General features: G+C 44.9%; 2 protein-coding genes across 2 annotated transcripts in view; one reads left to right on the top strand and one right to left on the bottom strand.

The window, feature by feature from the left end:
- SLC15A4 (solute carrier family 15 member 4) overlaps window positions 1-60898 on the bottom strand; it is a 72770-nt gene extending 11872 nt beyond the window's left edge. The window contains exons 1-6 of the mRNA XM_054996954.1: window positions 59648-60898; window positions 38553-38848; window positions 36082-36253; window positions 34887-34964; window positions 18687-18855; window positions 7904-8059 (exon numbers count right to left, since the gene is read on the bottom strand). Coding sequence (XP_054852929.1) covers window positions 7904-8059; window positions 18687-18855; window positions 34887-34964; window positions 36082-36253; window positions 38553-38848; window positions 59648-60229 — 1453 coding nt within the window. The 5' untranslated portion in view covers window positions 60230-60898. The remainder of the gene's footprint in view (window positions 1-7903; window positions 8060-18686; window positions 18856-34886; window positions 34965-36081; window positions 36254-38552; window positions 38849-59647) is intronic.
- Window positions 60899-66955: 6057 nt separating this feature from the next.
- GLT1D1 (glycosyltransferase 1 domain containing 1) lies at window positions 66956-134511 on the top strand. The gene is made up of 12 exons (XM_054996677.1): window positions 66956-67035; window positions 69358-69506; window positions 72663-72768; window positions 75295-75346; window positions 80579-80615; window positions 82848-82904; window positions 105644-105739; window positions 107155-107204; window positions 113501-113544; window positions 116411-116531; window positions 127078-127176; window positions 133241-134511. The coding sequence occupies exons 1-12, from the start codon at window positions 66968-66970 to the stop codon at window positions 133385-133387; spliced, it is 1026 nt and encodes a 341-aa protein (XP_054852652.1). The 5' UTR covers window positions 66956-66967; the 3' UTR covers window positions 133388-134511.
- Window positions 134512-144179: the final 9668 nt, after the last annotated feature.

The following is a 144179-nucleotide window of genomic DNA, read 5'->3' as shown; positions in this document are numbered from 1 at the left end:
GATCAGTTCTCTTGGAGGAAATGGCTGCCTTGGCAGGTGGACTCTGAGGAGCTCCCTCTCCTCTTCACATCCTGCCCTCCTTAGGTGCCACCCCCAAATTTCCCAGGAATTTCCCAACCTGGAGCTGCCAATGGGGTGTCAGAGCCCCATTGGCAGCGAGAAAGCAGCAGCTAGTTGGGACCTAGGTCCCCCCTCCCAAGGCCTCCACCATCGCCCAGCGGTGCCAACTCCTGAGCTGAGTTCTCACTTTTTAACCCAGCTCTCATATGCATCCCCCTTAAATAAGAAGTGTGGATGAATCTCTGCCTCTGCAGTGAGAATTTAAGATCTTTTGGGGAAACAGCTTTAACACTGACACTGAGAGATCTCTGTCTTTTGGTGCCACACCTCTGAAGATGCCAGCCACAGCTGCTGGCGAAACGTCAAGAGCTACAATGCCAAGACCACAGCAATACAGCCCGGAAAACCCACAACAACCATCAGCTTCAACACGTTCCTAATTTTGCATGTGTCAGTCCTTCACAAATGGACACCTCAGATTATCGTGCAGCCAACAATCAGTACAGGAAAGTAAGAACGGACTTTCTGGGGCTTAAATATATTCTTCAGGATATCTGCCTGCAAGATTCCCCTCCGCAAGCCGAAAAATCTGAAATCCTGCCATCTAGTGGTCACAGTAGGATACACAGACTCATGCCTGACTTTCACTGCAATTTTGAGGGGCTGCGGAAATTTCATCCGAAGCAAACCCCAGCTGGGGTGGGGGTGGGGGTGGGGGTGGTCTCCTTAAGCAAAACTCTGAGGCATTTTTGAGAGAAATGGAGGAATTTTGCTAATGTTCTTCAAGGGAGCTTCTGCACATTCGTTTCAAATCTCTTTCCATTTACGTATGATGCAAAGTAGCCTCACGCAGCCACAACATTTATTTGTTTTGCTGCCCTTGAAAGATTGTAAGGTGCTCAGAAGTGGCTGTAGGAAGGTGGGAGAGGCAACTGAAAACAAATTTTATTTTTTTATTTTCTTATATTCCGCTTTCCTTGCAAGCGAGCTCAGAGCGGATCACAAGCGGGTAATAAATACAAGAAAAAACAAATTGCATAGATTAGATTAAAACATATCAAAGTCTAAAACGGACAGCCACACCCATGTTACACGTCACCAAAGCCTTAAAACCTATCCATGGGGCAGGGTGGCCAGCTACAAGATATTTGGGGGGCAACACTCCCTGCCCCCCCGGTAGGAGGCTGGTTTTTTGGCCCACCAGCCTCAACCCTCATAGCCCTGGCAGAACATCTCTGTCTTGCAGGCCCGGCAGAAAGATAATGAATCTGGCTGGGCCTGGGTTTCCATAGACAGAGTTCCAACAGGACCACGCCCAAACTCCTCCCCGCTGGCATAAGCATCAGTGGTCTCCCATCAAGGAGTAGGAGCCAGATCTCAGAACCTGTCAGCCCACGGCCCAGGTTAAGGACCTTTGCTTTCATGGGATTCAGTTTCAGTCTGCTCTGTTTCAACCAGCCAGTCCCAGCCTCCAAAGCCCTGGCCAGATTTTCCAGAGAGGAGTCTGGAATGCCCCAGCGAGAGGTCTGCTTCAGCCTCCTGCCTCTATTTTGGGACCCAGGTCTGCACATGCCCGGCAGCTGCAGAAGACACACTGCTGCCCTGATGCCGTATTTCTGCTCATGAAAATTGCATTTGAGGAAGAGTCTTCTGCAACGTAATGGCTTGCATCTTCTTCAAGCGACATGTTGCTGTATGTATAGAAGGGGGCAAGGGACACGTATGTCCACATCAAGCAAGGAGGACCAGTGCACGGATCAGCAAAGAGCCACGGACAACTGGGTTTGTGTACGACTTGTACAGACAAAGAGAATACTGGCTGCTGTGGTTTGTGTGAATACAGCTGCACCCTGCTATCTCAAATGCAAGCCTTCCTGGATGCTGAGGTCATCTGGAGAGGCCCTGACCAGTTGTTCCACCCATGTCCGTCCCAAAGTTAAAGCCAAGAATGCCATCCATGTAATCGGGGCATTTTTTCTGGGAAAAGAGGTGGTGGAACACAGTGGTGGAACTCAAGACTGCACAATGACATCATGTTGGGTCAGCTGAAACAAGGGGGGAGTTTTTTAAAGTTTAAATTGCCCTTGGCGAAAATGGTCACATGGCCGGTGGCCCTGCCCCCTGATCTCCAGACAGGGGGGAGTTTAGATTGCCCTCCGTGCCGCATGGCGCAGAGGGCAGTCTAAACTCCCCTCTGTCTGGAGATCAGGGGGCGGGGCCACTGGCCATGTGACCATTTTTAAGAGGTGCCGGAACTCCGTTCCACCGCGTTCCTGCTGATAAAAAAAAGCCCTGTGCATAATACCTTTTATTAGGATCAACCCAAAGACCCATAACTGTGTAGGCTTTCAAGTCTGCAGAATTCTTCATCTGGCTAGAGGGGGACAAAATTTTAAAAAATGAAGAAAAAACCCAAAAATTTTCATGTCATGATTTTAAGATCTTGTCATGGAGGTATACAGTAGATCTTCTGGCAGCAAAGAGGAATTGGGTATACAAAATTAGGCCAAGGGGCTTAATTTTTTATACCACAAGAGGAACAAACGGGCCATGTGAGGCAGGGCCTTTTCAGAGTGGCACCCACGTTATGGCACACCCTTTCCTGGGAGGAACCAGCAGCAGCTGCCCCTTGCAACTTTTAGGAAGGCAGATCAAACATACCTCTTCTGGCAAGTTTTTCGGTTTATCCTAGGGCTGACCCTGTTAAAGATTTAAAATGTTTTTCTCAAGAGGTTTTCTTCTTCATTTTATTTAAATAACAATTCTCACTGCTTTCTTGATTGCAGAGTTACTGTCCTTAATTGTGTATGTGAGGGGGTTGTATTTTAATTGTTTGGAGAGCAACTTGCATTTCTTTGTAAGCTGCTTGCGGAGGGGGGAGTGCTATATGCCAAAATGCAAGATAGATAATAATAACAACATTCGATTTATATACTGCCCTTCAGGACAACTTAACGCCCACTCAGAGCGATTTACAAAGTATGTTGTTGTTATCCCCACAACAATCACCCTGTGTGGTGGGTGGGGCGAAGAGAGCTCCGAGAAGCTGTGACTGACCCAAGGTCCCCCAGCTGGTTTCAAGCGGAGGAGTGGGGAATCAAACCTGGCTCTCCAGATTAAGAGTCCTGCTGCTCTTAACCACTACACCAAACTGGCTTTTAATAAAGACATGGAGGCTTAGGGTCATGCCAAAAGGGCTTCATGGGCATGTTATAAATCCAATCAGCAAGCAAAAAGCTGCCCCACCGTTTCCAGGTATCCCCCATCTCGCCATCCATCTCTCTTTCACAACACAAGACAATGCAATGGTTAGAGTGTCCTACTAAATCAGACCAGGTTCAGATCTCCACCAGCCTTGAATTTTCACTGGGTGACTCTGGCATTCTCTCGGCCTAAACCTACCCCATAAGGCTGTTGTGAAGACACACTAGAGGAGGGGAGAACTATGTACATTACCCTGATCTTTTGGAAAGAAGGATGGGGAACAAAAATGGTAAGCCACGATATCCCTCTTCGCTTGGAATAGAGCCCCTGAATAAAAGATCTCACTAACAGTTTTGATCTTGGCTCCCAGTCATGCCCAACAAGAGGTAAAATGAAACAAAAATATTTACAGAGATAGAGACAGAGAAGGGGGGGGAGAGAACAGCACAGTTATTTAATTAGAAAAGAACGCAAAGCGAGCCACGTAAGAAACAGCAGCGAAGAAGGCCGGAGCTATATTTTTGCTAATGAACCTTGAATGTGTGTGAAACAGACCAGAAAATAAGATTTTATGGCCACGTTCACTCCTTCTGGTTCTCCGTTCCGCCAAAATCAATAGGAGACTCGGTGGTTGGCCGCTACATCAAACAGGCAGGGCACGAAGATACCCAAGGACACGCAAGCCCATTAAGGCAGCCGCTTTCAAACTGTGTCTTATGGTCATATAGGGCTGCCTTATTAACAGGTCAGACCACTAGTCTAGCTAGCTCAGCACTGTCTACTCTGACTGGCAGCTGCTCTCCAGGGTCCTGGGCAGAGACAGCCGCTGGAAGGGGGGCTTCATATGCTCCTCTACAGAGATAAAGAATCCCTGCACATATCAAAGCGAAGACAAGCTAAGGGAAGTTTAAAAGAGAACTACGGAACTTGTCAGGATAGAGGCTAGCCTTCCCGGGATAGAGGCTAGCCTCCCAGACATGCTTGTTTTAATTTTCATAAAACATGCGGGGGAGTTTTATTAATTTTTATTCTGTTATTTGATTCTCCAGCTGCAGTTTGAAGTGGTCCAACTCTGAAAGTCAAGCAGTAGGCCTCACTGAAAGCATGATACCAAAACCAAATGGATACCAAATGGAAGGGAATTCAGGAGCAGCGAGAGCAACTCAGTGGATTCATATTCTATAACACCAACAGTGCCCTTATATACTAGGTATATACTACACCTTTCTAGATAGAGAGCCAGTTTGGTGTAGTGGTTAAGAGCACGGGACTCTAATCTGGAGAGCTGGGTTTGATTCCCCACTCCTCCACTTGAAGCCAGCTGGGTGATGTTGGGTGAGTCACAGTTCTCTGGAGCTCTCTCAGCCCCACCCACCTCACAGGGTGATTGTTGTGGGGTAATAACATACTTTGTAAACCGCTCTGAGTGGGCATTAAGTTGTCCTGAAGGGCGGTATATAAATAGAATGTTGTTATTATTATTATTATAGATTAGTGTCCCAGAGCAGTGAACCACATCAGTGTTATTATTATCCCCCACAATATAGCTGGGGAGCTGGGGCTGAGAGGAGCGGCTTACTCAAGGCCACCTTCTGAGCTCATGGCAGTGGTGGAGGTCGAACCAGCAGAATGCTGATTCACGACCCAACCACTTAACCGCTATGCTACAGCAGCTCTCATAATAATTGTGCTTATATACCACTCCTTTAGATAGATAAGAGCCCCACTCAGAACAGTGAGCAAGGTTTGTGTTATTATTACTCCCACAATGTAACTGGGGAGCTGGGACTGAGAGGAGCAGCTTCCTCAACGCCACCTGCAGAGCTCATGGCAGTAGTGGGGATTTGAACCAGCAGAGTGCTGATTCACAGCCCAACTAAGTTAACCACTATGCTACAGCACAGCTTCCTACCTCAAATGAGGAGCTAAAGAGGAGCGGGAGGAATAGGGAAAGGAAGTCTAGGGAAAAAAGGACTAAAGTTGTAAACAGCAAGTAACATGGTTAACTAGTGTCTAGACTATATCACTTTGGGCTCACAATGCTCCTCAGATTGAAAAACAACATTCCCCACACACAGGGAACTAGCACATGAGGGAGACAGCTTGGACTAGGAACTTGACTTGCTACTTTTACATATGCGGGGAACAGGGTACAAGTTGAAATGCTATTTTTCTGCATGGAATTTTTCAAAAATCATAAAACCTAAGACGAGCCCTGCTGGAGCAGACCGGAGGTAATCTAGTCCAGCATGCTGTTTCACATTGCAGCCAGCCATTTACTCTGGAGTGCCAGTAACAGGGCACAGAGTCCGAGGCCTTCCCCTGATATTGCCTCCTGGCACTGATATTCAGAGGTTTACTGCCTTTTGAAGTGAAAGTTCTCTTTCGTCACTGTGGCTAGTAGCAACTGACAGACGTGTCCTCCATGAATCTTTTAAAGCGGTCTATGCCTGTGACCATCATCACCATATCCTCTGGCAGTGAATTCCACATCTTAATCACTCGTCGTGATTAATCACTGTGAAGCTGTTTCCGTGGAAGTCTGTGTGGTCTGTCTCAAGGCAGCTCTCACCCCAGTTTCCTGTTCCAGTGAGAATTAGGTCTCCAGGCGCAAACTTCCCCTTCAGAATGTCATCCTCAAAGAAGCCCCGTCAAGCTCCGGTAGCTTTTAGGAAGTTAGTTTAAACATCCCTTTTTCTCTTAAGCTTTGGAGGAATGGTTGAGTTAATACGCTGGTAGCATTTGCAGTCTTCAAAAGGTTTTACATATCTTATCACCCCAGCTCTTATGACAGGCCTGCTAAGGTAAGCCAGTATTATTCTTATCCCCCGCTAGCAGGCTCAGGCTGAGAGAATGGCTCGTCGAAGTCCACCTAGAGAGAATTCATGCGTAGATGAGATTTGAATGTACAATCTGCCGGATTGCACCTCATCCTCTTTGCCGTCCTGCTAGCCGTTCTTCCTCTGCTGCACAAATTACTTTACGGCAAAGGAAGAGGAAACCCACCACAACTTGCTAATTAGTCCCAAAATCCAAACCCTAATCATTTCACTGCTCTAATAGTCAAATGATTCATATATACATCACTAGCAACAAAGCTCATTGTAAAAAGTAATACAACAAGCTCTAGAAGCAGGACGTTGGGAGGGACGCAGGCAGTGGAGGTGGCCAGAAGGCCGCGTGGGGAGAGACCCCCCCCCAGCACTGCGCCTCCCCACTAGCTCCCTGGAACTGCAGCAGCTGCGGCGGCAGCAGGAATGCCACCCAGGAGGCTTCCCTGCTGGCTCTGTGGCCCCTCAGAGGCCTGACCCACCAACTCACTTTTTATCCTGGCGCAGGTGCACCACATGGCCCTCTGTGCATCTGTGCCAGGATAAAAAGTGAGTCGTCAACAAAACGGTTTGCCTTGTATGTCTTAGGATATGGTTCACAGTGGTAACCGATCAACAAATGCAAACCTCAATTCAATATTATAAAGTGTCTAAGTGTAAGGAGCAAGATATTAATAAATATATGAATAAATATATGAACCAGGAATTAAATACAAATACAAAACATCCAAACACTAACTACAATCCATACAAAGTGTGTATTAGATAAATAGCCTTCTGCTAGTAATCATCCTAGGTTGTACAATCTTCAGGTAAGTCCATGAACGTTTTAGGCGATTAGCCTTGTGTTGTAAAGTCCATAGACGTTTTAAGGGGATTGTCCTGTATTATTAATGATTTCCCATTTATATTTCTTTTCCAGGAGAAAAAATTCCAATAGCTCCACCCAACAAGTCGGCTTGCTCTCTTGTTTCGAGAAGCTTTATCAAGAACGGGCCGTATTTGATAACGTTCTGTCGAAAAGAGGCTGTTGAATTGCAACTGATAACGAAGCTCAAGACTATGCATCCACCTGGACTGAATCGAGACACTGACTGCCTGTCTCATTACCAGTGCTAATTTCTCCATTTCTGAATACCTCACCCTATTCAATCATGCCTGCCATTGTCATTCACCAGCTATTATCATGCGGCTTCTGCAATTACTCCACTCTCCAAGATATAAGGACAGATAGGCTCACATTCTAGTTGTGTCTGAAGAAGTGAGCTGTGGCTCACGAAAGCTCATGCCCTACCACAAATTTTGTTAGTCTTATAGGTGCTACTGGACTCTTGCTCTTTTCTACTGCCACAGACAGACTAACATGGCTACTCATCTTGATCATTCTCACAAAGGTGTATTTCCTAGTACAGATCATACAAAAATGCCATCTCGTAACAACCACCGTAGGCCAGTGGTAGTTTAACGGGGGGGGGGGGGTGTCACATGAGGCTGCCATCTACATTTCCTGTCCCCACCCTGGAGCTGGAGCAGTTGATCCTCTTTCCCCAGGTTTTAGAAACTCTATCGGCTTGGCATGCTGCATTTCAAGACACTAGGGGAATGATGGAGCTAAAGGTGAGAAGAGGATTACATACCAGTCCCCCAAATCCCCCCACTTGAGGTCGCTAACTTGCTTCATTGCAGAGCTGGCCCTGCTGAAAGCTCTCTAAGCTGAAGGTGACACAAAACACATCCAACAAGTAACAGCAACTAATAACGGACATCCAAGTTGCAAGACGCCTGCTCCTCTGCCTTTCCAAACTTACCTGCAATGCTTGCAAATATTTCGCTGAACCCAATCAGGATATATTGAGGGACCTGCCACCAGATTGACATGTCGGCGGCGTGATACAGCCCCGTCCCAATCTTCTGCTCGATCGTCTTGACCTTCACAATATTCAGCCTATTGCTTTCCAATATTCCTGGGAGGAAAAAAAAAGGCACATCAGTTGCCTCAGCTGGAGGAGAAATCAACAGGGGTACAGGTCCTAAGTCAGTGTGCTGTAGTTATATCGGCCTCTTTTTTGACAACCATTGTTTTTGCTTATTCTATAACTGTGAAATTGTGGGATCTGGTTTGTGTTGCAGGCTTCTTAAATTTCTGAAAGATTTCATAATCGCCAATTTATAAGGTTTCTAGTCCTCAGGGCAGTTTGGAAAACCTGTGGGCAGTTCAGGAAACCCTTACTAAGCAAAGTAAAGTGGACACGGTTGAGAAAGCGAGTGCATGCATAAAGGTGTGCATGCTTTGAAGATTCATAGCTCCTTTCCCTAGTCAATGACTGTTTCCTCCCTCTATGCCCCGCTTCCTTGCTCTCTCCTCTTTTAGCCCTACGCCTTTACTTCTGCCCAGAGCTTTTTTTCTGGGAAAAGAGCTGGTGGAACTCAGTGGGTTGCCCTCGGAGAAAATGGTCACATGGCTGGTGGTCCCGCCCCCTGATCTCTAGACAGAGGTGAGTTTAGATTGCCCTCCACGGAGGGCAATCTCAACTCCCCTCTGTCTGGAGATCAGGGAGCGGGGCCACCAGCCATGTGACTATTTTTAAGAGGTTCCGGAACTCCATTCCACCACTTTCCAGCTGAAAAAAACCCCCTGCTTCTGCCACAGTTTCTTTCCAGAAAGTTCCAAATCTTTCGAAAGCCAGAACGATGAAAAAATAAAAACCGCTAGAGAAAAACAAGCTGTAGGAGGGTTTTGGAAACACAATCTAAGTCAAGCGCAATGATGGGATTTTCTTTTGAGTGTGAACAAACACAGGCCATCTGCACAACTCCCTAGAATAAGCTCTGAAGCGCAGCCTGGCTCATCTTTCCCATGCTTTCCGAAAGACATATAAACAAGAGAGCATCTCTCGAGTCTCACAAAACCGTGGAATAATGAGGAAAAGTCCACAAATCTGGTCAGCAGCGGCCCTTGACTTCCTGCCCACAGCTCAATGAGTCGTGTCCCAGCTCTGCAAATTGGAGAGGGGTTGAGAGGCCATGTACTGCACCAGGAGCCAAAGATACCTTCTCCTAAGACGCCCAGGAAACACAAAGTGAGGGGTCCTCTCGTGCTTTATGGCAGGTTTTGGAGAGGCAGATAAACTCGCGTCATCTCGCCCTTCTCCGAAGCTCAGCGCAAAGTGACAGGCACCTGAACCTGCCACACATCCCCCTATGCATGCTGTAACAAAATGGTTACCAAGGATGAGATGAGTGCTGGTTGCAGTTGATCTGTCTTAAGAAAAGGGGAATGTTCCCCATGAGGTTTGGTGGGCTGTGGGGCCAGGGAGGGGCCTGCAGGAGTCTTGGTGTGGGACGCCCTTCTTCCTGGACTACAACTCCCAGCTGCCCCGGGGCCAAGAAAGTGCGGGAAAAAATAAGGGGTGGAGCCTGAATAGATAGACTCAGCGAATCCTGAGGGAAAAGAGTCGCCTTCTTGGTTGAAGAAGGAGAGGCTCCTGCTGCTGGGTGAAACCTGGTTGCCTAGGCCCTAAATGTGGAGGGCATGCTAGAGGACCTGGGGAGGAGTCAGTGGCAGTCCGAAATCATGCCTGGCTATTAAACCAAACCAAAAAAAAATCTACGGACACTGAAAAATTTAATTTTTATTCCACTCTCTCCGCAAGCGGGCTCAGAGCGGATAACATTATAAAATATACGATAAAATGTAGAATGAAATTTAGCAGCATAATATAATCATCAATAATAGCAAAATATTTTAAAACAGCCACACACTTATTGCACCCCCTACTCAGCCCAAATCGCCCGTGGGGCAGAGTGGCCAGTTATGGATGGATACAAGATTGGGGGGACATGTGCTCCCCGCCGTGGTAGGAGGTCAATACGGACAATTTGGGTGGCTCGCCCGCCTTGGTCACCATATGCCTGGCAGAACATCTGTGTCTTGCAGACCCGGTGGAAAGAAAACAAATCTGAACGAGCCTGGGTTGGCGCAGACAGAGAGTTCCACCAGGCTGGTGCCAGGGCTGAGAAAGCCTTGGCCCTGGTTAAGGCAAGGTGAACCTCCTTGAGGCTGGGGACCATCAGTAGGTGTTTGTCTACTGAATGAAGCAGCCTCCGCGAAACATATGGGGAGAGGTGGTCCCGCAGGCATGCTGGTCCCAGCTCACTTCTCCGTAACCACAGCTCAAGGATATCTTGGTACCAACTTTCGTCATGCTTGAAAGGTAGGTAACTTTCCCATTCCACCAGCTTCAACTCTGAGAGTCAGTTTGGTATAGTGGTTAAGAGCAGCGGGACTCTAATCTGGAGAACTGGGTTTGATTCCCCAGTTCTCCGCTTGAAGCCAGCTAGGTGACCTTGGGTCAGTCACGGCTCTCTCAGAGCTCTCTCAGCCTCACCCACCTCACAGGGTGATTGTTGTGCGGTTAATAACAACATAATTTGTAAACCGCTCTGAGTCGGTATTAAGTTGTTCTGAAGGGTGGTATGTAAATCGAATGTTGTTGTTATTATTCAGAATCTGGACAGCCTAACAATTCCTTATATAATCACACTTAAGGTAGAAAAGGGAATGTGCTTCAGGTCAAACTTGGAGCAGAAATTCTCAATGTATTCACCATGGTTAAGGCTTGTCATATCTGAATTAACTCTGATATCTTAGGTTTTTTTGGAAAAATAGATAACAACAACATTCGATTTATACTCTGCCCTTCAGGACAACTTAACAAGTTGCAGAGCGGTTTTCAAAGTATGTTATTATCCCCACAACAAAACACCCTGTGAGCGGGGTGGGGCAGAGAGAACTTCGAGAAGCTGTGACTGACCCAAGGTCACCTGCTGGCTTCAAGCGGAGAACTGGGGAATCAAACCCGGTTCTCCAGATTAGAGTCCCGCAGCTCTTAACCACTACACCAAACAAACAAACCCCGTGTCCTCCTGAAGAACTTGGGCTACCAATGGGACAAATACAGCAAGCATATTTAAAATAAGCTCTTGGAGACAAGATACTCAAGCTAGTTAGCCGAACTGTTCCAGTTGTTCCTTCTTTGCATTAAGAAAGAGAATGAATTAGGATCAATTCATTTTAGAAGAGGATTACCTGAATTAAGCAACCTCAGCTTAACTACAGCTTCTACTGTTCCCATGCAGAGAAACCGGGAGGGAGGGGGAAAGAGAAAGAAAAGCGCCATTTCAGGAAATCCAGTTCCTGGTGCTTCACGGTTTGAGTGTTATTGTATTCCCTTGTTAGCATCAAGGAGAATTACACAAATCCATACCTCGTGGATTAGCTCAGAGTTACTGATGCACATATACATTAATTCTGTATCAAGGCAAGAGAGCCCCCCCCCCAATGTTAGTGACTCACAGTACTTAGAGGGGGGAGTTCTCCCCGCCCCGTTGCTGGTCTTACGTAAACACTATGGTACAGTAAACTCGTAAGAGCCGGACTTAATCCTCTTTTCTTCCTATGAATCCTAAAAAACTCATTCAAAACAGGTTTGCAAACTATGCTGTGCGTTTCGGAAGCCACTTGATGTAGCGCTAAATTGCAGGTTGTTGTCGGAGGCTGGAGTGCAGCGATAAGATCCATCTCATCACAAGACGCACCACTGGTCTATCTAACCAGTACTGTCTACTTTAGTGGCTCCTCCACAGAATGCTTGGAGAATAGTAGATACGTGCACAACATTTTCAAGTGGGACGGATCTAACATTCCATGCCACTTGGAGCAGGGAAGCCTTGCGTAGCAGCAATCTGCTCTTCCAGGCGTGCTTCACGTGCAACAACAAATCGCTGTTGTTGTTGCATGAGGAAGCCGGAGAGGGGGGCATCCTCCGTCCTGCAAACTATCTCCTCCTTTCTCAAGGCAGATAAGGACACAGATTCACAACAAAGCACTGTTTGCTGTTTTGTCCGAACTGCAAGTTATGTTCCCTCCAAAATGAGATTTGAACTGGAGCGTAAGTCAACGTTTTGAGCGAATGACAAAGCGTAGCTTGCTTCCAATCTGAAAACTTTAATTATTGAAGAATCTGCAAGGGAAGAAAAGAGTGGCTAAATCAGATGATCTAAGTCAGTTTGTTCCCTTAACAACCAATCTGGGTTTGCCATTACAAGCAGCTCACACCTCTGTTAACACCCAGGTAGAGACATTGTCCCGAGACAGGGAGGAAGGACATACGGAATGCTTTGATGTTGCCCATGTGACAACTGATAGATGCAGAAGAATCCCAGAAACATTCCTATCTGCAAGAAACTACAGCCCTTAACACTGACTGTCTGAACAACGGAAGGGACAGGAGGTATCCTCTAAGGAGGCATATCCTACAATTGCAAGGTAGATGCCTGCTCATCGTTCTCGGAGCTGACAAGAAAACACAGCTCTCGCTTTGGACAGCAAAGTGACCTCTAATTTAAATCCTTATAGCGCAACCCGAAGGACACTTTCATGGGAGTAAGCCACATTGGCCAGGACTCCAAACAGAGCTGTTTAGAGAACTGCTCTCTTAAAAAGACAATGGGTTACAACTGAAGTATGAAATATTTCGGAAGCACTGGTCTAAGAAGGTGTTTTCGTCTGGGTGCTCGCAAAGGAAGAGGAAACGGGAGGGAGTTGCTTTTCTGGTCCCCGTGCAGCTGGCATTACAGACTGAGAAGTCTGTTCCTCTTTTGAACGCTGTGTCAGCCATGCGAAATAGGAAGCGTGACCCACTTGTGTTTCCTGTTCCCCTGGAAATCTGGTGGCCCATGCCCTCAGTGCCCGTTCCAGCTGGCATCAGTCAGAATTGGGGAGAGGAACACAGCTCCACTCTTCCCAACAGCCTAGCTCTCTGGGGCCGCTTGCCAACAGACACTGCCCCATCCAACATCAGTGGGCATTTTGCCAAGTGACTTGTTAAGAAAATATACCTAAGTATTAAAGATCAGCCCTTCTCAATCAGAGGAATGATTTATGGAGTCCAGCAGAACACATGAAGCTGCTTTGTCCGGAATCAGTCCATTTGTCTATCAAGGTCAGCATTGTCTACCCAGATTGCCATGTCTCCTACTACCTGACCCTTTTAGCTGGAGATGCCAGGGATTGAAACTGGGAACTTCTGCATACCAGGTGGATGCTCTACCACTGAGCCACAGTCCCTCTCCAGTGCTAATCACAGAGGCCCAACAGAGGTATCTCAGAAACTCACAAGAAGAATAAGAAGACAACAAGCTTTCCCGCAGATGCCCGCCAGACAATTGCACTCATTATGGATTGGATAACAGCTGTTGACAAGACCTGTGCTCCATAAATGTGTCTAGTTTTCTCTTGAAACAATCTAAGCTAGCGATCAGCGCTACATCTTGTAGTGGGGAACTCCTTACGTACATTTTTATCATGCCGTTCCTCCAAAAAGCTCAAAGAGGTGTATACACAGTCCTCCCTCGCCTTATCTTGAAGCTAGTGTGGGGTAGGCTAGGCTGAGTGTGTGTGAGTGGCCCAAGGTTACACAGCAAGTTTCAACAGCAGAGCGGGGATTTGAACCCGGGTCTCCCAGATCCCAGTCTGACACTGTAATTGATGCACCTCACCGGTTCTCGAGTGCCTTTACATTTTTCTTCAAGAGCAGCTCTCTACTCAAGAGACAGCGGAGAGCGCTTGTGCGACAGACTCAGCTTCAAATGCTGGGATTGCAGGATAGTTACGAGAGGAGGATGATTGACAGGTGTCTCCCCCCCCCTTGTGGCTAGCCTGAAATGGCAGTTGGTGATGGAACGTTGAGGGATTGACAGTTGGAGTAAACTGACGATTGAAGGGAAATGGAGTCTGGCTTCTGACCTGTAAAGAGCAGGTGCCCCTCTGGCTCCGTGCTGGGTGCTGCTAACAGCCACCCAGGTTCCAAGAAGCACTTAGAGGAGCCTGCTCAGCCAGAGAGTCCGCTGTGAGAGGAAAGAAGGGGAAGGTGTGCCCTTTAAGGAAAAATCATTACGTTCAGGAAACACTTGTAGTCCTTGGACTGAAGTGGGAAAGACAGCACTAACTTCTGCGTAGACACACAAGATCTGGTTATTGTAGTGTGCCAAGGAAGTGGGTAGAAAGGAGTCTCCCCTTCGGCACAGAAACAGGGTTATAGCTGGGGCATAACTAAACGCCTGCCCAGTGTCTAAAAAGGGTTTGACACAGTGGAGTACCCGAAAGTCTGGAGAAGAGAGGAAGTCATGCTGTCTGTATGTTAAAAGTGGAGCATTTGCGAAGGAGTGCCAACCTCTGAAAGAACTCACTTTAACATCTTTAAGTCTGGTAACACCAACATTTCTAATACAGGCCAGCAACTTAAGAAGCATACCAAGTGTTTTGTGCCTCACACCAGTGAAGTATTCTGTACAAAAACCTTTCCGTTATTTTAGTTTCAAACACCTGCCTACTTAATTTATCTACTTGTAAATAAACCTTCTGTTTCAGTTTGAATCTCCACAAGCCTTGTGTGCCAGTTTCTGCTTAAGAGAAGTGCAATCCCCTGATCTTTCCCCTACTTGGACTTGGCTGGGTAACCATACTACTTATATGTTACTGAAGGGTGGGACAAGAAAGAAAGTTGAAGCTCAATTTCAACCATGCTACTAAAGGCTTCCCAGCCCACTACACAACTTCATAGTAATAATAATAATATAACATTCGATATATATACCGCCCTTCAGGACAACTTAATGCCCACTCAGAGCAGTTTACAAAGTATGTCATTATTATCCCCACAACAATAATCACCCTGTGAGGTGGGTGGGGCTGAGAGAGCTCTGAGAGGGCTGTGACTAGCCCAAGGTCACCCAGCTGGCTTCAGGTGGAGGAGTGGGGAATCAAACCTGGCTCTCCAGATTAAGAGTCCTGCACTGTTAACCACTAGAGAGGAGAAGTTTTACCTCAGAGTAGAGGAAGGTCAGCACAAGTCTGGGTCAGACAAAGGTTTGTGACAGCCAGCTTTGCATTGTACAAGCCTGGGCGGTTCAGCCAGGGGTCTTTTTAGATAACCTTGGGCCAGTACCAGCCTCTCTAGGTTGGTGCTAGGATAAAGCCGGATAAAAATGTGAGATATTGACATCACAGCGATCATATTCAGTTTCATATGACATCCATCAGTTCTTTGTTAGCCTTGGGCTGAAGAGTGGCGAGTTGCCAAGCAAGATTGAAGATGTTTTGGACTACTTAAAGCTTACGGTTAAATTCTGGCTGTAATCGTTTCAAAAGTCTGAAAGCAAAGTTGATTTTCCAGCTGAGCAGCCTTCGATACCATTGCACAGAATTTACAATAAAAGCCCAGAAAAGTAAGCCCAGCCGACGTTCGTTAAATCTAATCAGCTGCATTCCCTCACAATTTATAAGATATTTAAAATAATCGAAGCTTTCTAATGGACGGCTCAGATTGCATTGAGAATGGTGGTCACTTAGCCGAGCAGGCTTAAAATTAAACACACGCCACCTGCCATGATGTGTTATCAGAAATAACCAAACTCATCTGATACCAATCTAGGGATATTACCAAGAAGTATATAAATATTCCAAAAACAAAAGAGGGGACAAAAGAGTGGGGGACCACAGATGCACATTAATCAATTTTTTAAAAAAGATTCCTAGATCAAGGTTGGAAACTGGGTCCCAGATCTAAAAAAAGTCAAAAATCATGGATCAGGCCACGTGAGCAAATATATTCTCCTTCGGAAAACATAAACCCAGGATGCGGAAGCTGTGGCTTTCGGTGAAATCCTAAGCAGAGTTACTCCAGCCTAAGCCCATTGATTTCAGGGGGCTTAGATTGGAGTAACTCTGCTTACTGCTTAAGGGCTCCTACAACTCTACGCCCAAAATGACGCAGCGATTTATACCTTCCCAAAAAAATCCGCAGAAATAGTCTTCTTTTAAGTTGCAATGACTTTGCAACAGGGACTTTGCTTGGCCACATATCAAAATGACCTTGTCCCTAATAAGGTAATTACCTCTCTCATCGAGAGAGGCCTTAATGGCCCTATAAAGTGTCCCTGTCCAAAATAGATGGGGAAGATTACAAGCCCCCAACATTAATTTATTAGACGCTATAATGCTTTATCAATACGTTCATTACGGCAGATAGTAGATGAAGGTTTGTGCAGCTTGTGAAACACTGCCGAGAGCTGCGGCTGGCAGTGTTCAGCATGAGGAAGTTAGTCCCGAAAACAGATCTTTTGTAGATCTTACAAGATACCACCTGCCCCACCGCACCCCATGTACTACAAGAGGGAATGAAGCAGACAAGTATTCCTCTACATGCCTGGACCCAGCTCTAGCTGATTATCCTACTCCCTCCCAACATCCATCAATATGGGTCTTTAGGAAAGGCAGGGGGAAGCAGTCAGGTACCCCTCGATCATGGCCAGCTCCAACTCCACTTGAGAGCCCCTCCACCCAGCTTTTGACTGCCACCAAAGAGGCCGGCAGATAAAGAGCAAATGCCACCAGCTGAAAGTTACCTCCCCAAGGAACCATGTTATTGAATTATACTGAGTATTGCTTTTTTCAATTCCCACAAGAGCCACGTTAGAGAAGATCAAAGCTGAGAGGCAGAAGAACAGCTGGAGAGACTTGGAAAGAAGTGGAATCCAAGAGCTTCAAGAGTTCACTTACTATGAAAATGTTTTAATGCTATGCATTTCTATAGCATTTGAGTGTTTGAAGTGCCTTATTTATTTATTTATTTATTTCAAATTTCTATTCTGCCCTCCCCGCGAGTGAGCTCAGGGCAGATAACAACATATTAAAAATACAATTAAAAATTCATGTTCATTAAAAACAACACATTGAAAACAGGATGGTGGACAGCCTTCACAGGGAGGGTTAAGATTTATATACCCCTTTTTTCCAGGCCAGCGGAGGCCCAGCCTCAGCCATATGCCTGGCGGAACAACTCTGTCTTGCAGGCCCGGCAAAAAGATAGTAGGTCCTGCTGGGCCCTGATTTCAGCAGACAGAGCATTCCACCAGGTGGGAGCCAGGACCGAAAAGGCCCTGGCTCTAGTCGAGGCTAGGCGGGCCTCCTTGGGGCCAGGGACCACCAACAGCTGTTTGTCCCCTGATCGGAGTGTCCTCCGGGGAATATATGGAGAGAGATGGTCCCATAGATACGCTGGTCCCAGTCCGCACAGGGCCTTATAGGTCAATACCAGAACCTTGAATCTAATCTGGTACTCCACTGGCAACCAATGCAGCTCACGTAAGAACAGTGTTATATGTGCCTTATTTGGCACTCTCATAATAACACGCGCCGCTGCATTTTGTACCAGCTGTAATCTCCGGGTCAGGCTCAAGGGCAGCCCCGCGTAGAGCGAGTTACAGTAATCTAGCCTAGAGATGACCATTGCTTGGATCACTGTAGTTAAGTCATGGCTTAAGTCATGTAACAATCGCAGTTAAGTCATGTAACAATCGCAGTAATACTCTCAAACAGCCCCATAAGGTAGGCCAATATTGTTATTGCTTGCAGGAAGACAGAGAGATTAGGAGCTTGCCTAAGACCACCTAGGGAATTCGTGACAAAGGGAATTCAAACTGGAGACTCTCATAAACATTATTTATCTTGTGGTGATTACAGACGTATGCATAAATCAAAATAGGCAAGACTCAAAACTAAATTCTCAGGATTTGGTGGGCATTTAGTGTAGAGAATCATCAAGCACGGCCTCTTAGCCACAGCAGAAAGAGAAATGTAGATCTGGACAGAACAAAATCTCAAGCGCTCGTCTGATCAGCTTCTCCCTTCTTTTTTTAAAGATTAAAATTGGAAACGTGTTTCATTGTTATCTGAACATTCTGATCGGCTTCTCGGATAACAGGTATTCACCCTCTCACAACTGGTCAGCCCAGAATAATGCCACTCGTCTGGATTTCCCATTTTTCTAATTGTTTAGGGGTGGGATTGTGCTTTCAGAGCTATGGGAATTCTTCAGATGGTCTAACATCTGTCAGTTCTAATGCTGGTCACATTAAGGGATTCTGGTGCATCTATGAGATGACAATACTGCCCGCAAAGTGATGGTGCTGGAGTCAATACTTTATGGGATCTGTCCTGTCCCAAGATAAAGAAAAGATACAACAATATGGCAGTTCAATTCCCTAAGACAAACTTGAATCCAGGGGTCCCAATTTTTTTTTAGTCTTTTGGAATTCAGATATGTTGTGGTGGGCTCAGCCACAAAATGGCTGCCGTGGGAGGCAGAGCCAGCCACAAAATGGCTGCCTTGGCTTACCTTCAGTCACCCAGTGAAGATTTTTGTGCTGCAGTGACAGTGGCCACCAACATAACCAATCAAAATTTCCAATGGCTAATCATAAGCCTTGCTGGGCTTTTGACCACTTAGCCCCACCCACTTTCTAAAAACACTTGGCAGGTGCCAGGAAAAGTGTTGGCAGCCACCTTGGTGCCCATGGGCACCATGTTGGGGACCCCTGCTTTTAGCCTGCCTTGTTGCCTTCTAACAGAGCCCAGAAAATTGCTAGGCTGAATAACACTCTAATATTTCTCCGATGCTCCAAGCACCCCTCTACAGTCAGAACAGACCAGTTGAAAAGCTTCACTCTGATGTTCTTCCCCCTTCTTACCTGCGGCGAACGCAGAGCACATCACAAAAAACATTCCGACTGCAATTCTCTTTAGAGACGAAGGAAGCAGCCCATTCCTCTTCAGAATGGGGTCAACCACTTTATCTTTCAAAGGTATTAGGATGAGAATAAGCACTGCATCAAACATGGTCAGCCATGCTGCTGGGAACTGGGAAAAAGAGAGGAAGGGCATGTTGAGCCATATTGCGTTCATAAGGTTGATTTGCATTTCTTCTTTTAAGAAAAGACCGGGGGGGGGGGGGGGGGGTTGCCCCCATATAGTACTGAAAAACATCAAGTGCATTCGACACCAAGCCGCTAAGAAACTACAATGTGTTCTAGGATTACATTCTCTCAAGAGTGAAACATAGTGTTTTGATTCAGAAGTTCCAATTTCTGCCATGGTTTCTCCCTGCTCAGAACAAAACTACAGCTGTCTCGACACCCATCCCCTGTGCCAATGAAATCTGATAGCAGTATTACTGTTTAAATAATCTTTTTTATCGTGCCAGTTGTGGTTCAGTTGTACATGTGAAGATCTGAACACAGGTCTTTGGTGTTTCATGTTGCCAGCTCCAAATTGGGAAAATCCTGGAGATTTGGGGGGGTGGGGTCTGGAGAGGGTGGGGTCTGGGAGGGGAGAGGTTTCAGCAGGATATAATGCCATAGAGTCCACCCTCAAAAGCAGCCATTATCTCTAGGGGAAATGATCGCTGTTGGCTGGAGATCAGTTGTAATTCCAGGTCTCCAGACATCATCTGGAGGCTGGTAATCCTATGCTTGGTCTTAAATTATTTGCCATATTTCCTTCCTCCCTAATCCAAAAAAACCCTCAGGATTTTGTAAAAATATCTACCACCCATTTAGTAAAAAAATGCCTTCCAAAGTGCCCCTTCAGAATCAAAAGGCAATAGAAATTGCCTTTTGAACATAAATAAGATGAAATAGCATAGTAATAATGGAATGAGGAGTTTTTCCTTTTTGATTATTAATTTTTTATTACTAAGTATGGGGAAGGAGGTGGGAGGTGCTAAGTATGCGTAGTATATAGTAGTTTAAACAGTAAATAAACTGTTAAGTGGGACTTAACAGTTGCAATTTCTATTGCTATGTGGATAAATGTTGAAAAAGATTTTTGTGCACTCGGTATTCTAAGAACCCCTGTAGCAAAACTCTGATTAAGATATGTAATAACTCTTGTAGTGCAAAATCTTACTGTTCCCTTGACCCTGTTATCCGCCCCCTTCTTCTTTCTGTACCCCTCTTTGTTCTGAAAAATAAAATAAATAAAGGCAATAGAAATGATAACTGCAATTCAGTAAAATGTTGGTTGAAGAGGGGATTCTCAGCTCATTTCTTCCACTCCTCCAGAGTTGGAAGAACCGGCGGGGAGGGGGCTTTCAGCTGTGGGTCCAGAGATGAGTGTGGGGTTCCTAGCTGCTTCCTGCCCCCCCCCCCCGATAGCCTCATGCAACCTCACCGAGAATGAATCAAAACCTTCCCTCCTGCCTTCAAGTAAGAAACGAGACACCTTTTCAGGTTTCATTTTAACAACTGAAGTGTCAGGCATTCCAAATCAATTTCTGAAAGTGCCAAAAAACCAAAAAGATTCCCCCCCCACCCCGTAAAGTAGAGAGAAGGATAATAACAGTAGCATCTATTCCATTGGGGTGAGGGGGAAGGGAAACCAGTTGTGAAGGGAAGGAGGAGGGGGGCAATTAAGGTTCATCGTGAGATGTGTTTGCTTTGCTTATCTTGAAATCTCGTTAATAGAACATGATGGTTATGCCAGAGGCTTAGAAGCCATTAAGCTCTATTAATCACGGAAACACCTGTCCGCTAAATGATGGATTATGCCACTCATTTCCAATAAACAAAGCCCTGCGAAATTATGGGAATAAATACGCACAAAGATGGCTTTTTAACAGCTAATATTGGAAGCACATGTGACAGAAAGCAACTGAAGGTCAATTACGTATTCCCCAGCACTCCCGCTTGGCTTGGAAACCACGCGAGCCTGAAATGATTCCGCTTAACTGCTTCATGGAGCTACAAAGCCTGTCTCTCACATTGCCACTTAAATCATCGATATATACTATAAGAGGCCCTGATCTGCAGATACTTAAATCTGCAGATTGGGTTATGTAGAGAGATCTTTCTACACACTTGGAAGAACAGACTTGGGTTTGCAAAAACATGCAAACCTTTTTAAAGTTATTGGCAGGGGGGAGCAGTAGCCCAGACCACTACATCAACCAGGCTTGTGGAGATGGGAGAGCTGAGCGTGAACAAGTTAGGGGAATCTTGCAGGTCCCCCCCTTGCTCCTTCTAATAGTAAGATGGCTGGCCTCCGTTACGATCATGAAAGTCTAAAGACTGTCTCGTCTGCCCACAGATAGGATTTTAATTTACCCAATACCTTAAAAATGGTCTGAGTATATTCAAGGGATTTGAAATGTTCAGAACAGCGGAGAATCGGCTAAAGAGGGGGGGAAGGGAGGGAGGAAAACAGCCAGCTCAGACCCTTGAGAACTTATTAGATTCTTGAGGGAGAGACTTGGGGGGGGGGGGGGGCGGGCTGGGATATGATTTCCAAATTAGCCTCCCTACCCTTGATTAACCAAAAGCTCCCAGTTTTATTATCTATTTGGAATTAGAAAGTAGAAGGGGAAAAATAGAGAGAAGTGGATCAAGAACGAGAAGTTGTATACACGTGCAAAAATTCTATAGGGAAGCAGAAGCAGCACACACACACACCACTGCCACAGGCAACAGCTGTTCGTGTATGCGTTAAAAAGTGCCACAAGCACAGCACCACAAAAACAAGAAAGAAAACCCCGTACAAAAACCTAACAGGTGCAGGAGAGGTAAAATCTTTATTCCAATGGGTAGATCCCATGCAAAAAACAAGCCAAATCTTGTTTAGACGTACCACGCGCACAGGTGCAAACGGTGGATAAAAATGACAGCTAGCGGACTGCGTTAGCAGAAGAGGATCTAATTGCTCAAAACACGTTGCATTCAACATACTGGAATAAAGCATGCCAGACCTGTTGGCAGTTCTGCTTTGTTTTGCTTGTGACCGAAAGCAACATTTCTGCCTCGCATAAATGTGGGTGTGAGCATGGGCCGCTTCAACGCATTCGCATTTGGGGGTTCTTGCGGTTCCTCCCCTCTCTCCCCGTTCAGCTTTCAGAACCCAGCTGGAAGCCCCTTATTATTTGACCAAAGTCCACCAAAACAAGGATTCCCTGGACAAGTAGCAGTTTTAACTATTTTAAAATTTCACTGCGGTATGAAGGCTGCTTATTCCCTAGCCCTGAAGTAGAGTAAAACCCCTCTGCAGGAATTACCAGCGTCTCCTAACAAGGAGAACCAGCAGGCTGCTCCCCTGCCAGCGCTTTCTAATAGTTGCTCTTGTTTTATTTCTACTTTGCTTTAATTATTTTAAACAAATTAATCATAATTTGACCCTGGGGAGCTAATGAAAAAAGAAAAAGAAATATATAGTATTTCAACAGGCCTGTAAGAATGATTTTCGCTATGCTGCAGTAAGGGAAGAGGTTGAGAATGGGTTGCCTAATAATGCAAGCGTAAAGACAATTTCCCACTTTCCCTTTGCGTTATTCAGAGATGTTTATAAACTGACCTGATGCTGTTGACCAGCTATCCTTCCACTGCATATTTATTTATTTATTTATTTAACTTATATCCTGCCTTTCCCTTCTAATGAGCTCAAGGCTCTCTCTCTCTCTCTTCTCCATTTTTATCTCACAGCAACCCTGTGAGGTAGGTTCGGTTCAGAGATGGAGAGGAAGAAACTGCTTCGTGGTCACCCGTGAAGCTTCATGGTAGAATAAGAATTTGAATCTAGGACTGCCCAGCCCTAGCAATACATTTTAACCACAAGCCACCAGCTCACGCTTGTTTACGGCTGACATCTCTTTTGGTCTAATGAAGTTCGTATTTCAAATACCCTTGATCGTCATTAGATCAGTCAATGATCAGTCAACCTATCAACCAGCTGCAAATTCTGAAATCTAACCACTAACTTTTAATTACACTGACCTGGTGAGCAGGGCTTTTTTCCTGGGGAATGAGGTGGTGGAACTCAGTGGTGGAACTCAAGACCGCACAATGACGTCACTTTGGGTCAGCTGGAACAAGGGGGGGAGTTATTGAAAGTTTAAATCACCCTCAGCGAAAATGATCACATGGCTGATGGCCCCGCCCCATGATCTCCAGACAGAGGAGAGGTTAAAATGCCCTCTAAACTCCCCTCTGTCTGGAGATCAGGGGGTGGGGCCACCAGCCATGTGACCATTTTTAAGAGATGCTGGAACTCCGTTCCACTACGTTCCCGCTGAAAATAAGCCCTGCTGGTGAGTATTTGGCACATTTCACTTTCAATTCTTGCATGTTATATAAAACTTATTGCGGTTTTCATTGCTAAAAATCCTGGGGACATATTGACGAGAGAGAGACCGAGAAAAAGAAAGAGAAATAGATAGCCAAGAAGCAGTTACCACGCTGGGTTGCAGAAGTGTCATTGAAATTATCAATTGGAGAGTTGGGATTATTGCTGTGTTATCTTGGCTTCAAATTCAGAAGGCTTTTAGTAAACACATCAAGTGAAGGTGAGCAACCTTTTTTTTCTATGGCGGCACATCAAAGCTGGATGAAAAGAGTCCATATTTCAAGAATGGCATAAGAGAGCACTTTCATCTTAGAAAGAAACTAATAACAGTCTTCGCTGGTTGCTTTAAACATTTTTATATTTTCTGTGGGTGCTTTTTTAAAAAAAAAAAGTGATTCTACCTCTCCAAGAGATAAAACTGGAGGTAATTTTTCTAGCACGCATACGTTTGAAACAAAAATGTTATTGAGAAATTTTCTTATATTTATTTCAGCTGGCTTAACCAATTAACGTCCAAGCCACTGAGGAAGCCCTCAATTGCATTCAGTGTCAGAGTCCTAGAAGAAACAGCATTCTAGTAGTTAGAAAGGACGCAGGTTTGGAATTTACAGCACAGGCAAGACCGTGGTCCAAAGAAAAGCACTCCTGTCGGTAAGTCTTTTTCATTGTCCCTTATAAATCGCTCCATCTCCCGCTCAGATCTAATGCGCTTTTTGGCACCTCCAAATTCAAAGGACAAACCTTCTGGAAGCTCCCATCTGTACCTGATTTTCATGTCCTTCAACATCTGGATTAGCGCTTTATATTTTTTCCGATCTAGTAACACTGATCTGGGTATTTTGAATTATGAATATGGAGTGTAAAGTATTATCTTGGAATGTAAATGGACTAAACTCACCGAATAAGAGAAAAAATATTTTTCACTGGCTATTAAAACAAAAATGTGATATTGTTTGCAAGAGACTCATATTCGAAAACAGGATGTAAAATATTTAAAACTGGGAAAATTGGGCAAGGACTTTGTAGCGGCCTCAAGTAAGAAAAAAAGAGGAGTGGTGTTGTATGTAAAAGAGGAGCTACAACCAAAATTCATAATGAAAGATGTGGAAGCCAGATTTGTAGCAGTGGAATGTACTTGGAACTTAAAGAGAGTGTTGGTAGTCGGAATCTATGCACCTAACGGTGCAAAAGAGAGCTTCTTTGAAGATTTGAGGAAGCATTTAGACGATCTTTCATATGATCAGATAATTCTTGCTGGAGACTTCAATGGAGTGACAGACTTGGAACTGGATAAAAAGACTACAATGGCACAAAAGAAAAGAGGACTATTACCAAAGCTCTTTTTTGAGTTGATTCAACAAGAGACTCTTGAAGATGTATGGAGGAGAGAATATCCTAAAAGTAGACAGTTTACTTTTTATTCTGCAAGGCACTCCACACTATCAAGAATTGACATGATCTGGGCCTCAAAAGATTTGGCGTTATGGACTAAGGATGTAGAAATAATGCCGATGGTAGGCTCAGATCACAACCCAATTATGTGGAAATTAGGGAAAAGGAGAAAAAGGAAAGCATGGAGAATAAATGAGGACTTGCTACAGGAAAAAGAGAATATGGAAATATTGAGAAGAGAGACAAAGTTTTTCATACAATACAACGTGAATAAAGAAGTACCAACTGATAAAGTTTGGGATGCTTATAAGGCGGTTATAAGGGGCATACTAATGGACTTAAATGGTAGAGCAAGAAAGAAGAAAGAGGAGAAGAGACAAGAGATTGAGGAGAAAATAAAAGCTAAGGAAACACAGTTAAAAAAGAGACCAGGGAAAAAGAAATTATATCAGGAAATTAAAATATTGCAAGAACAGCTAACAGCAATGAGTAACAAAGAATTGGAGTGGAATCTTAAAAGGCTGAATCAGAAAGCGTTTGAGGGTGCAAATAAACCTGGGAAGTACCTGGCATGGCAACTGAAGAAGAGAAGGGAAAAGAAAACAATAAACAGAATTTGTGAAGATGACAAAACGTATCTGGAACAGACTACCATTAGTAGAGCCTTTTATAAATTCTACGCTAAATTGTACAACAAGAGAGAAGTAAATAAAGACTCAATAGCGTCATATCTGGAGAAAATGACACTTCCAGAAATTTCGGACGCTTGGAGAAGTAAATTGAACAGTGAGGTAACGGATGAGGAAATAAGTAAGGCAATACAATCTGCAAATCTAGGAAAGGCGCCAGGGCCAGATGGACTTACAGCTAAATTTTATAAGACTATGGCCAATGAGCTGGCACCATTCCTAAAGGAGGTGATCAATGGAGTTCTAAGGGACCAAAGGATCCCAGACACTTGGTCTGAAGCGAACATATCATTGATCCCAAAAGAGGGCCAAGATTTGACAAATGTGAAAAATTACATACCTATATCGTTACTTAACAATGACTATAAAATTTTTGCGAAGATACTGGCGGAGAGACTGAAGGGGTGGCTTTCGGAAGTTATAGAGGAGGAACAAGCAGGCTTTCTGCCAGACAGACAAATAAGAGACAATTTAAGGACAGTGATTGATGCTATTGAATATTATGATAAGCGTTGTGATAAAGAGGTTGGTTTCTTCTTTGTGGACGCTGAAAAGGCATTTGACAATTTAAACTGGGACTTTATGTTTGCCACTATGGAAAAGCTACAATTAGGAGAAAGATTCATCAGAGCAATTAAGGAAATTTACAGAGACCAGACTGCAGCAATTGTGGTGAACGATGAACTGACTAAGAAACTGATTATAAGTAAAGGAACAAGACAAGGTTGCCCGTTGTCTCCACTGTTGTTCATTTTAGTATTGGAGATCCTGATGATACAAATACGACAGGACGAGGAAATTCGAGGAATAAAAATAAAGGACTATTCATACAAGGTCAGAGCATTTGCGGACGATATAATGTTAATTGTAGAGGACCCATTGGAGAACATGCCAAAAGTGATAGACAAGATCAAGGAGTTTGGAGACTTGGCAGGTTTCTACATTAACAAAAAGAAGTCAAAGATATTATGTAAAAATATGACTAAGCAGAAACAACAATTGTTAATGGAAACAACGGACTGTGAAGTAACAAGTAAGGTGAAATACTTGGGAATTGAACTGACTGCTAAGAATATTGATTTATTCAAGAATAATTATGAAAAACTATGGACTCAGATAGAGAGAGACTTGATTAAATGGAATAGGCTCAATCTGTCATGGTTGGGTAGGATTGCAGCAGTTAAAATGAATGTGTTACCAAGAGTGATGTTTTTGCTACAGACAATACCAATCATCAGAGACTCTAAACAATTTGAAAAATGGCAGAGGAAAATTTCAGACTTTGTATGGGCAGGCAAGAAGCCTCGAGTGAAAATGAAAGTTTTACAAGATGCAAGGGAAAGAGGCGGAATGCAACTGCCCAATCTGAGACTTTACCACGATGCAATCTGCCTAGTTTGGTTGAAAGAGTGGATGACACTAAGGAACAAGAAATTACTAGCCCTAGAGGGATACAAGAAAATATTTGGATGGCATGCATACCTATGGTACGACAAAGTAAAGGTCAACTCGATGTTCCTGCACCATTTTTTACGGAGAAGTCTATACACAATCTGGAAGAAGTATAGAAATTATCTACAAGAAGGAACTCCTTGGTGGGTGGTTCCATATGAGGTGATAGACCCGAGAGCTGTTGACAACGAACGACAATGTTTAACTTATAAAGAAATAACTAAAACTGAAGCAGCTAAACTTAAAATAAAGACGCAAGAGGAACTATCACCTAACTACGATTGGTTCCAGTATAGACAGGTTAGAGACTTGTATAACTCGGACTCTGTAAAGGGAGGTATACGAACAGAGAATTCGGAACTAGAGCAGACCCTTCTTAAAGAGGACAAGAAAAGAATATCCAAGGTATACCAGGTACTGTTGAAATGGTATACCGAGGATGAGACAGTTAAAACACAAATGGTGAAATGGGCTATAAATTTTAATAAAGAAATAACAATGGAGGCATGGGAATACTTGTGGAAGACTACAATGAAGACAACGACATGTACAAATATCAAAGAGAACATCTACAAAATGATCTATCGTTGGTACATGACACCAAAGAAGATTGCGCTAGGGAATTTGAACACTTCTAATAAATGCTGGAAATGTAGGAAGCATGAGGGCTCCCTCTATCATATGTGGTGGTCGTGTGAGGTAGCTAGGCAGTACTGGGGGGTAATAATAAGAGAAATGAGTGAAATTCTACAATTTCAAATCAATAAGAACCCAGAACTCCTGCTACTGAACTTGGGAATGGAGGAAATTCCAGCTCATCACAGGACATTGATATTTTACATGACGGCAGCAGCTAGACTTTTGTATGCGCAAAAATGGAAAGTACAAGAAGTGCCAACTATCGAAGATTGGATCTACAAATTGCTGTATATGGCGGAAATGGACAAGATGACAAGAAAACTGAGAAATCTGGACTCAGGGCAGTTTAACACAGACTGGGAGAAGCTGAAACAATATCTGGAGAAGAAATGGGAGGTGGGAGGAAAACTGTGGCAGTTTGAGAACTACTGAAGTATAATAAAATGTAGAGGGGGGTGACTTTACCGGGGGGGAGAAGAGATAAATGTGAATTTATAAGCAGTTAGATTAACAGATTGACATATATATAGATATATATAGGTTAACAAACAGAATATTGATAGAAAATAATTAACTATAAGGATTAAAGTGAAGGATTGAGTAACCAATAATATTTTCTTTCTTTGACAAGATTTGTACAATGCACCAAACTGAATGTCTGAAGGTATAGACGAGTCAAATTGATTGACTATGTGATGAGAGCTACAGAGAATTATTATAAAAAGACAGAATGAGTAATATATAGAGAATAAGTCAAATTGTTTGATTTAAATGAATGTAAGATTTATATGGTTTATGATATATAGAAATACTTAAAAAATGGAAAATGGGACAAATTGTTTATTTAAGATGGAAACAAAGACTTACAGTTTGGGTATATAATATTAAAAATAGTTAAGATGTACTGCTTAGAATAATGGAAAATATATATTTGTTTTAGATAGAGGAATCTAATAGAAGTAAGGGAAAAGGGACAAAGGGTTGGAAAACTGTTGGAAGTCAAAAAAGGGGGGGAAAGGGAGGGGGTTAGAAATTGAAAATTGGGGAAAATTGAATGTAAATGTAAAAATAATGGACTCTAACCCAATAAAAAATTTTTCAAAAAAAAAAAGAAAAGCACTCCTGTCATACAACATGTAATTAGCCTGTGGAACTCAGTGCCACCTAATGTAGCGAGCGTCATTCGTTTGGAAGGTTTTAAAAGAAGACCAGATAAATTCACAAAGGAGAGGTCCAAGAATGGCCATTAGCCATGATGACTAAATAGAGCCTTCTTATTCAGGGGCAGTGTACCTCTGAATGACAGTTGCCAGGGAGGGGGCAATGCCAGAGGCACACACTGGCCTGTCTGCCCATGCTTGTGGCCTTCCACAAGCTCATGGAAGGAAACAGGATGCTAAAATGGATGGACTTTTGGTCCAAGTCAGTAGTACTTTTTCTTTTCACAGCCATAAGGACTAGAAATTTGCCTTAAGAGAAAGCTGATATTCTTTGCTATCAGGATGCTGTGCCCAGCGACACATTCTGCACTTTTTCTGAGTTCTTGAGGAACTGAAAATCCATCCAGGATATGCAAGTTGAATCTCCAAGCCATAAAGTAGGAGGAGCACAAGAAGGCCACCTCCACCCATTTCAACCTTCCTAGGATTTGAGCACTGCTGGAGAACGTGCATTAATCAGTGTTCGAGTGCTGGACCCTTCTTGGCTGTTGCTCCCAAACTGCAAACTGTACTAACCAACATATGTTTGGCACGCTCTCTCTCCTGGCTTCCCAGAGAAATATGAGGGACAATCTGTTCTTGAAGGCTTTTGACACATGGCAAGGATTCGTTTTTGCTGATTCCTGCAGCCCCTAATCTCATCTGATCATATAGTGGGCCTGATACAGCGGTTGTATTGTTTTATTTGTTGTTTTTTATGTTGCTGACTTACTGCTGTTTTGCTGTTGCTATTTCCCATCGTCTGAGTACTTTAGAACTGTAAACCAGCTTGGGTGTTTTGTTTTGTTTTTAACAAACTAATACTAGTAGATCTTGCCCTTGACGGCATCTGATAGCTAAGAGGCCAAGTGTCCATTTGCCAGACAGGTGGATGCCATTTTTCTTCCCATTTTAATTATGAGCTTCCAGAACCATGTGGTAGTCTGCTAGCAGAAGGGAAAGAATATCAAAGTCAGACAACCCTTGGGTCCAATCCAGCAGGGCATTTAATATAATAAGCAAAAATAGCTCAATAACTAGAACAGTAACAGTAAAACAAAGGGTATAAAATCAGTATAAAAATCAGACATAAAAGCATAAAAATGGGGAGAGAACAGGGCAAGGTAATAAAATTCAGTAAAAAGCCTGGCAAACAAAAGTGTTGGCCTGGTACCTAAAACCAGTAATGGTGGTGCCAGGAAAATGGGGGGGGGGCGGTTCCACAGGTAGGTTGCTGCCAAAGAGAAGGCTCCCATCTCTAATCGCCCTGCTTTGGTGGGAAGAACAAAACCTAAGATGAAGATCTTTACTGACAAGCTGGATGTTTTACGACTCTACAAAATAGTAGAGTCCAGTAGCACCTTTAAGACTAACCAACTTTATTGTAGCATAAGCTTTCGAGAGCGACAACTCTCTTCGTCAGATGCAACAAGAGTCCAGTAGCACCTTTAAGGCTAACCAACTTTATTGTAGCATAAGCTTTTGAGAGCCACCGCTCTCTTCGTCAGATGCAACAAGAGTCCAGTAGCACCTTTAAGGCTAACCAACTTTATTGTAGCATAAGCTTTTGAGAGCCACCGCTCTCTTCGTCAGATGCAACAAGAGTCCAGTAGCACCTTTAAGACTAACCAACTTTATTGTAGCATAAGCTTTCGAGAGCGACAACTCTCTTCGTCAGATCTGATGAAGAGAGCTGTCTCTCTCGAAAGCTTATGCTACAATAAAGTTGGTTAGTCTTAAAAGTGCTACTGGGCTCTTTACTCTTTTGCTATTACAGACTAACACGGCTAACTCCTCTGGATCTATGACTCTACAGAAAACTCCTCTGAACTCTCCCCTTCCCTCTGCACTTAAGGCAGCATCTCCTATCTCCTGCAGGCTGCCCAAGCTTTGGAAGAGAACTGGTGTCACCATTAGGTCCACTAAACGCGCCTGCAAACTGCCAGCGTTAAACGCCTGTTGCACACAAACCAAGCAGTTCAAGAAGGGGAGTGAGATTAGGAGTGCATTTTCCCCAAGGCGGTCAACTCATTAAAGTAACATAACATGCCATCTGCAGCGGCTGGGAGCACTGAGCAAAAAACGATTTGCGACAGTATTAGAGTATTGTCGCAGATCATAGGTTAAGCTTCCTGAGCCAAGAGCGCATAAGCAGAGTGTTTATGGTAGAGATATTTGTACATGCACAAAGGTCCGTTTGCACGCTAGACCCTCTTTAAAAAAACCCACACAGTTAATGCTGCATGATCGTCTCTCCTTCATTAAAATTCCTCCTGACAAGACAATGGCACGGGTCAGCTTTGCCAAGTTCTCGATGGAAGAAAGAAGGCTACCCCGTTTTGCACAGCTCAGCAGCCCATGGAAGAGTTCAGACCGGCGAGTCATGAGGGCTCAATTAATATTTGAGAACTTCACTGCGATCCTTGATTTAAGAGGATTCTTTTTTTAAAAAAAAATAATAAATTAAGCATTCAGGTTTGCGATGTGTAGGCCGAGACCCTGAGCCGCACCAGGAATTCTGAAACAGGCCGAAGTGTCACGCAACACAGGGAGAGAGTGGCAATGCTTTACTTACTTAACAAAAGTTTTTCTTGTGGGGCTTTCAACAGCATTGCTGTTTCTTGGGAATTCCAGTTCTCTCTGCAAGATCCTCTGCTAGATTTGACAATTCCAGGTTGGGAAATTCCTGGAGATTTCGGGATGGAGCCTAGGGAGGGCGATGTTTGGGGAGCGGAGAGACCTCAGCAGAGTATAACGCCATAAAGTCCACCTTCCAAAACAGCCATTTTCTCTGGGGGAACTGATCTCTATAGTCTGGAGATGAGCTGTAATTTCAGATCATCTCCGGGGTCTACCTGAAAGCTGGCAATTCCATTCCTTCTGTGGGCAGTTGGCAATGAACAAGCTATCAGTAACAAAAATGGAGGCTCCCAGTTTGCTTCTGGGCCCAATACAAATGCTGGCCTTTCATCTTTAAAGCTCTCAACGATTTGGGTCCGAAGTATCCCGTTTCCACCCACACGTTGCCCATATTCTGAGATTGTCTCCAGAAGCTCTTCTACAGGAACCCAAAGTATGGGCTCACATCTTGTGAGGACACACCCGAGAAACTGCCCCCAAACTTTCCAACTCCCCCAGCCCCACAATTACACTTAATCCCCACATTGTAGGCTATCTCAGACTTTTAAAAAAAAATAAAGGACTTTTAATTAGAATTTTATGCCTGGTTTTAAATCTCGTTCTGAATATTTTTAGTGTTTTAGACTGCAGCTGTCCATTGCATCTGTGTTTTTATAAATGGACTTGGGTGCAGCCTTAAAGAAAGGCATCATTTAAATACTCTTTCTTTAAAAAAAAATCCCCTCTTCCCTCAAGGAACTGAGAGCAGCTTAGTTCTCCCAGCCTCCATTTTATCCTCCCAATGCTATGAGGTACGATAAGCTGAAAGAAGACAATTGGGTACAATAAGTTATGAAGAAAGAAAAAGAAGGGGCAGGAAAAGAGGGTTGAATAAGCAGAAGCAAGACAACCTTTTCCAGTAGCTGCCAAATAACAACATTTGATTTATATACCGCCCTTCAGGACAACTTAACGCCCAATCAAAGCGGTTTACAAAGAGTGTTATTATTATCCTCACGACAATCACCCTGTGAGGTGGGTGGGGCTGAGAGAGCCCTGAGAGAGCTGTGACTGACTCAAGGTCACCCAGCTGGCTGTAAACGGAGGAGTGGGGAATCAAACTCGGCTCTCCGTATTAGAGTCCCACGCTCTTAACCACTACACCAAACTGGCTCTCAGTTTGTGATGATTATGAAAGAATTAAGCATGAAGGCGGCCATTTTTGGCCTACTCAGGATTGCCCCTCTGAGGAAGAGCTTATTTAAGGAAAGTGTTTCAAGCTCTGAACTTAAAAATAACTGTTCTTATTTACGTACTACGTTTTTTATGCTAACAATTCATAGACCCTATCTGAAGAAGAGAAATGGGCTTGGTGAAAGATGTCTAGAGAAGCTTCTGTTTGCCTCAGAGGGACTCGCTGATCTTTTCCATCCCTTTCCTGGAAGCTCCAAACCAATATGGCAGCTCTACTTGTGATGTTGGGCTGAGAGAGAGGGAATGACCAGACAAACGAAAAAGTGGGCGTTATACATAAAGAGGAGGCACTGGTTCCGTTGCTTATGGCAGCTTAGAGGCCCATATCCCTTTTTTAAAAAAAAAAAATCAAAGATCTCAGCAAGAATTTGTCTGTTCCTTTTGGAAATGTCGTTCCTCGAAGCAGGCTGCTTTTTGTGACGCAGTTCCAAAATTACCGAGAACTGCTGGCTGGTTAATATGGAACAGGTTAGCTTTTGGATTAAAAGCCTCATTTATAAATACTGCATTAAAATCATCATACATTATGGATTCAGGTTATTAGCATGTGACAGAGGCAAGCAGAATGCATTAGAAAGGATTGGAGGCACAGTCAGAGAAAAGAACTAAGGAGACGGCGGCCTGGTGGCTTGGCTGAGTTCGTGCCTTGCTGTGGCACCGATTAATCATTCAACAGTCTTGCGGGAATGGCCCCGGAGAAAGGGCAAGATAATACTTTCCATGCAGAAATGGGCATAACGTGGAATCCACCTAAGGTTCCCAGGGCTGCGGGCGGGGATGGGGGGAAGCGTGATGTCAGCTGTGGTGTCACATCACTTGTGATTAAAAAAAAGTGATATAAGTGAGTCTAAGAATTGCTGGAACCTCTATGGCAAAACCATAGAATTTCCAGTGATTCCCAGAGCTACCCCAAGTCACTTTTTTTTTTTTTTACTGGAAGTGACCTGAGGCTACATGTGACACTGCAGGTTTTAAAAAAAATTCTCACTGCTGCAGGCAACAGAAGCAGGGGATCTCCCACTCCCACCTGGGGATGGGACCCCTAACATCATCCCTTGGGCAGATTATTAGAGAATAAACAGGTAGGTGGCCATTTTGGGCCTACTCAGGCCAACCCTTGCTTCAGTACTGCTTGTATCTCCGCAGGGACAGCATCAGATGACCCCATGCCACATTTTATCATGTCACGTCAGCTGAGGCTGTATACATAGTTCTCCCCATCCTCCACAACAACCTTTTGAGGTAGGTTAGGCTGAAAATGACTGACCTAAGGTCACCCAATGAAGTTCATGGCTGAAGGGAACATGTATCAGGGTTTGGTGTAGCAGTCAGAACGTTGGACTGAAACGTGGTTCAAATCACCATCATGGCCTTTGATCAGTCACCCTCTCTTAGCTTAACCTACTGCACAGGGTTTTTGTGTTAACAAAATCGAGGAAGGGAGAGCCACGTACATTGACCTGAACTTCTAGGAGGAAAGGTGACATAAAAACAATTGGAAATGCTATCGGTTAAATATTAGTGTTGAGGTAGAATGCATGATATGGACTTTGGCAGAATAGTTAAGTTAAATAGAAATAATCTGTACAGAAGCAGTAGACCATATTAAAATATAGCAGAAAGAATGTACATGGAGATTGCTTGTTTTGACCTTTAGCTGATCTAAAATTGAATACCATGTAGGAAAAAGATCATATTTCGTTTGAGAAGATACACGGGATTTGGAATAGGAGATGTAATATTGATGAACTTTGATTAACGTATGCTTTGTGCACTCTGTATGTTATTATAACAACTCTTATAGTGCAAAATCTTACTGTTCCTCTGACCCTGTTATCCCCCCTTCTTTTTTTTTTTGTACCCCTCTTTGTTCTGGAAATAAATAATAATAAAAACAATTGTCAATGCTGTCTCATTTTTAAAGTAAGATTCAGCCAACCAACAATTTCAAGAAAATGATATAAAGTACCCTGGTCAGCATTTTCTCATGGAGTTACCTACCAGTGGCGCAAATCTGATGGTTCCTGTATTTGGGCACATGTGCTTCTGCCACAGAGAGAGACACCCTGCTCTGATCGTGATAATCCCATGGATAACTGTCATTCTTTGTCTACAGATATTTTGGTACCTTGAACTGAGCACCTTTGAGCATGTGCAAAGCTCTTTTTCTCTACGAAGGGAATGTTTCCCTGCCTGCTTCTGTGGAATCCTGCAGCTTACCCTCAACTGCCTTGGGGCTCTGTAATGTCTCAGAAGCAGCCATTGATGAAGTAACAGGTTATATTTCAATGGAGCAGAACAGGCTAGTACTATACTTTGGGCTGGCTATCTGGGAAATACACGCCCGCGGGCACGGGACTGACAAATGCCCCTTGTGAAATGGCACCACCCAGCCCCCTCCGGATTCCTCTTATTATTAAGGGGACAGAGCTCCACACATGCTGTAGCACAGAACAGACCTGAGCGCATGAAACCATCATCCAAGAAGACTCTCTGAGGTCCGATCTTTCAAGAAAGAGATCCACTTCTCCTCACTTACCGTATGGCTGTTCGAGGTGCTGTTTGAAAACTGAGGAATTCTCAGGTGCAGGCTTTGGAGGACGTAGGTCGTCTGCATCTGAAGTTTAAGAAGCATTGAGCCATATTAGTAAGGACAAACCTACCACATCCACTCCTTGAAGCAGGCACGTATTAGAAGACACGAGCCCTTCCTATTTTCATCAGTGAAATTTTCCATGGTATAAGCTTATGGGAGTCAAAGTTCATTTCATCAGATACAAATAGGATCTTCATTCCTATTTGCATTTAAAGAACAATGAGTAATCATTCATTTACATCTTGCCAGGACTTTTTTTCTGGGAAAAGAGGTGGCGACACTCTCAATGAGGGAGAAATACACGGAAGAAAAGTGTTGCTGCTTTCAAATGCCCCGCTGCTCTTTTCAGCAGAGGGGAGGGGGGAGGTCCCTCCTCCCTCTCCCCTCAGCTGAAAAGAGCAAACCTGCGTTTGAAAGCAATGTTGCTTCTTTCAAAGCCTGCAGCTTTTTTTCAGCTGATGGGGGATCCCCCTCCCATCAGCTGAAAAGCAATGCTCATTGCCCGAAGCTAAAGAGCTGGACGCCTTGGGCTGTACATGGGAGGAAACTGGCCAAGTGCTGTGTGGCACCTTAATAGTTCATGCTCATGGATCTACATGCATGTGAACAAGAGAGGATATGGATCGATTTGATGGTTACATGCTCAGTTTCTAGAAAAGCTCATGGAGGCAGCTGATCACACTAGAAATGTTAACAAGAGATCTCCAAATCAACTTAAAGAACCAAAAGAGGATAGTGGTGGTAACAACAACAACAACAACAACAACAACAACAACATTTGATTTATATACCGCCCTTCAGGACAACTTAATGCCCACTCAGAGTGGTTTACAAAGTGTGTTATAATCCCCACAACAAAACACCCTGTGAGGTGGGTGGGGCTGAGAGAGCTCTGAGACAGCTGTGACTGACCCAAGGTCACCCAGCTGGCTTCAAGTGGAGGAGTGGGGAATCAAACCCGCCTCTCCAGATTAGAGTCCCGCGCTCTTAACCCCTACACCAAACTGGCTCTCAGTAGGGCCCAGAAAATGATTGCCCCTGAGAAATAGGGACAGACTGAGGACATGCGGGTGAAAGTCTGGTGTACGCTACACTAGTTGGATACAGGAGAGAAAAAAGATTAGCTGTCATCACGAACCTGAAAATAAACAGTCCAGTACGGTATGAGTGCCAGGAAGACAGGGATGATCTTGACGAGGGCCTTCACATCTTCAACTTTGTCTTCTCTGAAAGGCCCTCCACGAGATGCTTTGGCCGTCTCAAAAAGGCTTTGCTTTACAGGAGGCTGCTGAAGTATCCCTTGGGTGCCCCTTTCGGAAGAACAAGAGAGCATTGGAGGCAAAAGAGAAGAGAAGGGAAAGGCAGCGCGTGGGAGGGATCAATAATGCACTCCGTTTTGCAAATGAAAACATTTGGACTGTAACAGAATGCTTATCCTCGTCTCATTAAGGCTTCCAACTGTTCAGTGTAAAGATTTTATCTTTTATTCTGAGCAGCATCCAGACCTTCAAGTGAGACTTGAAAACAGCTTTCGGCTCCTTTTAAAGAAACTGTTTGTCAGTACAAAATAAATTTATCGGGTTCTTCTTGCAGCGCTCTCCCCACCAAGACACAAAGACTCCTCCTTAAGAATTTAATGATTTCTTTTATTAAAATAAACTCTAGTCTTTTTAATAAAGCAAGGTATCAAAATAGAAATGCTTATTAAGATAAAGCCTACAAAGGTGGGACAGATAAAGGCAACAAGAATTAAGCCTCCTAACATTTCTCAATTAAATCAAAGTTTAAAGCAATCAGATTTACTATGAAATGCATTGAAGTTCCCATAACACACATTACAAAAATACGTTTTTCACCTAGATCTTCGTGAGATTTCTTTCAGCCAAAACTCTGATCTGCTATCTACGTTAGCACTTTTATGTTATCTTATGCAGAAATCTAAGACCTTTTTCATGTGACAGCATAGATAAACTATGATTGGTTTGAGATTTAATTAATTCTTCGTATTTTCAAGCAGTTGACATTCTACCTAGTTAAAAAGTGACACTATGTTCAGCCGCAAGATAAGAGATATAAATCAGTAAAAATGACAGGAAAAATTAAGTGAGCCAATCATTATTGGTCCAGTTTAACAATGAGAGAACATTTATCGGATATTGTCCACTATTTTTAATTGGCTGTCAAAGATGAAAGAGCACCCGTGTAGTTATAAAAACATGCTAGAAAAAATTACGTTGAAGTTCATACAAAGTTCACTAGAATGCATGTGTTTCACTTAGTATAATGTGCTCTAATCCATATTTCTGAGACAGAACCATCATCGATCTCCACAAGAACTGGTTCCAAGCATTCTATCCCGTGCTTTGAACACTGTCACACTTAAGCACCATGATACCCAGAGACAGAACTAGAGATGGGCACGAACCGGTTCATTGCAGTTCGTTTGGTTTGTGAATACATCACTTCCGGGGCAGCAGAAAGTCTGCAGAAAGCCCATCCTGCTCCCCGCCGCCTAGAAAACTGATTGATCGGCACAAGGCTGCCTGCAGTGACAAACCAAAAAACAATCCAAACAAAGTGACCTAAAAATCGTTGCGGTTTGTCAGAAATGCCCTTTGATGAACCACCGGTTTGCGAACCACAAAAAAGGGTGTCGTTCATGATGAACTTTGGTTTATATTTCGGTTCATGCCCACCTCTAGACAGAACGCACAGTCAAAGATCAAGGGATGCAACTGGGCAGACAGAGGGAGGATTTTTTTCCCACTGGCTGGTATCTCCAAGGAAACAGTTCTCCAACCTCAATGCTGCACTCAAATGGCACCCCTTTATTTTCTCCCTTAAAAGGATGTGGCAAAGTGGAGCACTGGGGGACATTCTTGTAGCTGCTGCCCAATGCATTCTGACAAGGCCCCTGCAAGCACACAGACACACACTGCAAACACACACACACCTCCTCAAAACACGCATCCTCACAGCAGCCCTGTAATGTAAGCCTAGTATTTTTATCCCCTTATGGCAGATGGAGGAGTGAAAGAAGTTGGCTTGCCTATGGCCCCTTGGTGAGTATGAAGCAGAATTTGAGTCAGGAACCTCCTGGATGACTGCTCAGTCTCTTAACCATTGCCCACAATTCCTGCCTTGATAGGAATGTCATTACTTTGGCTTCCCTCTTACCTGTCACATGGCTCTGATGTACCAGAGATGTAGTGATGTACTGGAGAGCCAATTTGTTGTAGTGGTTAAGAGCGGCAGGACTCTAATCTGGAGAGCCAGGTCTGATTCCCCACTCCTCCACGTGAAGCCAGCTTTGGTGACCTTGGGTCTGTCACAGCTCTCTCAGAGCTCTCTCAGCCCCACCCACCTCACAGGGTGATTGTCATGAGGATAATAATGACACACTTTGTAAACCGCGCTGAGTGGGCGTTAAGTTGTCCTGAAGGACGGTATATAAATCTAATATTATTGTTATTGTATTGTTATTTCCTGAAATATAACTACAGCTTACAGGTTTGGAAAGTCTTTAAGGCAACTGCTCTACCAAGGAACAAGAAAGCCCTACATAGAGATGAACAGGCTTGATTCCCAATGGTTAACGTTGCAACTCACCCATTGCTGATGTGTTCCCTGGGCCTTTTTCTGGAGCAACATGAGTAAGCCAGAATCTTAAACATGTCTGTGAAGGCACTGCCATCGGGAGGTTTCGTGATGAAGAAACTCTGGCCACACAGGAAGACAACAAAGGAGACCCCGATGCAGACAGTCGGAATGATATAGCCTATGATGAAATTAACATTCTGCTGGATATATGCAACGCCCCCCAGGGAGAAGATGGCACCCAAGTTAATGCTCCAGTAAAACCAATTAAAAAAACGACGGGTGGCTTCGGGGCCTCGATCTTTGACCTGCAAGAAATTTACAAAAAAGAGAGAAACAAGTCATTAACTGTCTCCAAAAGGAAATGCTCAACCAATATAATGCATAAACACATCTGCAGGCCCATGCATGTTCAAAGGGGTGCTAAAAAGAACACCCTGAAGTCCCTTGAAATCTATGCAGGACCTTGGATTCCTCATCCCATTCAATTAGGAAATGAGCAAAGAACCACTTGTTTATTTATAGGGTACAAAATCTAAAAACAGGGAAATGGAGGGTATCAGTGAATATGTACCTCTGTGTTGAGAGAAACTGCTACAATCCAGTCCTATTCACAAATATGATGTAAGCATTAGAGATGGCCACAAACCAAAATACAAACCAGCTTATTTCATTGAAGTGATGGAAAACAAAAGGAGACCAAACTATGCAGGCATCTTACGGCACCTTAAAGCGTAATGAATTTTTATTCTGGAATTGGACACATTCAGTGGTTCCTGACCAGACAGACAGACATACAAAGGTAGGGGCAGGGGAGCTGCCAATGGAAGGACCAAAGGGCACAAAGCACAGGCTGAAATGTCATTATCCAGAATTCAAATGTGATCCATGGAAGTACAGAGATGATCCAGTTTGGTATAGTGGTTAAGAGCACGGGACTCTAATCTGGAGAGCCGGGTTTGATTCCCCACTCCTCCACAAAGCCAGCTGGGTCACCTTGGGCGAGTCACAGTTCTCTTGAGCTCTCTTAGCCCCATCCACCTCACAGGGTGATTGTTGTGGGGTAATAATAACACTTTGTAAACCGCTCTGAGTGGGCATTAAGTTGTCCTGAAGGGCGGTATATAAATCGAATGTTATTATTATTATTATTATTATAAAACAGCAACTGGCAACCTCAATAGTTTTGTAAAGCTAGCAGACAGCTGCAATTCTTGTCCTTATTAAGGCCCAGAAGATAGTTTCGAACATCTTGCAGAAAAGTAAACTTAAAATTTCTGGAAATTTTGAAGCCATTAGAAGAAAAAAAACCCAGACATTTTTTCAGATGGGGAAGGGGGAGACAGACAGAAATATGGAGGGAAAGTGAAATATATGCACTAATTTCCTTTCCCCCAAAAAACTATCTGCCATTTTTATAAAATTCTAGACTATAAATGCCTTTATTTTCTAAAAACAAAATTGCAAATATACCCAGCATTAAAGAGACGGAAAGAGAGAGAGCACTGTAAATTGCTGAACTCTGTGCTACCATAGCATATGTATCTTAGTTTTTGCCATCTGGTAGGTAAAAATAAAAGGTGAAAATAGAAAGCACAATTTCTGCGGCAAACAACATAAAAGTGTATAGTTTGGAACAAACCCAGCAGCCTCACACAGTCAAAATGGGGCTAGCAACACATTTGGATCAAACTTTATATTGTTGAAAACATTAAATCTTCATTTGTGTATTATCACATATGTTATAGCACATTAATTGCGGAGCAAAATTAGTCACACTTAAACAATAAGCATATGCTTGAAAACACATTGCACATCTTTGCTTATGAGCATACGCAGGAATTATCATTCTTTACTGCTGTAGACTGCCTTACATAAAAATCTTCATAGTACACATTCCAAGAGAAATCAAAAAGAGTCCAGTAGCACCTTTAAGACTAACCAATTTTATTGTGAGAGAGTAAATCCAAGAGAGTAAATCCTTTTCTTGCCTCTCTACACCACAGTTTTCCCTACAATACACCTGAAATCTTAAATTAGGGTTTCATCTTAATCTCTGGTTAGCGTAAATGGCTGTTTAGCTCCATTTCTGAACAGGGTACATTACACTACACATGACTCTAGAGTGCTGGGATTAGAAATCCAGATGCGCTATTTGACTCTGAAAAATCACGTTGGGGAGGGAAGAATCAGGACTATAGTGCTAGAAGAAAGGTGGGGTAATTCTTCCCTCCTAGTGCCTATTTTCCTATTGAAAATGTCCTTCCGAAGTTGCTTTGAAGGAGGTTAATCAAAGACAGAACATAGATTGTGCATAACTACTATTCTTAAAAGCGGTAGAGGAGACGTTTTCAACTAGGAAACCGTGCAGATAGCAGAAGATTTAAGTAACTTTCCCCCTCCCCATAAGTGCTTCGAGGGATAAACACCATGCCTGGAATTCCAGTCAAAAAATTTTAGCATCTTATGTAGCTTTGCCCAAAGTGACCTTGGAGCGTTCTGCAATTTTAAGGCTGAGGAATTGGTCTCTATTATCTGCCTTATCTGTCAGTGGGTTGAATACCAGCTGGAGAATATCTCAATTCTCTGATGGAGCCCTCTTTATCAGACAATTACTTCCTCTGTTCAAAACCACGGGATGACCAAAAGCATGCCTGCATCCGGATAAACTCGAAGGCAAGGCGTTCGACTGACTGTCGCGTTTGTGTGTGTGTTCTTAAAACGACAATATACTCAACCCACTGAGATTCAAAACGGTTGAGAAATAGCATTGTGTAATAGACAGCATGGCGCAATAGGGAGAGTGTTGTCTTTGATTAGAGGAGACCGCAAGTCCAAATCCTGTTTAAGGTTATTTATTATGCAGAGAGCATCCTACACTGACATGATGTCTTACAGCATTTCGCTGGCAAAAGCAGGTGCCTGCCTCAAGGAAGTTACAAGTGAGAACAGATAACAGGGGAAGTAGAGAAAGAGACAAAGGAAGGGCAGTTTCACAAACTTAAAGCTTGGCTAGAGTTGGAGATGAGAACTGAATGGGTCAAGAAGGTGGCTTTTGATAAGGGATCTGAAGAAAGGTTTTACCATATATAAAATCAGGAAGAGAGTTCCACTTATTGGCTGTAAAATTGCTTGGTGTTAGAAGAGACCAAAAATCCACCGAATTCAGCTTTCTGTTTCCCACAGTGGCCAACTAGATACCTCTGATAAGCCCTCAAGCAGTACATGAATAGCTTCCCCCTGCCATTACCCTCTGACAACTGGTATCGAGGTACACTGCTTGTGAACATGGAGGTTCTCTGTTTTTACACACTATGCATAATTTTATGTCCTCTCTTAATTTTTTTCTTACTGAAAATCCCCCCTAACTGTTCACCATAAGGAAGATGTCCTTGATCTTTGAGAGTGCCATTTTCTATACCTTTTCCAGCACTAAGATATCCTTTTGTGGTTGGGGTGGCCAGAACTGTATACAATATTCCAACTAAGGCAGGTAAGTGGGATGCCCTAGCTACACTACAATTTTGAGTAATTTCAAGAAGGTTTGCAAAAGGCATAGCTATCAACCAAAGAGTGCTGAAAGGCTGCTGAGAATTCGATGTCCCATTGTCCGCCCTCTACAGAAGTGCCCCAAGTTAGGGTTGCCAGTCCCCCGCTCAGGGCGGGGGATCCCCCCCCACACCCTCTGCCCCCTCTCATTGCTTGCCTGGCCGGCAGAGAGAAAAGGGTGCGCTCCCAGATGGCACAGTGTGCTCCACAGCGGGTCAATTTGGGCCCTAAATTGGCCCGCTACAAAGCATGGGGGTACGATAATGTCATGCCACCCTGGCAGTGCTCCTATGCTTCGCAATGGGCCGATTTTGGCCCAATTCGACCTGCTGCAGAGCATGGGAGCATTCCAAGGGACGACATGAGGTCCTGTGTGATGACATCACTTCCTGGAAGTGACATCATCACGCAGCTCTGGGACACTAAAGGGGAGTGCCGGGTCTCCCATCTCCTGCCAGGAGGGTAAAGGGACTTGGCAAACCCTAGCTTCGACCCACCCATGAAGTCCCCGGAAACCATACCAGCTGAAGAGATTTGAAACTGATTTACATTCAGAGCATACCATGCATAGCCCATTTCACTTCGTTTGTAAAATAGGGGAATCTTCCACAAGAAGACGGGCAAATGATTAAGCTATTTAAAACTTCTGCAACCCCGAGAAATGGGTACCACATAGGCTGATTCCGCACACGATGGATAATGCACTTCCAATCCTCTTTATAGATCATTTGAAACGGATTTTTTCGTGTGTGGAACAAAAAATCCGCCTCAAATGATAAAGTGCATTGAACGTGCATTATCCAATGTGTGCGGAATCAGCCAATGTCAAGATTCTAAACCACCATACATCATCATCAAATTTGGCTCTGGAAGACTTTATGCACAGAACACATTGAAAATGTATTACTGTCAGATGTGGACTAGAGTAGCAGCAAATAAGGACGAGAATGGGGAAATGCTCAGGGCAGGTCTCGCCTCCGCTATGAATTTTCTCTAGTGGGGAATCCCCAAACCAGAATTCCTACAGATGGCTGTGTTAACAGGTTGGTGTTTTTTAACCTGAAAGCTTCAGAACTATTCACATCAGGGCTTTTCTTGCTGAACGAGGTAGAGGGCCTTGTGTGTCAGATAAAACAGAATATACAGATTTTAAGTGACTGATACATGGAGGGGCGTTCAGATTGAAGGAGGAAGGAGGAAAAGGAAAGAGGACAAAAGAGAAAGTGAGATACACCCTGCAAGTCCTTGCAAATTCCCTATGGCACATCTGGGTCTGCTCCAGTGGACAGTAGCACACAGAACTTTTTCCATGGAGAGGCTGCCAGGAGGAAGGAAAACCAAAGATAAGGGCAGATATAAGTCGTGAGGAAAAGAAGCAGGAAAAGGGGAGAGCTTATCGGGGCTTCAGGGAAGCAAAGAGGAAACAGTGGGGTGATGGGGGAAATGCTCCCCATAATACCATGTAAATACCTAAATATGGCCGAATATCTATAGACAAGGCTTTTTTTCTGGGCAAAGAGGTGGTGGATCTCTCTATTACCTTACGTGCACGCGTGAAGTGAGCACGCCACTGGAAATGTGTAATGACGTCACTTCCGGGAAGTGACATCACTTTCAGGAAGTCACGCTGCTTCCCAGAAGTGACGTCTCTTCCTTTTTACTGCCACATGTAGTGTCAACTGCTACAGGGTATTAAGGACTTTAAAAATGATTAGAGAAATGTGTGGATGAAAGGTCTATTCCATATCATGAATGGCAGTGGGTCATTTTCAGGAAACGTTATTTTCTCTAGTGTATCTATTTTGAATTTATTGCAGCACTATTATTTAATCCAAAGCAACACTTTTCCAAGTCCCTGAAGTCAATGGGTTTAGAAGGCTGCTTCAGAATTCTGGTATTTACTCGCTTCGGTATGCTCCATAAAGATTCAGAGCATACTGAAGTGAGGGAGAGCAACTCCCCCTCCCACCCACCCCTGGGGCAACCCCTCCCCCCCACTCCTTGCCCACTTACCTGGACAGCAGGGAGAGGGAGAGGGTAATCAGCTGGGCAGTGGCGGCAGCAGCAGCACACGCGAGGCTGGGATGGCCTGGAGCCGGCTCCTCTACCGTCGCACCGCCTCCTCTGGGCATGCAGGGCAGCGGGGAAGGCCCTCCTCCAGCTGCGAGGGGCAGGAAGGGCTTTTTCCGCCTCCTCCAGTCCCGCAGCCCTGCAGGGCTGTGGGGAGGGCCACAGCCACCACTGACGCCTCCTCCACCACCACCAGCAGGGCCAAGATAAGTGGGGGTGGGTGGCTGGGGCTGGGGGGTTGTATAAAGGGCCCTGCCACTTGCAAGCGGCAGGAAAGGGGACCTTTAAACTTGGCCCCGAAGCTTTCCGAAGCATTACGAATGCTTCAGAAAGCTTTGATTCGGGATATCTGAATTGGGGCCAGCATGCCCCAATTCGGAGGGAGGGAGGGAAAGAAAGAAGGAAGCAAGGAAAGAAAGAAAGAAAAAAAGTGAAAGGAAGGGAGTATTCTTTCTGGGAATTTTTACCCAGGACATTCTTGTGGGAAGTATTATAGAATGTGTGTGCATGCACGCATGCTGTTAAGTCGCAACCAACTTATGGTGACCCCACCAAGGGGCTTTCAAGGCAAGTAGGGAGCAGAGGTGGCTTGCCATTGGCTTCCTCTGCAGGGTCTTCCTTAGTGGTGGCCCATTCAAATACTGGCCCTGCTTAGCTTCCAAGGTCTGAGGGGATCAGGCTATACCATTCTGCCTTCCCTCCCAATTATTATATATAGTAAGGAACAAATTTTATTATACTGTTTACTTTTAGGCAATCTTCGTTTTTTATCTGCCGTTTAAAACTATGATCAATAGTTTCTTTTGTTCTTATCTCACTTAAAGACAGAAAGGCAAACCTTCCATGCAAGAAGCAGACGCAGGCATCCACAATAATCTTCCTAGGGAGGAAGAGGGGGAAAGTACGGGGGGGGGGGGGGAGTCTAAACTAATCACATTTATAGCCAGCAAATAGAATTTGATATATGGTTACCACTCTCCAAGTGGAGCCTGGAGATATCCTAGAATTACAAAAGATCTCCCGACTACAGGTATCTGTTCCTGTGGAGAACTGAGGTTGGATTCGAACAAAATTGTGAATACACCCAGTACTCAAAAGAGAGAGCTCCACACATCATAGCACCCTATGCTACCATAGGGCACGTATCTTCCTTTTTGCTATCTACAGCCTGAGAAAATGTTGAAAATGAATAAAGAAAGTAAAGAGTGTTATTTTGACAGTCACGTACACTCACAACAGGACTAGCAGTATGTTTAACTCAATATTTAAATCAATGTCATAACACTGAAATCACCAACCTCTTTTAATAGTATGTTATCATACACACTTCAGCAAATTGTGGACAACATTTCTCACGTTCAGATAATAAGACACATTTTGAAAGTATGCTGTATTTCTACAGATAAACAGAATTATCATAATCTAATGCTGTGTAGATTGTTTTTGCATTTTAAAAAATCTTTAAACTACATACTTTGAGTCAAATCTTGTCTCAAAAAGCATTTCACTTATTCCAAAAGAGAAAACATGTCATTGGATTTTTTTAAAGTGAGCTATAAAACAGCAAGGGAAAAAAAGGGAAAGAAACAGTATACACCCATAATTCTCACCCCCCCCCGCCAGTCTTCACATCTCTACATATGCCAAGATGTTATTCCTTCATGGGGCATCTTTCTGTCTAAACAGGAATAAAAACAGACACCCCACAGTACAAAGATGCCCACTTAACGTAAGTCCGGCTCACAAACCACAGTGAACACACACACAATCCCATGTACAGTGGACAGTTGATTATTCTTTATACATGCACTGAACATTCCTCATGTAACATTCAACATGTGCACTACTAAATATGTGATTGCATTTATCTTGGTACTGGTTCCTGGTTTTATTTGTATAGTGAATGTGTGTTGGCTCTTTCTTACAAACAGATGTATGTACCTACATGCAAGCTGTACGTTTATCCACTGTAACATGTGAACAGGGCTACTGAGTTCTCCAAATACAAAACTTGCAATTCATGGTAGCTCAACTAGCTCAAAGCCCTCTCTCCCCCTCCACGAGCCAGTATAGTATGGGTGTTAGAATGGAGCGCCGAATCCACACTTCCTTTTCGTTTCCGCGCCTTTTTCGCAAGCAGTGCACTGTTCATGCAAATACTCACATGCTTTCCCATTCTGCGTATTCCCCGCCATCACCGCGCCACAATTGCGCCTTCCTTCCAAACCACGTGATAGTGGCGGAAATCTGTTTTCTCCCCGCCTTTTTTTTTTTTTGCACAGTGCAAAAAGGTCGGTATACCGGTAAACCAACTGTAGTGAGCAGCGATTTGCGTGGGAAAAGAAACGGTCACCGGAGCATGCGCATGTCACACAGGGACCGTTTCCCTACTGTGTCCCACCATTTTTAAGAGTGCGAGGAGCCAAGACGAGCAATCCTGTATTTCCCACAATGATAGACTCCAGTAAACGGCAGGTGCGGAAAACAAATATATTCCTGAAAGCTTAGGACACAGGTGAGATATTCTACCATGTGAGAAAGGCAGAATGCATCATCTCGTGGTGTCGCGTGGCTGTGCTGCGAAGCATGCCAACCGCAATCTGAGCCATCATCACAAATATCACACTCTAAGCATCCATGTTGTTAACCACAATTGCGCATTCCTTCCAAACCACGTGATAGTGGCAGAAATCTGTTTTCTCCCCGCCTTTTTTTTTTTTGCACAGTGCAAAAAGGTCGGTATACCGGTAAACCAACTGTAGTGAGCAGCGGTTTGCGTGGGAAAAGAAACGGTCACCGGAGCATGCGCATGTCACACGGGGACCGTTTCCCTACTGTGCCCCACCATTTTTAAGAGCGCGAGGAGCCAAGACGAGCAATCCTGTATTTCCCACAATGATAGACTCCAGTAAACGGCAGGTGCGGAAAACAAATATATTCCTGAAAGCTTAGGACACAGGTGAGATATTCTACCATGTGAGAAAGGCAGAATGCATCATCTCGTGGTGTCGCGTGGCTGTGCTGCGAAGCATGCCAACCGCAATCTGAGCCATCATCACAAATATCACACTCTAAGCATCCATGTTGTTAACCACAATTGCGCATTCCTTCCAAACCACGTGATAGTGGCAGAAATCTGTTTTCTCCCCGCCTTTTTTTTTTTTGCACAGTGCAAAAAGGTCGGTATACCGGTAAACCAACTGTAGTGAGCAGCGGTTTGCGTGGGAAAAGAAACGGTCACCGGAGCATGCGCATGTCACACGGGGACCGTTTCCCTACTGTGCCCCACCATTTTTAAGAGCGCGAGGAGCCAAGACGAGCAATCCTGTATTTCCCACAATGATAGACTCCAGTAAACGGCAGGTGCGGAAAACAAATATATTCCTGAAAGCTTAGGACACAGGTGAGATATTCTACCATGTGAGAAAGGCAGAATGCATCATCTCGTGGTGTCGCGTGGCTGTGCTGCGAAGCATGCCAACCGCAATCTGAGCCATCATCACAAATATCACACTCTAAGCATCCATGTTGTTAACTACTAAAAGCAGAAAACCACTCTGAGCAGCAGAATTTCCGGACAATGCCTTTAATGTGACAATCTAATTTCAAATTTGCCCGCCATCCCAACCAGCCAATTGTTAGAAAGTGGTCTGTGACGAGCAAAAAATGAGCCAATCAAAGATGAGGGGGAGGGTACATTGCCATTTCTTAAAAGTCGGAATATCGGTATACTGGAAAATTGACTTTTTTTAAAAAAAAAGGGGGGGGGAAGTGACATGCGCTGTCAATTCTGACGGTGGAGGATGGAACCACCCACTATAACGCTTTACTCAGTGGCGTGTGGAGAAATGATTGCACCATGAAGACGCACTGGAAGGGTGAACGTGATGATGCACAGCATGGTAGCGGAATGAACCCGATTGCCATGACTGCGCAAGATAAGCAGATGGTGAGTGAGTGTGGATTCGGCCGAGGACTAGTCTCCGGCAGATTCGGGTTCAAATCCCGCAGTACCACAATGCTGGCTAGGTCACCTTTGGCCAATGACTGTCTTCTGGCTTAAGCTACCTCACAGGGCTGTTGTGATTCTTCCTTCTTTAGTTTCTCCTCACACAAGCTGCCCGTTGCTCCTCAAGGAAGCATGAGATAAAAATGCCCCAGATATTTTTCTTTTGAGTCATCAGAGCCTATTCCGCTGAGCTCACTCAGTTACGTCACCCCCTTTTCCAGTTTTGCTAGCCTTGCCTTTAACACAGTAACATGATCTTAATCTCTGTCGACAACTAGCAGCCACTGTTTTGTTGACCTAATTAAATGTCCACTTTCCTTCGTCTTGGGACTGAAAGGACATGTGCCAACTTGTCTGGCTGAAAAGCTAGCTGGCTCCATGCCACAGCATAACGCCACAACACTCAGCTGGTTTCTTTCTGAGCAGCAGTCGCAAGGAAGAGTCCCGTTTGACTCAGACAACAACATCTGAGTTGACCCACTAGTTCAACATAAGGTGTTGTGTAACTTTTGCCCTGTTTTGTCCTTCAAACATGGAGCAAAAGACAGGAAAGCCAAAAGTATTTTTCCAGCGGTGGTTTCTCAGCTGTATTCTGCGGGGTCCAGGGAAGTCTAGAAAAGTCTCACCCTGGAGAGAGGCAGCATGGTGTAGTGGTTAGAGCATGCTAAAATAAGGCTAGGCAGACAGACCCAAGTTCATATCTATCTGTACATTTTTATCCTACCCCTCTTGCAAGGTATTCGGGAGGGCTCACATGATATATCTTTTTATTTGCTTCATTTATGCCCCGCCTTTCTCCCCAATGGAACTCCCAAACAGGTTACACTGTTCTTCTCTCCGCTATTTTATCCTCACAACGACCCTGTAAGGTAGGTTAAGCTAAGAGTGTGTAACTGGCCCAAGCTCATCCAGCAAACTTCCATGGCAGAGTGGGGATCCAAACTCAGGTCTCTCAGATCCTAGTCTGACACGTTAACCACTACATTATACTGGCTCTCCCTTCCTCCACATTGCCCTTAACAACCAGCTCGAGAGTCAGGTTAGGCTAAGAGTGCATGACTGGTACAGGATTGCCCCATGAAGTCATGGCCAACATGGGGATATAAAGCAAGTCCACATAGTCCAGCACTCTAACTACTATACCACACTCTTGCAAGGCAGAGAGAGGGATTTACGCTCACTAAATAATTCTGGGACCTGACATGGATGCCCCAGGCAAGCCCGATCTCGGAAGATAAGTAGGGTCGGCGCTGGGTGTTACCTGAATTGGAGACTACCAAGAAAGATCTGGGTTGCTAAGCGGAGGCAGGCAATGGCAAACTATCTCGGTTAGCAGCTTGCCTTGAACACCCCAGCAGGGGTAGCCATAAGTCCGCTGTGACAGCACTTTACACACACGAGTGCCCAATTATGGATCAGTCACTGTACACCTAAGAATAAAGTGAGGACTACGAAACCACATACACAACCTCACACAATCTGGAGGAAGGAAATGGATAAAAATGTCAAAATAAAAATTTAAAAATATTTCTCTGCAATGCACAGCTCTTCAGCTATGGCCCTGTGGCGAGTTACGCCACTGGTGCCACATCTAGAAGTCTCAAAGGCGGCAATTCTAAGCAGGTCTATTGTTTCTAGGTAATGCCTTTTAAGTTGCTAAGTGTTGTCTACAGTTGAATCTTGGTTTAGAATTCTGGACTGCTGCCAATAAATTCAACAGGTTGCAACAGGAGACCTCCATTCTCCACTCCATGGACAAATGTTTTTTCCAGGATCATTTTGGAATTTGTTCCAGTCCATTTCTGATGTCCAAGTATAGCTTCAGTCTGGTGCATGTCATCAAGTATATTTTTACCCCACCCCTTCTCCGAGGAGCTCGGAGAAGCATACCTGGCTTCCCCCTCCTCCACTGAATTCTCACAATGGCCTCAAGGCTGAGAGCAACTGGTTGTTAGTCAACCAGAGAGCATCATGGCTTAGCATGGATTTGAACTCATGTCTTCCACTCCAGCTTCTAAACCACATTGGCTCTTTAGAACTCCTTTGAAATTGAGGGCCCCAATCCAGTGGGAATGCCTTCTACACAAACCCCATTGATGAATGGCGCACGACTGCTCTTTTCCACGGCTGCCGCAGGTGCAGGACAACTGCTCTCTGGATCGGGCCCAAGTTAGCAACGAGCTATTGCATATTTTTGAAGCTCAGTTTCATTTCCTCGAGGCTAAAGAGGCCACGCTGAGAAAAGCAAACGGCAAAAATGAGAATGCGTCACACGGTGGAACAGGAAGCAAACTTCGCGTGACAGTGCTCAAAAGCAGAAGAGGACAGGGAAACAGAAATCCTATTTTTGTGAATTGTGAGAGTCAGGATTTAATCACCACATTGCATCACCCCACAGTCTTAGGCAGGGAAGGAGCACTCCAAATTCATATATTACATATGGCTGACAACTCCATGACAAATGTACACTTGGTCTAGGCGCTGGATAAGTCAAGATTATTTTCCAACAAAATGTTTAACTCAAAACGGATTCATCTCCTTGCCTCTTGCAGATGCAGCAATGCATGCTCGTGGCGGATACATCCACACAGCAACAGACAAGCCAAAGAGAGCCTCCATGAATAAAGGCAGTAGACCTGACAGCTGGATATGGAGGGAGAAAACAACAGAGCTCTTCTATCACCCAGGGATTGAAACTTAGGTCTCTCAGATCCTAGCTAGTCCTTTTATGTGCAAGGAATTTTCTTCTGCAGGGTCCCCAGTAGCAGTCTGACGTGGTAACATCTGGGAAATGTTTCTTACTACCTCACTCTAGTTGGCCTGGGCACAAGCCTCAGAGCGTACTTGAAACTTCTCTTCCCAAAAGCCTACGTTTGTCCACTTCCATTCATTGCAACACAAATTCTCAGTGCGTGCCAGATTGTATTTAGTGTTTTTAACTAAATAATGTTATTTTTGGCTCTTTAGCATGAGGGTTTTAAAAAGAAAAACTGGTTGCCTCTAGCAACAAAATCCTGTGGGGTACAGTGGTTCAAGTGTCTGACTAGGATCTGGGTTCAAATCCTACCATGTCACGCAGTGTGTTGAGTGATCTCGGCCAGTCTGCCTAACTTACCTCAGAAGGAGAACATGGAGAAGGGTGAACCATGTTTGCTGCTACCAAACTTAAACTTCCCCACCATTGTGCGAAGGGATGGGTATTTCTGTTGCTCCTTTGTTCCTTACTCAAACATTTCCCCTGCTGCAACCTGACCTTTGTCAATTGGTTCCGGTCACTATCCCTTCATGAGCTGAAGTTCTGTCCACAGTTGCTTTCAAACATCTCCCTGGGACTACTGTAGTTTGCAAGAGCATCTACTTTTTGGAAGGAAAGAAGGAAGGAAGGAGGAAGGAAGGAAGATCTCCTCCCACATACAAACTTTCTGCACAAACTCTATAAAAGCCTTTTTCATCTTCCCAGTTTGCTACAGCAGGGATTTAATCCCCACTCCTCCTCGTGGTATTGCTCTCAGTCGAGAAGAAAGTCCTTGTTTTCTTCCTCACATCCACGCAAATTCAGTGAGGGTATAGAGAACCACCCCTCCCTTGGGGTGGCGGGGAGTGCGACATATATGTAATTCTTCCAAGGAAGGCAGAAATGGTTGTACTATCTCCCAAACCGTTTACACTGTCTTTGAAACGTCCTAGAGAAAAAGCCAGAAGATGCTGCTAGATTTTTCAGCAGTATAAGTTCGCAAGGCTGAAAAATATTGCCAGCTTACTGCCTCTTTTTTGACTGTGAGCCAAGATCGAGAAGGGCAACCGCTTGTCTTTCTAATGGCATTCTAAAATTTACCCTTCTATTATTAACTCACCCTTCCTATATGGAGCTCAGAGCTGCACACGCTGTCCTCTCCTTCCTCATTTTATCCACGTAAGAACCCTGCAAGGTAAACAGGCCTGAAAGGGAGAATGACTGGCCAACAGAAAGTTTCACAGATGATCAGGATTTGAACCCAGGACTCCCAGAATGCAGTCAGACCCATTACACCACACTGGCTCTTTATTACCTTGCTCTATCAGATTAAAGGCCAATTAGTTCAGCATTTTCTGGTCCAACACTGGTTGCCCGAGTGCCTCTGGAATGTCACAAGGGGATGAAAGCGAAGGCTGTCCCTTGCTATTTATTCCTGGCATCTGGAGATACACTGCCTCTGTACATGGAGGATCCATTTCTATATGACAGTCCTATGAATTTTACAAGCTTTCTCATTGCATTTAAAGAGTGAAGTGGTAGAATCTGGTGTGGAGAGGAATGTGCCAATTTTGAGTACCGGTCAGGAGACATTATTTCTGAGATCTCCCTTGCATTTAAAAAAAACCCAACCCTCCCTGCAGGACGAAAATCCACCTCATCAATTGTTTCTAGCCCATCCCTTTTGTACTGTGTTGTTTTCTTCTTGCAGAGAGATTGCAGTCTGCAAAGGCAGACATTTCTATTATCTTGGAGCAGAAGTAAAAATTCAGGGTGAGGCAACAGAACCAAGAGTTTTGTGTCTGCTTGGAGAAATTTTGCTATTAGCTCCACCCCATTTCTCAGTAAGCTCCACCTATTCGCTCCCAAACTCCACCCTCATCCTTGACAGATCTGGTCAGCCTATATTCTAACTGCGGTCTTTCCTAGGAGAATAAAAAACACAGAGACTTTTTAAAAAGTGGATAGAGGAAGAAGAATTAAACGCATTCTTTAAACGTTAGATGAACCAGGCAATTGCTGATGTGTTCATATTAATACGTTGCTATTTATTGCTTTTGTGGTGATTGATTATTGTTATGCTGCTGCTTTTGTGCTTGGAAGAGTTTTATTTTTTCACGTCATTCAAAAATTTCTAATTGTCAGCTGCCCTGAGTGTTATTTTTAATAGAAAAAATCTAAACAAGATATAAAACACATAAGCAAAGAGGATCCCCCATATATTCACCACAGATCGGAGGAAGTATTTCTTCACTCCAAGAGCGATCAGCTTGTGTAGTGCACAGACAACGCCATCAAATGCTATTATCCACGGTGACTAAATGGAGCCTCCATGTTCAGAAGCAGATGCCCTCTAACTACCAGTGTTAGGGGACAGCAATGGGGCAAGCTTTCCTCTCTGTGCCCTGCTTGTAGGTTTTCCAGCGGAAACCCATCAGCCGCTGCATTTAACTGGATATTGGACTACATGGGCCAATGGTCTAATCTAGCACAGCTGTTCTTAGGTTCTTATATTTATTCCCAGAACCTCAGAATTCTCACAAAAGTCCGCCGACTAGTTTCTTCTGTGGTTGTATTTAGTTCTCCCCGTGTGTAAATTCCCTCTGCAGTTATTCGGGGCCAACAGCTGCCGCCAGAACTGCATGTTACTCGCTGAGCAATGGCATAGTTTAATCTGAGGATCCATCAACCTAAAGATGTCTGAGCATCTAATCTCAGAGGCAGTGTTATAAAATCAAACATCATTCCAGAAGATCATCTAACAACATAACAACATGAAACCACAGGGCAGAAAGAAAAAGAGAGCCTATGAAATATGAATATTGAAAAATCCAAGGATGCGGGGTACTAAATTCAGCCTGTAAATAATTTGCAAAGAGGTCAATAAACCCAGTCTGGATTTGTGTTACACTCCACCGGTAATCACCTGTCTCCTTAAAAAACAACTTGTCTTTAAGTTCACATCCGCCATCTCAAGGTTCTGTTTAAATTGCTCTTTGGCATTATTTATCTCGGTCGCCTTCAGAACCCGTTTTGGGAATAGACTGTTTTCAAAAAAACACCGTACGTGTCACAGTTGGAAGGAAATTACGATGCCTAATTGGCTAACTGTTGAGATCCAGGGTTTCAGCCCAGTCCTCACCGGGGGAATAAACATTTCTGAAAAAATCAATGCTTTATAGTTATGCAGCATCTTCAAGCTGGTGTGGAAAAACAATAATTTAGTTTGCAAGGCTCAAGGTATCATACCGTCACCTGATGCGCCAACATGCTTTGCGATTAAGAGTTAGTCACCAGAGGAGAGAGACCCACTCCTCCAAATCCTAAACACGCACAACCAGGATTGTAATGAAAGAGATACTTTACATACATCGGGGTTTGCACATGAACACTTGAAGCTGCTTCGCACAAAGTCAAACCACTGTTCCTTGTTATTGTAGAGCATTCATGCTCACATGCCTAAATGCTGTCCCTATAAGGGAAATACCGTAATTTACCTTATTTGGATAGACTTTGCCAATGTGACTTGAAAAAGGTTCAGAGGAGTTAGACATGTTAATCTGTAGTCGCAAAAAAGTAAAGAGTCCTTTAAGACTAACGAACTTTATTGTAGCATAAGCTTTCAAGAACCACAGCTCTCTTCATGCATCTGATGAAAAGAGCTGTGGTTCTCGAAAGCTTATGCTACAATAAAGTTGGTTAGTCTTAAAGGGGCCACTGGACTCTTTACTATATTGAAAAAGGTTGACTCCCTATCCCATATGATATTGGAATGCCCTCAGGACAACTTTTACGGCGAATTGTGGATTGCTCCTATTTTAACTAAATTACCTTCTACTGTATTAAAAGATAATACAGTTCCCTATGTGCTGCTAGATAGACTCCCAAGGACTACGCTGGCACTGGCCAAGTATCTCGCCGCCGTATTTCCTTAAAGAAATAACGACTCCTTATCTGTTGCTCAAGATGACTGGATCAAAGGAGCTTGAAAGAAAAGGAAAAGATCAGGATTGTCCGCTTTGAGTAACAGCATCTCTCCAAGATCTCGGATAGAGTTCTTTGACATCACCTCCTACCTCAATCTTTTAACTAGGGAGGTCGGGAACCAAACCTGGGGGCCCCTTGCACATGCAAAGCAGAGGCTCTTCCACTGAGCCACAGCCCCATCCTACATAAAACACCAAGCGACAGTTCGATTTTTTTGTTTTTTGAAGAACAGGCCCTCCCCCCACAATTACGGCACAAGGACTCATAGACAAGCCCTGGATTTACAGTCCTCCCAAGATGGCCTTCTTTCTCTTCCTTTTTAAAAAGAAGTCTTCCCGTAAAACACAATCTTGGCAACAGACATGTAATGATGGATACAGGATGTATCCTCTGGTGTATCCACAAACCTCTGGTGTTCGGGCAACAGACCTCTGGTGTTCGGGCAACATGACCCCCAGAGCACTTTGGGGTACAAGGAAGTAGCTACACTGGGCACTAACACAAAGACCATAAACTCCAACGAAACTCCTTTTGATCAGCAGCTTGTATCAGTCCTTTAAGACAGTGGCGTTGATTTTTCCGTCACTGTGTGGTCTAATACGTTAACCATAGAATTGCTTATGGTCTCTTCCAGCATTTCTTCAGCACTGTACTGGATTTCTGCTGGCTTTTAAATCTTTGCAAATTCGCCTGTATACATTTATTGCATGTTTATTGATATGACTTTGATATTAACTGTACTGACTCACACTGTGTAATCTGCCTTGAGTCTCAGCGAGAAAGGTAGAATATAATTAATGTAAATAAATCTTTTAAAAGAACATAGAGACTTTCCCAAATGTGGCCAATAAAGAACTCTGCGTGAGACCACAGCTGGTGCTCTTTGGCTGTCAGAAACTTATCCATTAAAAAGTTACCACTTGATCTGGTTGACTCGCCTATCCACCCAAAGAGCATGCTATATACAGCCAAACCAAAAGCAGTATTTCTGTTTTACCAACTATCATTTGAAAGTCTTGGTTTACACAGGAAAGCTCTCTTTCCCTCTGTAAAATAAGCAATTAAAGGACGCAAAAACCTCTGAAGATGCTGAGACTGGTTTTGACCTAATAAAGTGAGACATCCTGAACAAACAAGGGGAATGGAAGAGTTTCAACAGGTGATGTGTAAACCATTCCAGAGTATCCAGCAAGAAGGCAGAGAAAATTCTTAAGAGGAATAGGAGAAGGGGTGGCAAGCAACATCTCAGCAGAAAAATCAAATTATAAAGCTTTCTAAAGGTCAACATTAAGTTGGCTTTTGTGAATTCCGGTGACATTCTGATACCAAAGACCACTGCCTGACATCCTTCGGACTCGATTACACATGGCTGTTCTGTAGGGTTGCCAGCCTCCAGGTAGTGGCTGGAGATCTCTTGGAATTACAACTGGTCTCCAGGCCACAGAGATCTGTTCACCTGGAGAAAATGGCTACTTTGGGGAGTGGACTCTATGGAATTATGCCATGCCAAGGTCCTTTTCCTCCCCAAACCCCACTTTCTCCAGGTTTCACTCCCCAGATCTCCAGGAATTTCCCAAGTTGGAGCTGGCAACCCTACTGTTCTGTCCATCATTTGCGGCATTTGTTGGCTTTGCAAACGACCAAGGCAGTGTTTCTTCTTTCATTTACTGATTCATTCACAAACACGTAACTGATTAAGCATCCTGTTCTAGATTACTCTGGTCCAGCCTGATTCAGATATATGCATAAAATTAAGAGGACTTGAGCGTCTAGTTACCTTTCCTATATTAAATTTTTTAAATCCTACTTAGATAATGTCTTATATTTGTTATCTGTTGTTGCAAAGTGGGCGGACAGATCTATAACTGTTCCGAATAATTCACATTCATTCCTCCTATAATGATGTTATAAACTATCTTATGGTCTGTCTTATGTTCGTTACTGGGTCTTGTACACAATACAATTATGGAATCTCTGCTTCCTTTTTAATAATATAATAATAGTAATAACATTTGATTTATATACCTGTATTATTACAAAACATGCCCTGACCTACATAGCCCAGGGGAGCCTGATCTCATCAGACCTCAGAAGCTAAGCAGGGTCGGCCTTGGTTAGTAATTGGATGGGAGACCTCCAACGAAGACCAGGGTTGCAGAGGCAGGCAATGGCAAGCCACCTGTTAATCTCTTGCCATGAAAACCCCACCGGGGGTCACCATAAGCCACCTATGACTTGAGGGCACCACACACATTATTACAACATATTATGATTTAGCAATCTTAATATCAACTCAAACCACAGAAAATTGTACCATCCGTTATAACTATGTAGATAATTAAAGGAGAGTCCAAAAAAGTATCTTATCCAAAGATACAAAGGTCATAGGCAAGAAGCCTTTTCTAAGAAGGTCTCTTATCCGTTTAGCTTGTCACATTTGTAGAGTTTTAGAAACTTCTCTTAACAATAGCTGCTTCAAAGACTCAAACTCTTGGCTAATATTATTTTATATGCCCTGATCTGGATAGCCCAGGTGAGCCTGATCTCATCAGACCTCAGAAGATAGGCAGGGGTCGGCCTTGCTTAGTACTTCGATGGGACCTCCAGCAAAGACCAGGGTTGCAGAGGCAAGTAATGGTAAACCACCTCTGATAGTCTCTTGCCATGAAAACCCCACCAGGGGCCGCCATAGATCAGCTATGACTTGACGGCACTCTCCACCACATTATCGTACATTATCCATATTTGAAACATCTTCTTGAAACATGTTACGTTAGTTTATTCTTGCTAATTTTTTCCTTAACAAAGGCTATGTAAAATTAATGACTACAGGTTTTTCAGACACATGAATATCTTTTGGCCCTCCACCAGTACACCTATCGTATTTCCAGCTTCTTAGACATTCTTGCCATTCTCAGATATTCCCTGCACCTGGGCCTTGGTACACTGTATATATATATATTGGTATGAGTTAGACGGCTCTTCTAATCTACACATGGTGATACAATTGTGTAACTCTATTGTTTTACGCCCCTCTCCAAGGTTGTTTTATTTTAGGCCTCTGCAATCCTTTAGTGGCCTACCTAGTTATGGAGGCAGGCTAGCCATGCTTCTGTGTGCAAAGGCATCTTGAACAGGGCTTTTTTTTCAGCTGGAACGTGGTGGAACAGAGTTTCGGAACCTCTTGAAAATGGTCACATGGCCGGTGGCCCCGCCCCCTGAGCTCCAGACAGAGGGGCCACCAGCCATGTGACCATTTTCTCCAAGGGCAACCCACTGAGTTCCACCACCTCTTTTCCCAGATAAAAAGCCCTGATCTTGAATGACCTTCTTGGTCATATCCAGCAACTGTTCTCCTATATGTCTAGCTACTGGTTCAAATCCCAGTACTGCCATGAGCTCAGTAGGTGGCCTTGGGTCAGCCACTCCTCTCAGCCCCAGCTCCCCAGCTGTATTGTGGAGATAATAACAACACTAACTTGTTCACCGCTCTGGGTGAGGCACTAATTTGTCTAGAAGAGCGGTATATACGCACAGTTATTGTTATAATTATATCCACGACAATACGTTATCACAATTCAAAATATTTCAGAAGAATTGCCATGGCCTATGTGCATACGACTGAGGATCAGAGGAGCCCCCACTCTCCTAGCTTTCTGCAATCGATGCAAAACCAATTTTTTTCAAAAAGTCTTTTGTATTGTAGGGAGGGGCTCTCAGATGCTTTGCTAATGAGTTAAGGACCATAGACTTCAGCACCATGTTGCCTTACATACTTCCTGTTGTCTTAAATACGTGCTCCTATGAGCTACTTGTGTTTCATGTGGTCTAATGTCAGCTCTAGAATTGCTTATGTTCTGTTTCAGCATTTCTTCAACTCTGTAATGGATTCCTACTGATGCTCTGTCTTTGTAAACTTGCATTTCTTTACCCTATGGCATTGTTCATTGAAATGTCCTTGATACTGACTGTACTAAACTCACACTGTGTAATCCGCTTTGAGTCTCAGTGAGAAAGGCGGACTATAAATGACATAAAATAAATGGGAGGGGGGAAGGCACAATACAGGAGCTATACTTGGACAAGGAGTCCACCCGGCTGGATTCCAGATTGCAGAAGAAGGCGGCTGGCTGATCATTCCTCATTCACTACTCAACACGGACTTCCTATAAAACTAGATGTTCCTCAAGGCCATGTAGTCAATGAATACAGAAAACAAAAGCTGAAAGAAGGAAATTCCCATGAGCACATGGAACTCTTTGGATCCTGGAAATTTAAGTCCCAGTGTTTGCACGGACATCTTTTTCTATCAGCAGCTTTGATCCTCCTAAAATTAACATTTATTTCTTCCTATCCCACCTCCTGGTCACGGGTTTTTGGCGCAGCTTCCAACAAAAAAGGATTAATAGTCGCCAGAAATCTCACGAGAGCCACAACAATCATGCAACGCTCACTCACACATTCACGGGAGTAAGATGGTTGAATGCACTGCAGTAATAGAGATCAGAGCTGGAAGAACACAGTTTGGAACTTTAAAGAGAAAGCTATGACAGTACACAAACCCAAAGGGGTGGAAACTTTTCCCCTGCTATGCTAATTTTCTTTTGCAGGGAGTTTTTTAATGCATTCAGAGAGAGGCCCCCCCCACAGTCTAAAGTGGTGCAGTCCTCCACCTCATTCTCCACGTGTGAATCAAGTTTTGGTGCAAGCTCCTATAAAGAGAGTTAACTCAGGTAAAAATACGGGAGCATACTCGACCTGATCTGCTCCAAAGGGTGTGATGTTGGCTTTGACAGATCCCACGCTGATACCCACGAGGACAAGGCCAAGGAAGGCGGCCACTGTGCAATAGCGGGTTGTCCCCTCCAGGCGGCATGGAGAATCTGTGGTGGCGTTGACTGGTGAAGAGCAGTTCTCAACGGCGGAGAGGGGCACATCGCCACAGAGCCACTGCATGGTGGCGGGGATAGCCATGGCGGGGAAGGCCAGCATGCCCAACAGGTACAAGGCCATGCTGGCCAAGATGGTGGGGAACTTGCCAAGCAGGGCGTCGGCCAGCCAGCCTCCAAAAGGAGACACCAAATAAGTCACCCCCATGAAGAGCAGCAAGGCCTGGCTGGCTTGGGCGCCTTCCCAGTTATAGGGTGGCCCGTTCAGGAAGAGCACCAGGTTGGAAGTGATGCCATAGAAGGCTGCCCTCTCCAACAGCTCAGTCAAAAGCACGGCGACGCAGGCCAAGTGTCGCCCGTGGAACACGCTGGGGGCACTGGTGCCCGGAGAACGGGGCATGTCATAGCTGGTGCTTCCCAGAAGGGGGCTCCGCTCGCTTGGCTCTTCCATCGTGTAGGCTACCCAGAAATCTCACTCAAGGGGACCCCCAACAGTTCCTTCTTCAGCTTCAAACTCTCCTTCTCTTGACCACCACCAAACCCAGTTAGGAACAGCTCTTTGCAATTCTCCCCGCTCTGGATGCCCCCTACTTTCTCCCAACCAGCACTCTAACCTATAGATCCTCCACTTCTACCAAGCCCAGCTAGGCTCGCCTCTCAGATTAAATTCAACTCAATGAATAGACTCAACCCAACCCCAGCCTACTGATTCTCCAGCTAGCCTACCTACCAAATTCAGATTAAACCCAACCCCTCTCCAAGCCCTAGGGTGAGCCCCCTAACCCCCAGTCCCAAGAATAACTGAAATAGCTGCACTCAGCCCCCAACCATCAACCCCAGATTAAGTTAAATCTCTTCCCTGGGAAGCTGGGACCGAGCCTCTCCACCGCTGAAAGAGAAGGGGCTGGGGCCTCCTCCTGGATCTCAGCTGCCCTCAATGCCTACTGGTCTCATCGCTGCTCCATCCACCCCCGGCCGCCCCACCCAGGATTCGAACCTGCGGCTCCCCGCGCCGACGCCTCCCGAAGGGACTTCCCCCCCTCCGCCGCCAGACCCCGCAGAACCCTCGCGCCGGCCGCCGTTCCAGCCGCGCGCCCCCCTCCCTCCGCCCGCAGCAGCAGCAAACCGCGAACTTCTCCTGCGCTCGGCGCTTGGAATGCCCAGCTCGGCAGAGCCCCGCCTCCCCCGGCGCGTTCTCCGCTTGCTGATTGGCCGAGGCGCGGCGTCGCTCAAGCGGAGAGGCTCTTCCAGGTTCAACTCTCACGTGGTTGAGAAGAAACAGGGGGAGCTTTGGGGGGGCTGGGGGGATTGGTGGCTGAACCTGTGCAATGCCAGGCAGGGCGTGGCAGGGGGTGCAGGGGCGCAGGGAGGGGCCTTTCTTTTGGAATTCTTCGCTCGAGGGCACTCAAGGGATCTGGGAGGGGAGGGTTTGTTTGTTTACTGGGCTGAGCATTGCCCGACGAATGTTGTGTCGCAATCTGGCTTGGTATAGTTCAGTTGAAGAGAGTGGGAGTCACATGGGAATAAGCATGAATAGGATAAAACGCGGGGCGGGGGAAGAGTCCCAGAGCAGGCAGTGTGTGTGAATCACACGCTTGGATCGCTCGGAAAATAAAAATCTTGCATGCTTTAGAAAGCTTGCTGTGTGCCATCGGTCCGCACTTGAGTTCCGGTGACTTCTATTATTATCACCATCATCATCTTATTTATAGTCCTCCTTTCTCAGTGAGACCCAAGGCATATTACACAGCGTGAGTCGGTACAGTCGATTTCAGTACACAATTTAATAAGTTACATCAATGCAATTTACAAAGATGGGGAATTAGCACGAATCCAATTCTGAGCTGAAGAAATGCTAAAACAGAGCATTCGAAATAGGAAACAACAGAGAAACTACCCAGTAGGATCACATTTGCAGCAACAGACAGCATATAGTAGTAAAGGGACACTCCCTGCCCCTTTATCGTTGCATCTCTTTGAGGTCACTTCCGTTCAGTGCTCGCCAATCTGAGTAAAAAGCCCTTTTTAATCATTCAGTTTTGCATCCTTTCTGGAAAGCTAGGAGAGTGGGCGCTCTCCTGACCTCTTCAGATAGTCTCTTCCCTAAGATGGGTCACCACAAAGCACGCACGCGTGCAGGCAGCTTTTAACTACGTGCAAGGTGGCACATGCAGCGTTTTAAATCCCCCCACCTTGCAATTAGGAAAGCTTGGTTCTGACTTGAGTTCTGGTGCCTTAGGACACGCTGTGTGTGCAAATATTTTAAAAGTTTCTCTCTCTGCAGTTAGGAGAGTTCGCCTGCTGTTGTCATTCGTTTTTCTGGCATAATGAAAAGGTCTGATGAGGCTACATACTGCTGAGAAAACAGTATGAGATTCTTTGGGAATAATTAGTGGGTCTTAATGCCAAGTAAGTGTGTGTAAGTTTGCAGCCAAAGGGGACTAAAATAAGTTACCCAAGTGGGCCCGTTAAAAGAAAATATTAGATCCAACCAATATTCATAAATTTATGGATTTTATTTATTTATTTACTTAAGACAATTATAGTCCGCCATTCTCACTGAGACTCAAAGTGGATTATACAGTGAGATTAATACAGTCAATATCAAGACATTTCCATAAACAATGCTATAGGGTAAATAAACACAAGTTTACAAAGACAAAGCATTAGCAAGAATCCAATAAAGAGTGGAAGAAAATGCGGAAACAGAGCATAAGCAATTCTAGGGCTGACATTAGACCACGTGAAGCACAGGTAGCTCATAGGAGCACATATTTAAGACAATGGATAGTATGTAAGGCAACATAGTGGTGAAGTCTAGGGTCCCTAACTCATTAGTGAAGCATCTGAGAGCCCCTCCCTACAATACAAAAGCCTTTTTGAATAATTTGGTTTTGCATTGTTTGCAAGTTTTGAGTTATACAAAACTCTTGTTCCAGTTGGATGGAATCATAATCCATGTAAACTTGTCTGCCTATCTATTGTGTGGGGTTATCCTGCCCTTCCTCTAAGGAGCTCAGGGTAGTGTGCGTGGTTCTTCCTTTCCTATTTTATCCTCACAACAACCCTGAGAGGTAGGTGTGGCTGAGAGTGTGACTGGCCAAGCAGCAGGGCCAGATCGAGGGAGGGCAGGGGGGTTACCACTACCCAGCATATATAGTCAGTTAAGCACAGCCACGTTCCCCCCTCCCAGTCCCCCCTTCTATCTACAGAGAATATGGGAAGGAATCTAGCTACACCAGGTATCTACAGGAATGCGAGCTGAGAGAATGTTTTTATAAAGTCCTGGAATGTCAAGGTTATGTATCAATGGCAACGGCTCTTTTCTTGCTCAAAGTTCTTGCTAAAAGCTCAACATAGATAACAATGAAAAGGAGGCTCCTCCACCCAGACACTGCAAAAAAAAGGGAGCAAGGGGAGGGAAAGTTATCCAAAAACTCACAAGTACAAGAATAAACTCTGTAATGTGATCAGTAAATATCAAGTCTCATCCAATGAAAATGCACGTAATAATAATAACAAACCAAGTCATAATTGCAATGAAGCAAAGTTCATACGCCATGGTTATGGACAGGCAAGCCGCTCAAGAGAACCTGCATAATTCGCAGTCCAGCAGATGAAGTCCACCTAAGGACTGGTCTCCACTGTAGTGAAGTCGAAGAGTAAACAAACCAAATGGAAGATGCAGATGAAGGTTGGGGGAGCGGTTTTATTCTGCCCATGCCACTCTGAAGACCAAATCCCACGTCCTTGATGTCTCCCCCAGGCCCTAAAAAGTGACATCCGCGAAGGAATCAAACCTAATGTGAAGGAGTTGGTTGGTGGCCATTGGGCTGCACTGAGTGCACCCGTGCAATCTGTTTGTCGCAGACGCAGATAATAAACATACCCAGGGCTCATTTCGAGGGGGAATGCACAGGAACACAGTTCTGGCAGTTCCCCAAAGAGGTCACATGTCAGGTGGCCCTGCCCACCTCACTCTCAGCCATTTTGGGCCCGTTTCAACCTGGATTGGGGCCGAAACGGCCTGGATCGGGCCTCTGACGGGTGGCGGATCACTCCCGCTCAGCAGCAGCCCGATCCTGACCATTTTGGGCCCCTTTTTGGCCATTTTCAGCTCCTTTTTGCCATTTTGGGCCCAATTTCAGCCCTGAATGGCCAGGATTGGGACCAAAACAGCCAGAATCGGTGATGTCAGGGGGTGTGGCATATGCAAATCAGTTATGCTAATGACACACTTCCTGTGCTGTCAAGGGGTGTGGCATATGCTAATATATTATGCTAATGAGTTCCTCCAGCTCTTTTTCTACGAAATGACCCCTGAACATACCCATATAAATAAAAGGATCTGAGTCCAGAGGCACTTTAGAGACCAAAAAGATTTTCAAAGTATAATCTTTTGAGAGTCAAAGCTCCCTTCCATAGAGTCAGAGCTCCCTTCTTCTGGTTTCTGAAAAAGGGAGCTTTGAGTCTCGAAAACTTATACCTTGAAAATCTTGTTGGTCTCTAAGATGCTACCGGACTAAAATCTTGCTGTTCTAAAGAAGACCAACACAGCTACCTACCTGAATCCATGCAAATAACCTTGTCTGGGCTGTTGATTTGTTTACTTGTGGTAGGAGAGGGGGATTTGATGATAACGCTGCATACTTTCTCGAGAGGGGGCGAAGGGGATTATAGGTTACAAATCACTGGTTTAAACTCTTGCGACCTGGCATTCTCGGGACTCTTTCTCCTTGCAGGTTGTCCCACTAGACACAAAGGTTCTACATGAAGGGCATTTTTATTCCCTCATCCATGATCCTTGACACTGATAATGTCATATCAAAAATATGTCTTACCCCAGTTCCCAAAATACCCTTCTATAAATCAAAGGACAGTTATCTCTTCTGGGGATGGATAGGAAGGGCTGTGTGTGTGTGTGTGTGAGCATGTAATAGAGCTACCAAGATAACTGGATAAACCTTAAATACAGTTTTGTAAAGCAACAATGATTGGATTGTGCAAATCTCTAGATAGCATACATAGGGGTTGTGCAACGCCCTGGACAGCATCCTGGAGGAGTTTATCCGAGATGCTCTTTGGAGGAAATAACCTCCAAAGGAGCCTTGTGTTACTTGAAAGACTCACAGATTCATTGGAGAACTAGCAGAAGGCGCTACAGAACTCTTTGTTGGTTTGTGTGTGTGTTGCCTACTTGGCCGTCTCCCTGGAAGCTCTTTTGATGTGCGTGAAGAACGATTAACTTCCTTGTTTAAAGCATGCATGACAATTTCAGATTTGCATGCAGCCCAAGAGATGTGTAGTACAGAAAGAGCTAAAAAGGTGAGCCCAAATGCTGAATGCTAAGCAATTCAGTTATTCGAAAAAGATGTATTTGTTGGCCAAGAAGAGGCATGCACAAAGCTATTTCACCCAAAGCAAACATTCAGGTTTTTGCATCCTTGTTTTGAAGCCTTGTGTTACATTTGCAGTAGCTGAACGATCATCATAATTCACATTTATATAGAGCTTTGAGTATCCAGAGGGTTTTCTGTGCCTTAACTTATCCTTATAAAAACAACCTTATTAGGTAGGTCACTTACAAGATCTTCCTTTTGGAGATGCAGGGCACAGTCGGAGGCAGAAGTTTGCTTAAGGCTGCTAATAAGTTCACGGGAGAGATGACATTTGAACCTGATGCATCCCGATGTATCACATACTCTTCTCCGTGAAATGTCTTTACAGCAGCAATCTTCCGTGAAACTAAGCTCCATTCAATAAGCCAGGGCTGAGTAAATAAGGATATAAATGGGCTGCCTAATTTGCCTCTCTGGTCAGTTGAGTTTAAGCATTGGCTTCTGTTCTTTCCAGGGGTTTTTGGGGGGGAAAAGAGGTGGTGGAACTCAGTGGGTTGCCCTCGGAGAAAATGGCCACATGGTTGGTGGCCCTGCCCCCTGATCTCGAGACAGAGGGGAGTTTAGGTTGCCCTCTGCGCCACATGGTTCGGAGAGCAATCTAAACTCCCCTCTGTCTGGAGATCAGGGGGCGGGGCCACCAGCCATGTGGCCATTTTCAAGAGGTTCCGGAACTCCGTTCCCCCGCGTTCCTGCTGAAAAAAAGCCCTGGTTCTTTCATTCACGCTAGCTTTTTCCTGCTGCCAAAATCACTGGGTGGGTGGGGAGAATGGCATTTTCTGGTAGTTCTAGAGAACCCAGACAAACACTGTCCCATAATCATACAAAATTGCTAAAGGAAATGTTAAGGTAGTCTACTTGTAGGAGAAGAGCTCTCCTGCAACCACTTGGCACTCTTGCCTGACTTCTGTTGACTCTTTATCTAGTACGTTGCCCAAAATTAACTCCCTGCTTCATGAAGAGGACTGGTGTGTGTGTGTGCATGTGCATGCGCTGCACTGAGATCTGAATAACTGTTGGCCTTTATTTTTAAAGTAACGAAGAAGCCAGTTTTCACTTCCCTATCCCCATAGTGCTACTTGAGATCTGTTAAATCTGTATCATCCCTTGAGTTCTGTTTTAAGAGCCTGGCAGAGGCTACCCTCCAAAACAGCTGCTTTCTCTAGGGCAGCTGATCTCTGTCATCTGGGGATCAGTTATAACTCTGGGAGCTCTCCAGTCACTGCCTGGAGGTTGGCAACACTAGGAGGGAGGAATTGGCAATTTGGCGTATTGGTCATATAAAGCGTCCCCCCCATAGCGTAGACTCAGAGCGCCATTGTATATAGAAAACGCGCACATTATCTGCTAACCAGTTAATAAAAATAATGTACTGATCTCACATTATGTAATCCGCCTTGAGTCTCAGTGAGAAAGGCGGACTATAAATAAATAAATGAGCTGCAATCCCATGCAGAGTGACACCAACCTAAGACCGTTGAAGTCAATGGGCTTAGACTGGAGTAACTCTGCATAGGATTGTACTGTAACAATACTAGCACTGCCACTAAAGCAACATGTTTCTCCTTCCCTGGAAGGATACCGGAACAGAGTCCTCCGGTTGCTGTTTCCTGGGGGATCCTTTTATTGACTAGGACGGCCACCATCGAGCTTCGAGGAGGAGCGAAGCGATCCCTTACGCTCAGCCGGCCAGAAGGGCCGCGTTTGCTTCCGGTCCCGGCGCTGGGGGAAAGAAGGCACGAGGGACTCGCCGGACGCCGGGCAGGCGAGGAGCCCGAAGCGTGCCAGGAGCGATGCGGCTGCTCTTACTGGCCGCTCTGCGAGCCGGGACGGGGAACGGCACGACCGCTCGCAGGATCCAGTAAGTGTCCCCAGCCAGGGCGCCGCAAGCAGGCGGGCCAAGGCTGGCCCCGGGCAGCTTTTTCCAGCGCTGTGCCTCCAGTTGCATGAGAACACGTGGGCAACGCGCGTTAGATTGCAATTTGTTGCTTTATAGAGGACATTTATATAGAGAGATTCATTCGTTCATTCAGTGTTGGTCTGCAGTAGAAGAGCAAGATTTGGGTCCAGTGGCATCTTAGAGACCAACGAGGTTTCCAGGGTCTGAACCTTCGAGGTTCAGAGCTCCCTCCTTCAGATACATTTAGGAGTGGAAGTATGCAGGGTTTTATCCAGCCAGGAGATGGGAGGGGTGTTTAAAGTAAGGGTGTAAGAAATAATAATGCTGTGATTAGCTTGATAGAATTAGGATGTGACAGGCAGAAAGTCAACCTCTGTAGTGAGAGAAGAATCCAGTGTCCCTATTAAGTCTTGGCCTGACCTGGATGGCCCAGGCTACCCCAATCGGACTATAAATGACATACATACATACATACATACATACATACATACATACATACATACATAAAATCTCATCAGATCTCGGGAGCTAAGCAGGGTCGGCCCTGTTTCGTACTTAGATGGGAGACCACTGAAGAAATCCCAAATCGCTATGCAGAGACAGGCAATAGCAAACCACCTTTTGTACTGAAAACCCCAGCAGGGGTTGCCATAAACTGGTTGCAACTTGACAGCACTTCACACATACAGCTAGCATTCCAGTGCTTCAGTATAAATGCAGACAATCAACTTCTGTAGTGAGAGAAGAATCCAGTGTCCCTACTAAGTCTTGGGTTGGTCCAAATTTGCAAATAAACTCAGCGTGTACATGTGTATATACACATGTATGCATACACACACATATACATACACATAAAAGACGAAGATACATTATTCTGCATTATGGTATGTGACGTAAACATTCAGTATAATCCAGGGGAGTTAGCTGTATTAATCTGTAGTAGCAAAATAGTAAAAAATCCAGTAGCACCTTTAACACTAACCAACCTTATTGTAGCATAAGCTTTCGAGAACCATAACGCTCTTCGTCAGATAGAATAGCATTGTATACCTCAGCATATGTGATAATAGGGCTGTGGTGTGAGGAAATTGTTCAGAGAGATGTGTTGGGAAAGGATAGGAACTGTAGGCTATGCTACTGGGTACTGTCTTCAGTAGGTAGCTGCATTGGTCTGCAGTAGAACAGCAGCATTTGAGTCAAGCAGCATCTTAGAGACCAAGTATCTGAAGAAGGGAGGTTTGACTTTCAAAAACTTACACACTAAAAGTCTGGTTGGTCTCTAAGGTGCCACCAGAATCGGATCCTGCTTATTTTCTGTTGCTGTGTTTTCCTGCTAGATAGTTCCACGTTATGTAATATGCCATTGCAATTTGCTTATGTTTTGTTTCGGCATTGCGTTCAGTTCTGTATCAGATTTCTACTTGTTTTCCAATTTCTGCAATACTTGCCCTGTTGTATTGTTTATTGACTGCCTCAGCCATTGCTTGTATTGACCTACCGTGTATATTCTGCCTTGAGTCTCAGTGAGAAAAGCAGACGGTAAATACATACGTACATAAATAAATAAATACATAAGGTATTATAACAATGCTACCCTGAGTCCGTTAATTGAAGGGAAACATATTTGATCAGTTAAAAATGGCCCTGATTAAACAGGTGGTAGGTTTTTTGCCCCCCCCCCAATCTTCATCTACTATGTTTTATTTATTATTATTAGTTCGATTTATAAACGCCCATCCACAGGGGCTCTGGGTGGTGAACAACAGTTAAAAGCAATAAAAACAAGAAAACAATAATTCTAAAATCAACATACAATAAGCAATAATAAAATAAATTAACCAAGTACATTAAAGTGCAATGGTGGGGAGGAACCCCCCCCAAAGGTGGGAGGCCGACATGGCACTGCCCCTTCAGCCACCGAACGCCTGGCAGAACAGCTCTGTCTTACAGGCCCAGTGGAACGATAATATGTCCCGCTGGGCCCAGGTCTCCATTGACAGAGCATTCCACCAGGCTGGGGCCAGGACTGAAAAGGCCCTGGCCCTGGTTGAAGCGGGGCGGGTAAACATTTATCCGCTGATCGAAGCAGTCTCCGGGGAACATACAGGGAGAGGTGGTCGCGAAGATATGCCGGTCCCAACCCACTCAGTTGTTCACACACTTCCTTCTGAAAGTGTGGCTTTCTTTGCCTATTATGGACCTGCTTCCTTCTGATCATGCATGATTGGAGGCAGGTATTAATATTCTCTGTTTCCCTCGTTCCATTTGCTGTGGTGCCAAAAGAGACCATCTGCAAACAGCCGGCCATATGTGCATCCTCAAGGATACTTCGGACTATGAGTCGCCGCTGGCAGTTGCCGATCTCATCTCTTCTAAGAACTTTGAGGCCGCCCTTGGTATCCATATTTATAAAGCAGGCAGACTTCTGCAAGGTATGTTGGTTTGATTTTAACGGGATTAGGAGGGCATTCTTGCTTTTTTTTAAAAAAGAAAGGAAAAGCAGAGTCTTTGGAATGTGATCTTTGCAAGGGCCAGTTCACACAGTATTCTCTCTTGATTAATTCCTTTGTTTACTTACTTGTGTATTGGATTTTTTAAAAATCCCTTCCATTAACTTAGGGTGGTAGAAGGTTGGCATGCTGGTCAGTTGACCTGTTTAATATTGGTGGTGGTGGAGATTGCCGTCAAGTTATAGCTGACTTATGGCGACCCTTGGTGGAGTTTTCATGGCAAGAGACTAACAGAGGAGGTTCATCATTGCCTGCTCTGAATCTCTGGTCTTCATTGGAGGTCTCCCATCCAATTACTAACCAAGGCTGACCCTGCTTAGCTTTTGGGAGCTGACGAGATCAGGCTCATCTGGGCTGTTGCCCATCTGTTATTTGACCGCAGCCCATATATTCCACGAAGCTGAGGATATCCAAGGGTAGATGATTGGTTGGCTTTCTAACTTCATTGGGTCTCTGGTTCCTGTTTTTAGAAAGGTTGCTGTTATTTCCCTCTGCTATCCCCTGAATTGTCTGCCAGGCCAGGTAAAGAGCAGTGGACCGTGCCTTGAATGATAGCTTCAGAGGTCTATGGGATGTGAGCAAATTAATTTTATGTTCCCTGAAGATGCAGATTAAAGCCAAGGGCTGTGTCAGTTGAAGTTAGGTGCTGTGCCCTGGCACTAGGTACAATCACCTGAAGTCTCAGGCAAAATGACCCATGGCGTCCTCCTCCAAGCGGGGAATCACAATACCGACAGCAGACCAAAGCAAGAATTTACTGGGTAGAGAACAGTTCTAAAAACACACTCATATGTTGCAAGGTAGCAAAGGAAAACAAGAGCGAACCAGGAAGAGAATGAAATTACACCCGTGTCCGAATGAACTGGCAGTTGTTTTTTCCTTGTTGCTTTTGTTGAGTGATCTTTACAAAGGTCATCCAAGGCAATCGTAGCAAAACAGCGACGCCGGCTTAGCTCACAAGCCACAGATGTGTTGCCCTTGTGGATCTTGCGCTACGTCTGCAGAGCTGCTTTGCCCGTGTTGCAACATGACTTGAACATGACCTCGAACCTGTGCGCAGTCACACAGGGAAGTTCTTTCGGCTCACCGTTGTACACCCGCCGGGGATGCTCGAGGAGCAGATGTGGCGGAGGCTGTTCTGCGCCGCTGTAATTTAAAGCCTTGTTCAGCCTTCTGCCTGCTCCAGCGCGCTTCATTGTTCTGACACCTACCTGATTCGTTTGAACAAGTGCCCTAATGTATTCAGAATTTTAAAAGCAGCGATGTTACTAATTAGCGGCCATCAAGTTGCTATTTGTTAGCTTAATGAGGTGTAAAACTGTCCACTTAATTGTTTTTTTTCCCCCTGCCTGCTCCTGCAATGCTTTGAAAGAATCGAGAGTAATGTTTGTTGTCTTGCAAGCTCGATTGGTTTGGAGAGGAAGCCTCGGTTGCAACTTGCCATTTGTTTAAGGGGCAGTGGCGCAGCAGCTCTTCTGTATGTAAACAGGCCAGCCCCAGATGACAGAACAGGTTTGACAAGATACGAGGCCCCAAATCTTGAATCTTGAGTATCGAGTTCTTGACAGCCAGTATAGTGGCACAGAGAGAGAGAGAGAGAGAGAGAGAGAGCTGTGATCCTGGGAGCCTCCGGTTCCTGTCTCGATCCTACTGTGAAACTTGCTAGGTGGTCTTAGACATTATCTGATGCAGCTATAGTACAATACTAGTTTCCCTTCCCTGGTCATCGTCGGGATGACTGAGCTAATATGCGATGGAGCTCTTTGAAGCTTCAAAGCAACTCATTTCAGAGAATGTTCAAGGGGATCCTGGTGGGTTTTATGAAAGCGGAGCCCAAAACTGTGGCAAGAAGCAGCACGCTTGCAGCTCTTTCTCTGCACGCTTACTCTAGGTGTTAAGTGCGTGTTGGGTTGTGCGCTTGATTCATGTAGGGCAAAAATGAATGTATTACATTTTTGTTCAGCTTTTTAGCTCCAGTTGCTCTCCCCGTGGCTTGCATCAAAACCGACAGAGGCTGATAAAAAAAAATGCTCCTCAAAGAAGGAATTGTCTGGCACGTTGGAGGAGTGTCTATGTGCCATGTCCTCTCACCCATTTACGGCTGTTGGAACCCAGCGGAACGGGATTTGATGCATTTGTGGTTTTATCCCTGCACCCTCTGGTTTATAAATCAATCAAACATACATGTAATCTCACACATTTCCTAGGGGTAATCCCCTGGAGAACATTAATTACTATCTCCAGAATGGGAATTTTCTTCCAGAGTTCTGTAGGGTACAGTCTCATCTCCCATGGTATTCAACTTCTGTGTAAAGCCTTTAAGAGAACTCGTTTGCAGCTGTGGCATGGGATATCATCAATATTCAGATGCAGTAGAAATCGTGGATCTGTTTCGGCATTTCTTCAACTCCGTATTGGATTTTTGCTAATGTTATGTCTTTACCCTATGGCATTGTTTATTGAAATGCTCTTAATATTGACTAGACTAATCTCACACTATGTAATCTGCCTTGCATCTCAGCGAGAAAGGTGAACTATAAATGACATTAATAATAATGATGATGATGATAATAGTAAATACTTTGAAGCATGCTAAAGGAAATCATGTTTCTATTTAAGGCATCAGATAATATTCCGGATGTCTATCCAATTCTGATTTTTCCAGAAAACCCACAGCAGAGGTGATAGCTCACCCAGATGAAGTTACATCAAAGGAATTTTTTTTTTAAGTGGTGGGGGAAAGTTCCATGGCTTCAAAATTTCTGGAAATTTTACGTTTCTAAAGTGGAAGTTCCCGCAGTCTCAGTTAATCAGTTGCAATTCGAGGGCACACTTTGTCTTTTCATTTGTTTGTGTACTGTTGATTTTGAAACCCAGAGCGGTGTGGGAAAAATATATTTAATCAATAGAAATACCCTTGAACGCCGTCTGAAGACCTCTGCGTCAAAAGATCTGTATTCAATAGGGCAAGAGTTGACCTTTGTCAGCTTCCTGGAAACTCCTGGTTGGCCCTTATGGGAACTGGTTTTTCCCCCCAATTCTTGCTATGCAGACTTATGTTTGTATTTCTCCGGACAGGGAGTGGAATCCCTTTTGGCATCATCTTTGGCGGGACAGATATCAATGAAGATGCCAAGTGTGACAAGAAGTCCCAGGTGATGGGGACCATCTTGGATGAAGCCAGGTAGAGGAAATACCCAGCAAATCTTCATTGGTTTCTTGGGAGCAAAGTTTCTAAATTAGCTCTTGCTGACGAGTCTGCGTAGGCTACTTGCCCACGCAGCGTTGGATCTAGCCGGCTTTTTCCCCTGTAAAATGTTGTCCAGTTTCTTTCTTTCTTACAGCTCTTGTCAAACATGGCTTGTGTTCGTGTGGGTACCAGGGTGCCCCGCATAGCCTTTTGGGTGGCTAAGGGGACTCCCTCCTGCTTTCTTCACCCATGGAAAAGTTGGCTGGATCCAACCCTGCTTTTTTTTTACTAGCCTTCTTTCCCACGTGTCCCTTGTAGCACATCAACGGTCCAGGAAGGTAAAAAGGGAAGGCTTTCTTTCCCTGCTTGGTCCGCTTCGCAGAGGAGGCTCTGATTGGCTTCTTAATGCCAGTGCTCCTTATCGTGCAGCCATGAAAACAAAAATTGATTCCTCTCTCCTTCGTTCCCCCAGACCTCGTGGATTGCAGAGTGCTAACAGAAAGAGCCTGTGGAATCATTGATCTGCTTAACCTGCACAACACACCGCTAAATTCTGTGAAACAAAATAGGGAACCACGTCCTACTTGACAACAGTGTGTCATTTTTTTAAAAAAATCCCCTTTTCCAGCAGGGGATTGTGCTCCTTCAGGGTACATTTTCAATTTGGCTGTCCTCGCTGGGCTTGGGAGATGCATTTTCCTCTCCCTTGGCAACGTGACAGATTGGAAATATAATTGCGCAATAAGAAATGGGAGCGGTCGGGAAAGCGAGCGTTTGCTCAGGTTTTGAGAACCTTAAATTTGTCGGTGAAGTCGTACCCATGCGGTATGTCGCAACCGTTTGTTCTTGTTTAAGACCTGCGGTTCTTGTTAGATAACTCTCTACTAGTAGGGAGGTTAGTACAGATAATTCAAAGAGCTTCAGCCTGCCTCACCTCTGTGGCTCCTCGCCATGTGCATCTCCCTTTTCCCTTTCCCTTCTCCTCATTCATCTCTTCCAGTTTCCTTTCTTGCTTCTGCCCCCTCCCTTTCCTCGACTTTTTCCTTTGCCCTGCCCCTCCCTAAAATATAAGGACCTCGCCAATGGGAGACTCAAGTTCGAATCCTCGCTCTGCCATGGAAGCTTGTTAGGTGACCTTGGGCCTGTCACACACGCTAAGCCTGACCTACCTCACAGGGATGTTGTGAGGTAGGAGGAGAGAAGGACATAAGCTGCTTTGGATCCGCACTGGAGAGAAAGGTGGGGTATACATGAAGTATACATGAATAAATAAAATCTTCCCATTGGAGCCACTCAGCCCTTGTCATACTTATAATGGACTCAAAGAGAAAACTAACCAAGAGTAACGATATGTAGATATAGAAATATTAATGTAAATTTTTAGGTGCTCAAGAGGTAAACCCATACAGAAGTTCAAGCAGTTACTCAAAGGACAATAGTCACCTTTACGCATTTGCACTTTAAGAATATTTGGGTGATTTGAAACGAAAAACGAAAAATTTGTATTAATATTTATATATCTACATATTGTTACTCTCGGTTCGTTTTCTCTTTGAGTCTGTTTTGTCTGTAACCGAGATAGCCTTCTGTTTGAGTTGTATGCTTAGAAGGGAAGCAAGTTGGCCAATGGCAGCCAGCGCCGTTGTTCTTCCAAGCCTTCCTGGGATAACCAGGCAGCAAAAGCAGTGACTGCAAAAGCTTTGTGGCTACAGAATCCTCTGTTGTGTCACAATGTGGATTGTTAGAACTGCTGCTGTGGTGTGGAGGTTGAAGCATTGGATTAAGATCCAAGGATGCACCGGTTCAAGCCTGTGCTCTGCCAGAAAAGCTCTTAGGTAACCTTGGGCCAGTTAGCCTCACCTTCTTCACAGCTTTGTTGTGAGGTTAAGATAAGGCAGGGAGAATTACATACGCTGCTCTGAGCTCCTTTGAAGAAGGGCAGGATAAAAAATGCCATAGGTTGATTGTTTGTGCTATCTAGGACATTTGTCCTAAGAAGATCAGTAGATAAATAGTCCCCCATGGCTGATGTTGATTCATCTATTAATTTATGCACTGATAATTTTGCGCACTTGCACTTTAATTGAAAAAGTTGTTATAGAAATCAGTATCATTGCTTCTGGTATTTACGGGGACGTTAGTTTCTTTGTAGTTTGTTACCCGTAAGAGCCCTAGTTGTTGTAGAGCCCAGTTATTTAGGGGCTTGTGATTTTTCCTCTGGTTCTTTCTCCTAATCAATAATCTTATAAACAGGATTAATCTGATCAGTTCACCTCAGTATACGCATTTTAAGTATCCTCTCTAAACCTGTGTATACTCTGCTGAAAAGAAAACACTAAATATCCAGCCTAGAGAAACAAGCTTTTTTGCACCATTCACAAGTCAACCTTGTGGTGCAATTGGTAACTCCTCCTGAGCCAAACCAATTGAGTTCTCTTTCAGCCTCTCCCGGTCACTTCCATTGCCTGCGCTCTATAATACATTTTTTTAAACATCAACTTTTTGTTTTAATGTCCCTAGGTTTGCTGTCTCTTTCACAGAGGCCATGAAAGAAACAGCCGCTTCATACTGGGTATGTAAAGATAGTATTAATGGTAACCTTAAAAAGCAAGTGCTGTCCTAAAATAGGAGCAAGTGGTAACTGGGGGTAGTACTTTGGGGGGGGGGGTAGGTGCTGTCTTACCCCTCCTGCCTCCAGGTATCCCTAATCATGACTGTGGTTAGGGAAGGGAGGGAGTTCACATATCCCCTTGTCTTCCTCTTCATCGGTGGCTGACTGGCCCCTTCTCGTGCGAGTAGATGGGATCTCATGAGTGGCTGGGCAGCACTTCAGCCAGTGGGGCATCCACTTTGGGAATTATTGTTCACCAGCCAGTCACATTAGTTAAATCCCTTCACAGCCTTACCTCTGTGCCAGACTGCACTGTTTAAAAGCTTAGAAGTGCTGTACAAACAACGGAAGGACTGTGAAGAGTTAATGTTTCACAGAAACAGAGAGCCTTGAGTGACAGGCCACTCCAAGGAATCTGACTGGGTAGCATGAGCTAAACAGAGAAAAGACTTCTCAACTGGATGCTGGGGTGAGATGAGGCTGATTTCAGCCCTAGCTGAGAGGAGTCGAGTACTCCCAACTGGTGATTCAGCCCTGACTGAGAGCAGTTTAACAGAGACAGGAGAACTGGGGGAAAGTTGGCAAGGAAGTTTGGAAAGTAGGCGCAGACTTCCATTCGGGCCAAAGAAAGGGGATAGCTCTTCTAAGGAGAGGAGCTTTTCCCTACCCAGTCAAACAGGGAGGTAGCTCTGGAGAGTGAAGAGATTCTGTCTGGGTGTGGTTAGAAGCTGCTTTTAGAGTCCTTAAGAGTCAGGTCAAACTCAAGACAAGTATTGGCGTTTCAAGAGAAGGGGTCTGGGTACTGGAAAGAGGGTACCAGGAAACGCAAAGACCTCCAGCAGAGAGCCTGGAAAACCACTACCAGTCTGAGTAGACAATTTTGACCTTGATGGGCCAAGGGTCTGAGTCCGTATAAGGCATCTTCCTGTGTGTTCTCCTAATCTCAGTGTCTTTGGAGTTCTGGATGATTTGTTCCTGTTTCCACACCGGAACTGAATCATTAGAAATCTTGCCTTTTTATCTCCAAATTTTGCAGAGAGATCAGCGCATGCACAGCTTGTCGCACCTCTCAGTTACTTCTGTTTGCCTCTTTCCCCTGCACGGCAAAGTGCAATGCATGAAAATGGGGTGCGAGACTAGATGAACCCTTGGTTTGATCCAGAAGGGCACTGCTTATGTTCTGATAAAAGCCCCAAGAATCGCCACCCAGTCCAGAATCCTGTTGTCAACAGTGGGTAGCCCAAGTACTTCTAGGAAACAGCCTTCACCGTCGCTTGTCCCCTGCATCTTATTCTGTGGTAGGCTTCCTCGGAACATGGAGGTTCTGCTATGCTGTTAGGGGTGAGCACAAAGCATTATTAATAGGTAGATATTTCCAGTGGATCCTAATTGTTTTCCCCTTTGTTTTCCCTTTCTGTAATAATACAGTCATGTTCTGCCTTGGTTCTTAGCTTCCGCAGCTGCCTAATACAAAATTGCTTGGGGGAAGACTCGCATCTCTGCCATCTTAAATGGTAACCTCAGATAGCATTTCGAGCATCCTCTGTAGGCACTGGTTTCAATCTGGCGTCTGCCTCTTTTGTCAGGAGGGTGCATGGGAAGAGGGTTAAGGAATGGTCAGCGTCCGTGATGCCTTTTCAGAAACAATTGGGAAATGCGGAGCTTTTTAGCGAAAGTAAGTTCGAGCACACAAGGCTGCCTTATTCTGTCATGCCAGCGATCAGTCTAGCTCAGTCTTATCTGTTCAGGGTGGCAGCTGTTCCCCAGGTTTTTGTGAAGAACTTAACTCTCATCCTTGTCCACTGATCCTTCAACTTCAAGCAGCCGTACCCAACTTGCATTCCCCCCACCCCACACACACACATTACCAATGAGAAATTATGTTATGAATCTTGCAGGCTCCAAATAACACTTAGAAGAGTCTGTTTGCTGAATCTCTGCATGAGTTCTTGTTCTTGCATGGCCTCCTTCCTCTGTGAGGCAGGGGAGTCCAATGTGTTTCTGCATCAGGTGTAGTTGGTGCAGGGGAGTCTACGCATGCATCTGTGCATGTGCATGCGCGATTTCCCCAAATCTGGAGGCATGGCTGGCTTGTGACGTGCACAGAAATAGAATCGGGGGGGGCGGGATTCGCCGAGGATGGTTGAGTTGCTCACTTAGGACCCCTTTGGTGCCTGCTGCCTATCTGCCCCCCCCCTTCCCAAATTTTTTCAGCAGCAGGAAGTGGCAGCCTGGATCCAGCTCCAGCGGAGAGCTCTGTTCCTCACAACTGCCACTGGCCAAGCCAGAAGAAGAAGGGGCCGGCAGCCAGGCATCTTCTTCCATCAGAGGGAGGGCAGGAAGTAATTCGGCGCCTTTCCCTCCTGCCTGGATCCCAAGGGAGCAGCCAGGCATGCTTTGACTCTGCCTGGACTCAGCTCAGCCCAGAGCTTCGCCCTCCCAGATCAACTTGCCTTAGATAGGACCGTCGGAGAGAAGGCAGGAAGCAGCCGGGCACCCCTTCGTGATTTGTGGGTGCAACCCCAGCTGAAATCTCCCCTCCTTGCAGCACCCACCTGCAGCCCTGAGGAAGAAGAGGCAGAGGCCCAGCATCCTTCCATGTGCCGAATCCAGCTCTGTCCACGATCAGCCAGGCCCAACACAGAAAAGGGTCAGCCAGGCACTCTTTCCTTCCTCATACCTGGTTGCAGCTCTGCCGAGAATCCCTTCCCTCATTTAACACTTGCCTTTGAATTGTCCATTTGCTCCTTAAATTTCTTGCAGGCCTTTTCAGCTGAAACCCAGGCTGAAAGTCTAGTAGGTCGTGAAAGATGACTCGTCGCCAGCTCGAAGTGGCATGGTGTCACAGCTATGTATATAGATGCAGAGGAGTTAGCCGTGTTAGTCTGTAGTAGCAAAATCAAAAAGAGTCCAGTAGCACCTTTAAGACTAACCAACTTTATTGTAGCATAAGCTTTCGAGAATCACAGTTCTCTTCGTCAGATGCATGGAGGGCAAGAAGAAACTGGTCAGATATATAGGTGGAGAGGGGAGGGCGGAGTAGATGCAAACAGTAGCTTCTGATATGGAGATCAGTTTGCTTCTGAGTAGATGCAAAGTAGGTCTTTTGTTTTATTATGGGTGCAAGAGGAAGCGTTGCAGATTTTTATGTAAGAGGTGGATCCTTTCTTTAATTTCATTTTTCATATCTGAAGCTACTGTTTGCATCTACTCCGCCTACTTTGCATCTACTCAGAAGCAAACTGATCTCCATATCAGAAGCTACTGTTTGCATCTACTCTGCCCTCCCCTCTCCACCTATATATCTGACCAGTTTCTTCTTGCCCTCCATGCATCTGACGAAGAGAACTGCGATTCTCGAAAGCTTATGCTACAATAAAGTTGGTTAGTCTTAAAGGTGCTACTGGACAGCTATGTATGTATGCTGTGTGCCTGAGCTATCCTGAGTTTGGAAAAAAGCTTGCTTTCTGCCTGTGGGGATTGTAGAACACACCTGGCATAACAAGGGATTTGGTTGAGATCTGAGGAAGGGAGATTTGCTTCCTTATTAAACGCAGTACTGAACGGCAATCTGAGACAGGCCTTTATTTTGATTCATTTGAAAGGCCGTCCTGCAGATAAGCATGTTCTTCTACTATTTTTTTTCCTTCAAAACAAATTACACTTTCTTTGTTGGCAATATTTTTCTCCCCCCCCCCCACTCCCTTCTTTGTGTAAGGAATGGCAGCTTTCGTGATCCGAGAACACATTCTTGTTTGGCATATATATAGGTTTAATCGCCTTTCTTCTGAGGGAAGTATTTTCTCTCTTGCTGCAAATGACCGCTTGCTAATGGAGACTTTGGAAATGTCACTGGCATGTTGGAGCAAAAAGTACGCTTTGAGCCAACCTGGTAATTGTGTCAAATTACAAAATTGGTTGGTAGATATCATAAATATCGATTAAAGCTAATTTTGAGCGCTCAGCTCCGTTCTGCTTTTGACCTTGCTGAAATGCTCCTTTAGAACAGGCAGAACCCATCAGGAATGTGGCTGGCTTTGCTCTCGTATACTCGCGTTGATCTGAAGTCAAGAATGGTACTTCTGGGGGGCCTGCTTCAGGCAGCTTGTTCCAAAAGCTGACCTTTGGAACAGCAGAGACTTGACACAAACTTTAAAAGGAAAGCCCATGATCTTGACACGCTTCGAGTGAGTTTCCCAGAGGATCAATCCAGCAGAGCAATTGTTAGGACTTATTTTATCACTAGAAACAGAGCCCGTTGTGAGAAAAAATACAACAGGCTCTAGAAAACTGATTTAGCAGGGCCCTGCTGTGGAGCCTTGGGAGGGCAGTGCTGCCATGCTGGGCCTCTCTGCTGCCTCCATGGCCCGCATCGGGCAGCTCTAGAAGCTGGAAGTGCTGCTGGGGGCAGCAAGGGCCCTGGAGTGCTCCTGTGACCCACGGCAGCCGGATTCGTCCTCACAGCCAGCTGCAGGGCAGGGAGCACTGGGGCGGGCATCTCAGAGCTCTCTCAGCCCCACCCACCTCACAGGGTGATTTGCCGTGAGGATAATAATAACACACTTTGGAAACCGCTCTGAGTGAGCATTAAATAGTCCTGAAGGGCGGTATATAAACCGAATGTTATTAAAGGCCGTTTGCTTCCTTCTCTGCAACTGCCACAAGGCATGGCCCTCCCCTTTCATCTTATGCCAAAGCTTAGTGGCTGGTGTTCTAGCTTCATGTGGGGAAGTGACTGGCAGGCAGGCGTGGCACATGACACAGAGCGCATGTTGAGCTGGGTGATTATGCAACAGCTGACTCAGGATAGTGAGCCAAGTTGCATGTTGCATGAAAAGGTAAAAAACACGATTGCATGAAGCTGCCTTATACTGAATTAGACTTTTTGGTCCATCAAAATCAATGTTATCTGCTGAGACTGGAAGGAACTTTCACATCACCTGCTACCTTTCACATCACCTGCTACCTAATTCCTTTAACTGGAGATGCTGGATCGAACCTGTGACCTTCTGCACGCCAAGCAGTTGTTCTACCACTGAGCCACAGCCCCTCACAACATTTTAGGACTGGGTCCATTTCCTTCCCCTGCAGCAGATTTGGGGCACTGATCTCTGAAGCCGAACTTTCTGGTTGCTTTCCTTGCAGCAGGCAATTTGAACTGACCTGTTTCTCCCTCGTTCCTCTGTTTTCAAGCCTCGCACCAGGAGCAAAATACATGTCCAAAGTCAAGGTAAGCATTTGAAACTTCGCTTTTCTGCAGTGGTGAACTAGAGCTATCTTTTGTTCCCTGCGTGGTGGTGGTGCCGCAGAGATCATTTGTATACATGGCTTAGAACTGTGGGCCAAGACTCAAAAGTCAGCCATGAATCTCTCCCAGGGGGGTAGTGAGGTTAACAGGGAAGGGGGAGCTTGAGGACATTTGATGGCAAAAGTTTGAGTTTTCCTCTGAGTAGACAAGGCAATATATTTCTAAATACTAAGCTTGACAAATGCCCTGACCTGGATAGCCCAGGCAAGCCTGATCTCGTCAGATCTCAGATGCTAAGCAGGGTTGGCCTTGGTTAGTAACTGGATGGGAGACCTCCAACGAAGACCAGGCTTGCAGAGGCAGGCAATATCAAACCACCTCTGAAAGGGCCAAGCTACAAGTGACAAATGACACAGGTTGGACACTTGTCAGCTTCCCTCAAGTTTTGATGGGAAATGTAGGTGTCCTGGTCTTGCAGCTTGGCTCTCTGACTGCTGTCCAGTGGACTTTTCAACTGTCACTTCTCCAACATTCCGCCAAGCCGCCTACATTTCCCGCCAAAACTTGAGGGAAGCTGGCAAGTGTCCAACCTGTGTCATTTGTCACTTGTAGCTTGACCATTAGTCTCTTGTCATGAAAACCCCACCAGGGGATCTCCGTAATTCAGCTGTGACTTGAGGGCACTCTGCACCACCAAGCATGACAAATAGGACACAAACTTGTTTAGTGCTAACTGCAGCGAGATTTCTGTGTTGAATTTAGGGGAGGTAACAGTTACTTTGTGAGTGGCTCTTGAAAAGCTGAGGAAGTTTAGAAGTGAGTACCATTTTTCAATGCTGGAGGGCTGCTGTCTTAAGAAAAGAGTAGGGTAGGCCTCTTGGTGGCTAGTTTGGGAGCTGGAAAAATACCTTCCATCTTTGGAGTTAAGACAGAGGTTGGGGACAAAGGGAATGAGAAGATACCAACAAACCTCCAAATGGTATCTGGCAAGCTATAGTTAGCAAGTTGAGTTTCCATTCAAACCCTAACGAGGCTAATGACGCTAAAAGATCCTTGGCTTTGTGTACTTTCTCCCCCCCACCCCCATTTCTTTCCTTGTGGAGCCACAACTGAAGACTTCCTTGATGATTGCAAAGGGGTAGGCATGTTAGTGTGTCATAGCAAAATAAAACCAGACTCCTCTGGTACCTTAAAGACAAACAACGTTTATTTCAATATGAGCTTTTGTGAGTCACGGCTAAATAAATGTTGTCTTTAAGGTGCCACTGAACTTCTGTTTTGTTGTGAAGATTTCTTGGCCTGGGGAGTCTTCAGTCTGAAATTTAAGGCCCCCATGTTACATGTTGGAATTAAATTTGCTTCAGCTTTGAAAAGGCTGGAGAGTGTAAAATGTGCCTCAGGGCTTCAAAGGTAAGAAAGTATGGCAAATCAGCTAAGGTGATTTACTTAGATCAGAGAGTCCCGAGTTCAAATCTCGACTGGGCCACAAAGCCTGCTGGCTAACCTTGAGCAAATCATTATTGCTCACTTTTAAATTTGCCTCAGAAGATTGTTGTGAGGAGCAGGGCTCATTTCAAGGGGGAATGCACAGGAACGCAGTTCCGGCAGTTCCCCAAAGAGGTCACATGTCAGGTGGCCCTGCCCACCTGACTGTTAGCCATTTGGGGCCCATTTCAGCCTGGATTGGGGCCGAAACGGTCCGGATCGGGCCTCTTATGGGTGGTGGATCACTCTTCTGTTCAGCAGCGGCCCGATCCTGACCATTTTGGGCCCCTTTTCGGTCATTTTCAGCCCCTTTTTGCCATTTTGGGCCCAATTTCAGCCCTGAATGGCCAGGATTGGGTCCAAAACAGCCAGGATAGGTGATGTCAGGGGGTGTGGTATATTCAAATCAGTTATGCCAATGACACACTTCCGGTGATGGCAAGGGGCGTGGCATATGCTAATAGGTTATGCTAATGAGTTCCTCCAGCTCTTTTTCTATGAAATGACCCCTGGTGAGGAGAAGAGGAAGGGGTGGCACCATATGCACCATCCCGAATCTTTGGAGGAGAGGGGGATAAAACTGGTAACCGATGAGCATTAAATCGAATTAACACCAGCACTTTGGATTGGGCATAAAAAGATTTGGTGCAACTGAGATAAAACTGGTTGTGTTGCTTTCTACAAAATGCCCTGATGCCAAAATGTAATGCATGACCATTTATTTTCTAGGGATTGTGACCGCCCACAACCCATCTTTTAACTGGAAGAAGTTACTGCAGAGTTCAGGTAAAACAGAAAGATACTTTCTCGCCCATTCGTCTTAAATTGCAGACAAATCTTGCGTCTTTGCCCTTGGCGCAATTCAAAAGTTCTTCTGTCAAGCAAGAAGCAGTTTTGCAGATACAAGCCTCATATATGCATACACGTCTAAGGAAACATTTATTTATTTAAGCAGTTTGGGTTGGATCCTGTGGAAGTGTTGCACTACAGCTGGTGCTTTCCCCCAGCGCAGGGAGGATAAAGTAAATCAATGAATAAGAGGCTCTTTGAGCCTCTTTCAAGACTGGAAGGCTCCTAGCTCCAGGAGAATAAAACCCTCTCCAGTGAAAGCAGGTTGATTGAAAGCAATCGCATTAACGGCAGAACTTCACATTGTGTCGGAAGGGGACAGCGTTTGGGTTTTCCTGGTAAGGGTAAAAGAAAACCCGGTAGTGGTGATCTTTAGTCAGGAAACAGCTCCTGCTTCAGTTTGTAGCAGGAACGACTGTATTGTACATACGCGTAAAAAACAATCAAATCATGGAACTGCCTGCAATTGTACCCAAAAGCGTGGGCAAAGTAAGAGATCACGCTGTTCCTGAGACAGAATGAACTCGGGTTTTGGTGCTCCAGAGAGGGGCAGAAGGTTCCAAACAAATGTTGGTTTGTTTTGTATGTTGTTGTTCCGTGCCTTTTGCGTTTGCCCTTTCTTGCTCGTGTTCTTGATTCTTTTTGTTTCCATTTTGGCCGTTATTATTATCTTTTCAGTATACTATTTATATACATAAAGAATGGTAAGTTGGGCAGCCTTAACAGGAAGAGTTTGTCACAAAAAATAGAGAGTCGCAGGTTCAGTTTGCACAAATGAGAAGTAAAGACCAGGGCCGTTTCCAGACGGCTTACCTGGCTCCGGAACGTTGCGCCATCTTGCGGGGAAAACGCGAAATACCGCGTTTTCTTGCGCGAGTTTTGCGCAACGTCATGCGACGTCGCGCAAAACTCGCGCGAGAAAACGCGATATTTCGCGTTTTCCCCGCAAGACGGTGCAACGTTCCGGAGCCAGGTAAGCCGTCTGGAAACGGCCAAAGAGTCAAACCGTGGAGCTGTGCCGGGAACACTCTGTTTCGTGTGAGCAGAAACGTTAGTCCGGATCTGACTCAGGTCCTCATGAAGTTTTGTGATGATCTGCAAATGTACCTTTTGTTGCTGAAATCTGCTGTAGGTCTCTTGGTGACACCAAATTATATGTCAATTCTGGATGGCAGCGGATAAGCAGCTTCATCCCAACGTGGCTGCAGAGGGGTCCAAGCGCCACGAATTGTGGCTTAGCTGCACTCAAGCCACTGTATCCTTTTACGGCAGCCAAGCTGGTGGGATGAATTGAACGCCCAGCTCTGAATTATCTTACATGCTTCTATTTAAAACTGCCCTTTTATGAGTTTTCATAATTAATGCCCATAACTGCCTCCTTTTAGAAGCATAGCACTGGCTCCTTTTGACAGCCCCATCCGAACGCTAAACAGAGTACAATTTGTTATACTTTCCAGCAGAAGGAAAATTGATTTTCCTCCCTTGAAATCAAAACAACAATCATGTCGGGAAAGAGGGAGAAACTTGTGCCAATCTTCTGGCCCGTAGTAAAAAAGAAACCTTAACTGGGAAATAAGGTATCCCTTTAAAAAGAATCCATAAATGAATTGATGCTTCAAAAACTCAATGCAGTTCAATCAAAGTTGGTTTAATCTGTAGACCACATCTGTGAGAGGTGGATCAAAGGTCCCCAACCTGGGTGCACTCCTGGAATTTTAAGCAGGGGCCGGGAGGCTTCTCGCCAAACTGGCTGCCCCAGAAGTGGGACCCGTCACAAAATATCAGCAGGCTCCAAGCAAGGCCTCTTCCTACGATGGAGGCAGCTGCTTCCGAATGGACGCTATCGGCAGGCGCAAAGATGATACCTCCTGGGCTGTTCTGAAGCCTCTCCTGCATCAAGGAGATGGGGCAGGGGGACGACTCAGATCGGCTTGTTGCTTTTGAGAAGCGATGTTATATAGTTTCAGTTTCCAAAGTGTAGTGTTGTGGTTGGACTAGGAAAATGGGAGACTGTTGGGGTTTTAGCCGAGTAAAATAAAGCACAGCGGAATAATGCAGCGTAGACACGTGTGTGTTTAGCTTCTAAGAAAAGTTTATTTCAAAAATTGGGGGAAAGGGTTACATGAAAAAGAAAACAGCGACTGTCTAATTCGGGTATGTCAGGATGGGTAGCCGTGTTAGTCTGTCTGTAGCAATAGAAAAGAACAAAAGTTCAGTAGCGCCGATAAGACTAATAAAATTAGTGGTAAGGTATGAGCTTTCCTGAGTCACAGCTCACTTCTTCAGATAGAAAAGAGCAAGAGTCCAGTAGCACCTATAAGACTAAAAAAATTTGTAGTAGGGTATGAGCTTTCGTGAGTTACAGCTCACTTCTTAAGATATATGAAGTGAGCTGTGATTTACGAAAGCTCATACCTACCACAAATTTTGTTAGTCTTATGGGTGCCACTGGACTCTTGCTCTTTTCTACTAATTCTGATATGCTCCATCTTTTTTCTTTGTTCCCTTTTGACAGCCCCCGTTCTTTGTTTTCTCTCTGTGTGGTTCCTTGCATATGTGCAGGATTGCATAGACTGTTTCCAATATATCGATTAGCCAAGAGTCAATCTTAGGGTCATCTCATTAAGAATAAAACCTTCCTTCCTTTGGTAGAAAGAATCTACTCTACACCTAATTAGCTCTATGCTAAACTTGCTATCATTAGCATACAAAAACTTCAGCTTATCCCTTTCGTGACACACAGGGACGACACTTGCAAATCCCGGCAGAGACTCACGTTCGAATCCCCACTTTGGCATGGAAGCTTGCCAGCTGACCTTGGGCTAGTCACATACTCTCAGCCAGGGGTCATTTTGTAGAAAAAGAGCTGGAGGAACTCTTTAGCATAAATCATTAGCATACATCATTAGCATATGCCACGCCCCTTGACACCACCAGGAACGTGTCATTTACATAACTGATTTGCATATGCCACGCCCCCTGACATCACCTATCCTGGCTGCTTTGGACCCAATCCTGGCCATTCAGGGCTGAAATTGGGCTCAAAATGGCAAAAGGGGGCTGAAAGTGGCTGAAAAGGGGCCCAAAATGGTCAGGATCGGGCCGCTGCTGAACAGGACAGTGATCCACCACCCATCAGAGGCCCAGTCCGGGCTGTTTTGGCCCCAATCCAGGCTGAAACAAGCCCAAAATGGCCACCTGACACGTGACCTCTTTGGGGAACTGCCGGAACTGTGTTCCAGCGCGTTCCCCCTCGAAATGAGCCCTGCTCTCAGCCTAGCCTACCTCACAGGGTTGTTGCGAGGATAAAAGGGAGGAGAGAAGAATGATGTAAGCTTCTTTGAGTCTCCATTGGGGAGAAAGTGGGATTTAAATGAAGTAAATAAACAATCAGAAAAGGGGGCGAGTTTGGCTTTTGCATAGCCACAGGGAGGCTCCAAGCCTAGATGCATAAGCAAGCTACAACCTAGAGGAGCATGGCTCTGATGTGCCAGCCTGGGTGCTTTTTTTAGGCAGCTGGTAGAGAGTGGCACAAATGCCTCTTCTTTTTTTCTTTTCTTGTCCCATTCATGACATTCGCGGTTTTATCCTCAAGACAGCAGGGATGCCTGGAAAAACAGCACTGGGCAATCCCTGGTTTAGAACAATGTGCATCTGTTGGTTGTGTGGTACACTGGGAAAGGTTAAATGTGTTGGCTGACAAGGGTTTTTTTTTTTACCCTGCCAGGATCATTTTTCTGATTGCATGATGGGAATGAAGCCTGTGGGTTTGCTTCTTAAGGAAACAGTGGTAAATGTGTGTGTTGGGCCCAGGAGGGCAGGGCAATTGAAATCAAGCAAATTAAACGGGCAGGGGAGAGTAAGTTAGGCCCCTGTGTCGCAGCCCCAACTGGAATTAAACTCTCTCCCCTGCCCCGCTGGCTGCTTCTAGCCAGCTCTTCCTCCCAGTTGCTTCCAACACTCAAACACACAAACAGCTTGAATAGATCAAGAGGCCCCGATGCCAGATTTTAGTCTCCAAATCTGAAAAGCCCTTCTTGCCTTTAACAACATTGCAGCAGTGAATGCTCCTTTCCCACTCAAGGGGAGTGGGGAGGGAGGAATACAAATTCTTAGTATTTCGCTCTAAGGAGGGATTTTTTAAAAATAATTCTTCACCCGCTCGCTCATCAATCCAAACTCCAAGAGCACGGCCTGTCCTCTGTTACAAATGAACCGCCGGTATTCAATTGCTTTATCACGTCAGTAAATGTCTGTCATTATTCAGAACCAGCATCCGATTCTTAAATTGAGCATTGTGAGGTTATTTCGTTCCCACTAAATCATAACAGGCGGGCGCAGTCCCGAAAAGATGGATAATTTTCAGAAGCCAAATTATTTGTCACTGGGGAGCGTTGCCCCAGCACTGATTGGATCCCGTATCTGGCTGTTTTGTGATTAAAGGCGCTGCCGACAGATGGATGGCGAGAAGAAAGAGCTTTCATGAATGCATGTAGCGGAGGCTGTTTGATTCCAATGTATACGTGTGCTGGTGCGTAGAAGGAAAGAAATGGGGAAAATATATATAGGCAGGGCTTTTTTTCTGGGAAAAGAGGTGGTGGAACTCAGTGGGTTGCCCTCGGAGAAAATGGTCACATGGCTGGTGGCCCCGCCCCCTGATCTCCAGACAGAGGGGTGTTTAGATTGTCCTCTGTACCGTGGAGGGGCCGCCAGCCATGTGACCATTAGATTGCCCTCTGCCCCACATGGGTGGGGCCACCAGCCATGTGACCATTTTCAAGCGGTTCCAGAACTCTGTTCCACCACGTTCCAGCTGAAAAAAAGCCCTGTATATAGGCCTGCCAGATAACTTGAAGACAAAACTGGCAAGCAGTGGCATTGGCTGACATGCCTCTTGTGGGACTGTACCACATCGAGTGGGGGTACTGAACATTGGAATGCTCCTTCATGGATTTCCAACATTCATTTCATATACTTCTACATCTTGACAGCAACTCCAAGCTCCAGTTTTGGCAAGATCATTCTTGGTGACATAGTGGTTAAGTGGTTGGACTGCAAGTCAGAACTCTGCTGGTTCGAATTGCACTACTGCCATGAGCTCTGCAGGTGGCCTTGGGAAAGCCACTCCTCTCAGTCCCAGCTCCCCAGTTCTGTTATGGGGATAATAACAACACTGTCTGTTCATTAGTCTGAGTGGGGCACTAATCTGTCTAGAAGAGCAGTTATTTTAGCACAGTGAGTGGTTGGGTTGGGAATCGGCACTCTGCTGGTTTGACTCCCACTACTGCCATGAGCTGTGCAAGTAGCCTTGGGGAAGCCACTCCTCTCAGCCACAGCTGCAGTGTGGGGGTAATAATAACATAGACTTTGTTCACTGCTCGGAGTGTGGCTCTAATCTCTGCTAGTTCGAATCCCACAACTGTTAGAACTCTTCAAGCGGCCTTGGGGAAGCCACTCTTCTCAGCCCCCCAGGTCCCCAGCTTTATTGTGAAGATGATAATAACACTGATGGTTGTTGTGGGTTTTCCGGGCTGTATTGCCGTGGTCTTGGCATTGTAGTTCCTGACGTTTCACCAGCAGCTGTGGCTGGCATCTTCAGAGGTGTAGCACCAAAAGATAGAGATCTCTCAGTGTCACAGTGTGGAAAAGGTGTTGGCAGGTCATTTATATCTACTCAGGAGGGGTGGGGTTGAGCTGAGTCATCCTGTAAGAGTTTCCCAGGGTGTGGAATGCTAATGGAGGGAGGCTTCACTGTATCCTGAGGAGGTTCTTTTGCATATGGATTGGTGCTTGATGTGCTAATCTTCTCTGCAGGGCTATTGTCGGGTGTGGAGTGTTTTGTTAGCCTGGTGTTTTTCAGAACTGGAAACCATGCTCTGTTCATTCTTAAGGTTTCTTCTTTCCTGTTGAAGTTTTGCTTATGAAAAAGCATAACCTTCAAGCAGTATTCAGACCCACCTGAAAAATACAACAGATGCTACGATCAGCAAAAGACAGTAGAGACCCCCTCACCTCTGCAGGAGTATACCGTATACCCTGCAGCTGTGGACAAGTGTACATCGGGACCACAAAGCGTAGCATCCAGACAAGAATAAAAGAACATGAAAGACACTGCAGGCTTGGACAACCTGAAAAATCAGCAGTGGCTGAACATAGCCTAACTCAAACAGGGCACAGTATCTTATTCCAGGACACCAAAATACTGGACAACACTTCCAACTACTTTGTCAGACTGCACAGGGAAGCCATTGAAATTCACAAGCATAGTCCAACAAGAGGTGCAGGATGAAGTGATACAGTCCAACAAGAAGTCCCACTTGAGCTACTGATTGCGTTGTTCAGCTCTTAGAAATGGAGCCAAAGCTGTGCATTTCAACATTTATGCACTGACTCCCCCTTCCACTTCTATCCAGCCGTTTTTCTAGCCTTTTGTGAAAAATGCTGGGCAGTTGGGAGGGGCGATGTTCAGGGAAGATTCCCCCCACCCTTTCACACCTTACCATATATTTTGCTGTGATGAACAACATGAAGAAATCTGACTTTGGCATTAGGGAGGCCAGATGGGCTGTATCCACAAATCTGATAACTGTCCTAGGACAGCCAAAGGCCACTTTGAAGTTTGAAATGATAAAGCAAGTGATTCAGTCTTTTATTGGCCATTCACACTGACATTTCCAAGCAGTGCAAAGGCAGGCCTCTCCCAAGGAAGTTCAGAAAAATCCTAAATTCAGGGCAAACACCTCAAACTAGTACCAATCCCGGCAACTCCAATCTCTCTCTAACCAGATTGCAAATCGTTCCGATATTTGTAGCTTTAATCTTTTGCACGGGGCCCCAATTCAGATCACAGTATGCAGGAAACTATGCTGTAGCGCAGTGGTTAGGTGGTTGGGTTGCAAACCAGCATTCTGCTGGTTTTACTCTTACTACTGCCATGAGCTCTGCAGGTGGCCTAGGAGAAGACACTCCTCTCAGCCCCAGCTGTATTGTGGGGATAATAATAACACTGACTTTGTGCACTGCTCTGAGTGGCATTAATCTGTCCAGAAGGGCGGTATATAAGCAGTTATTTTAGCACCGTGAGTGGTTGGGCTGCGAATCAGCACTCTGCTTGTTTGACCTCCACTACTGCCATGAGCTCTGCATGTGATCTTGGGAAGCCACTCCTCTCAGCCCCAGCTGTATTGTGGGGATAATAATAACACTGACTTTGTGCACTGCTCTGCACTAATCTGTCCAGAACAGCGGTATATAAGCACATGTTATAATTAATATGTTGTTGCTGTAGTCTGAATTCTTACCCAGCTGCCACCTGGTGGGGGCAGCTAACAGCTCTGGAGAAGATCCCGATTGTGAAAATGGCACAAGGAACAGAATAAAAACAGCTTTCCCTCACAGTCCCAAATCGGAACCCCGCATGGACCACATTTAAAAGTTAAAAAGTAGTGAGGAATTGATTCCCAAATGGCATCTCGTCGTGTCTTAAAAGAGACAACAATTCCAGCAACGCTTACAGAGAAACTGACAGCCCTTTCCTCTCTCCTGTCTGTGCGACGTTACAAGTGACTTACACCTGCAAAACCAGAAAGGACAGAGACAGTCTGCCAAAGTTTGACTTCTTTTCTCCCAATGTGTAAGTGAGTTTTGAGGGGGTTTTTTTTCGAATCCTTACCGAAAGCGATCAAAGGCTTGTTTCAGTGTTGGAAAATGTCTTCCAAGATCCAAAACACGAGAACATGAAACAACTGTCTCACGCAGAGGCTGAGATCTCCGCGAGAAGCTCTGGTTTTGCTTTTTGTAGGTGATCAGTTTAACACTTTGAAATGTTTAGAAGCGAGATGAAAGGGAGGGTTTTCAAGGCGAATGAAAGGCTCGGTGCGGTTCAAAGAAGAACAGAAAGCTGGATCAGAGAGGTGTTGTCACCCCTGCCATCCGGTTCTTGCATCGGCTTGGCTTCTGAAGAAGAGAGATCTGGACATGGAGGTCTGAACGTTTGAGGCTCTGCGTGTCCCTCTCAAACCCTCTGCAACGCTGCTGGAACGAACGGCCCGAAAAGAAAATAGCCGTAAGCAGTACTGCGGGTTCGGGGTTACGCTCCCGGCGTTGCTGCAAGCAGACCTGATTGTGTGTGAAGCAGTTGTGCTTCTTTACCAGCAGCATCCTAAATAAGATATCACATAGTTTTATAGTTACGAAAGGCGAATCGGAACATAGCAGGTTGCTAATTGGCCCACTGTGTGACGAGTCCTCTATCTGGTGGGCACAGGCTTTTGACTTTTTTAAAATAGTCTGTGCTTAGGGTAGTTAAAGGGCCACCAGCTCCCATACAAACCCAGCAGTCCTTTGTGAGCATTGGAGGCTGTTCTTCCAGGGTTCACGAGTCAGGTGAGTGTCTACCAGAATCTGTTAACAGTCAGTTGATTCCAAATTACAGGATCATGAAAATCTGAAAAATGCTTCAAACTTGGAATCCCCTGTAGCCCAAAAGGCCACTATAGTGGAGCAAAGGAGCATGACCTAAACCTACATGTATGCATGAGTCTCCCAGTGTGATTTTGGAAGACAAAATCCTCTGAATGCACAGTTCCATTTCTTCTCCACAGCCATTGGTTGCTCAGGGCCTAGATGTGCATGTCCCTGTTTCGATTTTAAGGGCAAGAACACATGTTACAAAGAGCATAGCGTTGCTGCTGAAAATGGCAGGCACAAGTCAAGTTTCCCCTTCCATAATATGATGACTGAACTCTTGTGGGACGAAGGGATCTTGTGAGAGTTCAGGAAGCTATACAGGCCATGTGTGGTTTGGTGTGCCGTTTTGCATCGGCTTGAGTGGGATGCAAAGAGGCAGGAAGCGTTAGCTCCTCTGATTGTCTCCGTAGGAGCAGGAGAGGAAGATTGGGGGTGGCAAGGAGATGGGCATGGTGGGCGTGACCTCAGATGGCTAAATGCCTTGAGCTACCACTGTCTAGGATGCCCCTTCCAGGGCCCTGTTGATACCAGCTGATGTTGCTGTGCAGGGATGTGGAAATGCACGTTGTAATAATGATGGGATGTGGGTATATGGGGGATGGTGTTTGACTCATTGCCACTGTTTTCACTGGCAGCCCTGCGTTCTTTGTGGCCCGTTTTTATGGAGGATGATCTTGACACAAGACTTCTGGTTTTGGCGCCAACCAAATGTTGCAGTGATGGTGTGCAGGCAGCTGCCAGTGCTCATGTGTGATGCCCGAAGCCAGTCTCAGGTTCTGAGATGCTCTGGCTGTCCTCTTATCAGAGAACTCTGTAAAGCAAGCAGCCGTGTAATGATTCAGATAGGACGAAATGACTGCATTTTCTTTCTGTGAATGAACAGGCCAGAAAAATAATACAAGTCGCTTAAGATAAGAGAATCTCTCCCAGTAGCCTCCTTACTTCCAGCAAGTTTCTCTTTGATATTCCTAAGTTGCGTAAGAGGCCTGTAGGCCTGTGGTAAGATTAACGATCTGCAAGGAGCATTTTGTAAGAGTTTATCGGTGATTTCTCAAACAGTCGGGCTTTTTATTCCTTGGCACGCACGCTGGGGTTGCATTAAGTGAATGCTTTTGCAAAGCCCTTTTAAAGAGATGCTTCTTGTGTTTTTGTTTTTGCACTTATAATTTTTTTAAAAAATCAAAAGTGTTCTATAGGCAGGTCTTAAGGAATTATTCTCAATGTTCTGATTATATTTTCAAAGCCCAGGGGAGGATTATGTCCAGGGAAAATCAAATCCTGCTTTTCGGTGGAAACAGGATAAGCTGTTGAAAGAATACACATTTTAATGCAAGCTAATAAACCACATTAGGATCCAGGATGCCTGGGGTAGAGGACGCAGGGCTCCTGCTGAAAACAGCATCCCTGAATCAGGTTTTTAATTAGTTCCCCCATGGTTCAAAAGAACAGTTCAGCTGTTATGTGATGCTGCAACCCGGGAAATGCCCGAGTTGATGTGGCAAAAGAGTGGAGAAATTATGAGCGTATCATCATGTGTGTTTTGGACATAGTTTGCTCAACTTTGCAAGGGCTGGAGGAGGAGGAGACACAGTGCTGCCACTGTGATGCCAGTTCTGCCCAGACAACCGTGAACTGTCAGGAGAACAGCAGTTAAGATTCAAGGAAGACATATTCACCAAGCCCTTGTCTTGACAATCAAACGACAGCGGTGTTAGGCATCTTCTGCATCAGTCTGGGATAGATCTTTCATAAACAAGGAACCGCTACTGTATAGGCCCTTTCTCCGGTTATCCAAAAATGGGTGGGCACCCAGAAATGAACCTCCTACTGAGAAGGTAGATCTCTCTAGTCACCATCAGTTTTATCTTGAAAGGTGTGGGCAATGGGACTTCTACAGAGGAGGAAGAGATTGTAGATTTGGTGATAGAACACCTGCTTTGCATTGAGATGGTTCCAGGGTCAGTTCCTGGTTTTAAAATATGGATCTCAGTGATCTAGTGTTGAGAATTGTGTGTGTGTGTGCGTGCTTGAGAACCTGCCAGTCAGAGGATCAATGGCCTAACTCATTAAGGCAAGGTGCTCGGGCAAAACTTGGGCAAGTTGATGTAGGAGGGGCTCAGCTACCTTGATTCCAAGCTGCTTTGGTCTTTCAAGGTCAAACTGTGCTGAGAAACATACCAATAGCCAATGTAGATCTTGAAATATAATATAATCATATCGGGCTTTTTCACGTCAGAATATGAGGCCTGCCTAATGAAGGCATTGAAATTTCCAAAGGGTTCTCCGGAACAGCCCCACATTGCAGTAATTATCCTGGAGTTTACAAGAACATGAGTAATTGATTATGAAGAGTGGGCCTCCTGAGCTAGGTTTGAAGTTCTCCTAATTGTCTCAAATAGGAAAGGAGAAAGGAAAGAAGTCCGAGGGTGGGCGGTGGATCATCATCATTTATTTATTTATATTCTGGATTACACAGTGCAAGTGATACCTCTACAAATGTTGCTCCATCCACAGCCTCAAAGTCCAAGCAATGCTTGGTTTTGACCCGTATGGTTACCAGGGAATTACCCGTTGTGTAAATGTCGGAGGATGTTCGAAAAGAGTTTGTGATACTTCAAAGCCATGCGTTAGATAGCTAGAATGCATTCCTTCGGCAGTGTAAATGCGGCTTCACAACGTGACATTCCAGTCCAGCTATGTTCTTTACTGCCCATTATAGAAGGACCCCGCCAGAATGTTTTATCTTGGAGATATTTTACTGGACTAAAATGGCTCCCAGCTGTTCGGCACGTCTGCTTTCGGTATCTGACTCAGATCAATTTCCCCATCCACAAGAAGGCTTTGTTTGCTCGGGCTGCCGAGAAGACGGGGAATAAGTGTGTTAATTGAGTTGCCGTCCTGTGTTGCGGAGATCATTTGATACAACTTCTTGTGGAGCCATCCAGTGAGATAATACCCCTTTTAGCTTTTACGATCATGGCAATATTAATGGTTTTATTTATGTGGCTTGTATCTATATGCTTGTTGTTGCTGGAGCCTTGTGCTGGATGACCTTGGCTGCCCACAAATACATTTGAGGGTCATTTATGCGGTGGAGCTGCGTTTCCTGAAGGACCCGTACCTGTGGTTCTCAATTGGTGGGCTGTGACTTGAAAGGAGGTCCCAATTCTCCTACAGGTGGGTTGCATGTAGGCTGTGAGCCCTCTTCCTCCCAACAGCAGGAAAAGGAGTATAGAGCTGCTGTAGCCTTTCTTCTTCCCCTGCTTTGTCCCTGTCATGATCTGGCTGTGCCAGGAAGGCCCAGCAAGGCCTCAGAAGCCTGTTAACAGTGGGAGTGGGCCTCCCTACAATTCCCAGGAGCCCCTGGGCCGTTTTGGTGCCCTTTTTGGCCAATCAGAACACAGGGGGCTAGTGCTATATAAGCCTGAGAGGGGGGAAAAAAGCCTGTGTTCTTCCTCCCAGGGAGCAGGCCAGGGGAGGCTTCTGCTAGGGGGAGAGGCCCTCATCCAGGGAGGGTGAGAAGGCAGGCCTGGCAGACAGAGGGACAGGGAGTTCATTCGTGCTGGAGCCTTTGGTTTATTTTGCTTTCACCCATTTATTGTTGCTAATGCACCTTGCTTCTTGCTTATTTGTTTGATATTAACTGACCTTGTAAATAAACCCTTTTGTTTGTTGTTACTCTGCTGTGTTCTCAAGCCTGTTTATTGGCCAAGCTATGGAGGTCAGAAGGGTTGGGAGGGTACTCAGGGCCTTGCCAAGGGACCCTAAATCTCAGAGTGGTGGCAGCATATGGTGGCTCACCCCATCTGAGGCATGACAGTCCTGCAGCCCCACCCATTCCCAAGGGCATGACCCCACCCAGTGCTGGTGCAGGAGGTAATGGGCATAGCACATAGCCCTTGTTTCTTGGGGCTTTGTTGCTGGTGGCTGGGGACAGTCACTTCTTCGACTAGTTTGGTGTAGTGGTTAAGAGCAGCAGGACTCTAATCTGTAGAGTCAAGTCTGATTCCCCACTCCTCTGTTTGAAGTCAGCTGGGTGACATTGGGTCAGTCACAGCTCTGTCAGAGCTCTCTCAGCCTCACCTGCTTCACAGAGTGTCTGTTGTGGGGAGAGGAAGGAAAGGTGATTGTAAACCACTCCAAGACTCTTTAGGGTAGTGAACGGTGGGGTATAAAACCAACTCTTCTTCTTCTGGGCTTGTGCCAGCAACAGAGTACAAGCCGAGCCCAGACATATGGCATTATAACAGTATGTCTCAAAAGTTAGACCTTCTCATTTCAACAAGTTTGTGAACTATTAGGCAGTACGACATCAGGATTTGAGTCCTACCTGAAACGAGACTGTACAAGTAAAGCCCAAAAGACAGTGATCCAGTCTGTGATGTTCCTTCTTGAATTTGAGGTGCACAAGTTGAATGTGTGAATGTCATCAGGTGACACTTAAAATCGATTAATGCTTTATTAGTCGAGTCTTTATATTTCCCAGAGTGTGCGATGCAAAAGTTTGCATCTTAAAGGAATACGGAAACCCACACACACACAACGCACCCCACCAATCCAGAACCAGGTTGTGGAAGAGATGGTCCGTCTTTTGTTTTCTTGGTTTTGTATAGCACACAAGCAGTTCTCTCGCAGGATGTAGGAAGTGTCTGTTGGCTTGGAAATTGCTGCACTTGGCCTGAACCTCATCTACGTACGACTGACGAAGGAACCAAGTAGATTTGCACCAGAAAAGACATATGAGGGAGCCAGTCTTTTCCCTCTCCAGCCACTTTTCACTTAAAACTTCTCACTTGGCCGCTTCCTTAAGCTGCTCTTATTCTCCCCAGACCTGGGCTGTTCCCACACGGCTTACCTGAACCCGGAAGGCTGCGCAGCATGCCGAAAAATACGCGGAAGATCGCGTTTTCTCTCGCGAGTTTTGTGCAATGTTGCGCAACATCGCGCAAAACTCGCGAGAGAAAACGCGATCTTCCCGTTTTTTTCGGCATGCTGTGCAGCGTTCCAGGTTCAGGTAAGCCGTGTGGGAATGGCCCCGTTTTTGCAACACGGAGGGTCCAGAAATTCAGTGGGGCAGGGTGTTGTAAAAGCAGAATTGAGAATGGGGGTTTCAGAGGGAAAGAGACGGACAGCCTTTTCTTCTCTGCTTCTCCAATGCGAAGAACCCCCCCCTCCCTCCCCAAGAGTTCTTTGCAATGGCAGTCGCACTTGGTCATGCTGCAGTGTGAAATATCTTGCCCCCTGACCTGCAGAACATCCAAAGCACACTTGAACCCTGAGTCCAAGACTGTAGCTGTATTGTCGCCGGATTGGAGTTGGGTGTGTGTGTGTGTTAATGCTATTGCCGACCAGTCTAGAGGAATTGAATGCACAAGGAGGGAAGAGAAAGTCTTCATCCAAATGAAATGCCAGCGGCGTGCGTGTAATTAAAATTTCAACGGAACGTTTCTGTGACTGGCACCGGCTTACCTGCTCTTGAGCAGTTTTCTTCCCGCAAATTTGGATCACGACTCGTACTTGTCTCTGAGAGCAAAACCGAGGAAGGTAGAATTAATGCTGAATGTTTTTGGAGGACTTCTGATTACTGCTGTGAGGCAACCACAAGCAGGGCCGAGTTCGAGCTTTTTGCACAGCATGGCGTACTGTTGTTCTCGAAAAAGACATATAATGGGTACAACTCTGAAGGGGTTTAACCTGGAAGTGTTTAGCTGCAAAGGCAGCCCACAACCGGAAGCCATATAAAACAATCCTTCACTTTTGCAATGTGCGTAGGGCTTTGTGGAAGCCATGGTCACTCAGGGGAACAGAAAACTGTAGCAGATGGCTCCGGGTGCAGACTTCAGCCTTCTTTGGCTGTAGGCTTTGATTATTTTGTCTAGTCCTTATAGATGTGACGATATGGGTACAGCAGCTAGTGAAACCACAGATGCCAAAGATGTTAATAATAATAACAATAACATCCAATTTATATACCACCCTTCAGGATGACTTAACACCCACTCAGAGCGGTTTACAAAGTATGTCATTATTATCCTCAGAACAAAACACCCTGTGAGGTGGGTGGGGCTGAGAGAGCTCTGAGAGAGCTGTGACTGACCCAAGGTCACTCAGCTGGCTTCAAGTGGAGGAGTGGAGAATCAAGCTCGGCTCTCCAGATTAGAGTCCTGCTGCTCTTAACCACTACACCAAACACCAACCTGTTGCTAAACCTACTAGACAAGCGAGGTGTGTGTGAAGAATTATGGGAAGGGAACTGTTTGAAAATCCAAATCCAAACATTCCCTTCTAGAACTCCTCAAACTCTAAAGGGCTTGAGTGGGATCGTCCTCTCTGCCACCCCATTTTTCCTTTTAACTGATGCTCACTTGCTCTGTACATTCTATCCTTGGAGGGGAGCATATTTAATCCTCATCAGGATAAAGGAGGGGATAATTTAGAGACATATATTCTTCCATCCCATATTTCTCCCTGTAGGACCCCAAAATCTGCCAGGGGCTTGAGCAGGTAAATTTCCTTCATTCCCCCCTCTGTTTCTTTCTTAAAGTGATTCATAACTAATCTCAATATCCTGTGCCTCTTGGAAAATAATGGACATGTGGCATGCTCATTGGGGTTGGGGGGGGGTTTGTCTTCCTTTATATTTATGATGTCGTTCTGTGAAAGTACAGAGTTCCCTGGGTAGGCAGATCCCCTCCATTGAGGCTCTGGGTGCTTCTGGGGATTTTTGCCCTGCAGATAAGTTCTCAGATGTCAAGTTTGCTATGAGAACAATTCAAAGATAATATTGTATAGGGGGATACTAAGAGGATTCATAAAATTTAAATGTGGGGTCGCCTGACAAAGCTGCTTGGGTTTGTGACTGACATGGGGAGATTACTTCTTCGTGCCCTACTTAATTGACTGAATTCCTTATCATGAGATGTGGCAGTGACCATTAGAAAGTTTTAAAAGGGAGATGATCAAATTCACAGAGGATTACTCTAATCACAGCTGTTCGTCATAACTTGTCTAAAGTAGCTTCAATGTTTAGAGAGGCAGTATTTATCCTTTGCTCAAATCTCGCTTCTGCCACAAACATCCTGCCATATACTCACCTTAGGAATAACAACAAAAACATTCAATTTATATACCACCCTTCAGGATGACTTAACACCCACTCAGAGCAGTTTACAAAGTATGTTATTATTATCCCCACAACAAAACACCCTGTGAGGTGGGTGGGGCTGAGAGAGCTCTAAGAGAGCTGTGACTGAACCAAGGTCACCCAGCTGGCTTCAAGTGGAGGAGTGGGGAATCAAACCCAGTTCTCCAGATTAGAGTCCCACCGTCTTAATCGCTACACCAAACTAGCTCCTCTATCTTAGCTTCACTCTTCCTTCAGCAAAATGGGGGCAATTGCACTGGCCTACCTAATGGGGTTGTTGTGTGAATTGCTGAGAAAGTGTTTATTCACAGTAAAATACTCCATAAAGCACAGCAGCTTGTTGGACTCGCTTAGGCTGGGGCTGATAAAAATATGCACATATAAATACAATTCAAGTTAAAGTATTCACACAGGATAAATTAGAACTAGTGATATGGCTTGCAATAAAAGAGAACACTTTGAATAATAAGTATGTATGGAAATGTTCACCCCCTTTTACATATTTCCTTACAAGACTCGCAGAATTCAATTTTGGATGTTGTGGAATATGAGCTATCTCAGCACAGGCTGTTTTTAAAAGCCAGTGCTGGGTAGTGTTTCGAGTGCTGGACCAGGATCCAGAAGATCCTTAGTCAGCCTCTCCTACCTTGCAGGGTTGTTTTGAGGGTAAATAGGGAAAGAAAGGCATATACCTTCTGAGCTCCTTGGAAAAAAGGTGGAATCAGAAAGGCATCGTTTCCCTTCCTCCATGGGTGTTAAAGGAGGGTCATCTGCTTCTCCGCTGACTGACGCTTGTGGGATGATTAAGCCTTTTTCAAACTGAAGCCAAACCACGCAGCTCAAGAATCCCATGAAAATGAAAGCATTTAAATCCCTAGTGTGTTTATTTTTAATATTTGAAAGTAATATCCCCGGAATGTTTCGCCAGCTACCCATCCTTGGAGATGTTTCAGCAAAATAAGCATCTGGAACTGTCAGGATGGCTTTAGTTGGTTGATCTTCTCATGTTTGATACCAGCTTTGAATGGGGGTGACAAAGCTATTAGGAAGCGAAGAGTAAAAACGCGGAGACAGAAAGATTTTAGGAAGGATACATCAGCAGGGGAAAGTGAGGTGCTGCAAGAACACGGGAGAGCCAGTATGGTATCGTGGTGAGAGTGAGGGACTAATATCTAGGAGACGGTTGAATCCCCACTCTGCCTTGGGCCACAGGGTGGGATGCGATGATAAAATGGTTAGAGTCGGTTCCATTTTGTGCAAATGTTAAAGTTGAACACCAGCACATTGCATCTGGCCCAGAAAGACAATGATGTTTACTGCGCCGCCCGTGACGTTGCGCCTCCTACTGCCCAACAGCTTGCACCTGGCCATCTCAATGCTGCTGGCACCGTTAAGTGAGAAGATGTGGGGGGGGGGGTAAAGGGAAGGTATGATGGCTCCCTAGACTTCCAGTACGTTTGCCGTACGGGAGACACCCCCCCCTCCTGCCCGTGGTGTGAGAATCTTCTTGGTCTCTCTCTATCAACGATGTGAGGAAGAAGCTGAATTTAGGCTCCTCTTAGACAACTTGTGTCATATAGTGGTTAGAGTATCAAACTAGGAGAAGGGAGACTTGGATTTGCATCCCCATTCTGCTATGAAACTGAAAGTCTTTCTACTTGAGACACCTCAGTGATCGTTCGTCAAGTGTAGGGAGACACAATATTAGCCGGGAAGCGTAGTTTAAAAAGATAGAGTCCGCAGAGATCGCTCCTCAAAGCGTTCGTTAATTGCGTATTCGCCTCCCAGAAGGCTCTGTCAATTTCACCTCTCCAGTCTAAAACTGGGTGGGATCACAACCAGAGGGCAGCAAGAATGGAAATGGGCTGGAGCTGCCTTCCAGAGCCAGGCATGGACCTGGAGAGGTTATAATGGGCTAAAGTTTCCTTTCTGGCATTTCACAGCCCCCTCACACAGCTCCAGTGTATAGCAATGCCTTTGCCCTGCCACCAGCTCTGTCTTTTTAAACTACCCTTCCCGGCTAACATTTCATCTCCCGCCACGTGTCCTTCATGTATCAGATGTCTCATGTAGAGACATCTGAGTGGATTATTTTGGGCCAGTCACACACACACAGCCTCACTATCTCACAGGGTTGTTGTGGAAATAAAATTGGGAGCGAACAATTACCCCGGATAGTGCCCAGAGTTCTTTGGGAGGAAGGGCAGGGTAAAAGTCCTCTGATTGAGCCGTCCCTACCAAATCAGGTCATGTGAGGACAAAGCGTGTGTGTGTGGTGGAGGGAGAATCAGGTGTACCACCCTGTGCTCCGGGGAGGAAGGGAAGAACAGGGATGGAGAGAGAGAGCTTCATCCGTCTCCGAGAAGGCAGCAACTCTGATTGCTCTTATTAAAAGCGTAAAATCTGACGTGCTATGCCTTTTGTGAGAGACGAATAATGGTATTCAATCTAACTGTAATTTTAGTCTGTTCTCAAGCATTAAGAGAGGAGACTGCTGTGTACTGAAAAGGCTTTTTCTATTGGAAAAAAAAACCTTTTAAATCTTGTAAATAGAATTCTTGTCTTTTACATTATTACACAGTTTGTCATGCACTGAACTGGTGTCTCTTTCCCATTTTTAATTAGAATGTTTTGTTTTAAGTATCTGCATTACTTGGGATTGCACTGTTCTTAGCTAAGATGGAAAGCCGGTGCCTACTCTGAGAGGAACCCCACTGCTGGCTCTTGGTGTGTCTGTGAGTTGCTGCTCTCAGCATGTGTTTATTGGAGACACGGGCCGTTTCCACATGTCTTACCTGCCTGCAGAACATTGCGCAAAAGACCCGGAAGACACCGTCTTCTCGCGTGAAAGCACGCCAAGAAGATGCTGTTATCCGGGAGTTTTACACGAAATCGCGCAAAACTCCCAGATAACAGCGTCTTCCTGGCACGATTTCACGCGAGAAGACGGTGTCTTCTGGATCTTTCGCGCAATGTTCTGCAGGCAGGGAAGACGTATGGAAACGGCCATGAAGTGAGCCGTTTCTTCCAACAGTGGGCAATTGGATTGTGTCTCTGCATTAGCCACCTTTGGGTCCTTTCTTGACTCCTGATGCAAAGCCTCGACACAACAGCATCTCCTCTCCTCCCAGAGGAGCCTAGTTGAGATACGGTAATCCCGGTGCAGCAGTTCACACAGATGCACAGCGCAGAGACTTCTCTTTCAGTGAAAACTAGGAGCCTCCCAAGACCTTTCAGCATTTCCTTGATAATGTGCAACACACCGCTTTCATGCATCTTGCTGCATACAGTTATGGGTAAAATGGGTAGAGGAGGCTTAAGTGGTTTCTAGATCAGGATATTTCAGCTTTGGTTAATTATAGCCAAGCAGTACGCATTGTTTTCTGATATTCAGGGCTCCATGCGCAGCTGATTCATTGGGAACACAATGAAGATGTAGAATGTGCTGTTGCGTGCAAAATACAAAATTCCAAAGAAAATGTAACTTTTATGTAAAAATAAATTCAGTCTACTAGACCTCATGGCTTCTGTGATACTCTTGAAAGTGTGAAGGTGACGTCTGCAGAAAGGTCAGAGACCCGCAAAGCTGACTAAATATTTCTGAAGGGCTGCATCATTCTCTCTCACAGCTACAGAGACCATCCTTTGACGCCTTCGGAGATTAGATGGGTAGGATGCAGGGCCTTCTCTGTGTTGCCCCCACAGTTGTGAAACTGCCTCCCAGGCACATTCGTCTGGTCCCAACATTGTAGTTGCCTTCGAGGGCAAATACCATTGGTTTGCCTTGATTGGCTGCCTGTTATTTCTAAGGCATTTTCAGTTCTATTGTTTTTATGCTATGTGTTTCTATGACTTGTTTTTTGTGCTCTGGTTATATGATTTTTATTGTTCCTTTTTTGGTGAGTCACCTTGAGAAGGCCTCTGGAGAGGCAGCATATTCCTTTCCTAAATCAATAAATATTGCTTTTAGTTGAGATGTGGGATGCATTATGTGCTGCCTTATAATCTTTTTATAATATTTATATAATAATATTGTTTTTATTGTATGTTATATATATATATATAAAAATAGCATTAGTTTGTTAGCCACTCTGAGCCAGCTTTCGGAGAGAGCGGAGTATAAATTAAATCAATCAATACGTTGTTTTCTGTGGGGATATATGTTGTTTGCGAGCCTCCTAGAAGGCTAATGTGGTAGAAAGGCCGGATTGTCCTTTTTTAATCACAAAGACAAAAAATAACGATTCAGAGATTTCAGTGATTGGGGATTGGGCTTCATAGTTCTGCATTTGTTTGTTTTTTCTGCACAGCCAGCAAAATCCCAATAAATTAGTAAAAATGCAGAGTAAGAGGTGATATGTAAATTTTTATTTGCTTGTATAATTTATAAATTATGCAAGAGTCGAAAACATATATTATGTGCGACTGGAAGTATTGTGCAAATGTGTGTAGTTTATGCAGTTATGGCGTAAATGATGCAAAACTGGAAGTAACATGCAAGTTTAATTCAGGGTGCATAATTTTGCCCAGTATAGGCAATGATGTGTTGAACCGCCTTTTAGAGGAATGGGAAGTTTATGCAAAGTAGCAAAAGTTGCAGAATAAATTATGCAGCACTGGAGGCATTCTGTGCCTGAATTAAACTCTTCTTGGTGTAAAATCTGGGATATCTGGATGTACCATTCCAGTGGACCACAGGTAGCCCTGGCCATGCCTCACAGGGGGCCTCCCCCTTCTCTTTCCTCTGTTGGCACCGTGAGACACTTTTATTTCCATTGTGTTTCCCCCATGCAGTGCTGGCTTTGACTTGAGTGTTGCTTTGAAGAATTTCCCACACAGATTAATTATTTAAGTAAAAACCGATTTCTGAAAGCAGCAAAGGGGAATAGATCTTCAATAAATTTTCTTGACACTGTATCAGCTGTAAAAATGTTGGACTTGAACTGACACTTTGCAAGTTGTATGCTTGCTTTAGGTCTTCTGCTACAGCCAATGACCTTTTGGCCGCTGTTTTTTTGTGCATGGGAGACAACTGAGCAGGTGGCATCACCAGCATGGACGGATGACCCACTTGGGGAAAGAAGATCTCCGTTTGCTTTTCCCAACATTCCAAACATTGGATTGGCATGACAGAATTATCTCCGTACAGATGTTCCATCCATGCTTTGTCTGGATACACGAGGAGGGAGAGCAGGCGTGACCTTGTTGGCCCCGCCTCGCACTTCCACTCTATCTCTGAGCTGTCTGTGTAGTGTGAACGTGTGGATCAGCAGCATTCAGAATGTGGTGTCGCCGATCACGAGGGGGAAGCATACACACACACACTTCCTCTCCCCATGTCCGCAGTCACGTTGCCAGCTCAAACTTGGGAAACTTCTGGAAATTTGTGGACAGAGACTGGGAAGGGCAGAGTTTGGGGAGGAGAGAGACCTCAACAGGTTAGTGATGCTATATTGCCCACACTGACGCTGCCATTTTCTCCATGGAAACTGATCTCTGTAGTCTGGAGATCAGTTCTGGGAGAACTCCAAGCCCCCACCTGGAGGCTGGCCAGCCTAGTTCACACGCATAGACAACTTGTTGATCTCACAGGGATGGGAAGCAGGGCCTGAACTCTCGTGCCTGCTCCCCCTCTCTGCAGGGATGGGTTGTCTGTACGGGGCTACCAACTGTACCTGCATTTAGCGGGGGTACTTGTAGACCTGGCCATGCACAGGATACTCGCCATATGTCCCCTGGAGGGCCCTTTGTTCGGCAGATCAACATCTGATGGTGGTTCCAGGCCCCAGGGAGGTTCGCCTCGCCTCCGCCAGGGCCAAGGTCCCGGTACTGACCCAGTGGAACTCTCTGTCTGTGGAAACACGGGACCAGCAAGATCTACTGTCCTTTCGCCGGGCCTATGATTGTTGAGGTTAGCGGATCCCCCCCCAGTCAGCCTCCTGCCCGATATCCCCCAGTCTGTACAACATCTGACAGCTTGCCACCCACTCCACGGGTTTTGGATATTATGGGGCTGTGCAATGTGAATGCCACTGGGGTTTTCTTTTAAGCTGGAACTGTTTTTATTTATTATGCTACTCGTTTTATATTTTTTATGTGATCCGCTCTGAGCCTGTTTTACAGGGAGAGTGGAATATAAGTGCAGTAAATAAGTAAATAAAATACTGACAGAACAATTCAGTACACAAACATACTAAGATGCCTTGGTCCACCTGGTTCTCGGAGAGCCGTTCCTTTCAGCCGTGGAGTCTGTCCCAAGCCTGTTTCTTGAGATGCTTCTGCCTGGATTGAAAGTGGGACCTTCTGTGGCCAAAGGATGTGTTCTACCAGTACGGCTTGTTACATTGAGGGTTCATGATCGGATCCCCCCCAAACCATTTTAGTTTCGAGGAGCAAGCAAGAGATGGAGGGAACGTCTGATCTAGATTGGGGCTGTGGGATTTCAAAATCTGTTGTTTTCTCGCACTCGTGTCCCTCCTGTCTTTTATCAATTAAATTAAAGTGGTATCTAGAGGGTGTCCAGAAGGTATCCCATCCAGGCTTTAACCAAACCAAGACCTGCATAGCTTCTTCAAGGCATATAGTGCCTTATAACTATATCTGTCCTCTCTGACCCCCTAAAACCAATTCTCCAGTCAAAATTACCCATAGTGAGTCCGTCTTTCATAATCATGTTGCCCCTCTACCCCCAGTCTCCTTTTTTTTCTAAACTAGGATTTCCCAAACTCTTGAGCCTGCCTTCATAGGGAAGGTGCTTCAACCTCCTGATCATTTTGGATACCTTTAAATAAATAGATATACTTACGGAACTTGTTTTGGATTTTCTGTGGAACACATCAGGGGGCATACATGAGAAATCCAAGATGGCAGCACCCCAGGACACCAAAGGGCCTGCAGCTATTGGCTGTGGTCTCAGTTCAGAATATACGCCCATGCCATTAGATACACCCATCCTGACCAGAGACCGGCACAGCAAAAACGGAGCTATTCCTTGAGTCATTGTCCTCTTCATTCTTCTTTGTCATATTTCTGAGCGTGTGAAGGTATGTCTGCTTTGTTACAGGGATTCTCCAGGACAACAACTGTTCGTACCTCTTTCTTTTGATATGTGGTCTCAGAAGAGTCAAAGACCCGCTGTATTTAGTGGATGCTTTTTCAGGTTGGTACCTCTTGCTTATTATCTTCCCGCACCAAGGTAATATTTTTTCCTTGCAACGCTGAATCACAATAAATCGGGGACCTGTGATTGGACCCCCTTGCAGAATGTTTAATCTTAAAAATCAGGCATGGGAGGAAGAGGCAGAATTCAGATGGAAGCCATGATGCGACAGAAAAGGTGACTCTTTTCCTCTGTCCCCTGGTGGAAATCAGGTTTCCCTGAGCTATGTCAGACCATTGTGTTAGTTGCACAGGTGTCGTGCAGCAGTTACGAGGATTAGGTTTCAAATCTCCAGCTAAAGAAACTTACTCACAACAACCCTGCAGGGTAGGGAGCTGGAAGAGTGACTTGGCCCAATCACCCATACTTTTTCACCTTCCTACCTTGCAGGGTTGCTGGGAGGATAAATAGAGGAGGGAGGAAACTGTGTACGCCACTCTGAGCTCATTCATGAAAGGGTGGGATAAAAACATGATTGAGAGATAAGACAGCATTAGCCCTGATAGGGGCAAAGGACGCATGTATGAAACTTGTCCCCCCCCCCACATCACCACTGGGGCTAATACTAACTGAGGGAGGGGGGATTCTACAAGGACAAAGCCACAGGGAATGGTTTGTCCGCCGTCCGAAGCGCTGCTCTGGGCCGAAGCATACTTCCATATCACCTGCATGGCAGCTTTTTCACGTTTTAAAAAAAAAACTTAAATCAGGAGATCCAATAATGGATCAACAGATCATTGAGCCTTTTGCTGTATGTTGTTTCATTCATGGCAGAAAATTCATAATTTTTCTCCTCAACCCCCCCCCCCTTCTCTCTCATATATATATAGAATTTACACACAGACATGTAGAGGCATTGATCTGAAGGGCTCCATTATTTCTATAATGTGTGTTTTCCCTCGCCTGCTGGGAGTAGTGCAACTTGGCAATCAAAGCAAAATATCGGCTGCATGTTTTCAGTTGGGAGAGTAATTATTTTGCTCCCAGCATGAAGGTAGTATTCGTAGGAAATAAAACGAAGAAAAATTGACAAGAGGTTTGGGGAAGGCTTGTTTTACAATGGTTAGTCTCGTAATGTTTGGGTTACCATGCCTCTTGACCTGCCCAGCCAGTGACCACCACACTGAGATATTATTGTTCCTGTTGTTGTTGATGATGATGATGATGTGGATTTTAAGTAGGAAAGAGGCCGAATTTCAAACGCTGCAGGGTTTGATTTGAATTTTCCCCCACTTCGATTTTGCTTTGTTTTGTGAGAAATGAACTGGTCGTCTTTGGCTGAGATAAGATAAAACACGAAGCCAGGTTTTGATTTTTTTTAAAAGTCTTCGGCTTTGTGAGTCTGTTACCTTAGATTTTCCAACAAATGTTATTTCTTTCTCTTGTGACCAGAACTCTCTTCCCTTGTTTGATAGACTGGCACAGAAAGGAAACTGCTGTACATCTGATTATCATTGGACCCGCAGTAAGTTTTTCATTAAATCAGTTTCTCTCTCTCTCTTTCATGTGTCAAGGAACAAGTTGTGTTCATGTGGATTTTCAAACAGGTGGCATTAAGCCATAAAGCCCCCCCACCATCCAAAGGTAGTCATCCCTAATATATAAAAGTCCCTTATACTGAGTCAGACCATTAACTCAATCACTTGGTATTGTCTGTTCTGATTGGCAGCTGCTCTTGAACAAAAATAAGGTATTTTCTAGCCCTTTTATCCAAAGATGCTGGGAATTAAACCTGGAACAGTGTGCATGCAAAGCGCTTTCTCTACCACCAACCTATATCCGCTCCCCAATATGGTGTCAGCCTGTTGGTCAGTCTCGCTCAGTGCTGTCTCTTTTGACTGACAACACCTCTCCAGAGTCTCCCGCTATTTGATTTACCACCAAATCTTAAATCCTGTGTGCAAATACCTGATCTGTTCTACTTTGGCCCCTAAACAAAGTGAGCAAGTGTGGTATAGTGGTTAGTGTGTTGAATTAGAATCTGGGAGATCCAGGTTCGAATCCCTGCTCTGCCACAGAAACACGTTGAGTGACTTTGGACAAATCACACATTCTAAGCCTAACCTACCTCACTCCTCTCTTGCAGTTTCCTTTCTTAGCCACTTGCTTCCCCCTCCCCTTCCTTTCCTTTGCCCTCCCCTGCCCATCCCTAAAATAGAAGGATTTCTCCCAATGGGAGACCCAAGTTCGAATCCCCGCTCTGCCATGGAAGCATGCCAGGTGGGCTCGTCACACACTATCAGCCAGACATACTTCACAAGGTTGTTGTGAGAAACTGGAGGAGAAGGATGTGAGCCAATTTGGGCCCCCATTGGGTAAAAAGGAGGGTATGAATGAATGAAGTAAAAAAGTTGCAAGCCGTATTACTATACCTTATCATACTTCCGCCTGTTGGGACTGGCAGAACGTTTCAGGTTCTCAGAGAGAGGTCGTCCCCCTGCAAAGTGGTAACTCAGATCTTTTACTTCAGAGGCCAGGGATTGGGCCCCTATGTGTGTGCTCTCTCACTGAGGTCTGAGTAGTTTATGTAGTCAGGCAGTGGAAACAAGAGGTTTATTGTGTCTCTGCTGGATCATCATCTATGGAAAACTGCGTTCAGTTTGGCGGGTCACAAGACGAGACGGTCTGGCCAGACGAATCTTCAGATTCTTTCTCTGACTCCGCAGTTTCTGCTATTGCAAATGTGTCTGCTAACCAGACACTCAAATTCACGTTTCTAAATGTCCTCTTACTCATTCAGCACAGTTTCTTGCTGATTAATCCCAGTTATGTTGGGAATAATTTCAATGGTCGCATGAAAACGTTTCCTCTATTTAAGTTAGGAGAGAAAATGCTGCAACTAAAAAAGAGCCATTGAAGAACTTCCCAGGAAGGTTTCTTATTTTAAATCTTTTAAAAGAAAAAATTAGCCACAAGGGGGCAACATCTCAAAAGCCATCCACTGTTGTTTGTTCTTTCTGTGGTGTGCAGAAATCCTAGATTAGATTAAGATGCAGCTATCCGAAAACAAACCAAGCACGCGCTTGTTTTTCTGGGGTGCAAAGTGTAGATAACTTGTGGAACTCATTGCCATTGGATGATACAGGTGTAAACAATGTAACCAAGTTAGCAGAGTTAAAACAAACAAACAAACAAACAGGTTTTACTATTCAGAAAATCACACACAGAGAGATGAAATTGCCTTATGCATAGCTAGACCATCGCTCAGTCTGGCTCTGATTATCTGGCCACAGATGTCCAAGATCTCAGGCAAGGGTCTCCCTCAACCTTGCTAAGGGGCATCTAGTTAGCCTCTGTGGGAAACCGGGTTCAAGACCACATTAATGGTTGGTTTGATCCATCAGGGGGTTGGTTGTCTTATGCCCTTAGGTAAGACTGGTGCTTTTTAATTCTGATCCTTGGAAAAGATGCTGCCTATTTTACCACATTACACTATTTATCTGAAAGTTGAGGAAAAGCCCCTAGGGGCGAGGACTGTACCACTTCAGAAAGGGTGTGTGGAGGGCAGCATGTTTGGATGCTTTTTCCCTGCACGCAGAATGCCCACAAGTATACCACCGGTGCATCAACAAGGGTCACCCCTGTGCAAAAAGAATCAATCTAATCAGCAGTCTGTTAATTTTGGAATGGAGATTTCACAAGTCCTTTGACTATGTATCTTCCAAAAGGAGTCTTATTCAAACTGGCTGTAGGTGAGAGACAGGGACAGGGTAAAATACTTAGCATTCCAGAGCTGTTGGAGTTAGGTCGGTTGTGAGCCAGAATACATAAATAGAAATCCAGCACCTCAACGAGATGTGCTGTTTGCTTTCCATGAGCAGGGACGGGATGTTTTTAATGTTATTATTCGAAGATGTGATTCTTTACTTGCATTCTTAAGAGGTACAGTCTGGAGAAGATGAGTATCACATGGTTGTTTTTCCAAATATGTAGATAATCCCTCCGGAACTCTGTACCGAATAGCCGTGCCTTTCCACGTGTCGCAACTACGTTCTGCCCATGAGCTGATGTTTCTCTGCCTACGGCTCTCTTGTCAACAAGTCATGCCTGCATTCCATTCTGCTCGGTCTATTTTGAGGCCCTTTGTGCTGGGCTGTGTTTAGATATAATTAACAGATGTTAGATGGCTAACAAATGATGTGAGATTTTTGCGTGGCAAAAGACGGCACAAAACTACAACTGACAAAAGGATTTGGGGGTGGGGGAGGAAATGTCCTAGTAAATCCAGTTTGCTGTTAGAGACCTGAGATCTGTTTGGAATTGGATATACTTGTTATTGTTATTGGAGCTTACCAAAAATTGATGTAAGGTGTATTCTCCCCCATATGGCAAAACTCCAGTCTCACCAGATTGGGCAGGGGGCATTTCCTAAAGGCAAGGGTAGCCCATCAATTATTATTCTCATTATTTTCTCATACGCTGCTCCCCAAGTATTCAAGGCAGTGTTCATAATGTTCATAGGTCTCCCCTCCTCCCTATTATCCTCACAACAGCCCTGCAAGGTGGGTTAGGCTAAGAGAGCACGTCGCAAGATTACCCAGCGAACCTCTGTCACACTGTAATTACTACTATAAAATATTACCTCTTGTCACCTGTCATGAATGAATGGATTTATCCCCTACTGTAATAATTACTGCAATTTTTGTCACCATCATCATTTACAGTTTTATGTTTCTCCGTTTAATATTGATGGCCGGAGTGATCTCAGGAGCTGGCATGATTGAGTATCTGTGCATGCCCCCCCCCTCTCCTGGCAGAGGACGGCTGCTTGGCTGCTTGACCTACTCCTACCAGGAAAGAGAGTCATGTGACATCATAGGGTCCTCTTGGAGAATCTCCCGTTTCTTTATCAGGGTGATGCTGGGGGAAATAGAGCACGGGATATGTACATGCACAGATTGTGAACAGGTGGAATGGAAGAGAGCGACGTGGTGTCCGCAGCGATGTGCTCAGTGTGACAGGGCATTTTTTCCCAGTGTCCCCCAGAAACTGGATTCTGTCCCATATAGCATCTCTCCCTAAAATTTCTGCCCTGGGGGATTAAATGTCAACTGTAGGAGAGACAACAGAAGATAGGGAAAGAGGGAGGAATGGCTACCTAGAAGCTGGTATGTGGGAAGAGTTATTTAGGTTACCTTGAACCAAGGGCTCCCGGGAAGGGTTTCAAAGAGGAGATAAATGGTGCCACCTAGAGGTTTTAGAAGGGAAGTCCCTACATCAGGGGCAGAAAGGGAGAATGGACTGAATTGTTTAAGAGAGCTGTTCTACTTATTTTTTCATGGGAACCAAACTCCGGAATGCCTAATCCAACCTGTTGGAGGCATATGCTTTCAATGCTGTTTTTTTATTCTTAAAGATTCTCTCTCTTTGCTCCTTAAACCTGCCGGCTAGGTTCTGTTTTTGTACAAGAATCACTGAGCCGCTTGAGTTTCTTGAGGTAAAGTTTGCAAAATGGTAGCACGGTAGCTCCGTGGCAAACTCTGCTCTATAATTGTATTCCCCCCTCCGTGTCTTTGTCACGAGCACCGATGTAATTTGTCCTCGTTTATTAACTTGTCTTTCTAAAACTTTTGACCCCTCTATTTTCATTAAAATACCCGGCTGCCTGTTACCTTCTCTTTTTGGCGCTGGGTTGTGCGATAGATATTTTTCTTTCTTCTTTTTTTAAATTTTAATCTTCATTTCTTTCCACTCTGATACACCAAAAGATTTGAAAGCGAACTGGTGTGGAAGAGAAAATTGGGAGCAGGTCTAACGCAGTTTGTGCTTCCAACTCCAAAGGCGCCTCGCATAAAGACTTCAGGCAATTCAGTTGTCGTTTTGCATTTCCTTCACTCTCCCCACGAACAGCCCTGTTTAGCCGTAAATAACCACCAGAGCCCCTGCAATTTAGAAAACCTCCTCCAACATTACTACTTAACCAGATTGCTGCCTGCTGAGGGAATATTTTTAAAGAGTTCTGAAAATCTTCTTGCCACAACAGGGAATTGGTAAAGAAAGGAAATGTTTGGGTAGATTGAAATTAAAGTTATGAAAAAGGGAGTAAGGAACCTGGCTTTCAGATTGTCTGTGGGTTTTTGTGAGCCTTTGGATATGGAAAGTTGATAGGCCCCTCTGTTGCAACACACACACACACCATGCCCCATTGCAACTCCCCGGGAAAGAGTAGAACAATATTCTCCCAATATTCTTTAAAAGCCACCAGCACTGCCAGATCTAAAAGGGATAGGGTAGAGTTAAGCCTTCCTTTCTTCCGATCCTCCTCCTAGAAGGATAGCCCCAGATCGCAGGAATCTTTGGGGTGGTTTTATGTTTCCCAGTGGAAAGGTGGCACACGGTATTCTCTCCTGCACTACTTCCTCAACATTTGCCTGGTGCTAGATAAATTCAACCTGGCCCTTTGCCAGGCTGTAGGTCACTACAGGTGCCCAGGCATGCCAACTCCTGACAGGCTTTGATATATCGGATCCCAAGTTCATTCCCTACCACATGCATGTAAAAGGTTTTTTTTTTTTTTAATCTAGGAAAGATCCCTGCTTAAAACCCTAGAGAGCAATAGCTGGTCAGAGCACACCATTGACCTTTAGCCCATGAAGCGCCACTTGTAGGGTCACAAACCTCTATACAGCCTCTTTTGGAAGGACTTGTAGCTGGTGCTCAGGCACAGAGCAGACTAATGTTTGTTGATGTTGATTTTCTTTGTACCATCTAAATACCTCCTATGTCAGTTGATGTGTTGGAACACTCCATGCTTGTGCTGGAAGCTGCGCTTTCAGTCCCCGTCCAGGGTCGTTGTTTTGGCCTCTCGTGGTAAACCCTGATTTCCCCTGCAAACAGAAGATTTCTTCGAGCAGACGGTTGCGGGTGCCTCAATCTTAAAATCTTGATCGGAGCAATTACTGCATAAACATCTCCAGCCAAGCTTCACCTCTCAGGGGCTTTAAATCCCAGCTATGAATTAAACACACACATACAAAAATCCTTGATTTATTTCAGCAAGTGTAATACATTCTCCAAAATAATACGTAACCCTTCGGTGTCTTTTTATAAAAGTTGAGGGGCTGATTCTTCCCCTCATCTCCCAAATTAGAGATGCTTCTGAAATTTAGCTCCTCTGAAGGTCTCCCAAGATTTCACAACTGGAGGTTACCTGGCCGTTTCTGGGATGAAGTGATCTATTTGGAACACTTTGTTGTTTGGGTGGTTTTTTTGGTTTTAAACACACCGTTTGCTTTAGCTTTCTCTTCATTTGTGTGTCTATTTCCATTACCCATGCCCGTGTGCGTTAAGAAAACATCACCTGAAATATCCTGATGCATTCATACGTGCAGTTGATCTTTTTGTGTAGTGTTTTACCAATGCTCAAGAGCACATGTCGACTATGAGTAAAACATTGCACAAAAAGAATCTTGGTACAGCATGTTTGCGTCAAGAGTACTTGTTTGCACATGTATCACAGGAGAGGTGCCAACGAATGAACAGCACTTGTAATTCCCCCAGTATAGCCCCAAATCCCAAGGGGACTCCCCTGTGTTACTCTCCAGATAAGTTCTTTACCTTTCAGCATATGGTTGGCCTCCTGTTTAACTCCGTGCTCACTGATGAGTAAAACATTGCACAAAAAGAATCTTGGCACAGTGCATGTTTGCATCAAGAGTACTTGTTTGCGTTTGGGTTGTTTTCTGAGAAGATGGAATTAACGCCGGAGAGAGTTTCTATTTCCCAATCCTGACGTACAAGATAACATATTTTTCACCACAGGTTGATCCAGTGTTTGCAGAGGAAGTAAAGGAGAAAGTTAAAAGGTAGGCCACGGAAGTCGTTGACTCTTGTAGACAGAGCAGGTCTAATGCCCTATTTAAATAATTTGGCATTTCTGCACCAAGAGGTCTCGTGGGACTGCTCGGGAAGATCCATTCCTGCAGGGACTTCCTTGTTACTTTTCACTGGGGGGAAAACAGTCTTGCGTTCTCTTGCTATTGTATCTACAAAGCTGTCCACAGTATTGACATACGTAGAAAAGCTGCGTTGAACAAACCTTCTCTTTGTGTGGGGCTTGGAGTCCTCAATGCCCATCAGGATGGGATGTTGTGCCATGAGAATTACCTGGTTTTTCCCATTCCTTTCCTTTAGCAAAGGAAAATCAAAGCCCAGCCATGGAGGCACCTTCTTCCTTACCTTGCCACGGTGCAGTAAATCTGTGAGCTGCTGCTTTGCTGTTAAGCCAGAATGGGCCTGTTACACCGGCCACCCGCCCTTTCCTCTCTCAGCATTTCTGCACAATGTTATGAAGCCTTCCTCGTCCTGCGAGACCAGCGTGACTTTGAATGCCTGGTTTCCCGATCAAACTGAGAGCTTTGTATTATGTTTATAAAGGGCAACGCATCTGCTATTTGCAAGTTTGGGCCTCTTGGCAGTTAATTAGACTCTTATCTCCGAATGCATTTTTTAATTCACATCTGATTGAACCTCGGCTGTTTACATTTTCTCCGGGCCTCTTGTTTCTCGTGAGGTTTTGTCTGTTTGTAGCAGTTGAACAAGTGGGCGGATGCCAGAGTTCACCTTTCCTAGCAAATCTTTCACAGGAAGGAGATCTGATTGAAGGCGCAAGGGACCTGCCGTTGTGAAATTGCAGCGGGGTGTGTGTGTGTGTTGCCAGAGTGCAACAGGATGAAATTTCTGTAGCTGTGCAAAGGAAGCAAAGTTAAGCCCAGCTATAATCTTTTTTGTAAAATCTCAAAACCTTGTAAAATGCAAAATCCCCCACTCCCCCCCCAAAAACCCTTGGCTTTTGTTGCTTTTTGAAATGAACGTATTTTTAGACTGAGCTGACACGAGATGCCAGCTATGCAAGAGGGTTTAAAGACTCAAAAGCAACATCAGACCCAAAGCAGCCCACACAGTGAGAACAACTGAACTTTGTCGGTGATGTCCAGAAAGGAGTTACTACAGCCCCTGTGCTATAGCAACCTCTAAGAATCGACCAAGTGTTGGTTTAATTTCCCAGCCATTCCAGCCCTGAAATGACATGAATCCCCTGCCACTCAGAATACCCAACTTACGGTCACTTCACATATTCTATTGTGTGAAATTCATCCTTATCTTATTGGATCGAGCCAAAGTGTATCTAGCCCAGCCCTTTGTTTCTAACGATGCTGAGCCAGATGCCTTCAGGAAGCCTGCCACCAGTGCTTTGAAAAAGCATGACACTTCCCCATTGTTTGTCCCATCAGAGGGTATACTGCTGCTGTATATGGAAGTTCTCTTTCACTGTTGCGATGAATAGTAATTATCAGCCATGCCCTCCTCTCTATGCTGTTTATTGATTTAGGAGATTAATTTGCCATCTTTCAAAGCGATTCAGAGACACCATCATTGCTTCATTATACTTTTTCTAGTGTGAGATTTTAGAAACAATCCAGATTCATTCCTTTATTTGTTCATTGCGCTTAGATTCCTCTCTCCCTGTAAAAGTGGCCCAGAGCGGATTGTATCAAAGATCTAAAACAAGGTAGCATAATAAATAAAAACAATTCCAGCTTATAAAGTCCAGCGGCATTCAGGTTGCAGAGTCCCTCAACATCCAAATTCTGTGGGTGGGTGGTGAGCTGTTAAGATGTTGTGCAGACTGGGGAGGGGGGGGGATGTCTGGCAGGAGGCTGATTGGGGAAGCCTGCTCACCTCAACCACAATACATGCCCGGCAGAACATCTCTGTCTTACAGGCCCGGTGAAAGGATAGTAGATCTTGCCAGCCCTGTGTTTCCTCAGACAGAGAGTTCCACCAGGTCAGTGCCAGGGCTGAGAAGGCCCTGGCCCTGGTCAAGGCGAGGCAAACCTCCCTGGGGCCAGAAAACCCCAGTAGATGTTGGTCTGCCGAACGAAGGGCCCTCCGGGGAACAGATTCATTACAACCAAGAACTTCATGCACCTGATGCAACTGAACAGTGTTTCATGAATGCTACAATACGCTCCTGTCTTTTAAGGCTCTGGCTCTTGTTTTGGTTGCAGCAAACAAACATGGGTACCCCTCTGGAATTAAAATGGATGCGGTGTCTGTCAGTGTGATGTGTTTGTGATGGAAAAGTTGAGAACTTATAGATGCTCCCTACTTTTCATTACAATCAAGCAAAAGAGAGGGGGGAAATGATCCTGGTCTCCGTTCTCTCCCTGACATTTGTAACTGTATGAATTGACTTAAGCCAGTTTGGTGTAGTGGTTAAGAGCAGCAGGACTCTAATCTGGAGAGCCAGGTTTGATTCCCCACTCCACCACTTGGAGCCAGCTTGGGTGACGTTGGGTCAGTCGCAGCTTCTCGGAGCTCTCTCAGCCCTACCCGCCTCACAGGGTGATTATTGTTGTGGGAACAATAATGACACACTTTGTAAACTGCTCTGAGTGGGCATTAAGTTGTCCTGAAGGGCAGTATATAAATTGAATGTTTTTACTGTTATTAATTGCATTGCATGGTTGCTTTAATTGATAACCTTCCAAGCTTAGAGGTGCGGTACAAATTATCTAAATAAAGGCCTCTCTCATTCCCCCTGCTGCTGACCCGAATAAGAACATATTATCACCTGTGAGCTTGTGGCCATTCCGTACGGTCAGATGACTCTGAATTCTGGTATCTGAGACAGGCCAGTGGTTGGATTAAATAATGTTTTGTTGGCAGGGCGGATGGAGTACATTTGCTGCCGGAGATACCTCAGGAAGATCTTCACGCTGTTGTGAAAAACTGCTTTGCCGTTGTGAACAGCTCCTCTTCAGAGGGGATGTCTGCCGCTGTCTTGGAGGTAACTGCTTCCTCCTCTTTTGCTTTGGTCGAAACCTGTCACCCTTTTGTCAAAGCCAGGAACCCTGGTAACCGAGCGTGAAAACCTCCTAACCGGAGGAGGAGGTGGCCGAATGGACAGTAGCCTGTTCATCTGCAGGTGGAGGGTCACATTTTGGGGTGCTCACCCATGTTAAAAACTCCCTGCAACCAGAAAACTGGCAGAGAGAGAGAATAGGAGGTTTCTCCCTGTTGTGCTGACTTTCTATTTGCAGAGAGCTTTTTTAAAAAATAGAAAGCAACATTCAGAGCTATAGTCCGCCACCAACTCCTGCAGCAGTGCAATCCGTTCCACCACCCCTTTCCCCTCCGCAAGTACATTTCTCCCCTGTGGAAGAACTCTCCTTCCACCTTCTTGTACAAAATGTGCCATTTTGTCAGTCTTTTAAATTAATGTAATCTTAAACAACAGTCCTGCAAAGCAGGTCAGTATAGTCCCTGTTATCCTAAGTTGGAAACAGCTTGACGACACATAACACACATACAGCTGCATACCTACACTACACTAGCTCTCTTAACCTCATATTGGTTTGGCTCCTGTCAAAAAGATCTGCCCATGTAAGGCAGAGGCCATTTTCACCCATTTCCTTCTCTGTGGCACCTGTTCAACTCCCCTCTCATGCTCCTGGGGGGGGGGGTGTCTTGTCCCCCAGAAGTAGTATTTGGGGGGGTGGGGATTTCATTCTGCAGAAGAAGGGAAAGGCACGGAAGCCATGTTTTCATGCACAGAAATTTTAGACGAAATTCAGTCTATCGTGTACAAAAATTACAGCAACTGTCATACATTCCTCATTGACTAGAATTTCCGTGGGCTATACTTTCCTTACTAGAGGTACAGACTCAGCAAGACTTAACTGAGCAGTAGCAAGAGAATCATTCTAGAAACTATCCAAACTCATTCAGATTTATGGGCTTTCTGCCACCAGTTCCTGCAGGCTCCAGCATCACAGATTATGGTGATGGAAAATTTTATCCATCAAGTCCAAAGTGGCAGAGCCCAGGCTGGGCCAGGTGATTTCTTACTTGGGTTGACTTCCTTTCTTAGAATATATCAAGTTTCCCTCTCTGATCTATGTTATGGTCATTAAATATCCATTGATATTTCTTAGGGTTGGGCCAAAAGGCTTCCTTCCCCCAACTTCAGTGACAGCGTTTGCCAATGAAAAAAGATCCCTGTCAGCCATGTTTGATGAGGCTGCAAACAAGGATGAAATGTTCACTCCGTTTATCAGCAGAAGGAAGATCTTCATTGTTGCTGGTTCACACGATTCCTCTTTTTGTATGAGACAGCACAACGTCGCAATACAAGCAGGAAGCTATGCCTTCAGTCTAATTTGCCTTTATGACGTTTCCACATCCCCAAATCAGAATGGTTGTGTGAGGGTGGCAGAAAGCCCATTCTGAGCATCTGCAGGAAGCAAAGTTCTCTCTCTGAATTGGCTTCAGGGTTGTTTAACGTAAGCCAAAAGAGAGTTGGCCCTGTGATGATGCTCGGAGTCAAAGCAGAGTGCTTCCTGCCCTCCCTCTAGCATCATGTAGTGCATAGTGCCAGGGACACGACAAATACTGAGAAACTTTGGTCACCGCTGACCTTAGTTCACGTGGCAGGGAATCGGGGGGGCGGGGGACGCAAAGACAGACTGCTTCGTATAGGAGCAGGCAGATTTGAAGCGAGAGGAAGCACATGGGAGAGGAAACAATCCACATACAGACCTGGAGAATGAGATTACGGTTCTATACAGAAAGTAATTAAGATCCTGTTGGAACACGCGGCGGTGTAATTGCTTGTCACACTGCAGATCCCAAGTCAATCACAATCGGTCTGGACTTTTTTTTTTCACAGGGGCAAGAATTGCATTTTTTTAGTTCTCTTTGTCAAAGTGCCAACATAAAATTTTCAGTATTCGTTGCTGAACTGTCATTCTCAGCGATGCTGCAGGGATCACTCAACACTGTGGATCTGTGCTCTGCAACTAAGTCCTAACAGGCCAAGACACCATTTCAGCAGGTGTGTTAGGATTTTACTTCCTGAAACCAGATGTCTCCTCCAGGATTACAGCCAAACTTAAGTTCAACGTCCCCAAAAGGATAACGGAACCGGGGAAAGCCTTGCTACAAGACAACTCCCCGTAGGCCTGGAAGGTCAACTAGAGATCCCAGTAGAACTGTAGCTGATTCCGCACACGTTGGATAATGTACTTTCAATGCACTTTGTCAATCGTTTGAGGATTTTTTGTTCTGCACACAAAAAAATCCGTTCCAAATGATCTATAAAGAGGATTGGAAGTGCATTAATGCTTTAAAAAAATAAATGGCAGCCCTTTTTGCCATGACCTATGCAAGGAGGAAGTTTGATCCTTCTGCCAGCGCCCCCCCCCCCCCCACCACATGGTTTCTCGTAGAAAGAAAAAAATCCTCCTCCTTTTAAGAACAATATCCCTAAATCTACTTGCACAGATCTACAACTCTGTATACATCTGTGATCCCAGAAGTTTTAGATGTCATTACAAGCAAGAAACTACGCTACAAACCATTAGTTTTAGCAACACACCCTAGACTGAGATCCCAGCTTGGTGCCAACTGACAATCCTGTCTGCATTCAGAAGTGACAGCTAACCAGGTTCTGCCCAGCCTACAGTTTATGACGATGACTGGCTGTCTCTTCCTTGCTTATCATCTTCCTGCATCGTGGAGGAAGTGAAACCTGTCTCTCTGTCTTAAGAGGAAAAACACGTACAGTGTCATTGTGAAGTGCCACCTAAGTGATTTGGCACTTTTCCGTACAGAAGGCTGTACAGAATACCAAGTGTCTCTTACTTCTGCTTGCATCTTTTAGTAAGAGGGGCCTTTTATGCCCTTTGGTGGAACCTGTTCTGCATTGCCAGAGTTTTCTGTAGGGGTCTAAAGAAGATCATAACAGCAATGAATATTTATCGTTTAGAGCAAGAAGAACTGCGAGACTTAGTTTTTTTGGCCAGGTGACTTTGTAAAGGACAAAGACCCATTCTTCTGCCATTAGGCACATGCCACCTTGCATTTTGGCTAACATACAGTTGGCCAAATAGAGTGTATTGAGCACAGACGTGCCTGATTAAAATCTCATCTCAGCCATATTTATAGGTTTCGGCAAGCAGCTGTTCCAGCGGTTTGTAACCTTTAATTTGCTACTGCCTGCCAAGAAACGAGTGAAAAAATTAGGACCTAAAAACAACACTCCTGACAAAGCAAATTTTATATAGAGGTATATTGATGATATGTATGTAAACTATTTCAGACATACATTCCATGTGACCCTTTTACCTGAAGGCTGCCTGCTGATTCTTTCAGGTTAGGTTCAGTCTGGTTTGCTGTATGCTACCTTTTAAAGGCCCGGGGGAGAAATCTGGGATCTGGGAGTTTATCCTCGCGGTGGAATGAGCAGTAAAAAGCAGCTCTCTTCTGCTGGCTGTCAGAAGCAAGTGAAGAGAAATGGGTGCCTAAAATCCCTGATGTCTGCCATTTGCCACCAAAAGTTCAGAGTTAAGAGCACTTCCAGGAGGGATATGGCCCCTGTAAAGGATCATTGCCCTGTTCTCTCATCCTTCCCCCAGCATGCGGCGTTCAAAGGTACAGTGTCTCTGAAAATGGAGGTTCCATTTCATCACTGCAACTAAGAATCATTGATAGCGGTAGCCTCCCTGAATTTGTCTTAATTCCCCTTTTCAAACAAGGCCCTGGAGGGAAACATATGAAGAAAATAATATGACCGACCCCCCCCCCCTCTCCCCCAACTCTTGATGGCCCAAGCTCAGAGATCACAACTCTTCTATACAGTACAGGAGCTTAGTGTGGCTGACAACAATACCAACCTTCCTAATACAATGTTATTCTGCTTTGCTTCCAAGGGGGCCAGGGTGGCATACGCCATTCTCTCTTTTCCTGCTTATCCTTCCAGTAGCCCTGTGACTGTCAGTGACTGGCACAAGTCATCCAGAACCTTGACCAACACTTTAACCATTGCGCCCACATTAGCCCTCCACCGAATGAAAGACATGAAGTTTGGATGGCTGTGGGCCGGGCCAGGCCAAGGTAGAAAAAAAAGGCAGATACTAATGCTGGCAGATTTCGGAGCCACTCTCTTTGAACTCTGAGCAGCCCTAATAGCCCAGACCGGGATCCCCTAGCTTTTGAGCCTGTGGGCATCTTTGGAATTCTGACACAAGGTGGTGGGTACAGCCACAAAATGGCTGCCATAGTAGGCACAGCCTACCACAAAATGGCTGCCACAGGAGGTGGAGTCAGCCACACAGAGGAAGCCTGAGAGATGGGGAGAAGTGGAGGAAATTTTAAAAATATACCGGGAAAGAGGAGGGAGAGAGAATAAAACCAACACTGTGGTGGCAGCTGCTGCTGAAACAACATTATTTTTAACTACCTAGCCAATCAGATCTCCATGGGCCAATCAGAAGCCCTGCTAGGCAAGTGCCCACCTGGCCCCTCCCGCTTTCTAAAAAACACTTGGTAGGCACCAAGAAAGGTGTTGGCAGGCACCCTAGCGCCCATGGGCACTGCATTGAGATCCTCTGACCCAGACTAACCCAAGCGTGGCAGAGCTCAGAAGCTAAGCTGGGTTAGCCATGGATAGTACTTGGCTGGGAGACCACCTAGGAAGTCCAGGTTGTCATGCAGAGGAAAGCAATGGCAAACCACCTCTGTTCATTTCTTGGCTCGAAAACTCCGTGAATGTGATGAGTTGACATCGTAATTTACTTATTCTTTTGAACTTGTGCAATTCCTGTTCCATTTTTGCTTTTGCTTTTTGCCGCTGGAATCCGTGAGTATTTTTCATGCTATTTTCTTTCTCTTTGACAATCGTTTCCCTGAAAATATATGCAGTTTTAACATCATTTTGGCATTAGTTGCATACAAAAGGCATATATAACCCACCGCAACAGGTCCCTTAAAAGCTACTGATGACTCTGGAATGCCAGCGATGAATGTAAGTGAAACAAAACAGCTCGCGCAACCCTAACAGCCTCAAACAAAAAAGACATGAAAAGGGACGCCTTCATACATCTTTCATCGAAAACTGTCACCTCCACCACGTATTAGCAGCGCTGCCCCCATGTAAGATTGTCGCTCAGGATGTTACGCGGATGAGTTTTTCATATTTTCCTACAGGGAAATATTTTCTTTTCTCCATGCAGAGGTTTCGTAATGTGAAGTGGCCTGAAAACACCTTGTGTAATGTTTATTGGGTCCCCCCCCCCCCATTCTTCAAAAGCTTTGTTTTGTCCAAATTTCCTGTGGATAAAATCTATCGGCCTTGACAATAAAACAGGACCATCTGCCTAGACGGAAAAGAAGAGGGAACTCTTGAAAGATGGTGTCATTTTAATTAGACTAAACCCCTACCTGAGATAGTCGACAGGAGGAAAAGCCATCTGTCAGAAGCCTGTTCTATTAAGCAGGGCAGATCTGGCACGGAAAAGCCTTCGTCTACCTGTGGCCCCGCTGGGCTTGAAAGACGCTGGTCGAGCCTGTCGGATAAACAAAAAATGTGGATCTTTTTCAAGTGCGTTTAGTCCTGCAGCCACTTCCCCATCTTTTTGTTGTTGTGTTCAGGATTTGAACTCCGGCCACGTTCTCCATGTCATTGATAGGACATGCAGGCTCTCCTTGCTTGGAAGGGGAAGAAGCCAAGGCTGCCTCCCCCCAACCTGATAATCTGGGCCACTATTACTCCCTGTGTCCACAAACAAACATGCACGCATCCCATCAGGGAAGTCAGGCAGCATCTTCCAGTAGGCCAGATTCAGCCCAGTAACAGCTGACTGCTGATCAATAGTAAAATATGCTGCCGTTTCTCAGTCGATGTTCTGCTGCCACTTTCCTGAGATAGAACATGAAAGATCCTTCGGGCACATAGCCTGAGACCTCATTCAGTCAGTGTTGTCTCTACAGCCTGCCTCTACATATCTCATCCAGATACTAACTGGAGCGGACCCTGCTTAGCTTCCGAGATCTGATGAGGTCTGGCTGGCCTGGGCCATTCTGGTCAGGGGCTGATATGGTATAGTCCTTCCAAATCTAAGAAGAGCCTTGCTGGATCAGAACAAAGGTCTGTGTAGTCTATTTTCTGCATTGCAGTCCACAAGGAGGGTGGGAAAGCAACAGCCCCATGCCCTGTTGCCCCTTACTCCCAGCCTACTGCCTCCGAATTCGGAGGGTTCATCAAATCTGGTGAGATCTAAAGTTGGGTTGTCTAGGGAAGAGGGTGGAGCCTGTATGTAACTTCTCCGGACCATCCAGTAACAGCTGATCTGTGGATGTAAAAGGGGAAACCCTCAGTTGGACTGAAGCTCTGAAAAAGCCATTCCACCCAAGAGAATTATTTCATCCCTACTCTTTAGAAATGCTCCTTCTCTGCTACACCTAGGACAACAGGAAAACAATAAACCATCTTACGTACTGTGTCCTCCTTAACTTGCTTTCAGTTCTGTTTTGCATTTGAGATGGGCAGTTCTGGAATTGGAGAGAAATGATACCTCTGCCCTGTTGTCATTACATTCCCCTATTATAAATAGTTTTATCAAAAAGAATGCTGCTTTCCCCCCGCCCCCTCTCTGACTGCCCAAGAATAGACTGAGCCTCTTAAATTAAATCCAAAACCACTTTGGGCAGTAATTATTTACAGCATAATCCATTTGCGTAAGGCCAGTCAGGGCAAAGCCAACCGCTTGTCTTGTGCGTTTAGCCATCTGTTAACGTCAGTCAAGAGCTGTAATTCATCTTGTAGATGTTTGAGATGAAGCCATCTGCACTTGGTGTGTAGAAGTTCTCTTTTCCATGATGGCAGAAATGTCCATCGGATATTACTTCCCTAATTCTTAAGGATAGGTACTGTTCTGCCTAGCTTGGGACCATCTATCAGAAATTAACAATGTTGGGCTTCTCATTTGAATCTCTACAGATGATGGCCCTGGACCGGGCAAGGGCCGTGGTCAAACAGCGAATATTGGATATCGAAAGACAGAGGGATCTTGCTAGGGTCTCCAATTTCCTAGCGCCCCCCACCCCCAACAAGTACGTGGTTTCTCCAGCCTCCTATTTATCAAGTCTGGAACTGCCATCCCATCGTAGGGCTTTCTTATTGGCCCGATGCAATATATTGCCATCTGCAGTACTTGAAGGCCGCTACAAGAAGGTCCTAATGCTGAGCGGGTCTGTCCATGCAAGGCAGGGAAAGTAGAAACAACTGAGCATGTTATACTTGCCTGTAAGTTCCACCACGAAATACGTATAAAATATATCCAACCTGTACTGAAGAAGTTTTCGAGCCTTCCTGATACAGAGCTAACTAATAAGCTCCTGTTAGGTGCTGATCCAAAGAAAATCTGTCTCTGGGAAAGTTACAGTGTTTGAGGCTAGCAGCTCCTTCAAGGACACTTGCTGGGCAAAGTGAAAGCACATATTTGCAACAGATAATGGAGGGGCTCACTGGCTCTCCTGCACTTAATACCAGAAGTTAAGACACTCTCAGATGAGTACACTGAATATAGTTTTATATATAGTATATAACTCTGGCAAACAGCATTGATCAGTACAAAATGCAGAATACAGTCATGACAGGTATGCTGGCATATATGACATAAGGGGAAGAACTGGGGAAGATCCTGCTAGCTGGCAGCAGCTGTATAACATCGCGCTGAATTGTGCCTCTTTGCACACATGTCTTTAAGGCCTGGACGTGCCCGGAAGCATGAGCTCCTGGGAGCCAGCCAAAGGGCTCTTGTCTTTTGGCTCTTAGCCTGAGAGTCGTCGTCTAGAGCTAGGTGGACAGAAGTCTTGCTTGGTACCGGGAAGTCTCCCCTTTCTTTTCTTTTCCTGTTTGTTCCCATTATCTTTTTTCCCACTGTATTGTTAGCTGCTTTGAAACCTTATTGGGGGTGGGGGGGAAAGCGGGATAAAAATAAATGCTTCATGAGTGATAGAGCAGCTGTGGTGTGCAACGCAGGTAAGAAATACCAGGCTCTTTAGCAGGCTAAATTTCATTCAGTCAATTAAGTCTGCATTAATTAGGATTAGGGATGCCTCAAACTTGGCGGCAAATATGTTCAGTAGGCAAACGTGCCGTGTTAGGCAGCTGCCATCACTCGTGAGTCAGCAATCCAATCTGTTCACCATCCGCCATCCCCTTGAATGGCTATCAAACAGCTGCGCGGTCACTGTGTTGGTAGAATATCATTCCTTTGCCTTGCAGGAACTTTGGCGTGTGCACAGTACGCAAGACAAAAGGAGAGGAAGTATTTAAAGATGATGCAGGTCCATTCCACGGCAGACATTTCTTTTTGTAGAGGCATTCTTTTGAGAAAGGAGAATGCCTCTTTTAAGATGGCGCCCACCACCTGCAATGATAACTACTTGCATTAAACCCGCTTCACGATTACTTGGGGGCACCTTTTAAGCTGATGAAAAGTTTTCTAGCCGATTTATGTCAGGGAGGAATTGATTAAATGATGCAGCCGTAGCCTTACGTACATGCACAAGCCCAAAAAACCTTACCAATTACTCCATTCCCCCTTTTCATGCTTTGCTTACAAGCCAATTGTGCTGCAGGGAACTCATTTCCCCCATTGGAAACCATAATGACATTAATTAAAAGTGCATTCTCTCCTAAGTGCCAGTGAATCAGTATGGATTGAACAACCTGGAGAGTGGATTTCTTTCTGTTGTCTGACACTGCGATAATTGTACAAGATGAGCCATTAAGCACTCAAAGGCTGCATGTTTCAGGTTTCCTGAAGCCAGCGACGGTAATTAAAATTTCAGGCTGGCGTTTCACTTGACAAGTAGGCAAGCGGATTTCTAGGCTTCCCTTGAGATGATGGAGATTTACCTAATGCCCATTTTGTGCAAATAGTTACTGAAAAGCTTGCCGCCTTGACATACATTTAAAATATTTATTCTATTTTGTTAATTTGAAAAAAATGTCTGTCCTGCTTTTCTGCAGTGGATCACATAACACAATAAAAGATGAAGAACAGTGCAGTGTAGTGGTTAGAGTATCGGGCCAGGGTTTGGGGGAGACGGGTTCAATTCCTTGCTCTCCCATGAAAGTCTCTGGGCGACTTTGGGCCGTTCACTTTCTCTCTCCCTTCCCTACTTTGCAGAATTGTTGGCATAAAAATGGGGACCAGAGAGCCATGAATGTTGGGTTGGATTCCATAGATCATTTTCCACGAACGGAGGGAACTTTTCCTTGGCTAAAGGAGCTTTCCTTAACGGCTTGTGTTGCTAAATACCATTATCTCTGAAGGGAACAATGGACCTCTGGAGAGGTGCTACCAGTCTGAATGGAGAGCATGGATAGACCCGTGGCCTGGCTCAGTGTGGAAGCATCAGCTCATGGAGCAACTGGTAGTAAACATTTGTGGAGGAGGAAACACAACCACAGCTTCCCTTTTCAGTAGCATCCCTTCTGGTTCTTGTACATTTGGTTCACCCAGAGCTCCTCAGATCTACTCACTTTGGCAATCCCCCAATCGTCTTACTTCCTCAGCTATCGGACTGCGGAGTTCTGAGTTCAACTGCTTGCTCAGCTTTTGGGGAGTCCTTCAGCCACTCGCTCATTGTCAGCCTCACGTGCCTTGCAGCGTTGTTATTGGGGGGGGGGGTCTGTCAACTTTCGTAACCCCGCTATTCTGATTCAGAATTCCCGGTTCTTCTTTGATTTCTCTCTTACGTACATACACGCTGTCAAGTTGCAGCCAACTTATGTCAACTCAGCAAGGGGTTTTCAAGGCAAGTGTGAAGCAGCAGCGTTCCTCTTGCCTCTGCGATCTTCCTCTTGCCATTGTCTTCCTCTGCAGTCTTCCTTGGTGCTTCCGCATCCAAGTACTGACCCCGCTTAGCTTCTGAGATCTGACATACTGTTCAGCCTTCCCACTTACCAGAATTATTTTCATGCTATTTTCCATTGATTCCCCTCCCCACACCCGATTAAATTTCTGTAACTTTTAATATAATTACATTATAAATGGCAAGAAAATGGTATCGGAGGAAAAGCACCAGTGAACACGAGCAAACAGAAAATCAGAATGGCAACAAAAGCTAGCAAAAAAGGGTAGATTTGTACATTTCTTTAAAAATGGGATATCTTGAAATACCCAACTCTGAGCTTCCCTAGAACAAAGGCAAGATACAAATATATAAATAAGTAGTCAAGTCATACATTAAATGTATCATCTTAATCGTGGGCCTATATGCAAAACGTGCATGTTTCTGGTTGCACAAGCCACAATGCTGCAGTGCTTTGGATGCTGAATTTTGTACAGTTTTTTTGTTGCTCTGATAACTCTTTTATGTTATGAGTGAAATATCAGGGTTTTTTACAAAATTAAAACGTTTTGCCTTTTAACTAAAGTTCTGGAGATTGCTGCTCTTTCCTTGTACCTGCTGTCCCCTTTGTTGCAAAGACACAATCAAAATTAACAGATTCCCCCCCCCTTCTCTGTACAATTTTTCAGGCGATGGATCTAAAAGTTCCAGTGCTGGCAAGAAACATCCCAGGGAATGCTGCAGTAATCACACATAAAACGACAGGATTGTTATATTCAAGCCCTCAGGTAACAAAGTAAAAACATACTAGGGTTCATTGATTTCAGTGGGATTGGTCTGATACAGCACACTGACAACGTAGCTTCCAGATGGCAGGTCTCTGTATTGTTACTGTGCCCTGGTCCCGCAGTAGCAGTGATTCTTCCCCACTCCTGTGCCATGCAGTTGAATATTGGTATAGTGATATAAAGTTATAACTTATAACTCTGTTGTTATGTGTAACAGGTTCTCTGAATTTCCAGTTTTCATTTCTTGAAAAATTTGTCTCTAGCCCCTTTCATTGCAGAGATCCACCTTTCCCCTTATATCTCCACAATTAAAAGGGCTAGAATGTTTTTAAGTAGAAGCTGAGAATCTGTTATAACATTTATACCAATATAATAATATTCAGTTGTCAGTTTTTAAAAAGCCCCTTCCCCAGATGTGGGAGCCGAAAATGGACTGTGCAGGAAAACGGGCTGCTGTGTGGGACAGCACCCAAAACAGCTGACGTTATCTCTGTAACCGGAGAGCTGATGCATACAGTTGCTAAGAGGCCTAGGCAACATGCTGCTTCCCACTGCCAGAGAAATATGAGCATGAATTGTGCGCATGGGCAGTGCACAAAATGGGCAAATATGACAAAACAACTTTGCCAGTTTTAGATCAGTATCATAAGTTTTAATAAGTATGTTTAGGAAGAATACCAAGCTCTGTTTGTTGTAACTGCTATCCGATGTTTCATTGTTTGGAAAAGATCTTGTACACCATTAAAGACATTTAATTGGTGAGGAGAGAGTGATTGAGTCTAGGGAGTCAGAAAGGAAAAAGTGTTTTCCTGTTAAAAGATTGTACCAATAAAAAAGATAACAGAATTTGTTAGAGGGTTGAAATCTATTACAATTAATTTAGATTTATTGAGTTACTGGGGCAAAAAAGTCCATTTGTTAACTTCTGAATCACATTTTAATAGGGATATAAGCTTGGATAATCTGCATTTTCCTCTTCATAATAAATCGTTTCTTCTTAAAGAAGCATTGGTTTAATTGGCTTGTTAACCTGTCACGCCTGTTTCTCACTTGCCATGAACAGAGTAAGAAGTCATTTGTCCCTGAGCTCAGACCTCGCCATAACCTCGAGTCGATTCTGATTCTGCCTTCTCAAAGGTGCCGTTTAAAGAAAAACTGATGACAGGGCAAAGAAGGGCCAGCCAGCCAGCACGGCAGCGGTCAGAGGTGGGCTATACCCTTAAGGTTGCCAACCTCCAGGTAGTAGCTGGAGAGCTCCTGGAATTACAACTGATCTCCAGGCCACAGAAATTAATTCCCCTGGAGAAAATGGCTGCTTTGGAGGGTGGCTTCTATGGAATTATTCCCCATTGAGATCTCTCCCCTCCCAAACCCTGCTGTCTTCGGGATCCAGTCCGAAATCTCTAGGAATTTCCTAACCTGGAGCTGGCAACTCTAAGTCCCAGATCCACTACCTAGCGCAACAGGTGAAACAAGTGTGGGACAGCCATTTCGCCATAACAGTTTACAGCAAATTCTAACCGTTCTGAAGGACAAAAATATTTTTTCACAAACCCTTGCTAGTGATGCTTGCAAATAGAGAGCCATTTCATATTCAAACACAAGTTTCTCATCTCTAGAAACGAGGCAAAATAATATATTTCCCCCCTCCAGTACAGTGCAGGCCAACGGGTCATTTCAAACCCACTCAATATGGAGTCTGTCTTATTGCTAGGCAAAGTTGTAAACTCAGGGTCCAGTTGCCAAAAACCCTCTGTCTGATGTCATCTCTAGGAATCATCTCTATGACCGCCACAGAGGAGACTTTTTTTTTAATGAGGGTTTCTTATCCTGGAAACCCAATTGCATTTGTCATCTGAAGGGTTCATTCATAAAAGCTACAGGGGACCATGAACTCCCTAGAGAGAAAAATGTTAGGTGCAATCAATTAAAAACAGAGCAGGGTGAAGAGAGAATGAAAAAGGTCTGCCAAAGACTAATGAAAATAGAGAATTCCACCTTCCCAAGACTCTACTTAATAGTATGTATAAATCATATGGCAAACTGCAAAAAAAAATGCATTTTCCACTCTGCGATTTTATTTAATCTGGATTTGTTTGTTCGGAAAAAAATAGTATAGCATTATTATTGGGGGCTGAAATCTAATTTATGGAATCAACAGGATTAATTCACCCGCCCCCTTCCTTTTCAAAGCCCTAATTAAAACTGCCGGTTAATTAGGATACGGTGAAGAATGTTCAGGAAAATGGGATACATTCAAAAGGCGTGCGCTGAAGGCCAAAATTCGAAGAGAGATTTTTCGCCACCGAACGCACAAGCGTCTGGTGAGACTGTGTGGTAGAAATCTTCAGAATAGTGATTCCGAAACACGTAAATGCAATATTATAGCATGTCCACAGATTGCAAAGAGTATGGTCCATCGTTCCTTCTTCCCAGCTGCTGTTTTACCTATGGGAAGGGATTACATTTCTTCATCTATATAGTCCATTCCTCTAAGGAGCACACGGTGGCCTCCTTAATTTTTCCAGAGGAGTTAGCCGTGTTAGTCTGTAGTAGCAAAATCAAAAGGAGTCCAGTAGCACCTTTAAGACTAACCAATTTCATTGTAGCATAAGCTTTCGAGAATCAAGTTCTCTTCGTCAGATGCATACTTAATTTTTCCTTCCCCGTTTACCAGTGGGAGGTGATAAGATCTACTTATTTAGTACATTCAGCCAAGGAACTCAGAGCATCATACATGGTTCTACCGTCCCCATTTTATCCACACAACGATCCTGCAAAGTAGATTAGGAGAGAATAACTGGTCCAAACTCGAGCATTGCACTTCATGCCTGAGTGGCTATTTAAACCTGCATCCCTTAGACCTTAGTCCAGTGCTCTAGCTTGTAACACTACGTTGCTTCTACATTTTAAACTTATTTATATTATTTATTGTCCACCTTTCTCGCTAGGACTCAAGGTGGATTATACAGAATAAGTTAATGCAGTCAGCAAGATGGGGCATCCAATAAACAACGCAGTAGGATTTGGATTGTAGAATTCTGGAATCAACCAGAAATCTGAAAACAGAACTGAAGGAAAGCAGAAGTTTTAACATGAAGCAATTAAACAATGCAAAAGTTTCATAGTGGGATCCTACTTTCAACAACAGGCAGTATGAGCTACAGTAATAATACCACATTAAAAGCATCTTTATGTGGTCATGTGTGTGACCGCATCAGTATTGCCTTGGGGGGCAGTAGTTTATCAGCATGCACATGGAACGGATGTGTGTGATGTGCAATGACAACAAATGGAGCCATACTAAATTGTACCTCCTCGATATCCAGAATTAGAAGGAGGGAAAAGGCAGGCTGACTGTGGAATGAAACCTGTGAAAATATGCTTAATCCTTGCTTTTCAGCTAGTTCACTGAGGCCCTGATACACTAAAGCTTACTAGAAAAGACCATAACCATGACCAGAGCTTTTTTTCAGCGGGAACGTGGTGAAACGGAGTTCCAGCACCTCTTAAAAATGGTCACATGGCCAATGGCCCCACCCCCTGATCTCCAGACAGAGGGGAGTTTAGATTGTGGAGGGCAATCTAAATTCCCCTCTGTCTGGAGATCAGGGGGCGGGGCTACCAGCCATGTGACAATTTTCGCCAGGGCCCATTTAAACTTTTAAAAACTCCCCCCTTGTTCCAGCTGACCCAAAGCGACATCATTGTGCGATCTTGAGTTGTGACCTTTCTCTTCCTTGCATATTTTGCTTTATTCTCTCCCCCACCCCTGCTGAGAGTTAAGTTGCCAGTTCATTGGTTAGGCGGCCAGCTTCCACGGGCATGAACTGATGCTGGAATACCTACTCCAATCATGTTTGTAGAACAGTGACTTCACTTCCTTTTGGGCTCAGTTAAAATCCATTTTTTGTGCCTTCAGTGGCGTAGACTTGCATGCCTTACAATGTGAATTCTGTTCCACAGCTGATTTTTAGTGGTTGTAACGCTTTGTATTTTGTTCTTGAATTGTTTTAAATCTCCTCTGAACTAATCAGCAGATAGGAAAGTGACTCTTTTAATAAACAACAAAGCTGCCCGCTAACCACACGCTGTCCATTTTTGACTTAAAATATACAGCTAAATTTTACCCCCCATTCCCCCTAAAATCTTCTTGAATAGAGATGGGTTGTATTCTCATAACCCAGTCAGTAGCTACTGATTGCATCTACTCCGCCCTCCCCTCTCCACCTATATATCTGACCAGTTTCTTCTTACCCTCCATGCATCTGACGAAGAGAACTGTGATTCTCGAAAGCTTATGCTACAGTAAAATGTTGGTTAGTCTTAAAGGTGCTACTGGAAGCCACATACTATCCAACTTTTATTTAGAGCAGAAAAACAAGATTGGCTTTCCTGTTCCGTTCGCTTGCCCCATACAAATAATAATGCATTTCATTGATGAATCATCCGTTGCCATGCCGCACTGCATAAGAGCTTACAGTCCTGCCTGCTGGGTCTGTTTGGGCTTGGCTGGCTCTAACATACAGCCCAGGTTTTGCTGCCGAGAGTCAGAGCAGAACCACAAGTGACAAAAGGCACAGATTGGACACTTGTCAGCTTCCCTCAAGTTTTGATGGGAAATGTAGGCAGCTTGGCGGAATGTTGGACAAGTGACAGTTGAAAAGTCCGTTGGACAGCAGTCAGAGAGCGAAGCTGCGAGACCAGGATGCCTACATTTCCCATCAAAACTTGAGGGAAGCTGACAAGTGTCCAATCTGTGCCTTTTGTCACTTGTGGTTCTGCTCAGTTCTTTGTAGCACCAACGGCGTCTGTGGAGAGCTGTTCTCCATCTAGCAGAGGCACTGCAATTAGCTGGAGAGGCCACCTCATTACCTCTCGAACTCATGCCGAGCTGAGCCCAAATCAAACTGCCAGATTCCGTCCGTCTTTGTCTGGAGACCAGTTGGATTCGAAAGTTCATCCTCAGCCATCATGCGCTTCTGTGCTGTAAAATGACAACGCGGTCATATTTTTTATCTAGCGTTGACTGTTCTCAAGAAATTCAGCCACGGCTTTGCTTTTTGCAACTGGCAGGCTGGATAAACACTTCAGTGTTTTTTGTTGTCTGTTCATCCTGATTTAAGTCTAAGATACTGTACTTGATATATAATAAGCACATGGGGGCCATGAAGGAATGGAAACCACTAATGAAAGGGCTGTGTACAACGCAAGCTGTTACGGTTTCCTGCTACCTTGCAGGGAAAGTTTCCAAGCAACATGCGGCTCCAAGCAAAATCAGCTGCTCTGCGTCTATGGGCCCCTCTGTAACGTGGACTGAATTAGAGATCTCACACTCAGATATCAGCATGCTGAACATTCCCCGCTCTGGGTTTGACTTCCTGTCCTGGGGTGTGTGTGTAGTGGTGGTGGTACTCACCTTGTCTTTGCTCCTCATACACAAAGTGTGCACATGCTCCCCCACCTGCACAATGACATCACTTCCCAGAAGTGATGTAATCGCACAGGTGTGGGAGTGCAGGAGCACTCTTGGGGTGAGCCCAGGAGACCCATTCCCGTGCCACCCCCCACCGCTGGCCAGGTGAGAGGTGGGAGAGGGTGGGAGCAGGGGATCCTCTGTCCCACCGGGGACCTGGAATCTCTACCCTGGTCTGATTTTATGCATAAGATTGTTTTACACTGTAAGTTTTAACCCACCAATTAGTTTTAGTATTGGGAAACAAAGCTTTACTGACTTCTTTTCTAATTGTCTTATCAATGCATTTTTAAATATTTTACTATTTATTAGGTTGGATCATGCCAGCTTTTTTGTTCAATCGAGCACATTCCCTTACCTTTTACAGCTTTTGTCCATGCAGGTCTCTTAATACCCAGCGTAGCCTTTTTGGTGGTCAAAGGGGGACTCCCTCCCCCCGCTTTTTCACCAGCAGCAAAGCTGCCTGGATCCAACCAACCGTTGGTTTTTATTTATTTTGTTAGCTGCCTCCTGCAGATATCTGAAGAGCGTGTAAATGGTTTAAATAAACAAAGAGCATTTTTTTTAGAAGTCACTTTATCTTTTCAGGAGTTCATTCAGCTGTCCAAAACTCTGATAAGTGACCCATCTTTGCAAAGAGAGATTGTGACCAGGGCAAAGGAATACGTCACCAAGCACCACTCGTGGGACCACGAAAGGAAAGCATATCAGAATATGGTGCTGAAACTTCAATGAACCTCTTTGTATCCTCTTTGTGTGACTGGATCAGCCCAACCAACCAGAGACTGGGTTCTTTTGATTATTAATAAGACTTGATAATACTTTTTTTCTTTCCTGCATCATCCGTTTGAGGAATCTGCCACTCCATGAAGTTGAAATACACCAGCTGTGGTCTGGAATGACGACTTACAGAGGGAAATCTTAGCAGCTCATGGTACTCATTTATATAGTGATACACATGAATGTGTTCATTGTTTACATATATATCTGTGTCAATGTATGTAAATATACATATGTCAGTATTTTAATACTGAGAGATTATAGGCCAGGGACAGAATTTGGCCACCATACTTGACATAGGACCGGGGTGGGGGGTGGGCAGGAGAAAATGGCTCCTTCCCTCACTAACATCATCTCCAAGTTACTGGGGGAGAGGTTGTATGTCCACTCCAACCAAACCAAGAAATGAGTCCAGACGAGGCAGAAAGAATTCCTTATTATAGGTTCTGGAGGCCTGATACAATCTCAGGGCAATTGTTGTCTGTGGAGAAGCACACCTGAGATTGTCTATCAGGACAAGATGATGGCATTGATGAGACAAAGAGATGGAGGAGTCGGGGAAGGGTAGTTGGGGAAACATCTTAGAATTGCTCTCTCTGCCTCTTGCCCACATCAAACAGGGCCTTTTGGTCCAGGTGCGTCCTTTGTAGTTTGGAGAGAATGTCCCTCACTCTATTCGGGAATTAACAAGGGGAATAGAAGCCTCAAGTCAGTCATTTAGTTTTAGTTTCCGTCACAACACTGAAGTGAGGATGTTGGCTAAAGATGTCACACAAGGGCCACCATTGTATTGGCAGATATTTGTGCATTCGAATTTATTTATAAAGTACCAGAAAGCAGTAGCTACCTCAAAACAGAAATGACTGTAGTTCTGTGAACTTCTTCAATGGTCTGAACTCTGACCACAAGATTTTCAAGCTTTGCAAAAGGGAAGTTTGAAGAGTCATTTCTATGTGGCGCTCGGTAGGATCTGACTTGGTTGTGCTTGCGTTTGTCATCTGAACTCCTCGGTCATTTTTATTGTTAGGCATATTTTAATAGGAATCTGTGTTTCAAAAAGGGAATTAAAGGAGACTTGTTATGGGATCTGAAAGCAGTTGTGATTCATTTCCTGCTGGTTCCAGGAATTCCTACGCTTATATAGCTTAAGTACTTGTTGAGGAAACAATGCTTATAGGCCTCAATTTGGAGAGAATCAAGTATGTGATTAGCAACATGGGGCAACATATTGGATTTCCCAACCCATAATTTGCACGTGCAGCAAGAGACTTATGGTGCTCTTTATGTATTTATAATATTTTGCCCTGGTTTTTTTCCAGTCCCTAACACAGCTGCCAAGGAAAGTATCACTTTAAAAGTACAAATAAACACCATTCAACAAAAAATGTGCCCCACCTTGATCGTGAGACCCCCAAGATGGGAACTGAAACCTTGAGGTCTCTGGCTCAATCCCTTTGTGTCCTTACCAATCAAATAAATACTCTTTTTTAGAGTGCAAGATGGTAAAGTTCTTGAAATACTAGAAGCCTCACATTGTCCCTACAATGAATTAACCTGCACTTTCTAATGCCTCACAATTAACATCCTTTTACCTCCGAACCCAGAGCACTTGTCAATCGATCAGGAATGCCAAATTCTTGCCAGCGATGGACTCGTTAAATCCTGACGTTCTGCGACAGTCTGGATGGCTTGGTGGTTTAATCACAGCTCCTTTGGGATGCTACTTCCCATTCAAAATTGACTGGAGTGATTTAAGGTCTTAATGGATGGCTCAGTGATCCCAAATTAATGACAGCAGGCACAAAAAAGCAGTTAGTTTCCTGTCTCAAGGAGACAAGCTCCTTTCTCTTATTAAAGCTGCTTGAATCATCCGGAGAGGAAAAAACACATCGGAAAAAGATAATCAACTCCTGTCAGTGGCTTTAAAACTTCTGATCCTCAAGGAATCCTTTCCATATTGATGTTATCTGTGAAAGCCAGGAAAAGTGCATGTGTGGTGATGGATTCTGGGTATGTGCTGAGTCCCTTTTTGGTTTATAAATTATTTAGTAATATTTAGGAGACATCTTGTTTTTCTTTATTTACTTTTAAATGTACAGTCCACCCTTCCAGGTGGTTCCTACAGGGCTTTTTTTCAGCTGGAACACGGGGGAAAGGAGTTCCAGAACCTCTTGAAAATGGTCACAGGGCTGGTGGCCCCGCCCCCTGATCTCCAGACAGAGGGGAGTTTAGATTGCCCTCCACGCTGCAGCATGGAGGGCAATCTGAACTCCCCTCTGTCTGGAGATCAGGGGGCGGGGCCACCAGCCATGTGACCATTTTCTCCAAGGGCAACCCACTGAGTTCCACCACTTCTTTTCCCATAAAAAAAGCCCTGGGTTCATAACATCTCAATCTTAAATCACAAAATCCAATTAAACGATATAACTGCCTGCAAAAAACAGCTGCTAAATTGGGGTAGAGGGGAGAGAGTCCCACAAAATGAATCCAAGATAGCACTAAAAAAAATTCAAAAGGTCAAAAACAATCAAAAGCGCCCCCTACAAACAGCCAGGGAGGGAGCCCACCACTCTTTCTTCTGCACATTATTCCACAGGAAGGGACCAACTATTAGACGAAAAACTACACATGTGGACCTGTCAGCGAGAAGGGGAGCAAAGCTTCCCAAATCAACTGGGCAACTGAAGATAGCATACGGATTCTTGCACCATTTTTTCCCATTCACATGCGCTCATGTTGGCTTGCAATAACATGAGGTGGAATTCAGAAGAAACCTCCAGCTTACTAAAACACCCTGAGACTGAGATGGAAGGATAAGAAAGAGAGATTATTGTGGGATCCTGCATGACGGTTACTGTCTCAGGAAGAGCAAGCAGGTTCCTGTAGGAAGGAACAGAGTTTAAATGCCATTCTTAGGTAGGAAAGCAATAAAAGCCGCATCAAGAAGACCCAGAGTATGGCAGTAGGCTAGACCTGGCCTGGAAGTGTTTATAGATAACCAAGTAGACAACTGTGACAGAATGCAAGTTAAAGTTTTCCACAATGCAGCACTCAAAGATGGAAGGGAAGGATTCAATAACTGCCTGGAATGAGAGCTTGATTGACAGGCTGCTCTCCCCTCTCTCTGATTGGCTAGTCAGAATCAGCTTCGGGATGAGGGTGCTGACAGGATTTTGAGTTGGTTAGCAGTTAAGAGTTAAGTGTGAGAGAGTCTGACGAGGGTCAGACAAGTTCCCCTCTGAAGTGAAGGAAGGGAAAATGTTTGTCCTAACTGTAACAATATTGTCTTAAGGAAGACTTTTCGTTAACGGTTTCAAGTATCAAAGCCAGCACAAGTTGAAACCCATTTACACAACCAAGCTAGAACTGGGAGTGTCTTTTTGGCAGAGTGAGTGGGTAGTGAGTGGAGACTCCCAATTCAGCAAAGCAAATAGTGTTATGTCTTCTTAGGTGAAGAGGAATAATTCCTGCCTACTCTCTAGAAGGAGATTTGGCTGTAAGGGGGACCCGGGGTCTTTTGTAAAGGGAAAACACTGTTGAACTAACATCTGGAAACCTGAGTAGTAAAGGGAAATCTGTGGAGAAACATTGTTGCTTTATCCAAGGTATTAGACAAAACACCTGTCACTCTTAATGATTGTAAAAACTGAAACTAAGCCTCAAGTAAACTATTTTGTCTATGACTTTTGAAGTATTCTGTTCTACCAACAAATCTTACCTCAGCAATTTCATTTCATGACTGCCCGTAGTCCATCCCTGCCTGTTCAATAAAGTTGCTGTTTCTTTTGAGAATTACTTAGCCTCCAGTGCTGTTTCATACAAAGAAAAAGTGGGCTCCTACTTTTCCCTTATCAAATTTCTGGGCTAGGCTAAAAAGCCAGGTGGTTAATAGATAACCATTCTAGCTAAAAAGCCAGAAATATAATCGCTTCTCAGGGTGGGACACAAAAAGAACTGTAAAACCACAACAAGAGACACGCTACTTGAGGCTGCTCAGCCAAGGCAGGCAAACTTGGATTTTGGCAGGAACATCTGCTTCAGAGTGGGGAAAGTAAAAAAGGAGTCAGTTCTAACAACCAAATAGACAACCAGAACCCAAAGACCGTCTGGTAAGTGGAGCCAAAGTGAATTAGGGAAGGAAGGACAATACAGTCGTTCCTGATTCTCTCTAATGGGAGGGCTGTTTTGCAGGGATGGGGTCTCAGATGCTTCGCTAATGAGTTAGGGACCATAGACTTCATCACTATATTGCCTTACATATTATCTGTTGCTTTAAATATGTACTCCTATATACCACCTGTGCTCCATGTCGTCTAATGTTAGTCTTAGAATTGATTATGTTGTGTTTCATTATTTTTTCTACTCTGTGTTGGATTCTTGCTAATACTATGTCTTTTAAACTTGTATCTATTTACTCTATGACATTGTTTATGGAAATATCCTTGATATCGTATTGACATGTACTTGATACTGATTGTACTAATCTCATACCGTGTAATCTGCCTTGAGTCTCAGTGAGAAAGGGGGATAAATGACTTAAATAAAATAAATAAAGCAACTTAATGGGTGCCAGAACACAGGACTGGTAGGCAACGAGTATGGATAAGCATCACATATGATCGTAGTTTGGCTGTGAGATAAAGCAGGGACCCCAGGTGGGTGGCAGCTTACATGGTTTTCATGTAGGTCTCAGGTAAGAGACCTTCTCAGATAAGAGGGTCTGCCTAAGAGAGCTGCAGTCAGTTACAGTAGGTAGTGCTGATATGATGCCAAATTTATTTATTTACTTTATTTGTGTCCTGCCTTTTTCCCAATGGGGAGCCAAAGTGGTTTACATCATTCTCTTTTCCACTTTATCCTCACAACAACCCTGTGAGGTAGGTGTGGTTGAGTGTTTGATGGGCCCAAAGTCACCCAGCAAGTTTCCATGGCAGAGCAGGGAATCGAACCTCATTTTCCCAGATCCGAGTCTGACATTCTAACCACTCCACCATGTTTGGAGATGGGGCAAATTGGAGTGGTAAAATTGATGCTCTTAATGCCAAAGCCCCTTGATTTATGTATCCTGTGCCTTTCGACCCTGCCCTTCTTTTGAGGAACTCAGGGTGACCTACATTGTTTGCCCCCATCTGCCTCAATAATCCCATGAGTTAGGTTAGGCTGAGGGAGAATGACTGCCCCAAAGTCATCTGGTAAATCTCATGGCTAGTGGGGGTTGGAATCTACTTCCACCCATTCTTAATATAACTGTTAAACCACACTGGCTGTCAATCAACAGCACCCCCTGAATAGATTATACTGGGCATGTGGAATAGTGGCCTGACTTGGTATAAGGCAGGTTCAGTGTCCAATTAGAACCACTAGAAGTCTGTGGTTGTGCCATCAAGTCACAACCGACGTATGGTGACCCTAGTAAAGGGCTTTCAAGGCAAGGGAGAAACATAGGTGGTTTCCTATTGCCTTCCACTGCAGAGCACCCCAACCGTCCCTAGTAGTCTTCCATCCAAATTCCGACCAGGACCCACTCTGCTTAGCTTCTGAGATCTGACAAGCTCAGGCTATGCCCTGCCATTTTCCTTCCCATGTGATAAATCAAGACCTGAAGGAGGAAGAAAGATGTATTACAGGAGAATACACAGATGCTGTTTATGTGCATGTGCCATCAAGTCACAATCGACTTTTGGTGACCCCAGCAAGGGGCTTTCAAAGCAAGTGAGAAGCAGAGGTGGTTGGTCATTGCCTTCCTCTGCAAAATCTTCCTTGGTGGTCCCCCCCCCCATCCCTGCTTAGCTTCTGAGAACTGATGATCTCAGGGCAACCATCAAGCCACTGCAGAAGAAAAGGGCTTCCCTGTTCCTTTCACCATAGAGATGCTATATAGCTGGTTAAGACCTTTCTCCTGCAAGAAACAAGTGCCAAGCCCTTAACAATGGAAATAATTCAGCATGTTGCATTAGTGTGAAAAATTGGGTAAGAACTGGCCTTTTAATCAAGTATCTTGGCTGAAAACGCAAGGAAGTTACTATCGCGGGTGAGCTCATTCCAGCGTGAAAACATTTATAGAATTACTCAAAACATGTCATTTCATAGCCATGGCATGCCTTGGATCAAAAGCTGGTGACTGCAGCCACAATCCCTCCTCCTCATCTTCCCTTCCTATTTTGGATGATACTTTCCACAAAAGAAAGGTTAATGGAATCTTCAGCGGCTGACAAACTACTTAGCACATAAATATGCCATTAGAAATAATACACACCCAGCACCGGGCTGGGGCAGGGAAACTAGTTTGCAGTCTGGGCACAATTTTGTTATGATGTGCAGCGCAGGGTACAAACGCCCCTGTGCCATTCTGGGTGTGCAGAAACAGGCCACGGGAACTACGGTTGTGCCAAAATAAATGAACAAGCTGGAAATCTACCTGGAAACGGCTGGTTTTTTTTGTTGTTGTTGTTTAAAGCAGCTTCTGGAATGCTGAACCCAATCTGGGAAACTAAATAGCAACAAGTCCCTCCCAGCAAAAAGTTTGTGTGTTTCGATTTGGTTCACACCTTATAGCAGCAGCAACAGGCAGGCAGGTACTGGGCTTGCCTCGCAGGGAAGCATCTTGTTTTCCTTAAGGGAATTCACCAATTGGATCCCAAGGGGAGAGCGCCATTACGTTATTATTTAACTCTGTTGGCAGGAAGGAAGAGGCACAATGCGCATGACTGCATTTTCCCCCCTTGACCCTATGTGGGAAATGGCATTGTCTCCCTGCCAATTGGATCCTTGCAAGGGGAGACTCCTTCCCCACCTATCAACTTTGGAAACATTTGGAAGGGGGAATGTGCAGAGACTTCAGTTTTTAATTTATGGTCTTAAATAGTATGAACTACCTGATGTAATTTTAACTTCGTGTGTAAATTGTGATCCGCCCTGAGCCTGCTGTCCTGAGGGCGGAATACAAATCTAATAAATTAAATTAAATTGCATGAGATTGTGATGAAGGGCAAACATCTCCCTCTCTCGCCACACACCCAGGTTTCACTGCTCCCATTTTGACCATGTATGGCCTTTAGCGGGCTTTAAATCTATGTAAATAAGGTCCAGCCTCTCCCCGTCACAATGAAGGCCAGCCACCCTCCCCAAACTCACAATGCCCTGTGTTCTCCTAAGACAGTTTCTCCATAGCTTAAAAATAGCGCCCCACTCATGGATCGCTGGCGGCTTCTTTGCGCAATTTCTGATGTCACCCAGATGCACGCAGTGGTGATTCCGTTTTCATTGCACCATCAAGCTGTGAGTGGGGCGCTATTTTTAAGACGTGGGGAAGCGGCCATCGATTTTAATAGACACATATTTAGATGACAAATTGTTGTCATCTAAATATGTGGGTGATATTTTGGTCTTCACCTATCGTGGCAATTTTGACAAGCTATGGCATTGTAGATATTTTAACTAAAACTAATCTAAATTCATTAAGCATACTCTATTGATTAAATATAATCATTTACTAGTGTGATGATAGTCATTTACCATAAGCAAGTCGTGTATAGTGGTTAGAGTGTGGTACCATAATCTGGGAGTCTCAGGTTTGAATCTCCACTCTTCCACGGATGCTTGTGGGGTGTCCTTGGACCAGTCAAACATTCTCAGCCTAACCTACCTCACAGAGTTGTTGTGAGGATAAACTAGAGAAGGGAAAAATGCTATAAGCAGCTTTCAGTCCCCATTGGGGAGAAAAGACAGGGTATAAATACAATAAATTTAAATGAACACTGTATATACTATTATATTATTTGTGATTCAGTTTTTAATTATTCATTTTATTGTTTTCATATAAACTGGCACTGCCTTTGAGCATGTTGAGAGATGAGAATAAAATTCCAAAGGCAGCTTTTAAAATGTGACAATATAATCCAAAATGTAAACTATTGTGAGCCACAGTGAAGTCGTTCTAAGGCAGATCAATACCTTGTTCGTTATTATGATATTTCTGGTTGCCCAAGCTAGGGTGGGCTTTTGTCCCCATTGCTGATGGAACAAGAGGCTTCCGAGTGGCTCTGCCCAGTCAATACCTGCAGACCAAAGGAGCGTCTATTTCACTCAGCCCCACTTCTGGTTGCCATTTTGTTTGGCAGCTGCACTCCACCCACCCACCCACCCATTGTGTCATACAGCAGAATTAGCCCATTTCCTTTCAGGAGCCAATCAGGAATGTTTGGGAAGAGGACTCCTTTCAAATTGGCCAGAAAAGGTCTTTGTTCACTTGCTTCCCATTATGAGTCAAGGTTGGGTCATAATAGAAACTCCTGGGCATTTGATAGGTTAGACACTAAATAGGTAGGCAGGAGTAAAGTAGACTACCAGCACTGATAGAGAGGGAATTGGCCAGGACCCCAAGGCAGCTGAAGATGAAGGCAGGATTTTGGGGAGGGGTTGTGGCTCAGTGGAACAGCCTCTACTTTGCATGCAGAAAGTCCCAGGTTCAATCCCTGGCATCTCCAGCTGAAAGGACCATGATTGGACAACCTCTCCCTGAGGACCTGGAGAGCCACTTCCCATCTGAGTAGACAATGCTGACTTGTGATGGAGCGAGGGTCTGATTCCGTGTAAGACAGCTTCATGTGTGTTCTGTTCACAAGCCAGCCTGATCATTGGTTGTGTAGCCAGGGAATTAAGGAGGGGTTTCCATCAATGATAAGAACCTGCTAAACCTTTACTAACTTTAAGACTGGAGGAAACCCTTTATTCCTACTTAGGATTTCAGCTGTGTCCCCACATGACAGAAGAGACTGACTTCCCAGATATGAAATAAAGACATGACACAAATATATACAGTTAAATCATTCAACTTTATTGAATGAAGATTAAAATCTTTGGAGAGTAAGGCCTAAACACACCCACCTGGGCTTAGCGACACATGATACTGTTTCTGGGGCGAACCTGGAGACAGTATGATGCGTAGGAAAGCCCTGACTTGCCAGCCAAGAGGGCCGGTGCGGCATACAATGAAGGCAGTGCAGAGAAGGCAAAAAACCTGCTGCTCCCACAGCCAATTTGGGGCAACAGGGAAAAATTCCTTCTCGGCTCCCATTCAGGCAACCAGCTAAGCCTGCACTGTCTGGTTAATGTGGTGGGGGGGGGCCTTTTAAGGTGGGCCTGACCTTACCTCATCAGGCCTCTTTGGGCCATTGTTGTCCCTGAGGGGGCTCACATCTGAGTGAGTGTCACCTCAGGGAGAACAATGGACCTCTCTGAAGTAGGACAACTCTGGTCGCCTTCATCTTTTCCATGTTCCTCTCCATCGTGGTCTTGCAAAATCCGCATCTGGTGGTGCCTGAAAGACAAACAAGGTGTTCAGGGTCCCAGCTTTAAGAGTCAACCTCCTTTCCTCAGAGTCACGGCCAACATGGCCACCCGCCTGAAAATGTCATAATCACCTTGAAGCTGGAGCTCCAGCGGAGACAATGAGGCGCTCCTAGTCCTTCTGCCATTGGCTGGCCTCTGCACTTCATCCTCTGGATGCTTCTTCTTTTGGGGAGGGGGGGAGGGAAGACAGAAAGGGATGTGGGGAGAAATGGGGGATGGATTTTGAGAGGAAAGCAGGGAATGGATACAGGGGGGAGGGGGAAGAGGAGGGAAGGGATGTGGGGAGAAAGGGGGGGAGAGATTTAGAGAGAAAGGGAGGGAAGGAAAAGGACGTTGCCTCTAAAAGGGGAGAGAGAGCCTCTCATATCAGAGAGGGATTCTGCCTCCTTAGTGAGAGACAGTGGAGGATATAACCACTCTTTCGAGGGCTTTTGCTTCCTCAACTTGGCTCAGGAAATGTGGCCTTTTTATAGGCAGTGGGATTATGACCTAGGAGGCCAGGTGGCATTGTGAGTTTGGGAGGGGGGGCTGGCCTTCATTGTGACTGTGGGGAGAGGCTCAGCCTTATTTACACAGGCAGTTTTGAAGCCCTTTGAGGGCCATATATGGTCATAATGGAAGAAGAGAAATCTGGGAGTGTGGATGTACAGGGAGATGTTTTCCCCACCCTAATCATGCATGTTCATTCAGAAGTGAGTCCCACCAGTTGCAATGGGGCCAATTCTCCTATTTGAAAATACTTGCCCTCATCCTAGGAAGATGCTTGGCTTGGGACCTGCCAGCATTTTGTGTTTGCCTCCTTAGCAGCAGTTTCATTATTGGCCTAGCATTATTGTCTTTTCCAGAGAGTCTTGTCTTCTCGGGATATGGCCACAGTACAATACGCTCATTTTTGTCATTTTTGCCCCAGGGAGAATTCGGTCTTCGTTTGATCTAAAGCCTACTTATTTGTCTTTTTTGGCTGTCCATGGTATCTGCAGAACTCTCCTCTAGCACCACATTTCAAATGAGTCAATTTTCCTTCTTTCAGCATTCCTCACTGTTCACATTTTACATCCATACACAGGAATGGGAATAGCATAGTGTGGATTATCTTGATCTGGATCCCCAGAGAGACATCTTTATCTTAAAGGATCCTTTCTAGTTCCCTCACAGCTGGTCTTCCATGTCTCAATCTTCTTCTGATTTATTCACTGCAGTCTCCGTTTTGCTTGATTATTGAGCCAAGGAAGAGAAAATCTTGAACAATTTCAGTTTCCTCATTGTAAACTTCAAAACTGATAATTCATCAGTAGACCTTACTTTGGTCTTATTGATGTTCAACTGTAATCTTGCTTTGGCGCTTTCTCCTTTAACCTGCAGTAGTCGTTTCAAGTCTCCACTATTTTATACCAGT

This window comes from Eublepharis macularius, chromosome 13, assembly GCF_028583425.1.
Source record: "Eublepharis macularius isolate TG4126 chromosome 13, MPM_Emac_v1.0, whole genome shotgun sequence".
NCBI lineage: Eukaryota > Metazoa > Chordata > Lepidosauria > Squamata > Eublepharidae > Eublepharis > Eublepharis macularius.
The sequence above is the reverse complement of the archived record's forward strand: the minus strand, read 5'-3'. Positions and strand labels throughout refer to the sequence as shown.

What these genes read in the sequence shown, in the direction of transcription:
- GLT1D1 (XM_054996677.1), top strand. Translation starts at nt 66,968, where the DNA reads ATGCGGCTGCTCTTACTGGCCGCTCTGCGAGCCGGGACGGGGAACGGC. An exon ending in TTTAGTGGATGCTTTTTCAG is followed by an intron (nt 105,740 to 107,154) that starts GTTGGTACCTCT and finishes CTTGTTTGATAG; the next exon opens with ACTGGCACAGAAAGGAAACT. An exon ending in TGATTATCATTGGACCCGCA is followed by an intron (nt 107,205 to 113,500) that starts GTAAGTTTTTCA and finishes TTTTCACCACAG; the next exon opens with GTTGATCCAGTGTTTGCAGA.